Here is a 144179-nt window from a genome sequence, read left to right on the forward strand (position 1 = left end):
GCAGTGGAGGAAGCATCATGTTGAGCTGCTGCCCTCTGCTGCTGTGCAGCCCTGACAGAGGCAGATCCTTGGGATGTTCATCCATTCCCAGCAAAACGTCTCCTCTGCGGAGCAGAAGCTGCCGGAGTCTGCCATCCTGCCTCGCCTAAGGACTGGGAAGCTTCTCCCACGTTTTTATTCAGGATCAAAGTAAACAGATTTGTTCAGCTTGTCCTGAGCGCTCATTGTCAGTGTAGGTAGCCTACAAGGAAGCAACTGAGATAAAAGGTTGCAATTTAATCACTAATTATCTCTTACCCTGCTTTGCTGGCCTAACATGAGCCAAAGTGCGTGCAGTACTGCCAGCAGGCACAGAGCTGGTGCCCGGGGAAAGGAATTCTGTGGGCTCCTCTGCAGAGTGTGGGCAGATGGGGTCTGGGGTTCAGTGTCCTCTGAGCCTTGTCATACACCTGGAACCCCTTGCACACTACACAGCATAATCATCAAGCTTATATTAATATAACACTACTTTTTAAATAGCTCTTTGATCTATTCTGCTATATTGATCAGTGTCTAAATGCTCCTTAAAAGGCAGGAGCAGGGAGGGGTAATAGCACAAGGAATGAACTGCTTGATGGACACCCAAAACAGGCACATGAGGTCCTGCTGGGGTCCCTTCAGGCTAACCTGTGCACAAATGCATAGGGACAGATGACATAGGAAAGCCATTTCAGAGAGGTCTGTAGGCAGTTAATGACAGCAGGGTCTAGACAGCAGTATTAAACATGAAAGTGTGGGAGGCACCTGCAGCACAACTTGGCTCCTAATTTTGTCCCCTGTGATAGCAGGAAGGAGCATTTGCTGGATCTAGATGCGGGCTATATCCACTTCCAGCTGGGCTGGTTGGCACACAGAACAACGTCATGAAGTAGGTGGCAATTACATGTCACTTCCCTGCTGCCACCATTTGTCCTGCCGCTGCCCATACCAAGAGCTGTGATGACACTTTATACCCCTTCCTGCCTGTGTGAGTAAACACAGGCCACGAGATGAGCTCAAGAAAATCAAGTTAATGCAATCTCTTACATTTGCCAATGGTCTCTTCTCTGCCCTGGTCTAAATCCCACATCCCCCCCAATAGACAAAAAGTTTTTCAATATACTTTAGAGTAATCTATAACCCTAGGTTCACTTTTTCTTCTCTCTCTTTGAAGAAATACTTAGGAATTTTAAAAGCCATCTGGAAAAAATGTGCCATCTTCTGAGAACAACCTATTGAATTAGTAAATTGTTTTTGTAGAAAAGAATAGCTCCGTTGAAAGGGACCTATAACAACCATCTAGTCCAACTGCCTGTTAGATAGATAAGCAAGTGTTTTTACAGTGTTGTGTAAAAATTAGATAGAATTCTGTAAAATGGGATGATTCTTTAGTAATACTGGGTGAAATGTCTGTCACTTCATCTTGAGCAGAGTGTACAGTTACGATCTGCACTCAAAACAAAGACCACAGACTACACCCCTGATGCTGCTGTTCTTTTCACTCTGAAACATTATGTCCTAGATATACCATAATATTTCTTCAGCAAATTAGCAAAGAAAGTCTGTTTTAGTTAGCATATGAAATGCATTCTGTGCACTGCTACTGTCAAAATTGTAACTGACTGCATAATGAAATATAATTTGGGATGTAAAATGGCATTTTAGTGTGCTCTGCTCAGGGAGCAGAATTTGATATGTCATGCTGGCTTACTGGTAATATACATTTCCCATTGGGCAAGCTAAGAGATATGTAGTCTTGCTATCCAGAAAGGTGTCAAGTCATACTCAGTCAAGAATAAGCTTTTCCAGGCCAGAAAAATGTTGAGTTTTGCAATACACGTCTTAATTTAGAGAAGATAACTGGAGTCACATGCTTCAGACCAAAATTACAGTTGTCAGGTGATTGCTAGAAGAGGTAACCACAGTCACCCCAGACTGGCAACATGCAGAAATGATCTGACATTGCACAGCCTAAATCTTACTCTGCTCTGCTGCTTAGGGTGATACAATTCGGGGGGGTTATGCTTGGCCCAGGTCTGATGTTCGAGTTGGGTTGCCCAACAGGAGTTGGCCAAAGTGCAAAGTGTTTGGACCTGCTGTTCCAGCCTTCTCTTTTGGTTAAAAGATGGGGAAATGGTTTCTCAGATGTGTGACTTAAACCCAGAACTTCCATTGACCATCACACCTGCCAGTTACACCTCAGAGTAGCTGCCAGACAAGAGCAAGAGAGATGAGCTTGTAACTAAACATTTATTTCCATTCAAAATAAGAAAGTTTCTGAACTGGGACCTTACTGCTTTAGAAAAGAGAGATGCTGTGCATGCGGTGGACATGCAGAGGAGTCTGCAGACCTTGCCACTGCTGTTACCATTTACAACGAGGATGCAGGGAAGTTTTGTCCTTGCGTGACAGGAATCTCCAAAGCCGGGACTGTTCTGCACCCAAAGATGCCCCTTCACCTCCTGCAGCAGCCACAAGCCTGGCAGCCTGCCTAAACCTTCCTCAGCCATTTATCAAACACCCGGGAAGGTCGAGGGGCGAGTGAGGACTCGTCTGCCTCAACAGCAGCTGCCACAAACCCTGCACCCTGGATGCGGGTAGATGCCCCCTAACAGCAGTGTCAGCCACCTTCATTGATGACATTTCCAATGCCAAAATCTGCTGTAGTGCTTCATCCCAACTGCTCTTAACCAATTAGCGAGCTTCCTAACAGGATGTCATGTCATGTTATCTTTATTTACACAGTGCTTCAAATGTCAGAGAGCTGGCTGGGCGGCCAGGCAAAACTGGACACTGATTTAAAGGGACATTTGCCAATTTATCATCTGCTCCCTTAATTTCTGACCGCTTCATGAGGAATCCTCTGACCTCTCTCCTCAGACTCAGAGCCTGGACTGGTGAACAACCCCTCCATGACTCCATTTTTTTGTCTTGCCTTATTTCTGATCTATTTTTGGTGGATTGGAAAAGAAATACCTGGTCCTTCCTACAGCTCTAACTGTGTCAAGCCATGATCATCCTGAAGGTCCAAGCAGAGGTGCTTTCCAGACTCTGGGACCCACCCTTCTGGGACCCACCCTTCTTCCACAGTGGTGGAGGAAACTTCTGCCAAGGAAAAGGAGCTTTCAAATCCCACCAGAACATCTTGCCTGGGAAAATGGAGTCTCTGAGTCACCACAGCCCCTGCTTCCCCTTTCCACAATATCCCACCAAAAATGTTGGTTCTATGTGCTTGCGCCAGGTGAGGTCGGAACGGGGAATTGTGAAGGCCGTGCCTTATGAGGAACGGCTGAGAGAGCTGGGGTTGTTTAGCCTGGAGAAGAGGAGGCTGAAGGGAGACCTCATTGCTCTCTACAACTACCTGAAAGGAGGTTGTGGAGAGGAGGGACCTGGCCTCTTCTCCCAAGTGACAGGGGACAGGATGAGAGGGAATGCCCTCAAGCTCTGCCAGGGGAGGTTTAGGCTGGACATTAGGAAAAAAATTTTCACGGAAAAGGTCATTGGGCACTGGAACAGGCTGCCCAGGGAGGTGGCTGAGTCACCTTCCCTGGAGGTGTTTAAAAGATGGGTGGATGAGGTGCTGAGGGGCACGGTTTAGTGTTTGATAGGAATGGTTGGACTCAATGATCCAGTGGGTCTCTTCCAACCTGGTGATTCTGTGATTCTATGATTCTATGAAGGCATGGGAGACACAAGTATGCAGTGATGAGGTTCCACCAGTATGAAGCTCCCATCTGGCAAGTAGGACCTCTCCATGAACTACTCATAGAGCCCAGTGGCAGGTGCTGTACATCCGCTTGGTTTTGAGTGGACCAGGACACGTATTCCTGCATGAGCCCACCTTGCCTTCGGCTTACCCTGGCCACAGATGGACACTTCCAATAACTTATGAAATAGTATACAACCTGCCTTTCAGAAACCACATGTTAACAATCAGCTGCTTATTATCCTGATTGATCTAGCATTGCGTTTTGGCTGATGCACAAAAGCCTTACAGTCACACAAAGGAGCCAATGTCACACTAGCTGCAGCTGAGCAGTAATATTACATAAGGCTAATGAAGGTAGAAGAAAGCATGGATCCCCACAAAGGCCAGGACTGTCATGCAAGGCAGTCTGTTAATGCCGCAACTTTTCTTTAGTATCATGAAGAATCTAGGATCACTTTTTTGGCCCCAAAGCCTCCTCAAACTAGAGTGTCTTCTGCAGGATGGTCCGCGTGACTGACAGGGGGTGACAAGTACAAGGAAATGGCACACACCAGATCTGTAATGAAATGTGTGTGCATGTTCACGTGAGCAAATGATTGAACATGCAGAAATGGAGGTTACACTTGGAAGTGAGAGCAAAATAGAGGAGAGACCGGTGGGACTGGTGACCCTTGGACAGTTATTTCTGCACTGCAGTATCGTAGGAATACTGAAACAGCCACCACCAGCTCCATCAGCATCTGAATCGCCTAGAATTCCCTGATGTACCGTCTGCACTAAAGCCTTCCTTCTCTTTCCAGTTCCCAGTGGCTGTACCTCTTCAAGTCTAATTTAACTGAGCATTTGTTTAATTTCATCTTCTCCAAGGGGATCAGAAACATTGTGTTTAGGTGCAGCAAAATAGAGAAGCAGTTCATATTAAGATCACTTTTTTCTTTAACTCTGTTGGCGAAAGGGACTCATCTGGTGATTACTTGGAGCAAAACCATGCAGATGAGGCTCCCTAAGGTTTCCTCAAGGAGTGTAATTTCAGAGAAACTAAGCTTGGCCTTTAGCTGGTGTCCAGAGGTGGGAAAAGCAGAGAAGCAGCTTGTGCTCCTCTTCCAGGTTCTCCACAGAGTACGAGACTCATGGATTTTGGGCAGTTTTCCTGGAGATTAGATTTGAGCCAATGCATCAGTGCTCAGTAGAAGGAATTCTTCACAAGTGTGTGGTTTTGCATACATTGTAGTTCCTGGGACCTGGCAGCAAATTATGAAACGACTGCATATAAAACATTTCACCTCTGGGAAGAGGAGGGAAGGAAATTAATTGTCACAAAAAGAAATGTGAGGAAAGGTAGTCATTGTTCTTAGAAAATGGGGTATGTTGTCCCTCCGCAAGCCTAAATATGTATTTTCCAGTTAAGGCACTTTAATAACAGTGGGGAATTGTCGTGTCCCATCTGCAGAGCAGCACCTTTGGATTTCTCCTTTGTTAATGGAGCTGAGATTTCCCCATCCCCCAGGGATGACTGGAGTAGGTGGCCTGAGGAAAAATTCTTTATTCATGTGAAGACAACCCATCAGGTTCATTAAACTGCAGATTGCATAGGCTGATGACAAAAATAAATTAAATAAGGCTTTGTCTCATTACTTCCTTATTTTTAATTGAATAATAGACAATTAATATGGTTGAAGCTAGTCATGTTAAACACTTTCCTAGGATATCATATTAAGAAATATCTCACCTTGCAGGTTGCCCTGTGACTTTGTGACTTGATTATTTCTTCAGCAGTGATTTTATAGCATGGATTTTTGAGATGCCCACTGAGATATTGCTCATAGATTGCTAAGCCTTTTCTTTTTTTGGAGGTGATGGTAGAAGGTAGGGTTATTATCATTATTCCATATTTAAACCAGAGCCAGAGGCAGTGGAAAAGAAAGCAGTATACTATGAAAGTGGGACAACTCCAGTGAGAACTAGGAGGGAAGAGGACACAAGACCCAGGCTGATGAAAAGGAGAAGGTCCAGGCTGGGCATCGGCTAGACAGAGGTCCCTCTCCTGTTTCTTGTGCTCATACCCATGTCAACATTAGTGCAGCCAGTAGGAAGTTTGCCTGGACATGTGAAAGGCTGCTTGAAGGTAAACAGTCTGAGTGCTTCCCAGACGACATCTGCAAAGCCCACAGGGGTAGGCAGATCCTCAAGGAAGGCTGCCCAATGAGTTCTGGATGAGCAAACCACCTCTTCACCTCAGTGTGTCTGCCAGCACCTGTGCCATTGCCCAGGCTGATCGAATCTGGTGTGGAAATAAAGCACGAGCTCAGTGGAGAAGGAGCATGGTGAGGTAGCTGCCCTGCCACGAGGCTGGCTCCCTTCCTGCCACAGAGTGTGCAGTACTGTTTTGCTCCAAGCATGCATAGTTTGTGTGGGTGTAGATTTACATTTTGTTAAGGAAAATGAAATAAAGGGGCTGGTTTCAACTAGCCTGCAGTTTTATTATTTGCAAGAGCCCTTGCCTTCATGTGATGCTTTACGTAACAGCCTTACACATCTGCAAACTATGTAAAGCATTTCCACTGTTGGGAAAAAGAAAAATGGGGAGGAGTTTTCTGAAAGGTACTGTATCTCCTAGGAGGACTTGACGAGGAGTTTTTAGCTCCCACCAGACAAGAAAACAGCAAAGATCTTGGGGCTGCTCTCTAGCTCCAGCTTTCCCTAAGTTTTTGGGATAGTAGACCACATCTTCAGGGATGACCACAAAGCATGCTTGAGAATATACTGATAACAACTCTAGTTCAGCAATAAAATGCTAAAATGAGACGTGCTGAGTGGGAATAAAAGTAGCAGGAAACTGTGACATGCATCCTGATCTCACGAAGGAACAATGGTTCCAGGAAGAACACAAAATTAAGAAGTGGACAGAGCTCAGAAAGCAGGAGAGATGCTGCCGTGTGCAGTTTCTGAGTGGCTGCAGGGTTGATCTGTGGGGTACATTTCTGTCTTAAATCACCTATAAGATGTTAACAAGCACAATCCTTCTTTGATGCTTGCTTCTACTCTATACCTGTAGTGCAGTGTATGTACATGTAAAGCTCGGGGAAAAAAACATAGAAAAAATGTTATGAATGCCTCCAAGGGGGATTGGAATGAATGGAAAATATCTGAAGCTGTTCATGTGTAAAGTCTAGGGAATCAGCCCATCCACTTTTCTTTGGCTTCTGAGTTTGGGTGGACCAAAACCACAGAGAACAGAGGAAACAAAGGTGGAGTAGACATCGAGAAAGATCTTTCTGAAACTTGGCATTCCAATGTAAAAGCTCCCAATCACTGCTCAGCCCACGCAATGTGAAGCACTTGTAAGGAACTGGAAAATCACTGCACAGTGCCCTGAGATGCAAGGGGTGTTTTGTTTGTTTCCTTTCCTCAGGAGTTTCTTACGAGCTATATGACTTCTGAGGAATTGCCACCACATTCCTCTTCCACTGAGGTCTCCCTTAACACAACCTGAAAAAAAGAGGAAACGTGAATGTTCAGTTTTATTCAGTAGTTCTGCTTCTACTTTGCACTCAGTTGTCCTCATTTGGAAGTATGTCACCGTATCTAGCAGTCTTTCCCCTTTTTGTAGTCAGGAATAAGTCTCAGATGGTGAGCCCCCTTCAAAACAGAAACTTGTAAGCTTGATACTACAGTTACTAACTGACAATCTTTTGGATGTAATCCCACAGGTCCTTCCTAATAATAAGCATGATTTACTCCAGATAGCAAGTCCCCAGTCCAAAGCACTGTGGAATCAGTCTTGGTTCATCAGATCTCAGGAGCATAAGACTATCCACTCCTTTCTGCTAGTTCTTACTCTAAAATGCTATAAACCCCCAGTATTTTTTATGCCATGCATCACCTGCACCCACAGTCCCACATGGAGCTCAGCCTACCAAAGTAAGGTGGATGAATATGATGTTTTAGAGTATCTTAGACATATTCATGCCTTCAAATAAGAGCTGCATCCAGTATTGTTCTAGGCGCATTCCCAAATCAGCAGAAAGGCAAGAAAAAATTGGTGCACTATTTCATGGGGTCACCTTGCTGTGGCTCTGCTCCTGTCCCACAAGTCCGTTGTGCACAACTCAGCAGAGGCACAAAGGAATCCTACTCCAGGGAACAGAGGACAGTCACCAGCCTCTGGAATCCCTAATGGGGTGACCATAAACCTCTTCAGACAGAACAGCTAATTCCCCTGCTCCCTGCCAGAGCTGAGGAGGACAGACGTTGCATTTTCCAGCAAATTAAGAGGGTGATACTCCTTCTGTGGATTTCTTTGGATCCCAAATGCACCTTGAAATACCTTGCACTGCTGCCTCCATGGCTGCACATCACTCTCCCCCTTTCTCTGCCTAAACATTTCCTCGGCTCGGAGACATTTACCAGGAGTCTTTCCTTCTCAAGCTGCATGCTCTATTTGTAATTCTGTTTTATCCTCTCCTCTTTCTGAAGCTTTTACTACTCGGTAGAGACATTCGTATTACTAATCTATCTCAGGTCTTTTTACTGCTGCCCATCTCCACAGCATCTGATCCTCTTCCTTATTGCTTTTCTTTTCATTACTTATTCATGTATTTATATAACACAAGGACTCGGAGATCACTACCAGAATCATGTCTTGATTGTGCTCTGCCCACAAAGAGAAACAGCCCATCATCTGAGGACTTTACAATTGAAATGGGAGAGACAGATGGACACCTGGGGTACAGAGCGACTGACCACCCTGCTTGCACCCCACATCTAGACCATGCAAGTGTCATTCTTGCTCCTGACTGTGGTTTCCCCTGACTGCCACATTCTAGTGGAGTGTGATATGAACAGCATCTCTTGCTTCACAAGAAAGCACCAAGAAGCTGGAGGAGTCCTCTCCCTTCCCTGACCTACCCTTCAGTTCTGCCCTCCTCACCTGGAGCTAGGTCAGGGCCTTCTCTGTGGGAGCTCCATCCCAGCATGAGCATGGTGCAACTCATTCAGCTTTCAAAAATGATTTGCAGGGTACAGTTTTTACTGTTTGACCTGAGTGGCAGCATTTCCCTGTTGTGCATACATGCTATTCTTTTGCCGAGCAAATGATAATTTTTCTTCACTGAAGGGATAAAGATAAAAAATTTTCTCCCAGGGAGAAAAGGGAAATTTTCTTGTCCTTTTTGCCCCTTTTTGGGTTGCTGGCACCAAGCCAACTCACTGTGTTTTACTTTCTTTCCTCTGTATGTGTGATTTTTTTTATTATTTTTGCCCAGCTCCAGAGGAAAAGGATTTCTCAGGCCTAACATCCTGTTCACTTCTGCATACTTTTTAAATGCTTATTACTAAAAGCTAGCTATTTATGCAGAGGAACAAAGTACATTCCACTAACCCCTTGTGGCATAGCTCTGCATGCTGACTGCTAAGCTCTAGAAAGGTGAATCGAATGTATGACAGAGAGCTTTGTATAGGGATTGAATACCCACTGTACATCAACACAGTAATACCCTTTTAAAATTCTCTTTGCTATCATGTCTTTGGAAATAAGAAAGGAAAACCTTTCAACAGCTTCATTCCCTCTGACTCTAATCTCGATTGTGTTGAGAGGGATAGGTGCCAGATAACTGTATCGGTAGAAACAAAGATAAGGCCACTGTGCATACCATAAACAGTTGTATTGCTTGAATTATGTTCAGATGGACAGATGAAGTGACAATAACAGGGCCGCATTAATAGGGTGAGTGGTTAATTAACCTGCCTGGTATCTTTCAAAGAGATCAAGTTGCATATCATTACTGGAAAATTCCTAAGGACCTAAAATGAACCAAGAACAAGTCCATTTATCTCAAAATCACCCATCTGACAATACAACACAGTGGGTATCTCACAAGGAAACGTTAATTTAAGTGATGCCTTTGTGTAGCTTACAAAAGGGACTGGGGCTGAAATCAAGATGTCAAAGTGATACCTCGGCTGAAGAACAGAAGGATCCTTCAGAGAGTATTTGGATGTTTTGGGTCTATCTAGTCTTGGAATGCGTTTAAGACAAAAGTTTGGTGCCCAAGGTGCAATTCAACATTTTTGCTTTGATTTTCACCTTTTTTATATTCCCATCAAAGGATACATGATGTCCCCTCTAGTTCACAGATGGTATGTTGGTTTCAAACCCCACTGAATCAACGCTTTTAATCTTGATGGAAGTTTCTTCCACCTGTCTGCCCAAAAAGTGCTTTACTGTATGCACAGCTGTGACTGCAGTTCCACCTGGTGTTCACCCACCTAAGTATTTGCTCTGGGGCTTCAGAAAAAAAAAATCTTCCTACCCCTGCTTTGAATCACAACAGTGTCTCCACAGAACACCGTGCCCAAGGTCTCAGGATAGGATTCTGCTGAGACTATGTCATGACTTCCCTTGGTATAGCATGGGAACAGAGCAGATATAGCACTTCGTTCAAAGTCCCAGCCTCTCAAGAGGACAGAAACTGTAATGACATCCAATTTCATTTGCAGAAGATTTGAGATCGTAGGTCCTCATTCTTATACTGTGCTGGTATAAACTGTTTCAGAAAACCTTGGCAAAAGAGAGCAGAAAAAGTAGCCCTTCTTAACCCAGTTTACTTGACAGTTTCCATAACAACTTGATGCAGCTATTTATATAGCAGGAGAATATCATTTGTGTTTCATCATTTTTAGAACCTTTGTTGCCATATCAACCTCAGTGCCATGTTACAGAGCATAGCCCCATTCAGTTCGCTCTTTTTTGCTCAGAAAGAAACTTCGCTCACAATGAACTGAAATTCAGGTGGTCTCAGAAGAACCCTTGACAGGCCTACTTGTCGAAGTATCATTTGATCCCTAATTTAAATGGGCTTGTGCCTGTGTGATCTGTCTTCACCAGACAAGAGGGATCACCTGCAGTGGGAAGAAAAGATAAGGACAGGGTGGAGAAAGAGACCAGCAGTGCCAGCAGGTTGCTTATCTTTCTTGGGAAGCAAATAATCAGAGGCATATGGCAACTACTGACTTTCTCTGATGGATTTGGAAAGAAAAGCTAATTTTAAAATGTCAAGAGTTTCAAAGGCTTGGTGCTAGCACTCCCGAGTCAGCATTTTTCGGAGGAGATTGGGTAGCAAGGAGTTCCAAGAAAGAGCAAGGTTAGGATGCAGTGAAAGTCAAGATGGGTAGAAAAGTGGTAGAAGACAGTGGCCAGGAGAGGTACCACGTTCCATGAGGAGTGGAGGAACCTTCCTGTTGTGGGCTCAGGTGCTGCTCAGTCCTGGATTCATTGCTCACAATGCCAAGCATCAATAGGTAACCCAGGAGACAGATGTGCCCAGTGCACAACTCAGGTGGGGATTCGGTGTCTCCCAACACCTCTCTTTGGAGGAAGTGGTATTGTTTAGGCACTTCAGTTCTTACAGTTGAAATGAATCTGGACTTCAGGTTGTCACTGAGGCCCTTTTTTTTTTTCCTGCTGGCTGGTCCAGCAAGTGCTTATCATTCACTTATCTACAGTCTGTCTGGGGAACCTCAGCCTTGCAGTCCATGGTACCAAACCTTCCCTTCCAAGTCAGAATACATTAATTTTAAAATACTCATACAATGTGCAGTCACAAGTATCTGTAATCCACCTGACACCTTCAGCCGACAAACAGCCTGCAAATAATCCTTTGGCTGCACTGTCTTTTGTCAATCACACTTCCTCCTGCTGTTGGGAGTTGGCAGGTCTGTTGTCAATGCCCTGACACTCCACTGTCTCAACCCACTGTGGCAGCTACTTTCCCAAGACACTCCTGTTTAACATAGGTGTCCCCATCTCCACTCTTCTAGAGATCTGAAGAAATCTACTTATTCCCTGGAGCAGGCATCCACTTGGCATCGCAAACCATACAAACAGGGCAACCAGTTGAGACAGTGCCAGTGATTTAACCAACAGAAATGCACACAACAGCAGTTCTAAGAAGCAGTGTCAGTTCCTGGTTTTCATTATTTGTATTGTTCTGTCTTGTCCTAATCATCTCAGTATTTCTACAGGGCCCCTTGTGAGACTGAGAAGCATGTTACCAGCTCCAGCATGGCTGGGTTTAGCTGTCTGTGTCAGTAGATGAGAACTTCACGGATGTGTTTTGTCATGCAGCAGCGCTGAATACAGGCACCGCTGGCTTTATTAATAGCAGCCCTATTATTTTAACATGATGTTCCACCAACCCCTTGGAGTGGGGACAATAGGAAACAGCACTTACATGTTTAAGTCTGTGGCACACTGAACTGTTTGGATCTGTATGATTCATTGTCAGCCAGAACGATGTCAGACACTGCAGGCAAAATAAAATAGACTGCATAAGCATGATCTATATGCATTCTACACGTAAGCTGTACGATATGCATCCTGCCCAACTTCTGCTTCCAGAAGCCATAAATGAATTCTATGTATTCTTTAAAGCATTCTCAGTAGGATCATGGTAGGATCTTGGGAACTGCCGACCTGGTGCTTTTAACCGTAATCCCAGATGGTGCTAGGAGCTCTCTCTTGTCTTGTCTGCAGGCATGTGGATGATGTCTGCCCAGCTACTGGAAGGAAATAGCTTTAGCTGTGTCCTGGAAGAGATCATTTGATTGCCAGACCTGGCAGCTCCCATCCACACTGCATCAAAAAAACCAGAAAGTTTTGGAGTTTTACGGTGGGTTTTTTTGTATTGACGAGTATTAGTTTATCCCTGAGAATCTGAGAATCTCTGAAATTTTTAAACTCAGACTACTCACATTCTGCTGGCGCCTGCCTTTGGTATTCCCAGATTTTGTTTCTCTCCCCTGTCTCCTAAACATTGCTTGATTTTAAGCATAATTGATGCTACTTAAAGTCACTGAATTTAAGGGAAAGTATCATATTTTTAAAATTCTATCCTTAAAGCATTAGTCTTTGCACCAAAATATTAATTCTGAAAGCTACAGCATCCTACCCTGAAAGCTTGTGTCACACTGTACAAATAGAGAAATATAAGACTTTTCTAGAATAATTTGCTTTATTCATACTGCATCTCCAGTCCTTGAACAGAAAGGATCCTAAGCAACATGTATGTGATTCTTCCTTTACAATCCTCAGCCCAAACATTAATGCCACTTTTCTCCTAGGAAGAGACTGAGGCAAACCATGTTGTTGCTAACAACCCTTCGGAAGACTGAAATCCTCATACCCAGATTAGGATTTCTTCAAAAACTGAACAATGCCTGCGAACTATACAAAAAGAGACCTGATAAAATCCTTTCAGAGTGTTCCCTGTTAATTCCCAGCCTAGCAAAATGCTCCATCTCTATTGTTGTTAAGATAGTGTCTTGTTCTCTGCTAGTTGCTTTCAGTATGAAGTTAGACCTTACACACAGTACCCCTTTTTGTACTTGTCTGCAGAAAATATTTCTCAGTTTGCATTCATAGAATCATAGAATCATAGAATAACCAAGTTGGAAGAGAATCACCGAATCATTGAGTCCAACCATTCCTATCAAACACTAAACCATGCCCCTCAGCACCTCATCTACCCATGCCTTAAACACCTCCAGGGAAGGTGAATCAACCACCTCCCTGGGCAGCCTGTTCCAGGGCCCAATGACCCCCTCTGTGAAAAATTTTTTCCTAATGTCCAGCCTAAATCTCCCCTGGCGGAGCTTGAGGCCATTCCCTCTTGTCCTGTCCCCTGTCACTTGGGAGAAGAGGCCAGCACCCTCCTCTCCACAAGCTCCTTTCAGGTGGTTATAGAGAGCAATGAGGTCTCCCCTCAGCCTCCTGTTCTCCAAGCTAAACAACCCCAGCTCTCTCAGCCGTTCCTCATAAGGCCTGTTCTCCGGCCCCTTCACCAGCTTTGTTGCTCTTCTCTGGACTCGCTCCAGAGCCTCAACATCCTTCTTGTGGTGAGGCGACAGTGACAGTCACCATTTTAAAGGTAAGTCCATTCGTCTGAAAGCTGGACATCTCCATCCATTTCCTTCATCCCTCAGAGACAGACAGGTTTCTGCTCTGAGCATCTCATGTTGTCATCATTTAATACAGCCCTTCTTCCATCCCTGTTCCTGAAATCGTATCCAACCTGGCCTGCTAGGAACTAAAAGCCATCTGAGGGAGGCTTTTCTTTGGAAAGCAGCAGGGAAATCTAGCAGGGCTGTAGCCCCCATAGCACCACAGATATACACAACAAGTTGTGTGCCTTCCTTGCTGTGATGGGCCACCATGTTGGTCCTTCCAGAGACATCAAGCCCTCTACCTATTGCTGATTAAAAATCTTGGGCACATTCCTCCCAGGTCTTGGGACGACTAAGACAGTTTCCTCACTGTCCTCACTGTCCCTCTGGTGTCTGCCCTTCCACTGCACATCACCTCCAGCCTGACAATGATTTCAGCAATGAGCAGGGATCTGCGGGCATCATCTCATCCACCAAAAGCACACACTACACTTGGCCCTTTGTATGTCAGGTGGATTCTGTATCTTTCTCTTATTTTTCCACCTAAAACAAAGAAAGGAAAAAAATAATCCCATGCTTTAAATGCTAAGCCAGAGTCTGGTACACTACAAAGTGATCCATCCCATTTATTTTATAGCACTTTAGTGCCTCTCTCAGTTGTCTCACTACCCAGACTTCAGGCAGAGTGGAGCCACGTTACTTAGCAACTCACAGTACGCATGACAAAATTAACCCAAACAATATTGTTTATTAACTCTTAATAAGGAGCAAGCAAAACAGCAACCTGAGAGTTTCACAACAAGAATTTTTTCCATTTTGTGTGCACTACTAATATTATGGACCACAATGTTATCTTGGGTGTTCGGTGGGAATTTTTTTTAGCCCTTTTGTGAAGACCTATTTGAAGCACAAAAGTCTTCCCCACCCCACCCTCCCCAGCGCCTGATGCTTCTATAATGGAAAAAGTATATGTAATAATAGAAAACTGAAAGACTACTGGAGCTGATGAGCTCTAGTGGATGCCTGCTCAGCCCTGTGAAGTCCACGTTTGGAGGATGGGGACGTAAGTGTTACTCGCAGACGCTCTCCCATTTTGGACACATTGCAAGGGTAGGGGTTTCAAACTGCTGCGATTTATCCCAGGCTCTTCAGAAAACGTGACTGTTGGTTACCCTGTCCCTGTACCTCAGCCCCTGAAATATCATCCTGCTTCATGGAGATTTTATGAGGACACATGTAAGGCAGCAGAGGCTTGGTTTGAAAAGCTGTTTAAGTAGCTAACCAAATCACACTGACTTCAGCAGCAAATAGGCATCTAAAGATTCTGTCTTCAGGTGCTCTGGAGATGTGAGTCAGACCAATCCCTATAAAAAATATCCAGGACGCCACTTATGAATATGATGCTTTACATCTATCTTATGATCATATTCACAAGTGGCATCCTGGATATCTTTTTATCCTGGATAAAAAGAGAGTGGATGTATTACTTTTATGGTTCCTGCCATAAAAGTTTAAAAAAAATAATTGCTTTTCAGAAATATGTAAAACTTGCCAGGCTTTACCAAAGTCCTTTGCCTTGCTGTCTCAGGGGTTTTGGATGAAAGGCTCCTGCCAAGAATTTCAGCCCTAGGAGAGACTTCTGCAAGATTATTTCCAGATATGAAAACCTTTTCCTGCCATGCTACTGAGCCCTCCCTGTCCAACCCTTCATGGCGAGTGCTGATAATGAAAGCGCAGAGGCCTCCCTCCCAAGCAGTAACTACAACAGCTGATCCAGGCAGTCTTTTCCGGCTTTTATGGAGAAGAATGAGTGACTTGTGCGTTCTTGTGAGAAACTACTTAGACACCAGATACAGCATATATAGGTTTTTATGGAAGCAGAATGCAGATTCTTATCAGCCTCCATTTATTTAGCAAGTAATGACAAATGAATTCCTCAGAAACTTATTCTCGGTAATCCTGGAGCACCAAGTGCTCGGCATTGAAACAGCTTGCAGGCAGGGTGGTCAGAGGCACGTACTCCAAGGACTATGTTCTGCCTGTTGCCAGCTGATGGAAGGGGTGGCAGGGAGGTGAGAGAAGGAGAGGGAGTGGAAGGGGAGCGGGAGGTGAGGGAGAAGGTCCACTTGCCCTCTCAGCTCTGCAGCTGGTCTCAGTCTCTTTCATAGATTTCTGTCCAGATGTGAGCAGGTACAGGCTGGAATGATGCCAGCACATCGGGGAATCGGGGACAGGAGGGTAGGGAAGAGTATAGGGACGCTGCCCAGTTGTGTAGGGATGGGGTCAGGAAGTCCAAGATGCAGCTGGAGCTGAATTTGGAAAGGGATGCAAAGACTTAAAAGAAGGGCTTCTATAGGTATGTCAGCCAGAAAAGGAAGGTCAAAGAAAGCATAATCCCCCTGATTACCCAGACTGGCAAACTGATAAAAACAGACGAGAAGGCTGCTGTCATGGCAGTCAGAGGGTCCAGAGGAGAACCACAAAAATTATCAGAAGGCTGGAACAACTCTCATGAAGAAAGGCTGAAAGAGTTGGAGTTGTTCAGCCTGGAAAAGAGAAGGCTCCAGGGAGACCTTGTTGCAGTCTTTCATTATTTAAAGGGGGCATACAAGAAAGGTGGGGAAAAACTTGTTAGCAGGACTTGTTCCAATGGGACAAGGGGTGATGGTTTTAAACTAAAAGAGGATAGATTTAGACTAGATATGAGGAAGACATTTTTTACAATGCAGGTGATGAAACACTGGCACGAGTTGCCCAGAGAGGTGGTGGAAGCCCTGTCCCTGGAAACATTCAAGGCCAGGTTGGGCAGGGCTCTGAGCCTGATTCAAATATATAGGGGATTCCTGCTAAAACTAGTCTGCAGCCTTGCTCACCTTCCCATCCAAAATTTTGGCTAACATCTCCCACATCTCCTTGAGAAGAGAACATTTCCCCTTTCATAAGTGCTCAGTGCAGAGGGCAAATGGTCTGGGAAGGCAGTAAGTCATCCTTTTCATGCATAGCTAGTGTAAGGCAGGTTCCCCTCCCACAGTGCTCACTCAGGTTCATTTGCTACACAGCTCATGAGCTCTTCACACTCTACCCTAGCCTGCTCTATGCACTTATTATTAGTAGCTGTGAGATCCCAGAGCACATGAGGAAAAGTCATTACATTCTACTATGTGGAGTAGGCAAGGAACTCCATGCTTCCTCCACAGTTTGCCATCTCTATATCACTATGGCCTCAGCACAGTCTTGTGCTGTGTTTTTTCCTTCATGAAAAGCCAGGCCAGCTTTGTTCCTACCTCTCAGGTAAGAATTCAATCCTCCTTCTCCATTGCCCTCTACTATCTAAGGCCCACAGCCTTCTATTAACTGGTAGCTACATGGTGTTGAGTGTTGATGCTGTATAACACAGCAGGAGGATGAAATCCTACACCACATAGACCAAACATGGGACTGATTTTCAACCTTTCCTGACCTCTATGACATGTAAATGAGACCAGCTGAGCTATCCAATCACCAGTGACTAACATCTAACATGTGCCACCTTCTCAGTATTCAGACGCTCATAGGGTACTCTCAGAACTGATAGTTTTGCTTAAATGAAGAGTTTGGTCTCCACTTTGACTTGCAACAGGAGAGTTTTCTTCAGCAGAAGATTTAGAAGTGACCAATTCCTTTTGAGATATACGCAGAAACAAACATGCAGAGAAACCATGCTTTCAGCTCTTAAAAGTTTTTGCACTTTTCCTGCAATTTGAAAGATACTTTTGCTTTTCAAACCCTTCACAAAGTCTGGTTTTCAGAAAAGGATGCTGAAGCATATACATACACATACATGTGTGTTTCACACTTGTTTCACAAACAAAAAGGAATTGGAGAAGAAAAAATAAAATATGAGAGGCAAGCTGGTACCAGGAAGCTTATAATGCTGTAATCTGAAGATGAAAATACGACCATGCAGTTTACTTTGATTGTTGTTCTGGTACTACCCTAAACTTTATGTCAGATGTCTTTTTCTCCACTCTGGAATTAAAATCTGTTAAGCAAAGCTAAGTTCCTCACTTCAACATTTAGAAGAGAGGAGAGGATGGGAGGAAATGGCCTCAGGCTCCGCCAGGGGAGGTTTAGGCTGGACATTAGGAAAAAAATTTTCACAGAGGGGGTCATTGGGCACTGGCAGAGGCTGCCCAGGGAGGTGGTTGAGTCACCTTCCCTGGAAGTGTTTAAGGCATGGGTGGACGAGGTACTAAGGGGCATGGTTTAGTGTTTGATAGGAATGGTTGGACTCGATCATCCGGTGATTCTCTTCCAACCTGGTTATTCTATGATTCTATGATTCTATGATCTGCTGTTAAGTGGGTCTCTGAGAACAATGAAGGGGTAGACATGTGGCTCAAGACCTCAGCTCTGAGATCTGCTTCTGCTGGTTCGAGTGTGGACCAGATCCAAGAAGACAGACCCAAGCAGATAATTCCTATCTGCTCCTCCTTAAGATACCCAGTCTCCTTTCTTGATCAGCTCCGTCAGCAACCCTATCAGAGAGGAGGAGGAGCAAAATATCCAGCCACTGTTCTGCCCCCAAATCTGCATCTGAGAAAAGGAGAGGTGAGCATTACCTAAAATGTTGCTGAAGTAAAGGAGAGGATATCATGGGGAAAGGAGCGAGTTTTTCCCAGGGTCCAAAATGCTTTGCCCCAAATACTCATCAAGGTTTCTTGTCCTTGTATGTTTATTTTTTCTACCTTTCTCTGTGCTCTTTTTCCAAGATGAAATTCCAAATATAATATTGTCTCAAAACCCCATTTTAAGCCTTTCCCATTCCCCATTTCTACTTTTTTTTTTATACTCAGGTCCCTCAGCCACATCCATCTAACTCTGTGCATTGCAGCAAGAAGACTTGGATATACCTGAAGGAAGAGTTGAACTATTGACTTTGATAGGTACAAGGTCTGCTTGTGCAAACTAGGCTTAATACAAAGTTTCTGCCATCCAGGTCTCTCCTGGCTACAGATGACAGCACCTAAAGATAATGTCTCAGTGCATCTCATAGGGATATTTGAAAGTTCTGTTCATATTCTCGTGTCAAACCTGTCTTGTAGAGTTTGGTGAGAGCTCGGATGTTCAAGCTACCCTGGGCCTCTTTAAACTCTGTTCATCACAAGAACTGTTCAGGTGAAAATGCCCTAGACCAGTGGAAAATGTTCCCCAGGAGACTGGGTAGATCATTATCCTCCACCCCTTTCTCGTCTTTTCCTTTCTTTGTCTCAGGGCAGTGGTCAGCCCCGAGCTCACCACCCTCAGACACGTGTACGCACAGCCGGGCCAAGAGAGGAAATGAATCATTTACAGTGGGAGATCACAATTGCCATAATTGCAGGATTCTTATCTTGAAAATGAACGTGCACATCTTCAGGAGGCTGGCAGGGCAGAAACAGTCTTGGCCAACTCACGGGCTTGGAAACAAGATTTCCTGGGGGTCAGGAACAAGTCTAGTTTCTTATTCATCATGATCTTCTTCACTTAAAAAAAAACCAACCCAAACAACCTATATACTGACCTTATTGACATCAAAATATGCACAGGGGGAATAGGGAGGTAGGAAAATACCTAGAAGATCAGTAACTCTAGGCAGGATATCCTCTCTGTTATATGCTTCAGGGGTCTTTCGGATTCCTGAAAGCTGGCTGGCTGCAGCCATTGTATCAAATTGGATTACATGGGTAAGAATTTCTGATCTGAATGTCATTTGGCTGTGGCTGCTGTGTACAAGCTAACGCTATGTAGACAATGCTCTGAAAATCCAACAGGTCCTCTGAGAACTTAGAGTTACTCAAGGCAAAATTAATTAAGAAGTAATGAACTGAGCTTTTGATACCATAGTTGAAGTGTTGCTTCAGGCGCAAACACTAAGAGAAGGGTTCTTTTCACTGATTTTTAATTAGAACTTAATAGCGCCCTGAAGTTACATCTCTTATATAAAAAAAAAAAAAAAAAACCCAAAAAACCCCAGCTACTTACTTCTATGTGATGAACAACTCAAATTATATTTTAACATATGCAAATAACTGGCCTAAAAGATCTGCATGGGAGTAATAGAGATAGGACAGTTTAAATCGTTGACCATTTACAGTTGATTTTTATTTAACTGATCCATCAGTTAGTTTGTTTGCAATTAAATATTAGAAAAAATAGAGTTTAAAGGAAGAACTCAAAAGCCATGTGAAATGCAGACACTGAGGGCTTCAGCTGAGATAAATTAGCACAGCCCATTGATTTTAACCACATTGAATGCATTAATGATCTCACTGGAGTTTACAGATCTTAACTGCTTCCAAGTCACAGCCAGTCCCAAGTCCCTACGTGCACTGAATAGCCTCTTACTACCCAAGATGTCCCATTAGGTAAATACTGCTCAGCATGTATAAGCCTGAGGAAATCTGCCTGTAAAGTCATCCGGATTGCTCAAAAAGCCCTAGCTGGAAAGCAGCGTGTGGTAGGGTAACACCAAGGGCTCCTGAGGCGGCTTAGTCAAGGAGGTTTGGATCTCTAAGACCTTTGCAGGTATGTTGCCACTGCTGATAGCATCAAGAAACCCTGCTGAGCAAAAGCCCACAGGGTCTGGCCCAGGATGTGTTGCCATGACAGGAGGCCAGCAAAATGCTTTAGCTCATCCTGAGCAAACAGCTCCTTTTGCTACACTGCATGGGATAGCATATTTATGTCATCTGAATAGAACTGACCCTCTCTGCGTGGCCTGCTACAATTTTGCTGCACTTCTCTCAATAAATCACCAACAACATCAATAGTAAAATTAAATAATGAATGTGATTCCCCTCAAACAATACTACCTAGGAGAGATTACCACTTAGCTGCTTTTCAAATGCAGCTCAAACCCATTTCATTCAGAGGCATGATACAACTGCTTAGTTGTCTAAAATTGAAGACAAAACTCCATTCACATCTTACAACATCTAGTGGTGAGGGAGCTTTTCACACAACTAAGCAGAAGGGAGAGGAGCTGACAAGACACACAAAATCACAAACCTTATAGAGACAAAGGGCATTTAGGTACCAAATGTGAGTGCCACAGTTGTTTTTCTCCACTCACTGTACCAAAGCCTTGCAGTCCTGGATAATAAGTGACCTGAATCACTTACAGATCTCTTGCAGTCATGTGCTATAGCAGTTGGCTGTGCTGGGCTAGCAGCAGACTGAACACAGCAATTAAGTTCTGATATTGTGGTTTGGGTTTATTTTTCCTTGCTTCTTTTTAATTAAACAAGTATTTAAAGGCAATGTAGAAAGGCCATGCCAAGAAACTATCTTTCCTCAACAGTTCCGTTTTAGTTAAGCAGTGGTTGTACAAATACTGAAAAGCAAGTTTGCGCTTTCTCTTAGACAGGACTGTCACCAGCTGGGAATGTTTCTGTTTACATGCAGGAGGAAATATCCTATTAGCATCCATCCTGTCTATGGGACTCAACATGGGGCAGTTGTTCATGCACCTTGCAATGTCTAGGCCATAGTAAGCTTTTCATGTGACCTACGGCAGGTTGCATTCCCAAAGACAGAGGCTATTGAAGGGTGAGAGAATAGGCAGGAAGAAAGTTTCAGACCATGAGCAGGTAATCCATGCAGCACTGGACAAGGGGTTGAAGGTTCACCACGTCTGATGGGATGCTCTGCATTTGGGTTGTTTCTGAAGCAGTGTGGTGGTGCAGGATCATACTTCATCTGGCCACTCGACATATGGAGCCTTTCCCCACTTTGAATGTTTGTATCAATCACCATCTGATATCTTCTACAAAATGATACCAGTGTGAGGCAGGTCCCTTACAAGGATGTGCTGTGGAACTAAGTACAGACAAAAAGACCAAGGGGACAGTGTAAATCTGCAAAAGCCTCTGGTGAAATCTGAGCTTTGCTCAGTACATAGAAGGGTTTTCCCATTCACTTTTTTTCAAGAGCCAGGTTGTTTCTTGTTTATACTAGACATACCTTCACCTTTCCCTGTAACTCTCTACAAATGCATTTGTAGAGATACATTTTGCTCTGGCAGCCATGGGACTTTGCCAGTCTGCATTCAGATTTGATGCCAAAATAGAGGCACTGACTTTCCTTCAGATCAAATCTGTCATGTCAGTGTTTAAATCGACTCGTCTCAGCACCAGATTTTGCTTGTTTGGCTTTTTATTTTAATCTTCAAATTCCCAGATCACCCCTCTGACACTACTCTTAGCAGTCCTTGACTGTTCTGCTCCTTAATCATGCTGGGCCTCACAAACCCTTCTATTTACCAAGGAAATACGGGGCATCCCAGCAAGCAGTATTAAGAGCAACAGCGTCTAAATGCCCAGAGTACCTGAACCACGATGTTTGGCTCAATAGTGAGCCCTTTGGCTATGCAGAAGGACACAGATAAAAATTTGGGCTTGGGATGCTTTTTTGTGGCAAGAACAGCTGGGAAAGCTTATGGGTAAATAATTCTCCTTTGGTGTTTACTGGGACCTCTCATCACCGGTTCGTACTTTCTCCTTAGGTCAGACTGTGTGGAGGCTTGACAGATAGATAATGATCACATCTCCCTGTCCCCCAGCATGAAATGTTTAGAGAGTATCTGAAGTGGGTGTTGTTTCAAAGGGACAAAGCAGCTCCTCAAGCAGTTTTATGGCTTTGTAATTTATTTACTAAGGCAATCTCAGGTCAGTCACACTATCTATTTCTTTTTTAATGAGGTGCTGTTTATTTTTCACTCTCACGTTCTGGATGGATTGAGACACAAGGAGGTCAAAAGATTTCTCCCTGAAGTCTTCAGGGCGTCAAAAATTGTCATTCTACTTTTTAATGTATTAAGAATGGAGCCTGACTTGAAGTCAAAGGAACTGCAAACATGTTTAAAGGCGTTTAAAAACCTTCCTAATGAGGCACCTACAGGAGAGCCTGGATCTTCTCTGTACTACTAAGTTTTAACACCTCTGCAACTCCACTCACTTCAGTCTCACTACCAGCTGAGGTGATCTAAGGTTACCCTTTGGAGGAATATTTTTCGTTAGCTCAACTACTGATCTGGACAAACTCAGAAGCTTCCACTTTTTTCAGGTTTGAAATAGAAACTCCTTAACTTAGCTTGGAGTTTTCTGTTTCAGACCAGTCAGTGCTAGCTGGACACCGGCCTTTTTGTCCAAATACACCAGAGAGACTTATAAAAGATACTGACTCTCTTTCCACACCCTGTATCCACTTTAAAATTTGTGCAACAGGCCAGGGAATTAAGAGATCCTTTTACAGTGCATGGAAATTGACTATTAAATATTGAGAGCTTTTCTAAAAAGAAATGCTTTTTCTTTTACCCTTTCCTTTTGCAAAATAAGCAAACCCAATCTGAGACTAAAAAATTCATCCCACGTGCTCTGGCACAACTAGGTCATTAAAGAAAATCATCAGGTCAAAAACAATAGAGACTGGTATCACTTACAGAGGTGAAACACAGAACCAGCACTCGGGTCTGTGTTATGGTTGTGCCTGTGGGCTTCAAACATTCACAGTGCTCAGTGCTGCACAGAAGTAAACCTGCAGACATGACCATGCTCAACTCCAAAGCCACACAGCCACCCCAGGGCTGAGATTTTGGTGTCCAGCCCTTTGCCACAGAGTGTAAGAAAAATGAGTGGCCATAAGGGCATAAGAAATAAGTGGGTAAGGCACAAGAATTACCCAGAAGGAACCCAGGAGAGGTGACAAAGTGTTTATATCCACTTGGGAAAGTCAGCACTGATAGTGGCCCAGTGTTGGTCCTTGGCAGGTATCAAAGATTTACCCTGTGGTTCTGCTCTTTCACCAGCATGTGCCTTCAGCCAAGGCTGGAGACAGGCATGGAGCCAGCTGGACCCTTCTGACCCAGCCCATGTTTCAGCTTTTATGTGAGGTAGTTGGGGTTCTTCTCACAGAGGCATTTCAGCTCTTACATCAGCAGTTAAGATGCTTGCAGATTTTGCAGGTGGTCCTTGATGTTCTTTCTCCTCTGCTTTGGGAAAATATCCAAACAAGGAGGCCATGGATGGTCTTGAGAACAGAGGTCTCAGCCTCTCCTGTTGGAGCTGGTCCCGTTTGTGCTGCTAGTTAGCTGTTCACTGGAGCAGGAACCTATAACCTCACTTTCCCACATCACATATATGACTGTCCTGACTCTGGGGCTGCATAGTCCATCTTCCACTTCTTCTCTCTGGTCCAGCAAATGTTTAATTATTTATGCAAAAGGAAACAACTCCAGCAAGAGACTTTGAGCCCAGACCCTAGAAGATCTATCAGTTGAATGCTCACAGCACTTTTTCAGGATGTGGGAGGCTCTGCATAAACCACAGGAGATAGAGGTTCAGTCTAGGTTTCCAACACCCCAGGAGAGGGCTTAAAACAGCAGCGTCTGTTTTCAGTGCAGATTACTGATGCACTGAGAAAGCTTATGGGATATAGCCATTTATAGACCTTCTTGTGCCCTGTAAACTTAGAGGACGAAATCTCTGTCAAATTGGGAGAGAGGACAGACTTCCTATTTGTTTCGATGAGCTGGGAGGTCATCACACAGGATTTAGGTGTGATCATTTCAGCCGAGCCAGGATTTAGGCAGGTTTGCATAAATCAGCATGTCAGAAATATAAACGCTACAGCTCAGTGCGGCAGATGCTCCTGTGTTAGAGTCAGACTTAAAGTGGCAATTAGATACCCACCTACCTTTGTGGAGTCAATCTGCAATAACTCCACATTAAAAGCTGAGGAAATGCTATGAAAGCGATCAGGAAAATATAGCTAAAACAAAGAGGGGAGAAATATGTAAAGGCGTGCAGCCTTCCTCCAGCATAGCCTTTGCTTAGGTTGTCTATCACAAGGAGAGATTTTATTAGAGCTCATTAAATTTTAAAGCCTTAATGGCACCCTCTGTACCGCATGATTGGTACAAAAAGGAGAGCTTGACAAAGCATTACTGCAGCACGATGAAAGGCATCCTCCTCTGCAGTGTTTGTGGCTGAGAGATGAAGTGGTGGCTGCAGAGCATCTGCGGGAGTAGCGTGACATCATCTGGTGAAAGCTGGTACAAGTCCTTCAGCTCCAGGCTGGAGCATCCTTGGGTTGGCAGAAGAGATTTGCGAGGTGAATGAACTGGTCCTGATGCCTTTCAGGAGAGCGTGGAAGTGCAGCAGTCAGGAGCACAGGCAGGACTGCAGCAAATAAAGCAGCCGAATACAGCCAACTTGGTGTGACAAAATTGTAAGCAATTTTGAAGTCCAAGTTCTTATTTTGTATGACTTGTTTCTGCCGTGGCTAAACCCACCCACTGCATTTACTGACATGGTTTTTCTTTCCTTTCCTTCATTTTCCCCACTCTCGGCTTTGTTTTTTATACTTTAGTGACTAGTTAACACATTTGCTGTTTCCACTCAGCCACCTCGTGCCACACTTTGCAGACCAGGTGAAACATGCAGTCATGGGACGGTGCTGCTGGAGTGGTCAGCAGCAAAAGGGGTGAGTCCCAGCAGAGCAACAGTTACTCTCAGGTGGTTGGTCCATGCACGACTTGAACCTTCACATTTAGAAACCAAGAATCCATCTGTAAGATTGATATATTATAGGGGCACCAGGGCTCAAATCTAACCGTAAGTGTGTTGCACATCTGAAACTCAGTCTCCTTGGATGTCGAAGGGTCTCTCTCTGGTCTGGTCTCTCTCTTGGGGTCTCTCTCTGTGATGTACACCCACAGTGGTAATCTGAAACAGCACATGCTTGTATCCAGGTCAGGGAGATGGCACAAGAGATCATTTGCCTTATTCACCAACTTCCTTGCCAAATGAGCATGAAATTTTCATGACACTGCAAAATAGCTGCTCCACAGCCTCCTAATGTCACTGCTCCAGAGATTTTATACCCAGGAAATGTCTTGCATAATTTATTTGCTTTGGGATGTAGGAATCTTTATTTTTTAATTTGGTTCATTTTGGTGGTATTTGTGGTGGTGGTGGTAGTTTTGAAAAACAGTCTCTGTAAAATCTTAGGTGGGACGAGAGCGCCTACCAGCTCTGTACAGAAAATCCTAAGACAAACCATGGGAAGATGATGCACGGCTGTGATTTTAAGTTTGTCCAGTTTTGGAAATGGAGTCCCCACCAGTCCATGTATTTAATATGACCAATGTCAATCACACAGATAAAGATACTGTTCTTCATGGATATTGAACATCTGTCCGAAGCCTTTTAATGATAACTGGAAGTGGCCTCCTAGAATCATTCACAGCATTGTGGGCTTTTTTGTGTCAACTCTGTTTTGGTATTCTCCAAAACACTAATGAAAAAAGTCAGTGGTCCAAGCAGCAAATCCATGTGTTACCCATAATTTTCAAAGCACCTGGGGAGAAAAATAAATGGCCTCAAAGTCTAAACACTGGCAGGGCTCGTCCCAACATTTTTCTCATCATTGGCTCAAGTGGCAGACCAGAATGTGAAAACTTTCTCTGTGTCCCATTTTTGTGAACTACTGCTCACAAGGCTTTGCCCATTGTACCAACAGTGTCTCAGATAATTTCCCTGCCAAGTCTGAGCAGTTTCCAAGACCAGGTCATCCAGCCAGTTGTAGTCAAGAAGAGCTGTAGGGGAGTGGATCAGGGGGACAGACTGACACTTCAGTAAGAACAGATTCATGCCCTACACCCGGATTATGACATCCTTTCTGCAGGACCAGTATTTGTAGAGTCAACCTGGGACATTCCTGAATTCCCCTGATTTGAGAGGTTCAGACAAAATCATGTATCAGTTGAGGTACGAGAGGCTTCAAAGCCACATGTTACAAGTTGAGTCTTGCTTTTAACACTGCATGAGGCCCAAACTGAGTTGCTTTATTATTCAAACACACTACATCTTAGTCATGTGGGTTTTTTTTTTCAATGTGGAAACAGCTACATTCCTTCTACAACCAAAGAGGTTGGATGTGCAGCCTGAGCAGCTGAGGCACGTCTGAATTTGCCTCTCTTAAACTCTTTCAAAATTTTCTCTACCCTGGAGTAACTCAGATAGTTTTACAATGAGTGACCCAGGGAAAAAAAAAATATATCCCTGACCTCCTCAGTTTTGAAACCTTTCCTTCAGATCACTAAATTGTGACAGCTTTTCCGTGCCACCTTTGAGTTCCCTGCACAAAAGTGGGCAAGTTCCCATCAGTTATGCAAGAACAAGATCTCTGCACAGGCAGCAAGTGTTTGAGGATATTTATCGAGGCAGCCAGCCTAACACAACACAGGCAAAATGCAAATGAGGGCATCTAAGTGCTCACACACCAAGAATGTGCATGGGCTCCTCAACACTGCTGCAAGGTCTCTTCAATAAATAGCCAAGTAGGAAACTAAAGGCAACTTGGTATCAGCAGCAGGTAGCTCTGTTGAGCTGCTCCTGACCCATTGTGAGACTTCTTCCCAGGTGTCTTCCCAGGCGTCTTCCCAGGCAGATTCGTGATCCCCTGTCTGTGGGAGTGCAGGCTCTGTCCTTCAGACACGTAGAACCAGATATGTGTCCACAAGTAAAGAAGGCACCAAAGTCTGAGAGAGGGGCTGCAGCGCTTATCCACAAGGAGTAAAGAAGTAAAGTAGCAGAGCAGCAAACAAGAAAAGTTGGGATTTTTTTTTCTTTTAAGAAGTAAAAATGATCTTTCCTGTCAAAAGCAGGGCTGCATTCAGACCATCTCTCCTGTCATCTTTTGGACTTGGAGTTGTGACCCTGGTGAGGTGACCAGGTGGTGACATCCCTGGCCATAGCAGTTACGATTCTGCACCTCTAGCCGGCTGTCCAACCAGACAGGAGTTCCTGCCTGGGGACAGACAGACAGGCAACCCGTTCCCCTCTGACACATGCTTTCCTAGTGACTTACTCTATTTCCCAGTCAGAGAGAAGGTAAAAAGCTTCATTTGCATTCCTTCCCCCAAAAGAAAACCAGAAATGAAAACAGTTTTGGTGCCTGCAGGGAGAAGGCTTTCAGCACAGGCTGAGGAAATTTTTTGAGTCAGTGGGAAGGCACCGTGGTGCCACAAACCCGAAGGACAGAGGGAAAACCCCGCAATGCTCCCGGCCATCACTAGATGCCCTCCTCCCTCACTCCTGGGAGGAGAGATCCTGGGTTCTCCTTAAATCCCTAGAGTAGCTCTCCAGTCGCTTATCCCATTTGGGGCAGTTGCTCTCTAAAAGCCAGCTGTCATTTCAGAAAACTCTCGACTTCATGCTTCACCTCAGAACAACTGTATTGGCTGCTCATCTGCCCACTCTCTACTCCTGAGCTTCTCCTTACTGCTTTCATCTCCAACAAGAAGCTAACAAGCCTGGTAGCGAGCACAGCTGCCTCCATCCGAATCCTCTGTGGTGAACCTTCAGCCCTTTAGGGAGGAGGTTTTAGGAGCCAGGCTTTAGTTACTTGATGCTTGTCCCACAAGTCATCTCTGGAGGTCTTGCCAGTGAAAGCATAATCACTATTTGCCAGTTCCTTCCCTAGCAAATTTGTCCATGTTCCCTATCACAGCAACCATTCTTCTGAGAGGGATATTTTCATCTGTATTGTTAGTCTGACCTCCCTGTAAAAACTTGTATGTCCCACCATCAGCTCAGAGACTGTTCTTCCGACAACAAACCTTTCTTTTAGACCAATCCTCATTCTTGCTAACTCCCTCCTCCACCTCCATGCCAAATTCTCTCTCCTTTTCCTTTCCCGTTTTCTTAGTCTCTCCCTGCAGTTGGATTTGATCATTTCTGCCTTTGCTTACAGCATCACCAAACTCTGGGGCTTTTCTCACCTTGCTCACAGTAAAATCTCCTGCCCACATCTTCTTCACCATCCCCCGCCCTTCAGTAGTACAAATTACTCTCCTCTGACTTCCCATCCAAAATTCCACCACTATAGAAAACCCCTTGTCCTTCCTGCACCAGCCTGTTCTTCCTTCTTGTGTGTGTGTGTGTCTATTCTGACTGTAATACCTTCAAAGACTTGTCCTGACTTTCTAAATTTGACACAACAATGACTCTTCTCCACCCTGATGTTCTTTACTGCTCTCAGGAGGCTCCATCCAACCTTCTTCACACTACCTGATGCAGCGTCCACCCTGTGGGTTGGGGATCGTAGCAGCTATTTGCCTCAGTAGCCCTCTGCCTTTACACAGAAGATGGATTCCTTTGGCTCAGGATTTCCATTATGCTCTTCCAGCCCATTCTAGGCTCTGCAGCCAGCGGCCAGGCCATACCACCTGGGCAAGTCCTGGATGGACTTGGCCACCCGGCTATGGAGCAGTAGCTGGGAGCCAGGAGCTGGGACTGTGCTGCTGTGCGCTGTACTGTCCTGTTGCATACCACATTCTTCCCAAGTTGGAGGCTGTCTGGCTCATGATATTTCTCAGTTTCTCAAATACACACTCACTTGCGGTTACTGTCTCGCACTCTCTTCCCTTCCTCCTTCTTGAAAGATACTCCCACCACAACAGCTTGTCTCACAAGCACCTTCCCTTGAACCAGACGTCGTAGACGATGTTTTATTTTTTACTACTGTAACTGTGGTTTAGACTAAGTCTTGCTTGTCAGTGTTCCTGTGAATATCAACAGAACAGAAAAAAAATTATCTTGAAACCTCCAAAAAATAACGACTTTCATTATGGGCATCCAGGTCTTTCTCATTTTCATCCAGCTATAGCTGATATGAAATAATAGCCTGAACAGAAAACAGGAGAGTTTTATATGTCTGACATTCTGACAAATTAAAGCAAACCAGAACAACTTATGGGTGTGAGACAACTAGGTTTGCTGTTTGTTTTCTCCTGTTGTTGAGGAAAAAGGGCAACAGCAGGAATGGGGGGAAAATGACCATCATGTATAAGTTCCATATATTTTTACAGAGGGGCATATGTGGCTGGTTAGACCAGCAACACTAAAGACAACACTGGAAAGTGCGTGTTGCACAACTCTGCATACAGACAACAACTCAGCAAGACTGAATGAGAAAAAAAATAAGAACTTGCAGTCATTTATACTGGTGCTAGAAAGATCACTAACAAACAAGAGGAACAGGAAGTTATGTTATTTGTGAAGGCGTTTGACGTAACTTATGCCACGGAAGCCTGGTGAGATGGTTTTCCTGATTACTGTAATAAACCTTTGATCAGGAAGGGCAAACTGGGGGTGATTGTCTATACCATCTTTATCAGCTTGTCAGTTGCTAAGTCAGATTTAGAAGATGCTGAACAGAAGAGGAAGAATATCTGTAGCATGATTTGCTACAGACCATCAAAGTCAGAAAGTCAAAAAAAAGATGAGTCATTTCTTAAGCCCATTATTTATTAAACCCTCAGCCCATTTGTGGAAAGGAAAGTTCTAAATGCATGGAGGTCTTCAGAGTGGGAGGCATACGCTAGAGATGTATGCAGTCACAAGAAACCCAGCGTGTAGGTGATACAGGTGAATTTTCTAACCCAGTAGATTCTGCATCCAAGGTGAAATCCTTCATTACACCACACAATGGTGAACTAATTGCTGGCCAGAAAGTCTGTTGCTCTCTGAAGACCAACCACCATGACTGTGACCTGATTATTTGTAGCATTGACTGCCCTAAACACTCTGCATTAAAAAGGTAAGTTCTCTAACTTAAGGAAAGTTATTATCCAGATTAATTGGTAGAAAAAGTGGAGAGAAAAATCTAAATGAAAATTGAGTCCTTTGATGAAGCATTCATCAGATGGTCAAAAAGTCAAGATTTCCAAGTCAAGAGTGCAAACAGAGTGAAAGAATCAATGTGAGATAGAAAATCAATCTCACAAATGGGAAAGGGGGAAACAGCTGCCAATTAATATAAAAAAAGAAGTAACTAAATGTGAGAAATGAGTAAGTGAAATAAGAACTAACTGGAAACACCTCAGAACAGAGCAAAGAAAGTATTTTAGCATCTACTAAGAACAGAAGTAGCTTAATAATAGTGCAGTTATGTCACTAGAGAGATATAGTAAAATTAATAATAATTTTTGAAAAGGAGAGTGCTTAATAAATCTTCGTCTGTATTCAGAAAGAAATCAGATAGTACACATGTATAATGTGGGGCTGCTGATGGACTGTTTTGCTCAGTAATACCAAGAGGATGATAAACAAGTTCTACTAGGGAAAAATATTTAAAATGAGCGCTCTGGCTAATTAGCATTCCTGAAAGAGATTATATGATCTCTCTCCTGCTTCCATTTAGAGTAGTGCTCATAGTGTATCAATAATCCAAAAGGGTAAAGAGGATTAAGTGGGTAAGTCAAATAGAAGTCACAGAAGCAAACTACTGTGAGCTAAGGGTGAGAATGTTGAAAATGCTAATAAGCATCTTTTAAAGAACAACAAGATATATTTGACAAACTAAGTTGCAGCTTTTATGAATCTGATCTAGACCTAATGGATTCAGAGTTTTCCATGGCACTGGATGTTGCGCCAGAAAACAAGCACATGTTCTGTAAAACACTAAAAGTTATCCCATAACTGATGTGAGAGCTGGAGAAGTGAGATTTCAAATGCAAATAAAAGACCACAGCATAGGCTCCAGGTACAGCGCTATAACATAAGGAAATAAAGCAATTGTGAGTGTGTATATGGTGTTGCATGTAGGCAGAGATGTAGGGAAATTATTTCATCTCTGCATGTTTGTGCATAGCAATAGAAATAACAGTGCTGAAATAATCCCTGATATGCAGACTTATGGTGTCAAGGAGAGGTTGTGGGGAGAGTATACTACATGCTGTCTCTGTTACACTGCTTTTCCCCCAAGCACTGCTTTTAACCACCACTGCAAACTGGATCTTGAGCTAGACAGACCTTTGGTCCTCCAGTAAAGCTACCCTTATTGTCTTATGTTGTCCTCACACTTCCCATTTTGCATTCTTCAAAGCAATATGAAAAAAAGGAAACCATGTAGTACCCGCAACAGCTCAAGGCATAGAACAAACAGCCTCCTGTGTGAGGTTCAGGGCTTGCTCTGCTCTTCAGTCTTTTATTTGCTTTAGTCCTTATTCATCATGTTAAATCACTGCTTAGTCTCCTGTGACCATGTGCAGGCTAATTGCACAAACATTTGCACAAATAAAGACTCGTTTCTTGAGTTCCTATCTGTCACCACAGTCTTTTAGCCTTGCAAATCCAGGTCTGGTCTTGAGCACAACCTTTGGCAGAGTGCATGGGCAGCAGTTGTGTTTCAGGCCCAGCTGTCAGGACTGTTTCTCCATTTGATCCACTACAGCTGTCTGTTAAAAGACAAAAATAGCCTTGGCATCAGGGACTGGGACTTCCTTCTGAGAGCCAAGTTCCCCCGTCGCTAGGCCAGTTGCCCAACAGCTTTCCTTCATAAACATAAATGTATATTCCATATACTTGTCCTGCTTTCAGTGGGAGGGGTACAGACCTCACCCTCTTCCACCTCTCCTCTCTTCATCACATCTTTTCTCCAGAGCAACAAAGATCCTCATAGGAACCAACAGACACAGACTCGTACCCACCCCCAGCTGGGATGTCAGGGACTACAGATGCTGGATTGCTGTGTACAGAAGAAAAAGATACCAGCAGAATTTTAAAAGCAAATGCTGGGTGCAGCAGCATTTTTGGGAAGGAACTGTTGTGAGGTGGTTGTTCCCAGTGCAGATTTGCTGTACTGAGACTGCTGGGGAGAGGACCCATGATTTCAGCATGTTTTTGAATTCACACCAGGATTAGGTGCTCTGCTGCTCAGCACTGGACACATGGGAAGACTCATCTGCAGGCAGCCAGGGACCACAGATGATAAAAAGTATGATTTCTAAAGAGAGGAAGTAGGTGTGGGCTAAACAGAAAGGGGGGTTCAAGTGAAGCGTCTGTTACTCTACTAAGAATGGTTTCCAGGAGTCATGCTCTTTTGGTACCTTTAATTTACATGGCAAAAAGTATCAGGAACTAAAGACTACTTTACTTTAGGGGAGAAGGTTGAAACAGCTGCGTTCCTTAAGTATTAAACAGGTTTATTCCTTGTATATAAATGACATGCTATCTTCTGCTGAGTCCAGACACACTGAGCCTGGAAGAAAGAAGATTGCTTTCAGTAGTGGTCTTTGATAACTGGGACAAAATACCATGAAAAGTGACCAAATACAATGGGGGAGAGGTGGGATCTCTATTCTTTGTATCTCCAGAGCAAGGCTGTGCATCTCCACAGGAGATGCTTTAACCCAGCACAACCTATTCGGACTCAATACAGAGCAATACAGTGAAACAGGGGTGAGACTCGGAGCCAGACTCAGCAACCACCAATGCTGGCAGAAACCTCCCTGGCCACAGACCTGCCCCAGTTTTACACTTACTGGAAATCTAGAGGAGGTTTGGGGAAAAGGGGATTGTATGAGCTGCTTTTTGTTTTGAGCCATATAAGAAAACTACTTGTGTCTTGTTGCACATGCTCTTTAAAGAGCTGGGATTTCCCTCTTCTGATAGAATTTACATAGCAGTCACACTTCCTTTAATCTCCATCAAACTATTATTTCAACACACCACCTACACAGCCAGATGAAAAATCACCAGTAGAAGGGAAAAAAAAAGCTTAGAAGAAAATCTCAGAGTCCGGCTTTGTATGTATGAACTCCTCCTTTCCATCTGGAAATTCCCCTTAGTGATACCATAAACAAACTCCCCTGAAATAAGCTAAAGTAAAGTGAACTGAAATTCAGTATGGAACATGGAAGTAGGGACTATTTGTAATCTGATGATTACCAAACAAAAGATGGAGAGCAGATACAATCTGATTTTTTTAATTTTAGCCCATTATGAGTTTCTTATTCACTAAAGTAATGTCACCTTATAAAGTACGTTGCATTTGAATACAGCTTTTCATTTGATTTTGTGATTGAGCGCAATAAGGTTTTTGGTTACAAGAGATTGTTTCTCTTCATTCCCAAATAAGGGATTAGACTTTAAAAAGTAAATATCACCATGCTAGCATTTTTCAAAAGGATTTTGGCATCATAACATAATTATCTACTGTTTTGTTGTCCTACTACTAATGCCTCTTGTAAGACTCCCCCTCTGACACAGAGATAAGAGATAGTAGCCTAACAGAAAACATTGTGGCTAGGAATAGGTGCACAAATTTTAGATCAGCAGGACATATTCATGATTTGCTATAACAAACTGCTGTCTGGGAACCACAGAACAATCACAGAGAACAACTAGTAGATGTGCTTTCTACAAATAACATGCCAGCCTTTATTCTCTCCTCTTGTTTTTATGCCTTTGGATTACTAAGAAGCTTTCTAGGGAAATAGGCCTGGTAGCCACTGTGTGCATTTCATTAAATTTTTTATTTTAATTAATTTTAATTTTAATTCATTAGCATTTTTATTAGATTATTTTAATTTTTAGTTTTTAAAAACAACAAAACTAGATGAAACATCCCTGGCAGTCATTCCACCAGCCAGCAGGCAGAAGCAAAGCATTTTTAATATTGTGCTGCCACGTGCTGACAGGAACAGCCAGTGGGAGCCTGATACTGCTCTAGCAGAGATCCACTTAGTAAAGCAGCACCAATCTAGCCCCATAGCTCAGGTTTAGTAACAAGACCTCAATTCATGAAGCATTTTAAGCACATACTTCAGACTGATACAAGCTGCAGTTCTGCAGGCAGCTGAGCCAGCCACAATTTGCTGCCAACCGCCTTTGTACCACCCCTGGCATTTGTCAGAGCCTTGGTTGGGCCAATTCTTCTCACTAAAATAGCAAACAGCTATCCTATTGTTTGTTTTTCAAAGAGAGCTAGACTTTCCCCTTTGCGTAGAGGTGGACTGTGATGCTGGCTTACCTTGCCTACTGAATCCTTGCCCTCAACCAGTTATTTAGATACTGCATTAAACTGCAGCTTATGGCATTCTGATTTCCCTTAATGCTGATTTTGCACAGTGCCTAGAAGAAAGGGGGTCTAGTCCATATAGCAAGGTGTCATCTGCAACAGTACAAATAAAAAATACTGCAAGATGGACTCAGTAGGAACCGCAGGCATGAGCAAAGACACTGCATCCTTTCTGGACCATCTTCTTTCTTCTTTTGTCATCACAGAACTTTGTTTTTACTCCCAGAAGTGCCTGGATAACACCTGAGGTGATGAGACAAAAAAGGGCCATTGTAGTAGAATAAAAATCAGACTTTATGGGTTTACTTCTGTTAGTGTTTTCTTGGGTATCTGGCACTTGGGAGCCTAACAAGACGTGCTTTATTTTGACCCATAGATACACTTCAGGTATTCCATAAGCTGCAGTTCCAGGGTGCACCTGGACTGCAACCTGCCTTTCTCAAGCTAAACTGGGTTCTATTTGCTTGGAATCTGAGTGGTGGTGTTGGCACAGCACTTCAACACTTTCACCCCGTCAGGTCAGCAGGTGTTTTGGCACTTAGTTCTGTAGATTCTGTGAATTTCATGAGTCTTCATTACATGTAGATATCTGTATATTTTTTTTTAAATTGCAATAATATCTGCGTCTCTTACAGTATCTTTTTGCCACTTCATCTCAAAATATCTTCAAAGGAAGTAGACATCACAGGTGTCTTTTTAAGTAAAGGAGAAAAAGACTCAGATAAATACAAGATTAATGAAGAGCCCACAAGATCAGCCCAGAACTTAGCTGCATCTGTTTCCTTCCCATTATTTGGCCACATACTCTACCAAAGCTGGTGGAGAATTATCAGATATTTGCATTTCTTAGAACGTTGAAGCCTGCAGGTGCGCCTGCACTGAATTTTCATGCAAAAACACCCCAGATATGAGGAACCTGGAGAACACAGAGCTTTGTGGTGTCAAGGTCCATCTGTTTCCACTCCACAAACTCACTCTGAATAGCTAACTTGTGTATCACTCTCATATACCACAGACTGCAGGGCATACAGCTTTCCTGTCTCCAGTCTCACATGTTAAAGTATGTTTGCACCACATCAGCACCAGGTGAAGCTACATCATTTATCTTTCCACAGGTAACTCTAGTTACAAAATGACCCAAGCTGGTATAGTGTCAGGAGAAAAGATGATGGCAGGGATGTCTTTTAATGTCAAATTATCTATCCAATGAATATGGTTGCTTCACAATTACATCTTCAAAAATTACACTCCCAGCACAAAGAAGGGCATGGAAGTATTGTTTGGAAAATGAGGCTGTAAATTAACTGTTTACGTGCATGGATGCTGCTGAACACAAGCTGAAATCCATGGAGTCTGTAGGAAGGCAAATTATAGGAATATCTATTTATACTGAGAAAATTGTGCCAGAGCTCAAAAGTCAGCATTTTCAAGGGTGATTTCCAGTAGAATTTTCTGCTTTCTGTTCCATCTTTGTAATGGAGTAAGAGGATCTGAAAAACTGGTGGGAAAGGAGGGGGGAAAGCTTGGATGTTTTCCCCTTGGTGTGTATACATATATAGAAATCTCAAGGAAGACGATACATGTTTTCTTTTCAGACTCTATCTGAGAATTCAGTTGAGAAAAAGTGAAGCAAATATCTCAAGATATGTGTCCCACTAAACCTCTCACTTCAACTGAAGTCTCAATGCCATATATTCATCAGGCACTTCCCTTTCTCAGAAACCTTAAGTTGCTCGTGACAATACAGCAGTAGAGACTGGAAGGGCCTTTCACATATAGCAGCATCCCTCAAGACTCAAAGAAGATGCCTCAAGAGAGGCATCAGAGGTAACCATCTAACTTTACAGGAGGTGGTTTCCTGGCCTGGCCACTGCAGACTGGTGTTATCATTCAAATCACGATCCATGCATGAGCCCGTTTCCCCACTGGAAGTCAGTGACACAGAGAAAATGGAGCAAAATGAAGAAAAAAGCAACTGTAAAGTAGAACCTGTGCAACTCCATGAGCTCCCTCCCATATTGAGGTGCAGTCAGGTAGATCACAAAATATCTGGCAAAGGCTCAAAATATCAGTTGTGCAGAGAAGTTGTCCCTGATTTTCTTAATGGAGATACACACTCCTGGCAGGTGTCTCCCACAGCTTACTAAGGCTCACATCACGTGGAGGGGTGACCTCACAGGGAAGTCAGGAAGACCTCTGAGGTCTTTTAGCAAAAGGGTCTTGTGAGAAAGTCTGAGTAACGGAACGTGGAGAGGACAACTCTACCTTCACACACCTGCTCCGCAACTACTTCTCCATCACAAAGAGGTGTTGAAGTTCAGATCAGTGGGTCAGTGACTGGTTTGCTCTAGATAAGGATGCCTTATCTAGAGGCATAGATAAGGGTTATTATAGATAATATATCTATATTATAGATATTATAATATATATAGATATTATAATATATATAGATAATATGCCTAGAGTTATTCCCGCTGTGTTCAGGAGGGGACGCCCACTGCAGGAGAATCCCAAGATGCTGCAAGTTGCCCATCTTGTTAAATAAATGTAGACATTTCCCTTTGAGTCAAAGTACTCGTATCCTTAGCACATCATGCTCAGGAGAAGACCCAGGACATTAAGTTCTGTCCCCAGGGAAATTTGTTAACGTATTTTGTTGTCCTACTGGCTTTTTTCCTCCCACTCCTCCTCCATCCCATTTCCCTTTCCTGTGATGTTTACATGGCAGCTCTTGTACATGCAAATCAGTAAATCAAACCATTTACAGACTATTATTTTCAATGCTATCTCTGCTCTGCAAAGTGTTTCCTGCTTTCCGGTGTGCGGCATTTCTCTAAGGTGCCCTTCAGCAATGAAGTCCCAGTGCAGACATGGGAACTCCCCTTCAGAGGCAGTTTCCCATAGCAGAGTAAAAGCTTCCTAAAGTCACCCACCCTCCAAGGGCTTGGTGCAGCTCTCCAAGGCAGAATGCTGCAGACTTTGCTGTGGAGAGCTGGCAGCGAGGTTCCCCAACAATACTAGGAGGAGTTGATGTATATGCAAATTCTCTGCTTGGTCAAGCCTAGCTGCAAAGCAGATCATCGGAGGCTAACGGGAAATAAAGAGAATCATAGAATCGTAGAATAACCAGGTTGGAAGAGACCCACCGGATCATCAAGTCCAACCATTCCTATCAAACACTAAACCATGCCCCTCAGCACCTCGTCCACCTGTCCCCTAAACACCTCCAGGGAAGGTGAATCAACCACCTCCCTGGGCAGCCTGTTCCAGTGCCCAATGACCCTTTCCATTAAATATTTTTTTCCTGATGTCAAGCCTGAACCCCCCCGGTGGAGCTTGAGGCCATTCCCTCTCGTCCTGTCCCCTGTCACTTGGGAGAAGAGGCCAGGTCCCTCCTCTCTACAACCTCCTTTCAGGTAGTTGTAGAGAGCAATGAGGTCTCCCCTCAGCCTCCTCTTCTCCAGGCTAAACAACTCCAGTTCTCTCAGCTGCTCCTTGGAAGACTTGTTCTCCGGGCCCAGGAGCGAAACAAAGAAGCTATATAGTAGAGATGTTTGAGTGGGATTTGGTTGATCTGAAATCTGGGTTTGTCCAAGGAACTTACTCTGTATATGACAATTCTCAGCCCTTCAGCCTTCCACCTCACTGGGGATTTCAATCAGAGGACAAATTTTACAACTATGTTTCTGTGGTTGACACAATTTAACCTGAGATATAATAACCAAAAGAACTATGCAGTAGCATGGGGCCCTGGGTAACCACATTAAAAAGTCGTATCTCTTCAGAAAATCATCCCCTTCGTGCATACTGAAACACTGCAATTTCGTCAGCATTTGGCTCTTTCACAGAAGCCTTTCAAGTCAGAAACAAAGTAAGGCTTGAAATTGCAGAGCTGCACCAGAAGGTGCAAAACCAGCTTGAATTTCTGTGTATTTGCACGACAGGATAATTGTGGTTGCTCAGGAGCGTAGACCGTGCTATAGACGCACAATTGGTTCTTCCCTAGGAATTTGCTAAGGTTTAACTGCCTTCAGGTGTTGGCCCACCCCTGCTGCCATTTCAGCACCCTAAAATACTGAGAAAAGTGTGTTCTTTGAACCACACCCTTTTCCTCCCCATCCACTAACAGCCGTAACCTTTTAAACCCTGCGGGTATTGCAGTTTCCTAGTAGAAGTAGCGAGGTTTATTTTTTTTTAAAAAAAAAGAAACAAAAACCTAGACATATCCATCAAAAATCTGCAATCTGGGCAGCAATTGTTGTACAAGAGGCAGAGCTAGTGGTGTAGCACAGCAGCGGGGGCTGCCTAGCAGGCATCAGCCTCTGCTATCCAATTCAGTTTGTAGGTTTTGGTTGCCTCTTATTCCAGCAGCTCAAGTTGAATGAAAGAACAATGTGGATGGGCTGGGATGTTTGGAGGCATGTATGTTGAGAGATGGAGTTTGAAGCATGGAACTGTATCTGTGGTTGCTGTAGCGCACTCGTCTCAGCTTTGGCTGCGGGTGCGTGGCTGGCAGCAGGATCTCCCAAAGAGATATATACGCAGCTTTGCATATATATTTGTTAGATATAACAAAGCTGTGTAACCGCCCTCATTCCAAAGACCCCAAGGTACAGACTGGCACCTTTTTACTCTTATCATACAGCAGACAAATCTGTCATTGCTCCAGAGAAGTCAGTAGAGTCTGGGATCTCTAACACACACAGTGTGACAACCAGCTGTGCTGAACTCTCAAGTACATATTAATTCCAGTGTGTGGAAGAGTAGGGCTGTCAAACACAATAGGGCTTTTCTTTTTTGGGGCAAGAGACTTTGGCTTGATGAAGGTATGATCAATCACATAGTTGACTTACAGATTTCCACCCCTGAGGCACACAGCGCATCACTGCACCAGTGAAAACCAGGGACATCCAAATTCCTACACACCAAGCACAAAAACAGGCAAATCAAAAGTCCAGGTGTGGGATGCAGACATTTATGCAGCCTGACAAAACAAAAGGAATCTGACTACGTCGTCCTCCCTATGATAGCACAGCACGTGTCACATGTAGAAAATCCAGTGCATTGAAAGTCTCAGCAGCTGACACTCCTGCTTTATATTTCCAGCAGCAGAACAAGAAGGTTTTTGCATTCCTGGCAGATGGAGTGCTACGAACCGAACATGCATGGGAAGCCAGAAAGCCGTGTGAGCTCTGTGATGCACTAAGTTCAATGATTCTGCCACTCAGCTGGCCTGATTGCCAGCATGGAGCAGAGATACACTGCATGTGCAAGGGGAAGATTCTGCAGGCAGGCAGGTTCTGGGAGGAAGCTGAGTTTTAGTTCTAGCACGGAGTTCGTCCCCCACTATCTAGCATGAGGAATCCAATCTATAGTCGGTACTGATATCAACTGCAAAAAACACCACAGCTGGTTTTTGTCCCTGTCCCAGGTCAACAGTATCACAGCCACCGATAAACCAGGTTTGAACTATAAGCTGCAGAGACTCTTTGATGAGTACAGTCATATGTCATTCCAGTGCAGGGCAATTTGTACAGTGCCTGGTCAGAGGGGCACAGAGCTGAGCAGACTTCTGTCTTAGATGTTTCTTTGCCCCATTCTGGCCATTGCTGTCCTGGAGAGACTCTTGAGAAATTTTCTGCCTTACTTTTATCATTAAGAAATCCTTCTTGCCACTCTGTACATGCTGCATTCCCCAGACAGGCGGGCAGCTCAGTCCCCTTTCAATGTGTGATCTGGTAACAAAAGAAGCCAGGCATTTGGCTTTTTCCTACCAAGACCCATACTGCAAGGAGCTGTTCTGATTTCCTTGTTTTACATACTGCAAAATTTAAAGCCATGTTCCATCATTTTCCAAGAAAAAAAGAGCCTCAGTTTCTTACAAAAAAAAAAAAAGAGATGTGCAACTGTACAAAACTTGTCTTCTAGGATAATCTTTTGCAGGTCTGCTCTGTATCACTGTGTTAGTTCATTTGTATGTGGAGATAGGAGAGGCAGATAATGTGAGGTTTCCTTCATTCAGAGACTTGTTTATCATGATCAGGCGAAGACAGTGCTAACACAGCATTTTCATGTGTGCTGGAAAAGAGAAATGCCATATATCCTACCAGCTATTGTCTTGATAGTTTCTAAGTGAAAAAGGGGCATGAAAAACTCAATTTGAAAGTCTTTCAAAGACATTGGACCCCATCAGTCTTGCACAGTTATTTCTGTTCACTGGTCAATGGTGCACAAGCATTTTCCCTATAACAGTGCTGTGAAAATCCCCCCAAAGGGTCTGTGTTACGCAGCAGAAAGCTGAAACAAAGCTGGGCTCTTTTCTCCCTTATTCTTTGGACAGTCACTGTACCTCAGTGGGAAAATGATGTAGAATACAGAGAAGGCATCTCACATGTTATCCATGCAGAGGGTGACATTGATGAAATCATGTTTTGGAGCAGTGCACAGACTGGGTCAAGCTCTATTTCCAGCTAAGCTGAGCTGGTTCAGGCAGAAATTTCATCTATTCTCCTTTGCAGATGGAGGCTACCAAGCTGGCTTCTGCCTTGCTTTCCCCAGTTCCTTTTGGACCCTGAGAATGAATTGCTCTTCACAGAAAGACACTTCCCCAGAAACTGTTTCCAGCTGAACTGAAGTAAATATTTCACCCTAGAATGAAATTGCATGCCAAGCATTTCTTTAATTTTAATCCTTTTAAATTCCTAGCCATTTCATATATATTCAAGTCAATATATGTGTAGCATCCAGAGTGGGTATTACTTCCACTGCACAAATAAGGAATAAGCACCTACCGAAGGCATCCTGTTCCTGACAGGATCTGGCAGCCCAAGTCAGGAGGTTTAAGGCAGTTCATTTGTCTCTTGTCCCTCCAGGCCATGTTAGCACAATGATTAAGGTGAACATCCATAACAGGAGTCCAAGAGATGAAATGTCTGGTCGCAAGTTAAGTCTGGCAGTTAAAAGAGTTGAACTACCCTGTCTCACCCCTGTACAAATGACGGAATTTGAAAGCAATTACTTTCCTTTGTCTTAGATGCTTTTCTGACAGCACTGGTCAGCCTCTGCTTCCTCCATCAGCCAGTTGCACCAGCTCATTGTGCCACAGCTACACATGTCCAGCAAAGAGCCCCCGTATACCTACACAAGTACCCAAGCATTCCCGCAGCCCTGCTGGAATAGCAAGAAAAATAAATTAAAAGGAGGCTAGAGTAAGAGCTCAAACTCCCACAAATCATGCTCTGCTGTCTGGTTTGAGAAGCAAACCCTTTCTCACATGCCTCCTCCTAAAACACAACCATATTTGCTGAGCCACTGACTTGTGAAAGGCAGCACCCGTGCATGGTTTATCTCAAGATCACTATGCAAGACTGTGGGCGCTATTTGCTAACTGAAAGTAGCACAGGGGACAGCGATGAGAACAGGCTATTCCAAAATACTTTTTGAAACCTTTGACTTTGCATCAGTGTTTGCACAAGCGCCGATATCCTGCACGTTCTGCTTGGTAGGAGCATGACAGCCCTCAAGTCCCTGGGCTGCACTTACACACAGACCCACCAGCATTCCTTCTGTCTTCCTCCTAATTCCACATTTTCCTATCCTGACCATTTGTCTTTTCCCCTTCCTGATTATCCTCTCCTTATAGTAATTATTAAATTGTTTTTTCTGTCTCTTCTCAATCTGTCAGTATACTTTGAGGAGTGGATCTTCTTACAGATATTCCTTGACATAGATGTCTTTTTACTATGACTTTCTCAAGTGATGACAGGACTAAGATTTTCAAGGGTGGGGTATTCAGTTATCCTCCTTTACATAAGCGTGCACCCAACTACAAGTGACACCCATCAGGAGCCTGATGCAGTCATGAGCAATCTACTTTCTTTTAGCTCACACCACTTACGACTGTGCGCGGTATCATTAGCAACTTCCTGGACTTTTTGCAGAACAGCCTGAGAGTACAGCACGAGTTGAAGCACTTCGTCGTCTCCTTTGCAAAAGCCAGAAAGAAAAGAAGTAAGTTATTTCTGCCCCTTAGGCAAGGCATTATTTCTCCTTAGCAATATTTTGCTTTGTTCTGCTTTGATTACTGCTTCTCCGTGCTGTGCATTTCTGCTTCTGTGAATGTTTCACCGTAGTCTAAATCTCCATGTGACTGATAAGAGACATAAAATGTTGGGTCTGTAGTAACTGGAGTTCATTGGAGCTGATGGAGACTCTGCAACCTATCTTCCTTACGCATTCCCTTTCCTGTAAAAAATATATTTCTCTCTTACAAAACAATTTTTGTTCCAGTCAGGGATAGATGCTAATTAGGATTGAAGGATTTTGGCAGGATGCAGGTTGTTATGAGGTTAGATTTAACTATAACCTGCAGAGCATGAGGCATGAATGCAGAATTGCTTTGGCAGACCATAAGGAGAATTCGCATCCAGCCTTTCCTCTCATCCTTACTCTACTGGAAAAGCAAGATACCCACTTTTTTGTGGTGTTTACCTGCTGGTCTACAGTAATCAGATACGCTACATATCTTCTTTTTCTCCACCTTCTATTCACAGAGTACTGCTGATCTCTGGCACACAGAATTGTGGAGACTGAGCTGAGATTATTTTTTTCCTGAATATTTTGGGAGTTGACTTCTTTCTCTGAGACTTCAAAAATACTGGGACCATGCATAATACTCTCCTCAGCAAACCAAACACCTTGTTTTTAAATGGAAGCTGATGCTCCTTTGCATTTAGCATAGCCATTATCTTGAGTAGTAGCTGCAGCTTTAGGGAGACCACAAGTCTTGTGATAAAGTCACAGGCTGGTACTAGCAATCGCACAACACTGGTAGATGGGCAGAATGAATCAGTTTGGGTTCCTTACTTTGAGACTTTGCTTTGAGAGTTTCTGAGATTGGATAGGACCTTTCTTGCACTAAATAAAGTACAGCAAAGGGTAAACATCCTACCAGAGCTGAGCTGACCTATTGACTCAATAAAACTCAATTCTTTTTCCCGAACTTAGTTTCTCATATGGTCTTCTTGGTTCTTTTTCTTCTCCTTGTTATCTCCCTTGTTTGTTTCTTGTTTATGTTGCAATAGAAAGCACTACAGTTCATAGCTCCTGGATTCTCTTGAAATTTTAACATAAAGTCTGCTTCTCTGCCAAAGCCCAAGAAGTATCTAGGCTTAGTTTTAACCTGCTCTTCCCATAATCCCATTTAGCTGCTGCCTTCAAACCAACCAGTGGCTCCTTAGCTTGCTGTACCTGGGAGAATGGACAAAGAGGATTCACTTAATTTGCTCTTTAGCACTCAATGGGCAAGACTGATTTTCTTCCAAGGACTTTTCCATAGGTGGCAGGAATGTGGCTGGAGTGGCAGCTCCAGTAACTGCTGCACCAGGGTTTCTGTGGACAGGTTTCTATGGCTGCTCTCCATATCTTAGTGCCTTAGTACATCAGTCTTGAACCCAGCACAAGCTCAGGTTTTCCTTGCTGTTTCTTGATACTCGGTGCAAACCTATTGTGTTTTCAGTGTGCTATGGATGTAACTAGCAATGGGTGATTCAATGCAGTTCCATCTGAGGTTGATTTTATCTCCTTTGACCCCTCTTCCCAGATTCAGCTGCCTGCCCAAAAGCATCTGTAGATCTCCCCTCCTCTCCTGGCTCTAGGGCTGCTGTGCACGTCTCATGCATGAGGCCAGGACAGGCCTGGTAGAATCTGCTAGATAGGACACTTTCTCATATCCCTCTGCCACATGTTATCACCCCCTGAGTGAAGTGTGCCTCACTATGTGAAAATAACTGCTTTAAATTGAACCCTTTGGGGGACAGTGTACATTGGGGAACGCTGTTTTCAATTAGTCCTGGATCCTCTGCTGGAGCTATGATGGAGCAGTGGAGGAGGAGGGAGTCAAGGATCCCACCATACTGCCAGAAATCTTATCATCTTCACAGCAGCTTTCTGTAATGACATCAGACTTGACAAAATCTGTCTCTTAGACGGATGCACTTTGATCTTATCTACCTTCATGAATCAAGGCTATTTTTAAAGCAGAGTGTGTAGTGCAGGCAGATACTACCAAACACATCTAAGGTTCAGACCTGGCTGTTGCTGGTGGGGGAGCAAAGCATCTGACAAATACATTCCTCAAGAATCAAATATCACGCAGTGGTCCTGACGTCCGTAAACACCAAATGTTCGGTATTGAAATTCAAGTGGAAAGTGAAGTGGGTTGTATCGCTGCACAGATGAGCAGGGCCTGAGAGAAGTGGGTAATTCAGAAGAGTCTATCAGAAACAATGTATGATTTTGATATTGCTAAAGAAGGATATCTCAGGGAATATTTGGTAGTTGGGATTTTTACATTAATATCCCACAGGGGAGACTCTAAGAGTACCAGTGAAGAATGAGATGCTTATTGCAGTAGATGTACAAAAGCCAGAAGAGATTGCAGCTGAGGATTTGGACAAGACACTACAGGAGATTTAGCAGATGTGAGTGGATTTACAGAGATGTCAGAGATGTGTAGGTGCCAAGAGGAATCTTTGAACATCACGGTTTTGCTGGTATAACTGAGATTTTAAGGGGAAAACCCTGCTGCTGGTATGTGACCTAGCTAGCTAGAGGAGGTGACCTAGCTAGCTAGAGGAGGTGACCTAGATGGCAAAAAAGGAAAACAGTAGTTCTCCAATTAGTTGAAAGTAAATCATAAGACAAGAAGGAACAAAGAAGTTGAGTTTCACGGTAAATGGAAAAGGAGGAAATATTGGTGTCTGAGTTCAGACCACTAGTGAACACCGTCTTTAATTGCTCCATAAAAAGTAGAATTGTTTCAGATATAGAAGGCGCTGTGGTTTTCACAAGGCTTTGCAAATCCCACCTGCTTAGAAACATTTGCTTTAGACAAAAGTAAAACAATTTTGAGGGGAAACTAGCTAGACTTCTCAGTGACATCTTTTTGCCCCACTTTTTGCCCAGCAACCTCGTTAGCACTGACAATACTGCCAGCAGCAGTACAGCTCCCACCTTGCAGCAGCTCCTGCGCAGACCCACACAGGCAGTGCCAAGACAGTAAGTCTCCCATAGGAGAGAGCTGATCCACTGTCACAAGATCAAAGCTCAACACCATCTCTGCATTTTTCTGCTACTGGCAGAAAGCAGCCATCCTGTCTACACTCACACTTTTCAGTACAGTCAAGCCATACTGGGGGATTTCAGAGGGGTGAAAGGGACAATCATAGAATCATAGAATCATAGAATAACCAGGTTGGAAGAGACCCACCGGACCATCAAGTCCAACCATTCCTATCAAACACAAAACCATGCCCCTTAGCACCTCGTCCACCCGTGCCTTAAACACCTCCAGGGATGGTGAATCAACCACCTCCCTGGGCAGCCTGTTCCAGTGCCCAATGACCCTTTCCCTGAAAAATTTTTTCCTAATGTTCAGCCTAAACCTCCCCTGGCGGAGCTTGAGGCCATTCCCTCTTGTCCTGTCCCCTGTCACTTGTGAGAAGAGGCCAGCACCCTCCTCTCTACAACCTCCTTTCAGGTAGTTATAGAGGTAGTTATGGAATGCATATTTTGGGGATGTAGAAAAAGCCTGCGATCCCTGTGACTGTCGCTATTGCAATGGAGGTGTCAGTGCAGGAAGGGGACAAGTTTGTGAATTTGGGAGTTTGGTCAGAAGATGTGTTTGGTTATGAATAAATACACCCTGTAAGTGCCTGGTGGTGGTCCTGCCTGGAGATTTGTTCCCTGAACCAGCATCCTCTGCCTTCCGGGGAAACATCAGTGACAAAAGAGGTGTGCATAACCATTTGTGGAATTCCTGGGACAGAAGTAGTTTGAAAACCACTGACTGACTTGGGACAGAGGCAGGGAAAGTAGCAGCAGGATAGTGAAAGCCAGGAATGAACCATGGCAATGCAGACACCACATAAAGGGAAAGACAGACCCAGGCAACAACAGGTCGACAGGATGCAACCAGGCCAATAATGGAAGACAGAGCTTGGGAAGGGCTGTCAACACTTGGGACCAAGCTGTGGTCAGACATGACTCTTGGCCATTAATAAAAACAAACCAATACAGGGAAACAAACAGAGCCGTTGGCCAGCCACTGTCCACAGCCAGCTTACAAAGCAAAGAAGCTTACCACAAGATAGGAGAACTGAATGGTCACTATAACGAATACCCCATAACCAACTCTGCTACAGCAACATTGCTCTGTTTGCGTGTGGCAGCAACACAGCCTTGAGGTCCCCATAGATTCTGTGAGTCCAGAAGAACGGAGACGCTGGCTGCCATTCCCACACTGATCACCTTGTCTGCTTGCGAGTGAAAGCTCACATCTCTGGAAATGATGCTCCTCCTAGCAGAATAACTTTCTGACTTGTCTACAGTGAGGCTGTGATTGTCTTTTGCCTGTCCATGTACAAACTTAAAGGTCCTTACTTTGGCCTTGCCTTGGTCCAGGTGTCACATGTGGCCACCTGCCAGCATTCACTGAAAGGCGAGATGCGTGGCCTCAGTTCAGAAATATCCAGCAATTCCAGGTGAACAGTTGCTGCCCCAGAGACGATTTTGAGTCACATAGTTGAACGTCACATGAAGAACGGCTGAGAGAGCTGGGGTTGTTTAACCTGGAGAAGAGGAGGCTGAGGGGAGACCTCATTGCTCCCTACAACTACCTGAAAGGAGGTTGTGGAGAGGAGGGTGCTGGCCTCTTCTCCCAAGTGACGGGGGACAGGACAAGAGGGAATGGCCTCAAGCTCCACCAGGGGAGGTTTAGGCTGAACATTAGGAAAAAATTTTTCAGGGAAAGGGTCATTGGGCACTGGAACAGGCTGCCCAGGGAGGTGGTTGAGTCACCTTCCTTGGAGGTGTTTAAAAAATGGGTGGATGAGGCGCTGAGGGGCACGGTTTAGTGATTGATAAGAATGGTTGGACTCGATGATCTGATGGGTGTTTTCCAACCTAGTGATTCTATGATTCTATGATAGATTGGGATGAGAACAGCTCTCGTACATGCCTTTCTATGGTTCCTAGTGTGTTTCAAACTGCAGGTGTCACACGCTTGACAAGAGTCTCCTGTTTGAAGGCCTGGGTGACAAAGTAGCTGCTGGGGTGATGCTGAGGGTGATAAAGCATCTCTTTGTTAGGGGCACATCTTGGGATTTGAACATAGGTCTTGGTGCTTCTTTGTTCAGCCACCTAAGGCTGGGTTTTACTCAAACCTGTCAATTAGACACACTCAGCTGTAGCACCCTAGCTGGCTGGGGTGCCAGCATGGCCATATCTCCTTGCCTTGTTAAAATAGCTGTTTTCTCATAACCCAGACTGCTCTTCCAAGAGACGACAGCAATATTTATCCACATATAAGCCCTCAGTGTCAAATCTGCTGGCGCTGAGCTGTGCTTTGACACCCCTCAGTGGGTCAGAGAAGCTGTGCATGGGAACCCCCATCTCATCTCCTTCTTCCAAGTCTTCATAGTTCAACATGAGTCAGTGAGAAAGTGTGGCCAGTTAGGTTTCCAAATGAGTCACTGGCATAACAGAAGCCTTATTAAAAATATCCCCCATTGTCAAGGCTGTCAGTCTAGCTCTGATAGCTTTAGGGAGGCATCAAGCATGAGTGCCTCCTCATTTCATATGTGAAGAAGGTGTGTGAACAAGAAGGTGTGAATCAGCAGCACAAAACTTGTCAGTCTTGGGGCTGTTCTCAGCTGTTCACTTTCACTGCCACTACTCCAAAATCTATGCTTTCCTGAGCCCTGTGACTTCATGGGCTTTATAGTTTAGCCTCAAATTTATGATGGCATGTCTGAGGTTCCTGATGGCTCTCCTGGCCATGAAGCCATTCTTCTACCTGCAGGACCTTTCCTAGACAAGCTGCTAGGCACCAGGGAGTAAGCCTGACCTGCAACAGCCACTCTCTGATGCTCTGAGGGTGGACTGAGAAATTTTTCGAGGTGCAAAAGTCCCAAAATCATGAGTCACGGCCTCCAAATAATGAGACTGAGAAAGAAGGCCACTGGTACAGGGGGATTTTTAGGGTCTGTTTCTCACCTGTGAACTTCCCCTATCTACCCCACATGACATGTACATAGTCTTACCTTGGTTTAGATGTGCTAAATAAGATGGCTTTAAATCCTGTAGCAGGACATTGCCTTTATACATTTCTCTTACCTGCCTAGCATTCTACTCTCCTCTACAGTTCCTCAACAGAAAAGACAATAAGGCACACATCTCTTGGAGAGATCAAGATTTTACACCAGGTCCTTTTACAACCCTGAATTCTGTGATAGTTCGCTCACAGCTGCCTATTTTAGCAGAATAGTGTCTTTAGTTGTAGTTTGTGGGAAGTGGATACGTGGATCTATGTAAATGCCCACACACAGGTATTTAAAATCTCTAGTTGCTGAAAGTTCACATATATGAACAGTGCATCACTACTTAAATCAAACACCTTTTTCTCATCAAAAATGACTGCTGAGTTCCCGTCCTGAACAGCAGATGATGAATACTTTCTCTCTGACAAGAATCTTCTTTTTTTAATAAATCTGCAGTATAGAGTTAAATATTAAGACTGTATAACTAATCCCAAGGCCCTGCTGCTTCCTTGCAGCACCTATTTTCACCCTACCAATGCTCTCTGTCACTTGTTTTAAGCAGCACTAGTCATCAGAGGGGTTATCTGCTTTCACCACAATGGTCTCTGCCTGATGTCTTACGGTGGAGATGAATGTAATCACTGTTGCAGAAGTGGTTGTTTCTAATAAAAGTCCTACCTGAACTTGGTGACCAAAACAAAGCCTATGCCATACCTCGCTTCAGCAGAAGGTTGCTTGTTTCTTGAGAGTCTTCTCCATGGCTGCAGCCCCCAGGGAGTGTTCAAAAGAGGATAAAACACAAACAGAAATCCAGCAAATACAAGAAACTTGCCACTTTCATCTTTCAGTAATCATGTGGAATTTTTTTGCCTGGCTAGGCAATAAAGCTGCTTTGTATGGTGTTCATTTGCCTCTGCATTCAAATCCCATCTTTCTGATCAAGCTAGGATGGAGACTGATATTTTAAGATGGAATTGTGCTCGGGCTGGATTCCCACTATAGTCCCGTAGCTTTAAAACACTTTTTCTCTAGAGAGCTTTGAAACTATATAGTTTAAAAATTATGTTATGTTATGTTACATTCACATTTGAAACTATATAGCTTCAAGTCCCATTACTTTGAGTGTGCAGGAAAAAATGATCAGTCTGCTGGGTAACCAAGTGGAGGCATTGCTGTTTTTCCTTAATATGCTGAGACTTGCTTATAGGAGTAACTTTGTTTACCACTAATGGAAAAAAAAACGCATAAAAAATAAACCAGTTCACTGACTTTCTAGGCTAATGGGTCTTAATCTATTTTTACCCACAGTTTTTCTCCTTTCAAGCACAGTAGAGCAAATAATTCGTGGCAATTCTGTCAACTTTCTGTCAAAGTTAACAGACCCAAAAGCTAATGTCTGGAAAGTTCAATAGTTCATAAAGTTTAGAAGCAGGTAATGTAGGTTCTGCATGAGAAAGAGAAGCCCAGGTTCACAAGAAGAGTGATATTGCTGGTGATGAGCACTGTAGGTGGCATGTCTGTCATATCTGGGAATTGATGTTATATGACACTAGATTTGAATGGTCAGGCTGACATCATGTTAGTAATGTGTCACGGTTACAGTAGCACATGCTGCTAAGGAAAGCAAACAAAACCCCTTAGGAGAAGCTCAGGTCCTGTTTTACTGAAGGTCGATTTATGCTTTAAAATATGCAGGTTGCTATCCTTTCCAAATACTGGGGCCAGGAAGGAAGGTGTGAAGGGATGGGTTGTTTTCATCTTAACTGTTGCAAGCATGTATTTTAAAAAAATTATTCTTAGTATCCACATAAACCCCTCAATATTCTCAGCTGTAACAACAATCTTTGGCATAGAAAGACAATTGGAAAATTATTAGAAAACAAAAAATATATAAATAATCTTTTCTGCTGAAGTAATTGTACTTGTTATGGATGTCACTGCATCTTTCTTCTCTTCTGTCCCTCTGTAACCCCAGTGAACTAATCCAAAGACTTTCAATAAGTTTGTTGGTCAACTGTTGTACCAACTTTTTCCTCTCCTCCCTGTAACTGTATCTACAATTTTATTTTTTACCTTTTCTAATACGGATTATTTTTATCATTCCAACTTCTCTGTTGGAAAATGAAACAGTTCTACATGAGTAGGTCATAGACAAATAAAGCAAAAAAAAAAAGGCAAAATGAAGCCCTTTGCTTTCCCCTTTGTTTTCACTTCCCTCTTCACAGCTCAGTGCTAGCAAAAACACTTCAGTCTTTTTAGGGAAGACCAAATATTAACGTAACTGGCCCAAATGACCAGCACGAGCCCCTAGTCAAGTCTCTACATCTTCTAGGACCCTTTTCTGCTTCATTTAGAACCAGAAACCAGTGAAGATCTTAACATTCACTCTGAAGTGATAAGCTCTAAGCCAACAGGCACACAAAAGTCCACACTCTTTTCAGGGTTTAGCAGTGGCGTTTTCAAGGCAAAAGAACTGAAAACAGAGATGTGGTTAGGGCTGCTGTCCACCTCCGCTGACTCAAATGGCCAGATGCACTACTTACTTACCCAAAGAGCTCTGCTTGGCACTTGCACTGCACACAGAGAAAGTGCCCAGTTGGGTAACTTGGTTGCAAAGACCCCTGAATAGCCAGCAGAGATCAGCAGTGCCTCTGGAGACTGGTGGAGGGTGCACCTTATACTACAGCCGAGCTGGTCTCATTACAGCCCCCACCTCTGCCTGCCTCTGGCTCACTTCACTCCTGGCTTTGTGCTACTTACCAGTAATTCCATTGTGCCAGCCTGGTGCTGCTTCGACCCTGGTCGGTCATTTCAGAAAGGTCAAATGATGGACAAGTGACCCAGACAGAAAAAAAGGGACAAATTTTCTACTAAGCTACCACTCTGTGCACGTTCACTGCAGGGTCAGTGAACTCCTGCTCCGGGACAACGCAGAGAGAAAAAAAGATGATAGCCAGGCTGCTGTGCAAGTATGGCTGTGATGTGAGAACACATCCTCACAGCACCCCAGGGTCGTGATTTCATCTTCCACAAGCTGTGTAGGACACCTATGTAGGATAGTTCAATGTTCCCCAATGCTGCCTAGTAGAGAGGACAGATGACCATAGCACAGGTTCTCTAGCCCAATAAACCAGTGCTTTTAGACCCTGTCCACAAGATGGAAGATCTGCTTTCTACACCAGACAAGGTTCGGTATTTCAAATCTTCCACTAGGAAAGCCTGAGCAAAAGTATCTTTCCGTTCCTCCTGGTAAATCCAGGCTACATGCAACAAGGAATGCAAGGTGCACTGGATCAAGAAAAGGTGAGGAAAGGGCAGTCAATCTTGATCTGGTTTCACAGCCATGCTTGGTGGATTTGCAGTATGACACTTCTGCTGCTTTCTCACCACACTCTCAAGAAAGTGAGATTTCACCTCTGTCATTCGTCTTCCATCCACAACCCTTTTTACTTGGGCATCTCCAGGTGCCCTGCCCTTTCCCAGGGTTTTCTCTCCAGAAGGTCTCAATACATTAGAGCACGTAGGCACTACATTTTAGGAGCAAAAAATGTCATTATCTATCCCTCCGACAATGTGAAAATAACACAACAACATTAGAAATCCTAGGCCTCCAAGAGCAGATGTCCGGGGAGAGTGTAAACACAGAGCAGGTACACAGCAAATCTCCTTCACAGATCTCGCCAGTGATTCATGCTCAGGCACTTCCTGAGCCATAGGTGATGTCTCTATCCTGGAAGATGAGATGTTTTGCACGTCTTGAAGGAGAGAAACATGCACGTGCTGACTGCGGTTTGTCACGTGCAGTGAGCCTCACGGAGCAAGGAGCCTCAGAGAGCTGCTAAATATTCATTGAACTGTTGAGGCAAAACACAGCCAGGACCCAAGACCACAGTAGCAGAACATGCTTCTCCTGGCAGTATGTTTCCTTAAGTGCTTAAGTACCATTTCTTTAACCTAAATTTCTTAATTCTTCTCTTTGGTCTCAGTTACTTCCTCTAACTGCCCTTATTTCCCGTTGTTTCCTGGAGGCATCAGAGTGGCAGGCAGTTTCACTGGCTTACTGTGGCAGGTATTATATAGCACTGTAAGTTTATGTTCTTCAGCTGCAGTTATTCATAGAGAAGAGGGAGAAGAATGAATTAGCTAGACCTGAGCCACCACGCTGCAATGCAGCATGGAGGTGCACACCAGTGGCCAGATTCTGATTTCTGTATGTTGGCTAGTGTCTGACAAAGCAACTACCACCACCCACTTCAGAGAGTTCCCCCATCAGAGCAACCATAAACGATACCTTCTGCTGGAAGTCTGCCTCTGAAATCTGTATGGTTTCAGTTTGAAGAAAAAATTAAGACTAATGCCCTCAGTATCCTCTGGGAAGTGACTTTAGTAATTGATCGGCAGCTTTGTCTTATTTATGAGGCAGTCTGGTTTAGGGACAGTCCCCACTGTTGTCATGCCTCACTTAATGCCAGTATATGGTTCTGACCAGAGCATCGTTATTCGATTTCATCGTTAAGCGAGTTGATGTATATACCTGACCTGACGCAACCTACCCTAAGCTAACCTACATAACCTAACATTAGCATAATGCATATATGATATAAATGATAATAATTGTTGAAATACAGTAATAATATATATTAATAAAAATATTAATATGGTTATATTGTTGTTGTTGTTGTTATAATAATAATAGTAGTAATAATAATAATAATAGTAGTAATAATAATAATAATGTAGTGTATTGTACTTCACAACTGCATCACGGAACTGAAGTTTTCCGTCTCATCTCTTGTGAAGTGAGGCAAAAGGGTTAAGGCAACTCAATGCCATCACAATAGATTGCCTTCAAAATCATTTCTATAAATGTAATACAATACTGTACTGCACAATTTCTTTTCTCGCCAAATGCATCGAACCTAGGTTACAGCCGATTTTAATAACAATTTTTTCTTCCTTATGTTGCTGACTTTTACCTTGGTTTCCAGTTCTATCACCTAGCCCTGCGTCTTAGGAGCACTCATAGAAGCCATTACTGTTGTTTGGGGCAATACTGAATGAAAATAGGGCATATATAAGAGCACTGTCAAGAGGAAGTTATCACAACTGTGTTTGTTTACATATTCTGTGTTGTTTAAATCTCTACAGAAGCTCCATCATTAAAGTGCATCCCTGTTAGTTGGGAGGTCATTAAGCGAGGCACACAATACCCTGTTTTAGTGAACAGGCATGCTGTAGCGAAGGTGTTCCTTGTGAAGAAAGGCACTTTCTCCTGGAAGTAAATCAGACTTGACTCCCAGGAGAAAGTACAAGCAATCAGCATGTCTTGGAAAACTTGCCTGTGTCCCAAAGACAAGCACCCCACTGTCTCCTCTGACGAGGAAACTGTTCTGTTGACAACTATGAGACCAAAACCTTCACTGACACATTTATAAGTGATGCAAATGCTAACTTTCCAACTTATCTTCTGATTCTCAGGAAAAATCTACTGGAAAAAGAAAAATGGAAAATTGTACAAACACAAATAATAGCTCCCCTTGCACAGGAATTCCCTACAAAGACAGCAAGATGCTTCTGGTTGCTGTTTACAGCATTGTTTTTGCCATAGGTCTTCCAGCAAATTGCTTAACCTCCCTGCTTACATTCATACAAATCCAAAGGAATAAAGTAATTGCCATCTACATTTTCAGTTTATCATTGTGTGAGCTGATGTATTTAAGTACCTTGCCTCTCTGGATTATCTACGTGCAAGATGAACACCAGTGGAAAATGGGTATAATGACCTGCCAAATAACAGGATTCATCTTTTTCTGCAACATATACATCAGCATTCTGCTTTTGTGCTGCATTTCTGTGGATCGTTATGTGGCAGTGGTGTATGCTCTGGAATCAAGGGGGAAAAGAGGACAGAAAAAGGCAATCATAATAGTGTGTTTTCTCTTTGCTGTGGTTGCAATAATCCACACTCCGGTATTTTACATGGAAGATCATCCAGCTCATATGAATAAGACGACGTGCTTTGAGACTTTGCCCCTTGATATAAAATTGGCTGCTTTTGGCATTGCCAGATTCCTATTTGGATTTGCGATACCTTTCACAATCCTTATTTTCACAAACTACAAAATTTTCCAAAGTACAAAAACAAGCAGCAGCCTGACTTGTCGTCAAAAAGCCAAAGTGAAGTATTTGGCTGTCACCATTATTGTTATTTTCCTGATCTGCTTTGCTCCCTACCATGTGGTACTCATAATAAGATCCATATACTTTCTGTTCCATCAGAATTGCTCATGTCCATTTGAAAAAGAAATATACTCAATTTTTACAGTCTTTCTGTGTTTAGCCACCGCAAATAGCATTGCCGATCCAATCATCTACGTGCTGGTTAGTGAAAATGTCAGAAAAGATTTTTGTAGGAGTCTGAGAAGATGGAGACTGAACTCACTCAGGCTGAATTCATCCACTAATTATAAGAGTGACAGCGTAAAATTGAAAATGTCAAAGGAATCACAGGAAGGAGGGCTAAGAGAAGAAAACAAAGAAATACCAGATTCATCTGACAGTCAAAAGACCTGTAATAGCGGCAAAGACCAAGAGGGTGGCAGCTAGCAGTTAGCTGCTGACACAAATAAGAAGTTCCTAATGCCAGCTGCAGGCTGCAGACTGCAGCACACAAGTATTTATATGCTGACGTCCATAGGAAGTTTGGGCATAGCAAATGGGATGCAACTCCTTGAGGATGCTACAGGAGCAATAATTCTCATTTCTGTTTGTCTCCTGCAATAAAGTCTGCCCATCAGTATCATTGGTGAAAATATTGCTTTGCTAAGGACATGTAGAATAAACTAAGTAACTTAGTTTGAGTCAAATTGAAAACTTAGAAGCTTAATTTTTGGACTCTTTTTCTCATATGGATTTAGAACCAGTTTTATCTTCTGAGCTGGATAAAAAAGAAGTCCCTGCTGAGAAGAACAACATAAGGCCCACTCTTAACAGTTGACATTTCTAGCTCTTAAGGAGGTACATGTTCATGTTCTCATGCACGTTCTCTGTTGTTAACATTTGTGGTTAACCAGTGGAAAATATTAAAAATAAGGAAGCCTTTCAACAAGAGCCATGAAAATGTTCCTAATACTTCAGTGTGCAGCTTTATCTATCTTGCACATTCTGAGGAGAATTAGAAGGCAAAACAGTGGCCTGACAACACAGACCAACAGTATTTCTACTGCATAGGTCAAGATCCTCCACTGTCCTGAAATTCTTAAAATGTACAATTCTAATGCTTGACATGTTACAATCAGTAGATTTTACTTGGTTTTGCAGTTAAATCTGGAATGCACTGAAATATATAGAAAATGTATACATTTCCAAGTTGCATCAGGGGCTGCTGTTACGCTGTCTCTGAATGTTTGTTGAATTTGTGCTTCATTTCTGAATTAGCTGATGCTTCCCTTTTGATATTGATCCACCTTTTACTGTGCAGGAGTCTGTAAAAGAGTTAGGTTCCTTACTGGCAAGGAAGGGCTGGCAGCCTAGAGAACACTGTCCCTACTCCCCATGGATGGGAACTACCTCGGGCACGCTGGTGGTGCACACTGAGAGTATGCTGGGGCAGATTCTGTTGGTGGTGCTGCCGCTTTCGCTATGAATAAATTATTGATGGTCGTTCCCTGTGTCTTCAAACTAGAAATTAGAAAATAAGAATGATACAAATATGGCAAGATTAACCCAAACAGCTTCTTGCTATTTTTACGTGATCAAAGTAAAACAGACAAAGATCATGAATCATTTGGGTGTTTATTTGAGTGTGAATTTGTGAAGGGTTCACACTGTCGTTCTGCTTCATTTATACTGTTGTATTTCTGTAATATTTTTAAATTGTCATTAATGTTGATATTTCTGAATTGAACTATCATTAGCCAATGTTAATGTATATACAATACTTGTTAATGTTTTAAAAATGTCTGTATATTATGCTTTATTCTTACACAGTTTTGTAAACAAGCATTGTGTCAAAATGGCATTTCCCCAAGTCATTGTATTTATGACGTATTTATTTTTTCTACTATTTAATGACTCCTCTGGCATCCTTCTGTGAAGTGTTTGTGTTCTCAAAAGTAGTTCACATAATGCTGAATTGAATAGGAGATTGTTTCTTGGCAAAATGTGAAATTCTGTTATGATGCTACTAAACAAATTTGTATTTTACTAAACAAAGTTTGTATTTTCACACTCATCCCAGAGATCAAACAAGGTATCAAGGAGAGATCTGCAAAGTGCTGATCATCTGTAACTCTGCTGAGAGTCTAACTTTCCATTACTAAAAAAGTCAGCAGCAGGCTGCTCGTAACAGCCCCATCACCCTGGGCATTGGTGGCTAATCTCTGAAGACACATACGCAAACTGCCCCAGCCCCAAGATTTTCATAGTCTACATGTAAAACTCTGGTGAATAACAGCAGAGAATTTAGAAAAAAACAAAGATACAGGCTTCTGAACTGACTGAAATGGATGCAAATTAAATGTGCATCTTGATGAATTTTGAAATCTCTGTGATGTTTTTCCTCTGATAAAACATGAATGTCTTCACAGCAACCAATACAGGAGCCCACTGCTGTAGGTGCAGGCAACAGTGATTAGCAGGATCTGATGCAACTTTTGCAATTCTTTTGCCTTGCCTAAATTACACGCTGTTCTAAATTACTGCATCATTATGCATCTTTTTTTAATTAAAACCCTTGGAGCTTCTTTGTTCAGGTGCATCCTGGAGTAAAAGCCTTGGGGGTGCCAAAGCCCTGTACATCCTTATCCAACATTGAAGATGACCTAGACTATCTCCAGAGGTGATTTCTAAACTAAAATATTCCCCTGGAGACTAGGGGCTTGGTATCAAGCCACATATCAACATTGGAAAACTGCAAATCCTGACTCCTTTGGATAAATGGAAAAGCAGATTTACATATGAGTGAGGACATCAAGAAATGCTATTTCCACATTGTTACTATCCTATCACATAAGCTGACTATTTCTTATGTGATAAATTGAAGCATGCCATCTGTTTTGGCACACAGTATCCAACTGTGCCATACAGCAAAGAAAGACTCAACATTGGGAGACTTGCTAGAGACACAGCAAAGGACACTACTCAGGTCAGAGCACATCTGAAGGGTAAATTAATTGTGTGGATCCTCCATCCTTTCCTCCTGCAGGGACAGTACCAGTAAGTCTGCAGGGACTGCTTCATGGCCTGAAGAAAGGTTCACTTACTACATCAAATCCTCAGTTCTCAGCCCATATATTTGGAACTGCCCTCCAACATTCTCAACTGAGCTTAAGCTATTCAATGACTTGGAGAGAGTACAGAACCAGACCCAGGCCGTGCTTCCCAATCTGATCTTTAGATGGCCAGGTCTGCACACATATGGCTCACAGCAGATAAGTCACTCACCAGTGTCACAGGGGCAAGATTCGAAAATGTCACTCTCTTTTGTATTCAACATTTACTCAGGTATACCTCCGTAATTTGATTTAAGGAAGAGTGGGATAGTTAGTAAATAAAACATGATTTTTATTTTTACATGTGTCTCAGACATTCATAATGTACCTCGGAGATAAACATATTGCTGGTTATTTCAAGTGTGACTGTGAAGTATGAAGCAAATAATTTCTGGCTATAAACTAGAGCTGGCCAAACTAGTTTTTTGCAGGCTATATATATGATCTGTTTGTTTATTCATCAATTCTAAGTTATTTCTAAAGACGGCTTTTTTACTTATATTTCACTTATAAAACTCTATTCCCGCCTAAGAAGTGCTTTCATGTTCAGTATTAGAGTTAGTTATACAGAACAGACAAAACCAGATACAAATTAACTCAGATACTATATACGTGACAACGTTTCATCTGCAGATGGTGACCTGGTAGCTGGTCTGATTTAGTCTCTGCTTGTGTGCAACCCAATGTTGCATTTCCGCTGGGGAGCGAGTGATGAAACCAAACTCAGAACCAGGCTCTCAAAAACATCCACAATCTAACAGCTTTTCTTCATGAGCACATTGCCATCCTACAGGTCACACTTTTAGGAAACATCTTCTATATAAGTGAAATAATGCCAAAGCTGCCTCATAGTTTGGAATAACTGTCTTATTTTCAAACCAGCACAAATTAAAGTTAGCAAATTGTCCTGATTCAGCTAGAACAGTGTCAATTTTCTTCCCAACAGTTGCTGGGTTTTTGTATTTAGTATGAGAATAGTGTCAGTAATACACTGATGCTTCCAGTTGTTGCTAAGAAATGGAGGACTTTTCATTTTTCTATGTTTTCATAGTGTACAGGTGCAGAGCAGGACAGCTAACCCAACCTGGCCAGCAGATATTCCACACCATAACATCATAACTCAGTGGGAATTTGGCCAGGGAGCAGGCAGATGATTCAGATTCTTCATTCGGTGTTCTGCTCACTTCTATTGCTGTGCTTACTGTGAACTCCGTGCTGAAATACAACACAAATAATGGCAGAAGGGATGCAGCAGACAGACGCAATTTTTTACCTCTTTGGTGCACAGGGAAGCATGCAGGCGGCAGCATCCCCAAAGCTATGTATCCCAACATGTCTTCTGCTACTAGTGTCTAGAGATGAGGACACTTACCAGTCCTCTCCATCTCTTCTAGTACCTCCTGGGGTGGTTTCCATCCTGGTGCACTTCCTTTCTCCTGCACAATTAACCTTTGCACAGGAGACAGTGCTTCTCATACTCTGCACCCGGGATGCAGCAGAGCCTCACAATGTTATTTTCAAGTGAAAGCAATGTGAACCATAAAAAGAGAAATCTGTTATCCCACATTAGACTATTATTAATATCCTCGTAATAGATGTTAGTTAAAGCTACCATGAACAATAGGTAAGAAAGAGAATGACTGCAAACTCATTATGTCTCATCACTGTAATTCAGATTGCTGACAAATTCTACGGTTTTCCTCTCTTACGCTGTCTTGTAAGAAACTCTTAGAGACAACGAAGCAAAAACCAGCCTTGCAGACAGACAGAAAGTCTGCCGAACAGAGCTGATGTGCTGTGTGATAAGAATTTCACAAAACATCACATGAATATCACCTACAGCAGCGACCTCAAAATAAACCTTCTTGGTACACCATGAAATGATCCATCCTGTTTGGCAGCCTCGGTCTGTAACAAAGTCCACACATTTCAGCCCATGATGACAGGGCATCCCCTGTATGTTCAAAGATCTGTCATGAAATATTTTCTTGAGGGAGGTGAAGAATCAAAGAGAAGATAGATACCGTGGGAAAAGGATGTTGTACAAAGTCCTGAAAAGCCTTGTAAACTTAAAGTCACACATGGTCTGAACAAGTATGCAAATAACTGTCTGTTCAGAAAGCTACTTAGAAATGCACCAGTCTGTATCACAGTTCCCCATCTGTAAATGGGACACTTCTTCCCTTGAGCGCTGTCTGTCTTCTCAGTTTAAAACACAAGCCCTTGCAGGAGATACTAGAAAGAGTGAGCAGGTGCATCATATACATATTCAGAGCTTACTGCAACAGGGCAATGAACTGCATGGAGACAAATATAAGGTACTAAAGCACAAATTCTAATGAGTGAGCACTTTCAGGGTTCAAAGCACTGCATTTGCTTCGTATTCTGGGGGATCAGAACAAAAAAATATGCTGTCATTCATTTTAACTTTGGGTCTCCTTCTGGTACCATGCGCATTAGACCCTTGGGAACGTCACTGGGATTTTTCTTCACTGGGCTATCTCGGTGTATGGAGGCCTTTTGTTGTTTCTAAAAGGTAAAAGCAATACACATCCACAGAGTTGACTTTCAGATTGGAAACACTCAGGGCTAAGGGCTCACAAGGCTCATGGTACCTCTCTGGTATAAGACTGAATTGGTAACGCTAACAGAATTTGCTGTTGCAACTCCTGTACACAGTAAGCTAGCAATAATCTCGAAAACATGTTGTACCTTGAGATCTACTCATGTGGACACTGCCTCTCAAGCTCTTTCCTTCCTGGCACAGTTTTTATGGGGTGGGAAGCGCTTTCTTGGCACCAGACTTCTGGAATGTGTCTCTGACACTACAAGCCTGATATACTTGAAACAACATTATTACTTACCTACTTGATTAATTTAGGGTTGTTTATTGCTGTTCTTAAATATAGGTAAGCAGACTGGGTTTATACTATCCACCACAGGTAGTTTTTATTACTGTATATTTGAATTATATAGGTGACTTGACAATATGGTGGATAAAGCACATCTGATAAGGCATTAAAAAAAATCCTGTCAGCTTCCATTTAGCCACATGTATGGCTCCTATCTACCTCTAACTCTTTTGTTCAAATCTTTCCAAGACAAAATAAGGCTTATGAAAATGGACAGTCCATAGCTCTCAGGGGAATGGTGCACGTTACTGTATCATTTGCAATAATAGCTATATCCCAAAGATAACAAATGCGCAAGTCTCAAACTAAACAAAGGACTGAATGCAGCAATGTGAAAAAGGAAAGAAAAATGTACATTAAATAACAAGGGAACTCAGGAACATGACTGACTTCTTGCTTTCTTGACTGTAACTGTGGGAAGAGCCTGTCAGCAAAAGGCAGGACATTCTAGCCAGGCCAAGTACAAATCTGAAGTTCCTGTCAGGAATAAGAAAAACGGGGTGGACAGGGAACTTCCTTTGTACACAGGGGTGTGAAGGAGACGCAGACTGTAATGTAGTAACAGAAAAGATTTGACTGGAAATGAAAGGCCAAAAGGTAACATCAGTACTCCACAAAAGCAGAATTCAAAGGTGTGTGTAATTTTATAACTCAGTAAGGGGCTTTCCCTAATAAGAGGCTGAATGGACCCTGCTTACTTTATTCAAAGACTAGTCACTTCCTCTTCTGACCAGAAATGTTCTCCTCTAGTGAGAGGGAAGAAGCTGGGAATTATATTAAATATTTGTCTTTTTGTTTTCTTATCATTCAGTTTCAGATATTAGAACCATTTCTGAGTGAAATTCCGAATGTGAAGTAAAACTGTACATGGAAAATTCCCATAAAATATTTTTTTTTCCTCTGGAGATACTGAAAAACATTACAAATGCATCAATGTGATGCTAAACCTCAGCTGTAAAGCTAACCTTTCTCCCCTTAACGCTGTGGAAAATTAAATGTGAGTCTGAACTTTTTTTGCTGACCTGCAGTTTCAGATCATAGTGAATTCAAACACCTTCAGAATTTGGAGAAAAGCTTTTTTTTTCTTTTTTTTTTTGATAAAGAAAAGTAGTTTGGTCATTTCTTTCCACAATGCAGTACAGAATTAATTTATAATCCCGACTCGTCAGTGCTTCAGCATCCTATGTCTAATCGACTATCAAGTTTTTATGAAACCAGCACATTATTCAAAGGTTCAGCACACCAGTCAACTGCAGATCCTGTGTCTACTGCCTCTGATCTCAACCACGCAGCAGAAGTTTCATTTCAGAAATTACTTTGAGTGGTTAATTCCCCTTTTCGATGCTTCCAGCTTTTGTTTAGGATAAATTTCTTCACGTTTTTCCACCGCAATTCAAACTCTGATCCCTTTGAAGACACGGGATGACCTTTTTCCAGGAGTTTAATGTAGTCACAAGAGGGCACCAGACTCTAGCCTATTTCTCCTGCCGGCCATGGTGGACTTAACAGTGGGAAAAAATAAAGATTTGTAGCTTTTGCATTTCTTAAGTTCACAGCCTGTAATCATAAATTTGTAAGACTTCGTGCTGCTAGATAAAACACTATGTACAGATCAGCATGCCTGTACGTGTGGCTCATGCTTACCGTGCAAATAGCTGCTGTGGCAGGCACAAGATTGGGTTCTAATATTTATCCAGCCATGGCAGAAATACAGAACCTTTTTCAAATGGTGGCTAAAAACAGGCAGAAAAACAAGAAAGGCAAAAAAAAAAACCAAAAAAAACCAGAACTGAAAACAAGCAAGAAAAATCATGGGGAGAATAAGAGAGAGTCAGTTCCCTCACATTACACAACAAAAAAAATAGAGAATGATGGAACTTGCTAGGATCTGTCCAGGATTCCCTGGAGAGGCTGTAAGTGGCAGGAGGCAAACATACCATCTAAGGCGTTCAGCTGAGCCAGTCCCTGTGGTATATAAACACCCAGTAAATTCTAAACAACTCTTTCAGGAGTCCCACTTTGCCTCCCTGCCTTGGCAAACAACTCTCCACATTGTCCTGCACCACTGCTCACTGCAGCTCCAGTGACTTTATCCCAAGCCTATTGGCATTTGGTGCTATCGGTTAGTCAGACTCAGTAAGGCAAATAAAATATTTATTATTTCATTAACATTGGACATGTTAAAATGTTTGCTGGGAAGCCACTGGCTACTGAGAGTGCACTAGGAGTGAACACTCCTTTATTGCTACAAAAGTCAAAGCTGTCGTTCCCACCAAGGCACAGAACCAGTGCAGAGTACAAGACTAGCTCACAGCCTGTTATCTGTGTTCATACTCATGCTTCTAACTGGTTAGCCCTTTAGCCAGATAAGACAGACAGGCACAAGCAATCATTCTCTTAGGAAAAAAGATGGTAAAAAACCCCACATTTTTTTACATGCCTTTTCACAGCTTAGTTTACCTGCTTCTGATGCTTATTTTTGGATATTCTCATTAAACTATAATTTCCGTGTTCCTACTATAATTTATGATACATTTTTTCTTATGGCTGTGTAATTCATATAAGTCACCATCGAATCAGCAATCATACATGGATAAAGTATGTTTTCCAGTTTAATCCATCAGTTCATCAGACCTTAAAACAAAATTTGCCAACAATCCAAACACTCCAACAAGCCATCACAGCCTTTGTTTACTCTTTCAATGAGCACAAAGGGTCAATTTAACTTGCAGATACAGCATTAACTACTATACCAGCATGTTTCTCTTACCAATGCTTAATTTTATTCTCCTTGTTATTAATTTTGGGTCTAAGGAAAATCCCTTTTTTGTATTGGAAAATGTGTAATAACTAATGCTGTCAATAGCTTGTTACTAAACCCTCAAACACTGGAATTAAGTTACGGTGTAAGAAAATCACTGTTGCTATTTTTCTACCTTTTCCCCTAGTTTTCATGGCCCAAATGCTTATCAACTTTGAGACAAACTTAAAAATAAGCAACTGTTCTAAATATTCTGAAGAGTTTTGTTAGCTTTAACTGTGCTTTTGAATTTTAACTCTCCAGTTTGCCACTGCTGCGGAAATTAGTGCCCTATCGGTATTGTAACTTTCAGGGGCAGGATTTCCAGAAGTGGCACAGTGCCTTCCAAAAGGCTTGTTTCAACAGCAATACTCTGTAATATCTAAAGATGCAGAACAGCAAAGGTGTAAGCTTCAAATCTGGCCTAAAATACCTGAAAGCCATACTCTAATGTATATTCAAGGATATATGAAAAAAAGAATTATTCATTAACTTCTTCAGCTTGCAACTGCTTCAGGCTATTTTGTTCTTACAGTATCTGTAGTTTTCAAAGGAAGATACAGCTGGTGGGGGAAAAGGATCTTCATATGCACAACACAAAGACATTCATCAGAAACAGACTAACTCCAGAAATGAAAACATGGTACTTAGCTTGCTTGCAAAGAAAGGAATACGTTGTGTAGTGACAATCCACACATGTTTTTTGAGCTTGTGGGTGCTATTTAATAGTAGATGCTTAGTTGCTATAGCAACTGTCATACCCTGTGGTATTTATGCTTCGATATGGAACACATATTTTAAGCAGCACCAGAGAACATGGCAATCAAGTGTCCAAAATGTGTGTTTAAAAGAAAATCTCTGCTATGAAGCAAGTAGGTCTGTTCCTCTAGTTATCAGAAAACCTGTATAACCCACTACACTTTTGAAACAACAAAACAATCTTGTCCCTCACAAACATAAAAGAGGACTAGCATGATGATCCAGAAGAGAGCTTAGAAGTCTTAAAATAAAACACCAATCAACACTCAGCACTTAAAAAATCCATCTTTGCTGACTGCTGCTGCATAATCTGGAGACTTCAGCTCTCTGATACAGGCCACAGTGCTTTGTCACTAGAGGTTTCTGTTCCAGTTTTTTGTATCTAGCTAGGTATCACTTTGAAAGCCTTAACCTCGTATCAACTGGGCTTTGTTCCTACCACAGATGTCCACTACCAACACAAAGCCACACACCGGCTATTGGCCCCTGCCTTCCAGTGACCATACGCATTATTTCTGGCTTCATAGCTGGAATTTCTCAAGCACAGTTTGTAGCCCCTTGGGCTTCTGCACTTTTGCATAACTGTAAATCTTGCCCAAACCACTTCTTTCATTTTTCTTTTGTCACATCCTGATGGCAGTGAAGCATAAATAAAAATTGTAATGTGAAAGCAGTCTCTTTCAGGTCCTTTCCACTATAAGAAAAAAACGATTTCCACCATAAGAGGAAAGCTTCTACAACAATTGGTAAAGGGTCCTTAAATACAACATCACCACTTTAGCCAGGAAGGCTAAAAGAGTTTGCAGACTAGTATATGCCTAACAGCTGTCCTCTGTCCTGTTTCCATTGTATTTCCTACAGTCAGAACATATTAATACTTCTTCTTACCAATTTATTATTGGTTCCATAAAGTTACTAGCTGATCGGGATAAACACAGTGATGCTGGTTTTAGCACATTGAGTTTCTTAGCCTGAACAAGTTCTTCTTAGCTTATTCTTTGCTTGTTTCTTGGCTCCCTGTAGATAGATCAGATACCCACAGCCATAAAACCGAAGGCCTGAGGCTGGTGGCCCGAAGCAAAGAGATTTCTGCCAAGGAACAGATTTGCTTTGCCACTGTTGTACTGACAGCCACATTCCCTCCCATCACCTGTCTACTACTGCTCTTCAGTTTTTCACCAGCACAAACACCCAGCTGAACCAATACAGCCAGCCAACTGCTGCCATATTCAGACATGTATTAGCTGGTGCCTGGATTAGTTGGTGTGATGAGCACTCTGACTATGCTAGTCTCGTTTTGTAAGCCACTAATATTTGATGCCAGCATCATTATTATCCAACATCAAGCTACAGTTAGCCCACAGATGCTCCCTCACTCGCTGTTAATGCTTCGGCTTGTTTTACAGGCACTAGGTGCCCACTGTTATTTGTCCCACCCCCTCCTACAGGTAGAGCAAACAGCTTTTCCAGGCTCAGAGCAGTGAAGGAGAAGCTCACTCTGAGCAGGATTTTCATCCCTCTTTGGTGGTCTACACATTAACACACCGTAATTGTGTGAAAACATGTTCTTTTAAATTCAGTGTGCTGTGACTGCAGAATGCATGCAATGAAGTTGTACCCTGTACCTGGCTTACAGGGCCCAGTGGCGCTGCTACAACAGGCCACATTTAATTACACTCCTTAGCCTTTCTTTCATCTGCTCCTGGATTTTTTAGGCTAGCTCTGCTGCAGGGATGTGCCCATCTGCAGAAGCACTCAGGACTGTTTCATAATGCTGCCTATCTCAGAGGTAATCAGAATTTGCCAGGCTGGGCTTAAAGGAAGCAGAACATTATGAGGGGGAACTCCTGCCCTACTCTACAGCCAAATTAAAAACACAAATATATCTTAAATGCTTTAATCACACAGTAATTATGAAAGAAACAATACAGACTCAGAGCAAGTCCACATTGTCTTTAGCAGGCAGAGGCAAGCAAGCTCTGTCCCCGTTCTGAACCAGCAGGACCACAGCCAAAACTCTTCCAAGCATCAGGCAGTTGTGCCAGTAAAGCAGAGAGCCTGAGCCAACACACCTTGTCTCTCAACAAGACTCACTAGCCTGAACACAGCACTGCACTGACGACAGCTACAGGGCTCCCAGTTCAGGGCTGAGTCACGTCTGTTGGCTCCAAGCACCAGCCATGCAAGCACACGTTTTCCAGCCTCAGACTGCACAGCCGTGCACTCAACTATTTGCCGAGCTACATAAACCCCAGGGCCCTCGGACCAGAGACAGAAAGCACTGCAGACACAGAGGAGTACAGAGTGGAAAATGCTTCATGGTCAGCTTGGTATTGGTATTGAGACAGGACTCCGTCCTATCTCACTGAAACTATTTGTTTCAGAGCTTAAGCAACCTCCTGACTCATTTTCCTAACCTTTTTATCTGAGGGCTTGCAAACCACAGGTTGTGAAACACTGTGCTAAGCTTCATACAAACATCAAGTAACAGTGCCTGACAGAGCCCAAGAAACACTCCTTCTGAGAGACCTTTCCACTGGCTAGAAATAATACCAGTGCAGGGATCCAGTGGAAAGTGAGGGACTTCACTCTGTATGTATTTCTGTTTCTTATTCACCTACGTAAAGATTGTGCGTATCAGCCATTTAAAACTATTAAACCCCACCATTATTATAATCATTTGTAATGTGGAAATGTCATGAGATCCTTTGTGCAGATTGAAATTGCACAAATAAACTGGAAATTCCATCTTTTTTTGTTTGGTTGGTTTGGGTTTTTTTGTTTTTCAAAAGCGCAGTTTCAGTCCTGCTCCCAGCCATTGAGTTCCTGTTAATTTCTGTGGTTTTACAAACACTGTCCAACTCCAAACCAGCTTTCCCGTCACTGCTGATGTGCAGAAGTCTGGCCAGCTCAGCAGGGGCTGAGCAGCTCTGAGAAAGGAACAGCAAAGCTCCCCAGGCATCATGCACAGCCCAGCACAGGCTCGCTCCAGAAGGAAGGGGGTTGGGAGGGAAGGAGCAGTGGCTGATTTCCAACAAGCATGGCACGCAGGTCACACCACCCAGTACCAGCCACTGCTGGAGGAAGAGGCAAGCCAGGGCTCCTGGGAGAGCAGGCTCTCTGCTGGAGCAAGCAAGCTGTGAGATGGGGAAGAGCCAGAGCTGGCTGCCAGCACGGCTCCCGCAGCCACTGCTGAACTTAAAGGTCTTTCCCAGCCTAAACAATTCCATGATTCTGTGCTCAGCCGCAGCCGGGGCAGCAGGGCTGGAGTCCACGTCCACACGCAGCTCTCACAGACTGAAGCTGAGCCTATTTTTGACCCAGGCTGAGCACAAGGCAAGGGAAGGGGCTCAGGGCAGCAGCTCCACTTGACTCAGACTTGCTGCTCTGGGACAGGGGCTTCAGCTCAAATAAGCCCAAACATGTGCCAAGAATGGATCCACGCTGTTGATCCACTCGGAGAAGTTGAGGTGATGCCTGCATGTTAAACCAGCCCTGTACCTCCTGAGTTCAGAGAAAAAGGGCATCCCATTCACCCCTCTTTAGCAATCATGCTTTTATAAAGGCTGCCAGTGCTTTTACATCTCAGGACTGCCACTCACTATGAAGATTTTGCTGCGTGTCAGTGATGACCCATCTTCCTAGGAGAGATCTGCTGAGCTGGTTTACATCATTTTCTTTTTTCAGCCGTGTAAGTCATTTCATCAGCAAGCAGGTTGCTCTGCAGTGTCTCATCAGGTGCAATGTCTCTCAGTTGCCTAGAAGCTTTGAGTAAACATTCTCAATCACCTTTCAATTTAAGTCTTCTGCCATTTCATATCTGTAATTCCTCCTGCCTCACTTTCTTTATTTTTGTTTATATGCAGTCGTTATCTTCCTTTCCCTGTCAGGTTGCTTTGCAGATGTTTCCAGTTTTGCTCCATGCTTGGTCTCTAGATCTTCTTTAACTTAGGCATCAGTTCTGGTTTTGCCTGCAGATTATCTTAACTGCGAAAGTTTCAAAGGCTGAGAAAGCTCTCTCAATATATAAATATCTGTTTGGGAAATCACCAGTTTTTCACCTGTTCTTTTTAACTCTGCTGTTAAAATTTCATTTACTGAAACCAGTAGGAGGGTGAAAAACTCTAGCACATAGCTAAAATTTGATCATTTCTTTATCACATTGTGGTTACAATTCTATTAAATTCTTTATAATGCTATTTTAGTTCTATCAGAGATTTTTGCTTTCAAGTAAATTCTTTGGGCTGTATTGTTTCGCATGGGTCTGTCCAGATTTTTCCATTTTGAGTTTTCAAGTTTTGTTTCTCACATATGTGAGATCTGAGAGTTGTTTTCTCCTGTGAGTAACTAAATCTTGTCATACCTCAATGAGACACAGATAGCTTCTCAGCTTTCCAAAGAAGATGGAGTTCTGAGAACTTTTCACTAGCCTTTCAGTGGCTTAATCGGAAACATAAATGATGTAGTTTTTAAACCATCAGACACTAATTGGGAAAAAGAAACCCATTAACAAAAATGTCAAGAACTTCAACCTGATCTGGTGGATGGTGTCCCTGCCCATGCCAGGAGTCCCTTCCAACCCAAACCATTTTATGATTCAATGACTTACATAGCTTTCTATACAGATGATGCTGTCACTAGAAAGCGCAATACCAAGGAACTTTTCAAGCAGTGATCCCCCAGGGAACAGCATACACACTACCCTGAAAGCAAAGTCCAGAAATGCTCAAAGGTTCTCGCAGGATTTACTGCGGGATTACCTATTTGAATTCATAGAATCATTGAATCATAGAATCACCAGGTTGGAAGAGACCCACCGGGTCATCGGGTCCAACCATTCCTATCAAACACTGACCCATGCCCCTCAGCACCTTGTCCACCCGTCCCTTAAACCCCTCCAGGGAAGGGGACTCAACCACCTCCCTGGGTAGCCTGTTCCAGTGCCCAGTGACTCTTTCTGTGAAGAATTTTTTCCTAATGTCCAGCCTAAACCTCCCCTGGCGGAGCTTGAGGCCATTCCCTCTTGTCCTGTCCCCTGTCACTTGGGAGAAGAGGCCAGCACCCTCCTCTCCACAACCTCCTTTCAGGTAGTCGTAGAGAGCAATGAGGTCTCCCCTCAGCCTCCTCTTCTCCAGGCTAAACAACCCCAGCTCTCTCAGCCGTTCCTCATAAGGCCTGTTCTCCAGCCCCCTCACCAGCTTTGTTGCTCTTCTCTGGACTCGCTCCAGAGCTTCAACATCCTTCTTGTGGTGAGGGGCCCAGAACTGAACACAGGATTCGAGGAGCGGTCTCACCAGTGCCGAGTACAGAGGGAGAATAACCTCCCTGGACCTGCTGGTCACTCCGTTTCTGATACAAGCCAAGATGCCATTGGCAATTCTTTGCAGCAAAACCAGGAGCCAACGTCAAGCTGAACAGAGCATGAGCACATCTCTCTTTGTGATATTGCTCTTTCAAAGCTTAGACTCCTATTTTCGTACCACGATGCTGTAAACACAGTGCAAGAAACTAAAAATTCAAAGGGAAATACTGCATTTTGTAACCAGTCGTGTCCCAAAAGCATATCTTGCTTTGCTATGGAAATGTTATTTCCTCCTGCTTTCTTCTACCCGGCTGCAGCTCTCTGTCATTTCTCAGCCTTTCCAACAGAATCTCGGCCCTAGCTGATGTGTTCCCCTCTCCCGCTGCCTAGCCCACCCTCTCTCCACTTTCCTTCTGTCCCTGCCGGAGCCGCAGGCTGGAGGCAGCTGCTGCAGCCCGGGCAAACCCAGCTCCTCCTGCTCTCCCGACTGCTCCGGGGACAGCCGGCACGTAGCTGCAGGAGCAGGAAAGCGACCGAGCAGCACTCTGCCTGCCGAAGGACTCGCAGATCACAGAATGACCCGAACTGGAAGGGACCCACAAGGATCATTGAGTCCAACTCCTATCCCTGCATAGGACAACCCCAAAATTGACACCATGTGCGTGAATCACAGAATCCCTAAGTTGGAAAAGGTTTTGGGGACCCGAGGGGTGCGAGGCTCCCCAGGGCAGCGCCTTCCCCGGCCGCCGCCACCTGGCGCACACAGGAAATGCCGCAGGCTTTGGTAATGGAGCCACGACGCCCGCCATCCCCCGCCCCCTCCGCCTCCGCCGGCGAGGGGAAGGGGCGGGCGGCCATGGCAACCGCGCGGCCTCCCGTGGGCGGTGCCTGGGGCGGGAGGGCCGGTCGCCGTGACAACGCTGAGCGGCGCCCGAGCTCTTGGGCGGCGGCCAATGGCGGCCGCCGGTCCCTCGGGGGGCGGGAGGACCGGGCGCCACGGCAACGGCGCCGCCAATCAGGACGCCGAGCGACGCCGGAGTGATTGGGCGGCAGCCAATCGGAGCGCTGAGCGGCTCCCGAGTGCCCGGGCGGCAGCCAATAGCGGCCGCCGCTTCCCTGGGGGGCGTGGCCCGGCGGCGCGAAGGGGAGGGAGGGAGGGCGCGCGCTCCTTTGTGGGCCCTGACAATAAGATGGCGGGCGGGGGAGGCGGGGCCGGGCCCTGCGGTTAACCCCGCCCCTGCCTCCAGCGCGGAGCGGGCGGTGAGGCGGGAGCGGCGGCTGCTACGCTGGCAGGAGGAGGAGGAGGCGGCGGCGGTGAAAGCATCGAGGCGGTAAGTAGCGCGGGCTGGGCCGGGCCGAGTGTGAAGCGGGGCACGGGGGAGCCGATCCAAAATGGCGGCGAGGGCAGCGGCCGCCCGCGGCCCTGAGGGGAGAGGGCAGGGTCCGCCGCCCCCCCCCACCCCACCGCCGGTCCCTTCCCTTCGCCCCGCGCCTCCGCCCCCCGGGCCCCCTCCGGTGCCGCCGCCGCCGCCGCCCTCCGCCGGCTCAGCCCCGCCTCGGCCGCGCCCGCCGGTCACGCCTCCCCCCGGCGCTCTGCTCCGCGCACCGGCGGGCGCCGGGCTCGCTCTGCTTCCCAGCCGCCCTTCCTCGGGCTGCAGCCCTTTCCCGCAGCGCTCATGCCCCCGATAGGCGCCTGCCAGCCCCAAACCTCAGTGCTGCACGGGTGCCTTTGTCCCGGCCTGAGCACGGGGGTTTCTGGCCCTAGCCTCCCACCTTGGCCGTGCCCGCAGCCCCTCACCCCTCCCCACCCCCCTTAGCCGTGCCTGTAGCCCACCTTATAGCTCACCACCACCATACACACGTCCTAAAAGAAAGAACCTGGCTTTCCATCTCTCTTCCTCGTAAGCTGGTGTCCTTTCCCGCAGCCCTCGTATCCTGGAGAGGCGCCTGCCAGCCCCAAACCCCGGTGCTATACACGTGCCTTTGTGCTGGCCCAAAGAGGGGTGAGTTTGGCCCTAGCAGCCCCTCTGCTGTGTCTGCAGCCCACCTTATAACTCAGCACCACCATGCAGGGATCCTAAAGAGGGAACCTGGCTTCGCATCTTTTCCTCACCATTACATGTTATGGACAAGAGAGAATGGCCTGAAGTTGTACCAGGGGACGTTCAGATTAGACATTAGGAAAAATTTCTTCACTAAAAGGGTTTTTAAGCATTGGAACAGGGTGCCCCGGGAGGTGATTGAGTCCCCATACCAGGAGTTGTTTAAAAGACAACTTACGGATATGGTTTAGTAGTGGACAGGTACGGTTGGACTTGATAATCTCAAAGGTCTTGTCCAACCTAGCAATTCTATGATTTCTTCCTGCAGTTGTTACAAAGGAGGAGCTTTTTTTTCGGGGGGGGGGGGGGAGGGTGGGGGTGGATTGCAGTGGTAGTGGACAGGTACCGTCTCACTATCCTGTGCTAACCATCATCACCTGCTTTCACTTCTGGAGTCCTCAGCACAAGAAGGACATGGATATGTTGGAGCGAGTCCACAGGAGGCCACAAATATGATCAGAGGGCTGGAGCATGAGAACGGGCTGAGAGACTTTAGGCTGTTCTGCCTAGAGAAGAGAGGGCTCTGGGGAGACCCTAGAACAGCTTCCAGTACTTCAGGGGGCTACAGGGAAGCTGGGGAGGGGCTCTTTACCAGGGAGTGCAGGGATAGGATGAGGGGGAACGGTTTTAAGATCAAAGAAGGGAGATTTAGATCAGATATTAGGATGAAATTTTCTACTATAAGAGTGATGGGACACTGGAACAGGTTGCCCAGAGAAGTCCTGGATGTGTTCAGGTCCAGGCTGGATGAGGCTTTGAGCAACCTGGTCCAGTGGAAGGTGTCCTCTGCCCATGGCAGAGTGTTGGAGCTGGATGATCTGTAAGGTCCCTTCCAACCCAAACCGTATGACTATACTTAATGGCTTTACAAAAAGAAAAGGCACCCTGCTGAAGCAAACCTCCAGCCCTAAGGAGTTTTGTCTGCTTTCTCATAAAGATTAACAGTGCTAAAAATTTCCTGTGTTCTGTTACCCTAACTCCCAGGGAGCAACTTCTCTCCCTTAAGTATATCTTTGGCAGCATATTACTGCATGAATGTGAATTGAGTGTGAATCTGGAATGTGTAAGTTGATGCTTCAGTTAAGGAATGGATCAAATTTCAAGCACCTTATTTGTGAAGCAGACTGGGACTTTGTCGATCCCAAAAGCAAAATTTTTAATGAATTGCATAATACTGTGCTAGTATCTATATAAAAAAAACAAACTAACCACAAAAAGCCCCACTCAAAACACTAAAACCCACAAAAATTCCTTTTTTCATACTATATTATGCTACAGATAGCTGTTGTCTCCTTGACACTTTTTTTTGTACAGCTATTTCAAACAGTGGTTACATTTAAGACACTAAGCTTGAGCTATTAATATAAGGATAGCATTGGAGGAAGAGAGGCGATACACCTAGTCTGGATAATAATGCCTTTTGGACAGAGACAGATGCTGCTTTACATTATAAAGGAATTTTTGAACACCTTGCTTCTAAAGCAGTAGCACCCTTGCTGTCATGTACCAAAAGGTTCTACAGAATGGCTAAAACCTTTTTGAGTATGTTGCTATGTAAATCAATACAGAAACATCTTTTATTTTAATTTATTAGGTTTTAAATTTAGTATTCTCTTGAAATGAATCCTTGTTGGAGATAGTGCAGGGAAGTCTGGGGCAGGTTGTTTATTTCAAGGATTTAATTTCATCTGATAATGGCTATGAAGTTAATGGTTTGGGGGCTTTTGGGTTGTTTTTTTTTTACTGAGAACTTGGATTTTGAGGCACGTTTTTCTGACAGTTAACAGAATCTGAGGAAATAATTGCTCTGATGGGTATATTCTTTAAATTTATGTTAACAGAGGTCCACATAGCTTGTTTATTGCTCTAGGGAAGAACCTGGAATCACACGTAGCAGGTCTTACATGTTATTATATTGCATGGGAAAACTGTTTCCTCCTTTAGTATGTTAATGGATTACAGGCTGGACTGGTCTGCCAGCATCCCTTATGTCTTTTAGTTTGTGGATGTGATAGTGGCTCTTATACCAAGAACATAACAGTCTCCTTCTGTATTGGTCTGCTATTTTGGGAGGCAAACGGCCAAAGCCTCTTCCTCTAATATTGTCAGATATCCAAAATAGCACCAGAAAATACTTTAATACATGTACTGTTCTCATTACTGCAACATCTTTATCTGTAGTAGTTGTGGAGGATTTTGTGGGGTTTTATTTGCTTTGTTTTAAAAAAAGTTTATGCCCTTGTCACATACCCTAAACTAAAAATGTATCCATTAGGAATTTGAGGATTCAAATAGTTACTGTATACAGTTTCTCAAAAGAGATTATGCTTCATTTATGAAGTGTTTTAAAAGTGTAGTTGGGGAGCTAAAACTTATAAACTTCTATAGCATCATAAGGTGTTTGACAGAAATAAGAAATAATATTATTTTATTGACTTGATATTATGATGTCTCACTGGAGCTGTAGTTCATGTGCTGCATGACCCTGTCTTGAATGTTACTGTGAGCTCGGTTTGTAAAAGAGAATGAAACTAGGAGTTGGTTGAAATACAGTTTCTGTGATATAACAGCATTTTAGTCTGTATATATTTTGGGACTGAGTCAAAATATTTTGGCTTGGGAGTGTTTCAGCTGGGCTTTCTGCTGTTGTTTTTTAACAAGTATGCAGCCTCTTGAGAAAAAAATTTTCTACCCCTTCCACCCCAGCAAAGTCCTATGCCACCATCTCCTTCCACCCCATTTTGAGAGCAAGGTCTCTTCAACAATTTTTTATTACCAGGAAGCAAAAATAAATGTCCCTGTGCATCCTCTTTACTTGTTTCTTTTCTGGATATGTCCCTTAGTTGCAGACACTGAGCTGTCTGGAACTGTACAGACATGTCTGGAAAAGTATCTAAATTATTTTCATGTTTTATCATAACAGAGGTTTTTTTGTAGCCTGTTGAATTCTTTTAAGTTTTGGTAATTAAAAGAATTGTTGAATGTGTTTGGTAGTTGTATTTGGTATATTGAATCTTATTTCCCATATATATGTTTTAAAATCACAGCCTTAATAGTAAAAACAATTTAATTACTGTCATCGCTTTCATTATTGTCATCTTGCACGGTAAATCTTAGTAATAAAGTTCCTGTGTTGTTAAAGGAACATTCTCCCTGTGTTTCAGTTTCATATTTGTGTGTGCTTCGTCTTTTTCTCAAGATGCTACATAGATACACAGTTTTGTAAAACAAAGGTGAAAACTGTGTAGTTTTGTGATAGAAATAATGAAGACTTGCTTTCAGTATGCTTTTGTGTGCACTTAGATTTTTCAGAGGAGCACTAAAGATTTTATTTGTTCTTTTAATGACAAAGACATAGGGATAAGGGAGAGGCTGGTCCAAAGGTCAGAGTAACAGCCAAGGACTTGGGCTTAAACTGGCATTTCCTTTTCCTGCCACATGCTTTGTGTGTGTTGTTAGGCACATCACCTTTGTGCTTTAGCTGTAAATTTGGCTTAACAGTACTATTCAAGATTGTAGGAGTGATGTGAGCATGGAGATACTGAAACAATTGAGAAAATAGAGATGTATAAGTTTCTGAAATGGGAAACTATTGTATTGTGCATCTCCTGTGCTTAGCTGACACCTTGCTTCCCGGTACTTGGTAGGTGGTGCTCTGACTTTTACTGTATGGACTCTTGCTCAATAGTATGGGAGAAGAGGAAGGACTACATCAAACACAATTATTGGTATGTACTTTTTTGATTCTTAAATGAAACTGTAATCTAGTATTTTGTGTAGTCTTAGAATGGGGTGATAACTGGTTTTATGATATAACATACTAATTTGAAGTGTTATAGAAAAAAATGCAGAGAATGCTGTGGAAGGTTTGCCTTTAAGAATCCATAAACATTTTTTCCTCTGCTCCTGCGCACCAAACTGTGCAATGTATTCAGATTTTCAAGTGTGCTGCTGCATTCTGTTCTGCTGTTGGTGTGCCTTAAAAGGCATTTAATAAATGTCAAACAGTAGATGTATGACAATCAGGTTAGCATTCAGTTGAAGTTTTAATTATTCTTCACAAGAATATAAGTTGAAAAAAAGAAGCTTCAAATTCTGTACAAAGTGTTTAATGTTTGATGACATAATCACACATGGTTGATTAGTGGTCCCAAAGGTCTCTATAGGTCAGGTTTCACAGGGGATGTGTGTGATTAGAAATTACTGTACATATAACTATAGGACAAATTAATTAAGATATCATTCAGCTGGAATATCTAAATATATTCTGCAGGAATATCTAAAACTCTGGCAGAGGGACTATCAAGAAAAAGCTTGGGTTGCATTTAGTGGGAATAATGCAAATATGTGGGGGTACAGGAGAAATTTTTAAAACAAACTTCCAAAGCATTTAGTATGTTGGGGTAATCCTTTTAAGGGGTCTATGAGAAACAACCATAAAACCAAGTTCATGTATTCTTTACTGTAGTCTCTGCATGTTAGGACTTCTAAAGAGTTTTGTAGCCTCAGTGGAAAGAAATCTCTAAGGGTTCGGAAATAAAAATGAAAAGGGTGATTCATGTATATATACAGCAAGGTAAGAAGGGTTACACTGAGTCAGACCAAATGTTTATCCAGCTACTGTGCTGTCCCCAGGTTTTCAGAGTAGATAGGTATGTAATATGTTTTGAAAGGAATGATGTTGTTGCACTTCAGATTTTTAGTGACTCTGAGAAAGCTGGAAGAGAATGCTCTGAAAATATGTGGAACGTGCCGTAGCAACCAGAAAAGCAAGGCAGAGGTTAGAACTTACCAAGGGAAATGGAAAATTATATAGGGGGACACTGCAGTAATATTTTGGGTTTATGAACTTCTAGCTAAAAAAACTTTATTTTCTTTGGGTTACTACATTAAGAAAAAATCCCCAGTTATTAGGCAAACAAGAATTCTTAGGACAGAAGACTTAGAAAGGACATAACAAAGGTGCATAAATGTAGAGATCAAATACTAGATTTCATTTGCAGCCTAATTTTTAAGACTATAAGAGGTGACATCTACTGCATTTATAAAAAAAGTTACTAAGTGTTTCCAAGAGATGACTGCTGTCAAAATTAGTTCAATTCGGAAAGAAATTGGGAGGCTAGTGCTTGAAAGACATACCTTGGAAAATTCAGCAGGTGATTTTTAGATGTGAATGAGAAGCCTGGGTGCACCCAACTTATTTTTAGCTGGTGATTCAAAACTTGAAATATGAGAGTTTTGCTTTCTTACATTCCGCTGGGAAAGAAATACAGAAGCCCATACAGAGGATGACTGTGCCCGTCTTTACTGGACTTGCCCGGTTCGTACTGGAATTACACAATGCAGTCACTCACCTGTGTGAGGGAACCAGAAGGATGGCGTTAGGCACATCAGTTTAACGTCTCAGGCTCTATAGAACAAATCGAGATCTTACTCTCCCTGTAGCCAAAATAATCTAACCTTTTCAAGTATGCTGCATATGGTTGGGGGTTTTTTTCATTTTAGTCTGTTAGGCTTGTTGATGTTCTGGAGGGGCCAAATCTTATAAAGATGGTGTCAGGTTGTATTTTTATTTCCAAAATTAGAGGTTAAGCATGCCAGTAGAAACTCTGGAGGAGCGAGGAGAAACTGCCTCTCCAATAGGTGAAATACAGCCGTTGAGATGTTTGCTTCTGTGTGAAGCAGCAGCTTCTGACTTCCATCAAGTGTGGAGCTTAGTGGGAGACAGGAGCTGGAAGCCCCTGCCTCTCTCCGATGCCATGACTTGTGGACCTGCTCACTCCTGGTTCCCGAGTGCCGTCTTTGGGATAAAGCCCTTATGTTCCTGATCCCTGTTGTACCACACTGGCCATTCTATAACCTGGTATGACAATTCTGATGTTCCTATCTTAAAATAATTTGATGTTTACATTTAAGCTTGAAGTTTTCTGGTTTGTTTTTTAGTCTTTCTCACTTCCCTCTAGAGCTGTTTATGTTGTACAAGAATTTTTTTTATTTTAACAGGACACAATGTTTGTGCGAGGATTAAAGAGAAAATGTTTTGATGGCGAAGAAGATATTGAAGGAACTCTGACTGGTATTAAGGCTATTCCTTCATATAATCTTCAGCGACAGTCACTTTTAGATATGTCTTTGGTTAAACTTCAGCTGTGTCACATGCTGGTTGAACCTAACCTTTGTCGTTCGGTACTTATAGCCAACACAGTACGTCAGATCCAAGAGGAAATGACTCAAGATGGAACTTGGCAGATGATAAATACACAGAGTACAGGGCAGGCATCCCTGGATCGTCTTGTCTCAACAGATATTCTCTGTCGTTCATCCAAGGAACAAGCTGAGGGAAAGCATGTTCCAGGCTATAGTGCTTTCAATAAAGACTTCGAGGGTGATCAAACACAGGATAGTTCAGAAACTATGTCAACAGCCTCTTCAGTGCAAGCTCCAAGAAATCTGCAAAGCAATGTGTGGGAAATGGAGAATTCACAAGAAAATAAAGGAAACTTTCAAAAATCATTAGATCAAATATTTGAGACACTGGAGAATAAAAGTCCTAATTCTGTTGAAGATCTGTTCTCAGAAGTTGACAATTCTTACTATGATCTTGATACTATGTTAACAGGCATGATGAGCAACACAAAAATGGGACACTGTGATGGGCTTGATACATTTGCCTCTCCAGCACCTACAACTTCTAACTCTAATTGTAAATCTGACCTTAATGAGCTTGATCATATTGTGGAAATCCTTGTTGAATCCTGAAATGCCTTGTGTAGGAGACAAAGATCTGTTAATGGGAAAAAGACTCAAGAAATCTATTTCCAATTCGTTCTATCAATTCTGCACGTGTGTTTTACAAATATCTATATATTATATAGATATGTATATTTAAAAAGCACTTCATATTGCAAAATGGTGTTAACTCTTCAAGTTAACCTGCAACTTGTAGTGTAATAATCCAGTTTATTGTCCATTGAACTGTAAGTACACATGGTAAATGTCTTCAAGTTTAGGGTCCAAGGCTCTTGGAACTGGGTTCCTTTTACCAATTTCATTTAGCCTTTGATGGAGGATATGTGCAGCGAGAGGGAGTTTCTCATCTTTTTCTTATACTTTTCCCAGTATAAATGGTAATAAACATAGAGAGAAGTTGGATGGTTTCCTATTTCACTCTGGTTTCTGCTTTATCACACCATGTAACTCCTACCATACCTGCTGCTTCTGTTCTAAGTCGCTATGTGGCTCTTAAAGAGCAGTATGCAATAGTTCCTGTTATCCTAGCTAGCTTATTCTGGGTTTTGCTACATTTTTTACTTCAAAAATAGTTTTAAAGTGTTTATTGGTGTTTAGATTTTTCCAGGTATTTTCCTAAAATATATTTTTACTACAGATGTTCTGTCAGCTGCTAACTTAGTAACTTTTGATCATATCTGCAGTTGATGTATTTTTTGAAAGTTTTTCAAAAAGGGATGTTTTTTTTACTGTGACCTACCCAATGTAGATCAGTAAAGTGTATGTAAATGTAAATATACAATTTTATACTTTACATTAAAATGTAAGAGCTGTTTTCATGATTCTGTTTTATAGAGTAGTACTTTACTAAATTGAGAATTGTACAGTTATGCTTTTCATGCTCCGTGTACTTGAGTATCATTAGAGGAAGAGCTTTGATCCAGCTAGATACAATTACATTTAATTCATTTCAGACCATATTTTTTGTTAACTGCAAACCTAAATTACGTAGGTTTTTATTTATGTGTATTTATATGTAAATGTCATCAAGTGAATTGTTCATCACAGAAGTCTACCATCAAATATTTGTTTATATGGGATAACTATCTTGCACTAATTACTACAAAAAGTGTTATTAGCAGCCTTTAAGTCTCAACTGGTATGTCACGATGTCTTGTCATAATTAATATGCTCCACTCTTCCCAAGGGTTTCCTCTTGGCTTTTTTTAATAACAACCGATAATGCAACACAGGATGGTGTTCTTTTCTTCAAGTACTCACGTTTGTTAGACTGTATATAATTAAGCTTATTCCTGTGAGTCTTTTTCAGGGGAAAGGGATAGATCAAGTGCAGTGTATGGCTCTGTTTACCTTCACAAGCTGGTACTGGGGAAGAGCTTGGAACTAGCAGGAAAGTAGAAAAGGGGGAAAAGATTGATTGATTTCTGGAATGTGTTAGCATTGGTTTTGCTAGGGAAAGACATCCACCAGTAAGTCAGTTATTTTCTGTAGACTTGATCCTAGCGAGTTGCTGAATATGAAGACAGTACATTTCTGTGTCTGACACTGCCTTTCCACAAGGGACCTTACCTATGTCGTGCCGTAGTTCTCAAAATCTCTAAAAAGGGGAGGGTGGAGGCAGGCGGGTGTTAAGGACATTCTGGTGTCACCTCCATCAAAGGAGACTGCTAAGCTTATGATTTCGACATATGCCTTAGAAGCGTCTGATTTGGGGAGAAATGATACTGCTTTGCTAAATATTTCAAACTCAGTAGTTGAATGCACATTAGCTCAATCTCATGAAACTGTGTAGTTGGTGTGAGTCTTTAGTGCATTTGAAAAATGGCATGACATAATCTGTAGATGCTGTAGTAAACATCTCTTCCTCAATTAAAGCTGTATTAATAACTTTATATAGGCCCTTGCAAGTTTAGTCCATATGATATAACTGGACTGAAGAAGCATGTCTCAGTAGAGATCTATCTTTTAACTGAAAGGTGTTGCAGTAGGACATCCTGCTTCAGGAGGATGCAAGTATTCATTTAAGCTGTCATATCTCACAGTGACATAAGTCTTTTATTTAGCAGTGTTTGTGGTAGTATCAGAGATTCTTTCAAAATTATAAATCCGCAGATAATTTTTCTTGATGCTTTTCTGTGTGTGAGTAGGTCCATTGAATCAGACAGGAGATACCTTAGAGCAAAGCACAAAGCCATGCAGTTTCAAAGTTTTATAGAAGGAACATTAGCATCAAGTTTAATAACTAATTGTCTTCAGTCTCTTTGGGGAAGTTCCCCAAAACTGCTCTGAACTGTGGTTGAAAACCCACAGGTTTGAACAACTGTGGGTGTTCCCCTCTGCTCCCCCATCCATTTTCATTAACTGAGCAATTGCATGTTAAGGTATTTATTGCTTTGGTCTTCCCCGCCTCCTCAGTGTGCATCAGTCTCCATGTTGTCGGTAGAGATTGGTGTAATTTGTTCATAACTCTTACACTATCTATGTCAAGTGCACGTGTGTGTACATGTATCTACATATTGCTGTATGGAGCATCCAGCTGGTGCAGTCGTTTACTGAGGAAGCTATGCCTACTTAAATCAATTTGTAGAGGCTACCTGGCTTAACAGAAAAGGTATTAAGTAAGTATGCATTTATTTAAACAGCAATTTATATTATGTTTTATGATGTTCTTAAAACTTAGGCCAAATCTTACGTGCTTTTACATGCCTGATATCTTGGCTCAGGTTTTCAGCAGGTATAAGAATTCGCGTTGCTGAAACTTGCACAGTCACTGTGCAGAACTGATGTATGCCTAGACCTGGTCTGAGTTTGCAAGAACCAGTCAGTGTAAAATCAGCTTGCCTCCCTGCTGCTCTGTTGGTGTGTCACCGTCTAATTCAGCTGGTCATTCTGGGTAGCTTTACTTCCCTTATTTTTTAAAAAAGGAGTTTTGTTTTCCTAACTGGCATTGTCATTTCTTTGCTAGTCCAAAGAGGTCTTACTTAAATATGCATCACTTAAAGGTTTCTATAATGTGCTTCCCCTTTGTGTATTCCTCTAAGATAGTGAGAGACATCAGAAAATGATAGGGTGCCTGTAAGACGGTGAATTTTAAAGACCTGATTTTGTGAACTGTCACTACAAATGGCAAGAGATTATTATTGCTGATGCAGATTTTCTTAATTCCTACATATAAATGGGAGATAATTTAACCTGTTAAATTAAGAAAGGCTTCTGTCAGGTTTTGCTACCACTTCTAGCAGCCTTTTTCCTTTTATGTGCTCCTAGGGAAAAGAGTCATGAAATTTGCACAGAAGTTAAAGCTGTGTCTGAAACAAGGCTGTTGCGTTGAATGACATAACTCAGTTTTAGACTCACACAAAAGAAAGTACTTTCAAGAAAATAGCTAACATCGAGTCTGCTTCCTTCTCAGGTAACCCTAAATATCTGCCCCCTTCTGCCTCTGTGCCTGTGGTTTTTTTTCTCCTCCCTTGTGAGAAAACCCAGAACACACAGAGTTTCTGGAGCTCAGGCAGTCAGCGAAAGACAGAAGTATGAGGGTCTGGGCTGAGTTCACAATGGCTTGTGCACATGAAAGCTTGACTTTATTGGTATCCTGGTTTAGGATTTATTGGGTGGTTTAATCCCCTTTCTCTTCCTCAGCTCTGTTAGTTTATCTAGCAAAAGGTGTCACCTGTCTCTATGAACATAGCTGTATTTGTCTAAAGGACAGACCTGGTAAGTGAAGAGAGAATCATTCCTTTGGATGAAAAGCACCTTTCCAGACTGCCTCAGATGCACAGCAGGGATGGGGGGGAGGGGGCATCCTCATCAGGTTAGGGCTTCACAGGTGAGTTCTCACACTCACCAGGATTACCTGTTTTCAATGCTGTCCTTCGACTGTTTTTGAAGTCCCAGGTATGTCTGGACTGCTTTAGTAAGTATTTTAGAAAGCATTATTGTAAATAAGTCAATAGGACAGTTTTATGTTGCAATTATTTGACCATTATGGATGTCTTGTGCCTCAGAACATTGACTTGAGTGCATGACTGCTTTACAGTTCTGCAACTTATCTCATATTCCCATATAACCAAACAGTCAAAAGCCAGAATGAAAAAGCCTCATCTGTTTGCTGACATCCAAGGTAAGGCAAATAAAAATGCTTTCAAAGGTGACTTCTGTTCAAAGTGAAAGCATGTTTATGACTCAGGCCTAGGATGTGCAGTCCCTTGTGCAAAAAAAACCTATGACTGATGAAAAATTTCAATTGCTCATCAGCTTTTAAATGAGTGTGATTTCACACTATGTGACCAATACTAAAAGTACAAAACCACCAGTTTCCAAAGAAATGAAGTACACATCGTAGAAAAGTATGTATCTTTGTCAGTTTGGCTTGTCCAGCTGTAAGGTTTGACAGGATTGTCTAGGCTCCTTTTGGTGTCTCTTGCAAAGTAGATAGTTAAGACAAACTTTCCTGTTATTCCAAAGAAGTTCCACAAAGATTAAATCCCACTGAATAATTCAAGTTGTCGGAAAAGGTATTTACTTCAGATGTCTAGTGACTTGGCTTTCTTTTTAAAGCCAAAGAAAAATACTAAAAACCCCCGAAACAATTACTCCTGCTTAGCCAAGGTTCCCCCAAAATGTGTGTTTTATGACCTGAAGAATTGTTGTGGGCAACATTGAGGCACGACCACCATGTCAACAGAAAAGTGAAAAGGTAGAGGCAACTTTCCACTTCAGGAAAACATTCAGTAATTTCAGCTGTCATCTTTTTAGGGAAGGATTGAAGATACAGGTGATTACATGACTTCTTGCAAAAGAAACTGTATCCATATGGCTTCTATACTTGGAAGTCCGCTCAGAGCTGGAATGTGGCAAGTAAGTACTTCAATAGTAAAATGTTAACACAAAGAAACAGCATATCACCCTTTTTTTGTGCCAAATGCAGACAAATTTTGGATACTAATAAAATGTAATGTAACTTCAGCGTCTGGTGGTTGTGCAAGCTTCCAAAACAACACTTCTTAAGAGTGGATTATGTTGCTAAAAAAAAGAAAAAAAAACTCCATCACTGAAAGTTTAATACTCGGAGTAAACAGTACTTATAATAAATTCACTTTTCTGTGAGATCATTACTGAGAGAAATGTCAGGTATGGAAAGTACTACGTGTTGGGGTATTTTTTGTTGGGTGAGCTGACTGAAGTTTAAACTGAAATCGAATGGTTATTTGTTTTGATTGAAGTTCAGTAACATGATTTGCTTTTTTGTCTCTGATTTGTTTGAAAAGTATGGGGGGAAAGGACTTTTTCTTCTAAATTGTGATTCTTTAGACAAAATAGAATAGTGGCTTATTTAGTCCTCTGCCAAATATTCTATAATGTGGGTGTTTTTTTAAAAAAAAAAGAACTACTGTCTTGAGTCATGGCTTTTTTTAAAAAAACTTGAGTTCAAGTGTAGGATTACTTACTAGTTCACAGGGGCTTTACCACCCAAAAAAAAGGTGGTAAAACTAACCAAGGCTTGATACAGTAGGCACTACCCTTTCTCTCTTTCTTATGGAAGTGTGGTGTACGTGATCACACTGTCATTCAGCTTCAGAATAGCTAATTAATTTCAACCAAATTTAGCAGATCTCAGTCATGACAGTTTTAGACTTTTGTGAAGTCTGCAGGTACAAGAGAAGAACACAGAAGAAACCTGTGTTCTGTGCTAGTATCCGGTCATCCATATATGGGAGAGAGACATCTATGAGTTTCTAGGCATGAGACTAACTTCAGTTAGAGCTTGTACCTTAGACACAAAGGCAATTAATCATAGGCATAAATCCATAGGAAAGCCATCTTCATTAGTTCCTGTGTTCCTGGAACTGTGTTTCTTGAACTGTAGATTCCTAGTACAAGGGTAAGTAGCACACCTCCAGTAATCCTTTCAGATGAATTATATAGAGACCCTGCTTGGTTTGAGGGTTGTTTTTTTTCTGGTTCATGTGAAATTTGCTGCAAAAGCAAAATGCTGCTCGTGTGAATAGTATCCTGACCTGCTGCGGTGAGTATAGTCATACTGAAAGACACATTTAAATCATAAAAACAATCATATTGTTAAGTCCCCTGTTTGCCTTGAGGTTTGTTAGGGCAAAATGGGAGAGCATTTAAGACGCCTACAACACGACTACACTTGAGAAGGTAAGGGCCTTTTACAGAAAAATTTTTTTTCAACAAAGACCTCAAATGTGAGCTCAGACCTCTGAATTCTTAAGCCTGTGAAACAAGCACAGGCCCTCTAGATTAAGATAGAAGTGTGGGACATCAACACCACTAAGCGGAACTGGGTTCTAGTTCTCTTACATTAACACCACTGCTGACACTTGACATAAGCAAAAAAGTGATCAAATCTTTTCAAATAATTGGTGCACTTCTGGAACTTTGTATTAATGTCTACAAATGGTAGGTCATGAAAATCCTAAGCTCTGATGCGTGTATTTTAGCAACGCCCTGTTAATTTTTTTCATAGATCTTGTCAGAGCGTGTATGAAACAGAAACAACTTTTCATTCTAAAAACTGCTGTATGAGGCATGTACACCCTTTTCTGTTAAACAGAAATTGGTTACAAAATCACAGAATCATATAATAGTTTGAGTTGGAAGGCACCATAAATATCATCTAGTTCCAACACCACTGCCAGCGGCAGGGACACATCCAACCTGACCTTGAACACCTCCAGGGATGGGGCAGCCACAGCTTCCCTGGGCAACCTGTGCCAGTGCCTCACCTCTCTCATCATGAAGAAATTCCTCCTTATGTCTACTCTAAATCTGCCCTTCTCCAGTTTATACCCATTGCCCCTCATCCTATCACTACAAGCCTTTGTAAACAGTCCCTCCCCAGCTTTCTTGTAGCCCCCCCTTTAGTTACTGGAAGGTTGCTGTAAGGTCTCCTCGGAGCCTTCTCTTCTCCAGGCTCAACAACCCCTACTCTCTCAGCCCGTCCTCGTATGGAAGGTGCTCCAGCTCTTGCATCATCTTTGTAGCCTTCCTCTGGACCTGTTCCAACAGCTCCATATCCTTCTTATGTTGAAGATTCCAGAAGTGGTCACAATAGTCCAGATGAGGTCTGACAAAGGAGGAATAGAGGGGCAGAATCACCTTGACCTACTGGCCATGCTTCTTTTGATGAAGCCCAGGACACAGTTGGCCTTCTGGGCTGTGAGCACACATTGCCAGCTCATGTCAAGCTTCTCATCCACCAGTACACCCACATCCTTCTCTGCAGGGCTGCTCTCAATTCACATCATCCCCCATCCTGTATTGAAATTGGGGATTGCCCCAACCTAGGCGTAGAACTTTGCACTTGGCCCTGTTGAACCTCATGAGGTTCTCACAGGCCCACTTCTCCAGCCTGTCCAGGTCCTTCTGGATGATGTCTTTCCAGTGTGGCAGCTGCACTACTCAGCTTGGTGTCATCTGAAAACTTGCTGAGGGTGCACTTAATCTTGCTGTTTATGTCATTGATGAAAATATTAAACAGCACTAGTCCCAGCACAGACCCCGGAGGGACACCACTTGTCACGGATCTGGACTTTAAGCCATTGACCACTATTCTCTGAATACAGCCATCTAACCCATTTCTTATCCACTGAACGGTCCACCCATCAAATCCGTATTTCTCCAATTTAGAGAAAAGGATGTTGTAGGGTACTGTGTCAAAAGCTTTACAGAACTTTAGATAGATCATAACCGTTGGTTTTCCTGTGTCCACTGCAGTGGTTAACCCCTCATAGAAAGCCACTAGGTTGGTCATACAGGACTTGGCCCTGGTGAAATCATGCTGTCTACCATTAATCACCTTTGCATCCTCCATATGCTTTAGCATGTCTTCTAGGAGGATCTGTTCCATGATCTTCCCAGGCACAGAGGTGAGGCTCACAGGTCGGTAGTTCTCAGGGTCATCTTTTCTACCCTTTTGGACAACAGAGGTCACGTCTATAAAACTTAATTCTTGCTCGAGTTATTAAAACTTTTTTCTGGTGCTGCTGGTTAAATTATATGCTTTATATGCTGCATTAGACATAATCCTTCAGGTATGTCCCTTCGGCACCAGCTACCTTCATACATGTATCCTGTCCCTGTTACTTGGAGGGAATCCCTACCATATGGCAGGGGTCAGTCTTGCTGCAATACTCATCGAGCAGTCAGAAGACCTTTGAGTTACTCTTCCAGTGCATGGTGGGAAGGGAAGGTATACAGGGGGTGATTTTTGGTCCACTCCTCCCCCTCAGTGCTGCCATTGGTCCCCTGCTTATAGGCGGTACAGCAGATGGACCGTGGGGGTAGGGGTGTCACCCCTCTGCCATTTGGGGAGGCATCCTCCTCCAACACAGCCTGGGCAGCATGTCAAAAAGAATTCATTAGTGCTTCTTGAGGCAGCGCTCGCTCTCCTGTGCTGCATGACCCCTAGCAGTGAGGTCGGAGCACAGCTGTGGCCCAGCAATAGGTGCCAGCAAACTGGAAAAAGAGAAGTGGCCAGGAGAGACGATCCCCTCACCACCAGTGATGGAACCTCCTGGGTTCAGCAGTGGCTTTCTGTGCCTCAGTCCTTTGCCCCTTCCTTCAAGTCAGGGGCCCTGCACTTTCCTACTCCATCACGGGTACGCATCAGAAGACACAGGGGTTAAAAGTTATTGGGCTGAAGGGGTTTCATAAAACCATCAGTTTTCTTAAGCTGAATAATCGAAAAAAACTCATGTTTCACTGAAGCTGTAGTTTATCTCCACCAGACAATTGCAAGTGTTTCTGTAGCATTTGTTAGATCAATGTGTGTGGATTTGGTTTGCACTTGCATTCAGTGTAGGAAAAACCCTGCCTGTATGGAGGTGCTTGACTTTTGTTCACTTTTACAGACCTAGGGATTAATCTAAAATCATCTCTGAGAGAGCAGAGGAGCTTTTTGGGGAGAACTTGTCAGGTAAGTGATGGCAGTGTTCAGCAAAGGCTCCAGATCGATCTTCACAAATACTTGGACATAAGATTTTGAAATCTGGTTTGCACAAACACTCATGCCAGCAGAACTTGATTACGCAAACACCCATGGAAAGCAAATACGAGAGGTTTGAGTCTGACCAAAACCACCTCATCTTTAAAGAAAGGAAAAAAAAAAAAAAAGAAGAGTGAATTGGAGAATTGTGCAATATTTGGTGAAGCTTTATCACTGGTTGACAGATGTGTGTGCCACGTTTCCCAACTGCCCTGGGAACGGGAGTTGTAGGAATGCAGATGTATGGAGGTGTGTCCTATACTTGAAATCATAGAATCATAGGATAGTTTGGGTTGGAAGGGACCATAAATATCATCTAGTTCCAACCCCACTGCCATGGGCACAGACACCTCCCACTAGATCAGGCTGCCCAAGGCACCATCCAACCTGGCCTTGGACACCTCCAGGGATGGGGCAGCCACAGCTTCCCTGGGCAACCTGTGCCAGTGCCTCACCTCTCTCATCATGAAGAAATTCCTCCTTATGTCTACTCTAAATCTGCCCTTCTCCAGTTTATACCCATTTCCCCTCATCCTATCACTACAAGCCTTTGTAAACAGTCCCTCCCCAGCTTTCTTGTAGCCCCCCCTTTAGTTACTGGAAGGTTGCTGTAAGGTCTCCTCGGGGCCTTCTCTTATCCAGGCTCAACAAACCCAACTCTCTCAGCCTGTCCTCATATGGGAGGTGCACCAGCTCTTGCATCATCTTTGTAGCCTCCTCTGGACCCGTTCCAACAGCTCCATATCCTTCTTATGTTGAAGATTCCAGAACTGGTCACAATATTCCACATGAGGTCTCACAGGAGAGGAATAGAGGGGCAGAATCAGCTCCCTTGACCTGCTGGCCGCGCTCCTTCTCATGCAGCCCAGGACACGATTGGCCTTCTGGGCTGTGTGCACGTTGCCGGCTCCTGTCCAGGACATCCACCAGGACCCCAAGTCCTTCTCTGCCGGGCAGCTCTCAATCACATCATCCCCCATCGTGTACTGAAATCGGGGATTGCCCCGAACCAGGTGTGGGCCCTTGCACTTGGCTCTGTTGAACCTCACGAGGTTCTCACAGGCCCCCTTCTCCAGCCTGTCCAGGTCCCTCGGGATGACACCCCGCTCTTCCGGGACCGATTTCAGTCTGAAATTCATTGAAACCAAAGGGAAAAGCGGGGGGGGGGGGCACCTCGGGAGCGGGTCAGCGGGGGCTCTCAAGCCCCACCGTGCGGCGGCAGCTCCCGCTCGGCGGGGGGAGCGGGGAGGGAGGCTCGGGGGCTCCCGCCTTCCGATTGGTGGAGGCGGTGCGTGGCCCCGCCCACCTCAGCTCGCCCGGCTTCCCCATTGGTCCAGTCGGCGCCCACCCGCCCCCTCTCCGCGGGCCTCGGACCAATTAGAAAATGGTTGCTGGGCAGGTTGAAATGGCGCGCGGCCAATGGGAGGGCAGGTAGGCGCGGCGCGCAGCCCCTCCCGCGGCCTCCCCCCCCCATTTCGCGGGCGGAGGGAAGGGCGGAGCGGAGGCTGTCGGGGCCCGGCGGGGGTGGCGCTCGCCTCCGCCTCCTCCCGGTCGGAGTCCCAGCCCCGCCGAAGGGAGCCCGGCCGGCTGCGGCGAGCGGGGCGGCCTGTCCGCGCGCAGGTGAGGCACCGGGCGGCGGCTCCGGGGGCAGGGCGGGCCCCGAGGGGGCGCGGGGCCGGGAGAACCGGAGGTGGGGGCGGCGGGGGGGGGGAAGCAAGTGACCAGCGAAGGGGACAGCGGGGCTGGGGGGGCAGGGGAGCTGGAGGTTGGGGGGGGTGCGGTGAGGCTGAGGGGCCAAAGGAGCCGCGGGAGGGGGTTAGGGAGAAGGGAGGAGAGCGGGACTGGGGTTGGGGGAGCAACGGGACTGGGAGGCCGGGGTGGGGGTGGGGGGTGTCAGCGCGGCGGAGCTGGGGGAAACGAGAGGGCAGCTGCGGGGAGTGGGGGGGGGCTGGTGGGGCAAGGGAGCCGGGGGAGGGGGGCAGCGGGACCAGTAAAGGGGGCAGCGTGGCCGAGAGAGGAAGCGAAGGGGACTGGGGGGGGCAGCAGAGTCGGGGGGGGGGGGGGGGCAGGGGTGTTGGGGGGGGCAGCAGGACTGGGAGGGGGAGCGAAGGGGACTGGGAGGGGGCAGTGGGACCGGGAGGGGAAGCGAAGGGGGCTGGGGGGGCAGCAGGGTCGGGGGGAGTGGGAGCGAAGGGAGCTGGGCGGGGGAGTGGGACCGGGAGGGGGGCAGCGGGGCTGAAGGTCCAAAGGAGCCGGAGAGGACAGCACAGGAGCTTGGGGGGGGGGGGGGGGGGGGGCAACAGGGCTGGAGGGGCCAAGGGAGTCGGAGAGGGAGCAACGAGGCTTGGGTGGGGTGGGGATTGGGGATGGTTCCCCACCCGCCGGTGCGTCCTGCAGCGGGGCGGGCGGTGGAAGTTGTTAGCGTGGTTATAATTATCCCGGTCGGGGTCTCTGTCGAGCGGAGGAGGAGGAGAGGGGAGGAGTGTAACTTTTCGCAGCTCGGGAAGCCCGGGGTTGTCTCCGGTTACCGCTGCCGGGGTGGGGGGGCGGCTGCAGGAAGCAGCGTCTCCTTCCACAAAGGCCAAATGGTGGCAGGCGCTGCCCCAGCGCCGCTGCCCTTTCGGCTTTAATAACGGGGTTTGTTCGCCTCGACCAACGTGTGAGCTGCTGGGATTGGGGGGGGACGAGCCCGGTCCCCTCGATGTGAATCCCAAATCTATCTCGCGGTTAGCAATTCCTGCCCTAGATAGGCCTGGAATTGTTCAAACTGTGTTGGAACAGCTCTTTTCCAGAAACGCAGGTAGGAGCCCTGTGCACTAGTGGTGTACTTTGCTCTCGATTTAGCTGAGATTCTTTACTTCAGGCAATTAACTGCAATATGGGAAACACCGTGTGCACTGGCGTGAGCGTTATAATCTTGCATTTCTAAAGTGACCTGCAAACAGGTACTGGGAAACCGCGAGGGAGGGCAGTGAGAGAAAACAGGAGAAAAAACAATGAGCTACACGCATGGTTAATAGTGATTTACAGCTATACTGTGTCTTCTGTACTTTTTAACTCATTGTGAAAAATAAACGTTGTAACCTTACCTCACTTCTGTACTTCTGCCTCACTCTTGTCCCAGTGTGAAGTCACATAGGGGAAAAACCATAGTCTCGACAGTTAATTTTGCAGGAATCCTTTAGAGTATATAATAAAGGGGGTAAATTTGATAATTTCTTGAACTTTGCTTCGTTCTAGCAAAAGATGGACCTCTAAAATACAGTTAATAGTCATCGAATGCTTTTAGCTCTTTTTTAAACTAAGGTCCTGAAGTCAAACTTTGCAGTATTTTAGCATGCTTGTTAGCTTTTTATTTTTTAGGATTCTTTAACACTAAAAAGACTTCACACTCTAAAACATTTTTTTCTTCTATATTCATTGTATAGAAAATGCCGTGAATTTACATCTCTCCCTGTGATCTAACAACTACACTTTAATAAGCCTCAGAAGTGACCTTTGGAAGTCCTACTATTTCAGAGCAAATAGGTTGCAATTTTTCATTTGTCTATTTGGTGGGGATTTTAATTATTGTTTACAAATAGCATGGATGTCATTGTTATAGGAAAGAAGTCACCTTCTAGAAGGAGGACTGAGGTATTAATGTCTTTATTGCTGTGGGTTAGATTTGGTGTTCTTAGGTCACGGGCATTTCACTGCTGTTTTACTGCATCTTTACAGTTCCAGGATTCTGTAAGCGGAGGAGCCCTTTGCTAACATCAGGCTATGAGTTGCTATGTGAGATGAACTGTATTCGTTTACTTGCCCTTCTGTCTAAATGTAAGACTGCCTTTCACTATATAATATTTTAAGATTTGTAAAATAACATGTGAACTCTTGGTCCTTGATTCTGAAGGGCTGTATTTATCTGGATAAGTACTGATCCTGGGTTTTGTGAATATCTGAATTGTTTTGCGCTAGTTGGAGGTGGGTACCTGTGTGTGCATGTCTGTAAATTGTACACAAGCAAACATGTGACATACAATCCAGAGGGTAGGCTTTTAACCCATGTTAGGTTTTTAATTGTTGGAATTAAAAAAACTTTGAATCTTCAGGTGGAGTTGAGACCTCAAAGAGCATGGATCATGCAGTTCCCTCCACATCTCCTAGCCTAGTTCATTGTTTACTGTCACTTCACCCTTTTCATATTTCCCAGAGTTTCTATTGCCTTGATCTAATCTATGTTTTAATCCATGTAGTTTCTAGCCAAACTGCAGATGTCAACAGGGTTTTGTTGAAAATGGTGCCACGCTGAATATTATATGCACTCATAGGACATCCTGCCATCTGTCTTCTCACACTGGTTTTGTTGTGTGTTGAAAATGAAGGAGGTTAGGGAATTTAATAAAAATCTGACTCCTTTTGCAAGGGATAATTATGAAAGGTACTCCTTTACAGTTCATGGTATCACATCTCTTGATATGTGATTTCTGAGATTATTACAGTTGTAAATCAGTATTAGTAACCCGAAGGAGTATCAATACAAGTTCTTATTGTAAAGCCTGGCGCTTAGAGGATCAGTGTTCTGTGCTGTAGTATTCGTTTATGAAAGGTAATTTAAACATTTTATGTATTCATAGGTGAAACTATTAGGTCCTCTTATTTCAATATATTAATTAAAGGTTTTCTTATTCAGTTTAACTGTTTTAATAGACTTCAACTTGTTAAATTATTTTTGCCAAACTGTGTGCTTAATACTTCAGGTTTAAAAAAAGCCTTGTAGTAATTACTCTTGTTTTATTTTTTCCCGTAAGTCACATCATCCTACCTCGGTGGATGGCTTGGCCTCTTGAATAGTTCAAGACTATTGGATGAACACACTTTATGCAAAATCTGGAATCTTCCTGCCTGGACGCCTTTCTGGATTCTAAGGGTAACTACTTGTATGTTTTTATGAAATCATATGTTACATGCATAGCGCATGTTCTGATAATCAATTGTAGGTGTTATTTTTATGGGCTAGAATGGTAAACTGAAAAATATTTTATCTACCCCATTCTAAAAAAATTAAAGTGAAATGCTTTAGGCTTGCTGGATAGTATATGCTCTTCAGTTTGAATATTCTGAATTTGCATTACTTCTTTTTTTCCCCCTTTACCATGAGGAAGTGCTATAATGTAACAAAGAATTTAATAATTGCCATAAGATTGCATTTCTTGGAAATTTGTTAACTGAGGCCCCAAGCTTATAGTGAGATCCACTCTTCAGCTGCTGAAATTGAGTGTTACAGTCTTGTCTTGTGAGGAGAATGTGCTTTGGATATTGAAGAAAAGTTGTTGTGTGCTACTCTGTTAGAGAAGACTTAAAGAGATTCCTTATTTGGTTACTGAAAATCACCTACCTGAATATCCCATGCAGAGAGCTAGAGTAAATGCATGGTCCTCTATCAGGAAAAGACAGCATTTGGGTCTGTTTTTTGGAGGCTGGGTTATTTTTTCAGTTGCTTTTATTGTTAATGGTCCGTGTTTTCTGTTAAAACATTGACATACTGATATGATATAGTTATAATTAATTAACTTTTGTTATTAGTGGATCTTTACTTAGATCATTGCAACCCTAAAGTACACACCAGTGTTATGTAGGTGAATGCATCCAGTGTCTGTGTTTGAAGTAAATAGATATCTTTAAGAAAACTGATTGAGAACGGTTCAGTTGATTAGAACAAACTCTGGACATATGCAGTTCTAATGATCATTTGTCTCTCCAGTGAGATACTCTAATGGGACCCTGGTAGTTTGGGGGTTCTTGTTTAAATTCCTTTATGTTCTAGTTACAGTTGAGTTTTACTATGGAAGTTACTAAATCTAGAAACTTTTATTCATGTTTTATCTTTAGCTAACTATTATTGACCCTTAGTTTAAATTGTTCCAGGCCCTCCTTCTGCTAAAAAAAAAAAAAAAAAATCCACCCAAAATTCTTGAAAAAAAAAAAAATCTACTGAACACATTCTCACTACTAATATATACCCGTGAGCTTTATTGGTAAATGTGGAACTAAATACACAAGTGTAGAGGGGGAGAGGAAGGAGAAGAGTGGCAGTGGTTTAGTTTGTTTTCTTTTAAGGGTGGAAGTTTTTCTCAACCTAACACTGTGCCCAGATGTACGCATCCTAACAGAAGAGTATGCATTTTAGCTTGTACACATCCTAACAGAGGAGTTTCTTCTTCAGAGTGAAGTTGTGTGCTCTGAAACTTAGCTGTGAGAGTTTGTAAAGCAAAGCTCTTACGAGTGCTTTGTGAAATAGAATGGGAGTAAGGAACTTGGGAAGATGTCCTTTAAGTGCAGGAATTTTCCAGATCCCATTAGACATAACATAAACAGGTTGTGTGTGGGCAGTTCAAACTAACTTTTAAATCAAGGTAAAACACTCCCAAGTGCTTTGTAAACATCATTTCAGCTCCTAAAATACTAGTGTATAATACGTATTTATTCTCTACTTCCACAAATAGTGAAGTGACAGTGGGAAGGTTATGACTGCCAGACTAATTCTGTGCCAGACACAGCCTTCTTCTCATTCCTTTCCTCTGCATTATGAATACTATTCAGCCTACTCTTATTTTCAAAATGTGGGAAAGGATATTAGGTTCATCCATAGGTGTGGGGTGTGGGTTTTTTTCTGTGTGGTTTGGGGATTTGGTGTTTGGGGCGGGTACTTGCTGGCTTTTTTTTTTTTTTTTAAGTCTGAACAGTAGTGTGCTTTGGTTCTGTGTTCCAGTTGCTTTAGCAGTAACAGACTTGTATGATCAGGATTTGGTGACCAAAATTCTCCCTTCTTCAAGCTGCTATTTTCTGATAATTTCCAACTCCTGTGAAGAAGTTGTTACATAGGAGTTAGGTATGGGAGTAAGCTGGCAGGACTGCACTCCTCCCTGTATACACACTTTGAGCTGCTTGTGCCTTCTCCAGCAGTTACTCATGTTGGTTAAACTGGGGTGCAGGTCTGGGTAGGGGAAGCAATGGTCTTAAATACATTTTTGTATATTTTAAAGTGTCTTCAGGTCTGGATTACTTTTTACTTTGGTGTTTTCTAAGGCATTTAATCCTCCTTTCCTCACTTCCTCTTAATTTTTGCCAAGAGCCAAGATGTGATGTTGCGGGGATCTCCCACACTTGCTGAGGACACCAGACCACATACAGTGTTCTGTGTAGTCTGGCAGCTTACTGTGTTACGTAAGTCATGTTTAAGTGATCTGTGTTAAGTCCAGATGGGAGGAAAGGATTTATACTATGTCTGTTAACTGCACCTTCAGCCTTACCTTTTTCTTGTGCAGCTGCTTACACATGGAATACTAGTCAAGAGCCAGTCCACCACCTAATTAAAACTACTAATGAAGTTGCGCTACCAATGTTAAAGTGTTTGTTGGGAAGAGGAAGGATTATGATTAAAAACAGCATGCAGCATACATCAAATAATTCTGGGAAGTAACCAAAACTGTAGGGATGTTTGTCTTCCCTTTGCACTTCCTGCAGATAGATGTGTGCCCGTGAAACCTGTGTCTATGGAAGAGGGGGGAGAGCAGAAAATCAGGTTATCAATCAGCCTTGGTCAGTCACTAACACGGGTTTACAATCCAAAGGTATTTCAGTTTGTTTTTACTGTACATGCTTTCTATAGTTACGAGCCAAAGGCGACTTTGAAAGGGAATTATCCAAATTACAATAGCAAAGAGTCTCTCATTTGGGTTTTAATACATGAGTTGCGTTAATGAAAACTAGACAGGCTGCTTTCACTTATCAGGTGCTTACACGTATTCAAATCTTGTATTTCTGTCGTATGAGAAAAAGTAATTTATCACTCAGAGAAAGTCTCAAGCTGAAAAATGCAACACTGTGTCTGTATGGAAAGGATCAAGTAAGACTGGATTTAATAATACCCTAAAAAGAAAAGCCAGAAGAGACCACTACCAATGAAGTTATTTTGACCCGCATAGTGCACACCAAGTACTTTATTGATGATCTTGCTATTTGAGCATATTCTTTAATAGTACATAACCCTTGTGTAGTTGACTATCATGCTTGTTTTGTGCCTGAAAAAGTCATGTTCAGGTAATACTAACTGTGGCAGTTGTGTTTTATATACTACTGATTTTTGAAGCTTTACTGAAAATCAAAGCTCTGTGCAGTTTTGAGTTCTAACAGTATTTAACCCACTCTTAAAACCTCTTTAGGAAGGTGAGGAAAGGGAAATTAAGAAATAGTTTGTCCAGATAGAAGTAATTGAGGGTTTTCACATGCTGCATTCTTTGTGACTGTTTCCAGCTGTATTTCTTGGCCATGTGTCCATGGCAGCTGCACTGCACTATCGGACCCTGTGACAGATGGAACTGTGCTTTGACTCTGAAATGGTGGCTAGTCCTGTATTGTCCACAGCACATCGCAATGTGAAATCTTCTTGGTAGCCTGGAATGTTTCCTCTGAGGAGCTGCACGCTCTGACCAGGCCTGTTTGTTTGGTGTTCTGTGTGGATTTGCCAGCCAGGGATTTGCCTCCTCTCTCCAAGTGTTTTTCAAACTCTGGTGTAGCGTAGGATTACAGTGCATGGATGCTGCTTCTTCCCATCTTAGCAGAGAGAAGTCTCTATTTGGTGTTCTCTGTGGAACTGAGGAACATGCTGTTGGGGAGAATTTCTACATACAGATTCCTTTGTAATTCAGTGATGTGGATGGAGAGTTTGGCACCGAGTTCACTTTTCATCATTTTCTCTACATCTGCAAAATAATTTTAATTTTGAAAAGCCTTCTGCCATAAACGGCCTGTGGCTCACTTCACATTACTGTAATGAAAGGAGGTGAGAAAATGCCAGAAAAAAATGATTGAGATATGGTGTTCTCATTGTTCGTGGGGTGTTTTTCATGACAGAAGATTCTAAAATAGAGCATCTGAAGTCAGAGAAAATCAACTAAACTTAAAGTTCAAGAGAAGGGTGACTTACTGCTCGCCTCTTTTATGCCAGTTTCAAATGCGAGCTGTTCAATAATAAACTTCTAAATTCTTGTTCAGTTACTACAGACTTGTCAGACAGGCACGTTACAAAATCCAATTTTCTGAGATCTGAGTAGGTTTCTAGAACTTGGGTGGAATAAGGAGAGTGCAATTCCTAGACACTCGTGTTTTAGTATGCCCAGCTTTTGCTGCTTTGAACTGGCTGCAGAGTTCTCTCGTTGACTGAAAGGACTGAAAACTGTGCAGCAGTTGCTCAGTAACACAGGAGGTCTGGGCATGGGAGTGTGGACTTCTGTTTGTTTTCCTTAGTACCAAAAATTGAAATGGGGGAGTACTGCATGGTTAAATAACGTGAGCGACATCTTGTATTGCAAAATAGTGTTGTCAAAGGAGAGCATTTGACAGGTTTGTGAATTTGGGGTTTGGGATGTGTGTGTTAATACAGTACTGCAGAAGGATGAGTTCTTTAGAAATGTGGAGCACTTTGTTAAGGATATGACCCTGTCAGGAATTCTTACACTATAAAGTAAAGCAAAGGGCCTGATAAAGTGTAGATTAGCTGGTAACAAAGGGGCTTTGTATCTTTTGTAGGTCAGCAACCAGTGTTTGACAAGAACTGAAATTTAATGTCTCCTGTAGCAACTGTGACACTAGCCATTCTTAAGCCCACTGTACCAGTGGTACGCTGGTTTTCATTAGCCGTTTCCAAATTTTTTTGTAACCTCTGAAGTTGTCTAGCTTCCGGAGGGAAACTTGCAGTTAGGCAAAAATTATTGTAAACAGGCAGAATTTCTGAAACCTAGGATAAGAGGATGTTTGTGTATTTTTATATAAGATGTTGTCTCATCTAGAGAGTGGGGAGTCTGTTAAGTAGAAACATTTGAAGTTGGAGCAAGCAATGTTTCTTGCACTTAATTTTTGTAGTTCAGAGTGCTGTTGTGCTTGGGCTTTTTTATGTATTTCTGGAATGCTCTGGGACAAATCTTATGAGGGAAGTTTGCAGAATTAAAAGGAAGGTGTATGTATATAAACATGAAATTTTTAGTCTAATTAGGCTACGCTATGAACTTAAAAGTTAAACATTTAATTTTAAGTAGCTTTTGTGAGATTATGTAACCTTACATATGATAGTTTGCTTTTTAAGTTTGCTTATAGAATTTAAATACTAGCCCAATTTTTTATAAATTAGGAATTAACATTGTTTATGTAATTCAAATAGAGAAGTCTAATATTTGCTGTGTGTCTAACAAAGTGTAAATATATTTTAAAAAATACAGACATAGCAGTAAATTGTCAAACCCAAGCATTCTGAATGTATTAAGTGTCAGAATTACTGTTCCTATATGGTCTTACTTTCGTTCCCTTGTGAGTGAGAGTGTTTGTCTGCTTTAATCAGTTAGTGGAGAGAAAAAAAGCCCTGCTTGTGTGCATTGTATGGGGAGGATGTTGGTTAGTGAACAAATAGCCATTTTGATGTGTATTTTCTTCCTTTTAGTAATGGTATGGGATAATGTCTTACAACATTTAAATGCCACTTAAAATGGAAAGTTAATAATTTTATTGCAAGTTTTCTGTCATTTGCAGATGCTATTTGTCTTCATGATATATTATAGCAAAAACGTTACAGTAAAGGCTTGCATAATCATGATTTTTCCATAGGTTGTGTCTAAAAGTACTGGTTGTTGGCAGTGTTGCTGATAGTTTGTCTGAGGATGCCTCAAACACACACACTAGTGTCCCCCCTAAATACTTCTTATTATTGTATTTGGTGCCTGAACTTTGTATCCAGATTTCTGCTGATTTTGTTTGTAATTGATTGCTTGGAACTGTCTGGTTCTGTTTGCCCTAAATGGGATGCTGAGGTTGGAGAATGATGCATGGTAAATGTGGGAGGGTCACCTGAGTGTACATTGAACATGCTTTGAGCTAAAGCAGACTCCTAAAATGTAAAAAATCACAGCACTTGTAAAATTACCAGTAATTAAAGTTTTTTGTTAGTCTTTTAAATAGTGAATGTGTTAGTAAACTGAACTTTAGGCCAAACAACTACCTGTTAGCTAAAAAAGGTCATCTTCTGACAAATTTTATTCCATCCAGGTATGTTTGTAAAAGAGGGTACGATTGAGAAGTCTTAAAACTCCTTTACCCGCTGTCTCTGTTTTCCTGTGTCTCTTACTGGGAAATACTCACTGCTTGTTTACTTTGTGTTCCTCCAGAGGATCTGGGCTCTCCAACAGTCTTGTCTAGGCAAATGGATGTAGCCATGGAGCCCTGCAGTGCTTCCTGCAAATCTGGAGAAATCCCAAAAGTAAAAGAAGCTTTATCCTGCTGCCATCTCCTTGTCCCCAAAAGTCTAGCGACAGGCTAGCAGCTGGCAGCTGCAGCCATCAGCTGAGCTGTTGCTGGCAGTATCCAGTGCTCTCATGAAAAGGAAGTTGGGAGGCCCTCTGCAGCATGCAGGGTCTGGGTCATTGTGCACGAAGAATCTGCCACTGGGTGTCTAATTTATGATTGCTTAATTTTTTTAATTGTTTGAGAGGGGTGTGTATATTCCATGAACACAAAGATGTGTATAATTAAGATTTTACCAGTGTTTCCTGTGCACAGTGTATTCCTTTTCTGTGCTTATACAAGAGAATTGCGTAGTGCTTGTCCCTAAAACACTATATTTTGAATGGTAATTGCAAAGTATCCACACATGTATTTGTCTGGATCACGTGTATTTTAGGTGTACGTGCATACAGGTTTTTGTACCACAGTGTTCTAGACCTACCATATTTCAATGCAAAAGCACACAAAGCAGACTGGAAGCAACTTTCTTTTCTTTTAGCTATTTACCAAAATTGGTCACTTTTAAAACGCCATTTGACAGCTTCCTGCTGGGTGTCCTTAGTATTAAGTCAGTAGCAGATTGTGAACCAGCAGCTGTGAGCACCAGCCCTTATTCTCTCAGCTCTGCGGCTTTTCAGTATTTAAAGGGGGCTTATAAGAAAGATGGGGGGAAACTTTCTAGCAGGGCCTGCAGCAACAGGACAAGGGGTAATGGCTTTAAATGAAAAGAGAATTTAAACTACGTATTAGCAAGACGTGAATTTTTGCTGAGGGTGGTGAAACACTGGCACAGGTTTCCCAGAAAGGTGGTAGATGCCCTATCCCTGGAAATAGTCAAGGTCAGGTTAGATGGGGCTCTGAGCAACCTGATTGAGTTGAAGATGTCCCTGCTGCTCCCTGCAAGGGGGTTGGGCTAGATGACGTCCATGGTCCGTTCCAATCCAAACCCTTCTATGATTCTGTGATTTTATGATTTTTCATTAATGAATTTTTGTATGCCATATAATGTAAATAAGTAAACATCTAAAAATCTAACCTATCAAAGTTTTTAAACATTAAGTTTGTATTATCATAGTAGAGTTAAAAGTAAACCATAAATCCAAAACTTAGATGTATATAGCCTTTTTAAAGAACAGTTACTTTATTTCTTCCACCTTTTCTGTTTAGAAAAAGCTAAAATGCTGTGAAGCAATATAGCTGGAAAATGCATCTTCTAAGTTGGAAATAGTATCTTGTGTAGGATTTTATTGTCTGTTGCACTCTGTGTCATTAGAGTCTTAAATTAACCACTACATCGTATTCTACAAACTTTCCAAAAGTGTCTGTTGCGATCTTGCAGAAGTAGTAATAGTCTTGACCGAGGTTAATTTCATAATTTCTCTCTTTCAGGTTCATGTTGGGGAGAGGTCTAAAACGCAAGCTGAGTGACTATGAGGAGAACATGGCTGGTCTCTCGAGTGCCTTTGATTCCAGTCGAAATCTGTCATATCCACTTAAGAGGCAGTTGGTGCTTAATATGTGCCTCACCAAGTTACAGACGTACAAAATGCTGGTGGAACCAAACTTGCACCGCTCTGTCCTCATAGCCAACACAGTACGGCAAATTCAAGAGGAAATGAGACAAGAGAGTAATCAGCAGCCAATTAATGTCTGCCCTGGCATTACTCCTAGTTCTCACAGCTACACAGGGATGGAGACATCTGGGGTTTCTCTTCAGTTGCCGTCAGGTATTAGTCAGCAAGAGCCTAACTGCTGCGATTTGCGGTCTGTAGAAGACCCGATTGAAAATAGCCTGCTGATAGTGTCAGATGATGATATGTCATCTGCTATTTCATCTATTCTGAAGGACTTAGACTTTGTAGAAGACATAAGCCCGCCTACTTGTCTGGTTCCTACTGGAGATGACCAGCCAAAGTTTGCAGAAAATACTGGTCTAAAGCTAGAAGATGATAGACAGGATTTGAAGGGAGCTGAATGCGTGTTTGGTTCCTTTGAAATTTCAAATTCAACTAGTTACTTGAAGGATTTGGCAATAGATGACATTTTTGAAGATATTGACACTTCAATGTACGACTCAGACTTCTGTTGCCCTCCACTAATGCCGCCCAGATCGCCATCTCTTGCTACAGAAGAACCATTGAAAACCTTTCCATCGTGTAATTCTTCTTCAGCAAACAACATTCAGATATGTAGAACAGATCTGAGCGAGCTGGACCACATCATGGAAATTCTGGTTGGATCCTGATACTTGTTTTACCCAAAGATACTTTTTAACTGCCACTCTCCTTTGGTTTCAGGATGAAAGCCACTGGAAAAGTTGTAAAGAATTCTTTAAAACACAAACTAAAAATAATTTGTCTGTAGTGGGTTTTTCAAAGTAATTCCAAAACGTATAAACCAAAAAGGTGGCAGTTTTTTTTTTTAAAAAGAAATATTTATTTATCAGAACTGTGCAATCATCTTCTTCCTTCCAGGGAGTATGTGGAACAATGGGCACATACCCTTATCACCCCTCATGCCTCTTTCAATAAACTTTTTTATGTGCAATTTTTAATTTGTCAGAAGAATTTACATGCAAAACAAATTTCATATGAGATGATCTTTTACAAAGCCTCCACTTTATTTTTAATATCAGAGTCTGTGCCAGGCTGATATACGTCAAGTTGCATAGCTGGATCGCATGGATTGCAGACACATTACTAGAGATGGGTATATTTTAAAAATGAGACGCGCTTTCTTTTGATCAGAAAAGCAGATCAAGACACTTGTCAACAATGTCTCTTGCATTTTCTAAAGCATTCAGAACTATTTATTTTTGTAAATTTTATAGTCTTTCTACATTTTACTATGTTATTTCGTCATAGTTCAAATATAATGAACTTCTAGTTGGATGTGTTTAGCACTACCTCTGAGCTGAAATGCTTTAACTCTTTCCAGTGCTTCGTCTAAGACTGCAGATCTTTTTGTTTCTGGTTTTTGTTTTCTTTTTTTTCTGGGGGAAAGTACTTCTAACTCATTGAGCTGATCCTTTGACAGTGACCTAGATGATTTGTGAAATCAAGGGTATTCAATGTTTAAAAACTTTTAAGTATTTACAAATGTAATTTATATGTAGATTGTGCAATTTAACATTTTTCTGTCAGTATTATGTGCTTAGATTTTGAATAATCTTGGCGTTCTTTAAATTAAAACTTACTATGTACAGGTAGCTTTTTAATCTGTTTTGAAAAACACTGTCCTTCAACCCTGCTTTCAATACAAAGTTTAAGATGATTTTTATGTGCAATATTATTTAAAGAGATACACATTTGTATACCTGGCATTGTAGAAAGAAACGCTTCAAACTCAGAACTTCTAGCACCTTGGGAGGAGGATACTTGAGTCAACGTTTCTGTATCCTTTAAGAAACGAAGTTGAGAACACTTCTCATGACACCAGTGCTTACTGCTTTGAATGCTCCTGAAATACTCATTGATTTGTGGTGAGTCAGTGCTGATGACTAAACCATCCTGCAGCTGTGGCCGGGAGAGCTCTGGGGTCGGACGGCTGGGACGCAGCGCCAGGGCTGGGGCCTGCGTGTGCTTTGGAAGCATCGAGGGTGTTGCTGCAGCTGCTGCTGCAGGTTGCACTGCAGGAGGAGGTGTGTACATGTATGGCAGGTGCCTATGTAAGTGTATATGAGCGCACTTGTAAACTGAAGATGAGATTTGCAGTGAGAACAATTTTTCCATAAACCAATTTGGATACTGTGTTTCAGATTGAACTGAAGTCTGTATCGATCCTTGCTGTCGTCTTCTGAACTACAGACTTGCACATTAGGTTTTGGGTTTGGTTGTTTTTTTTTTAATTATAAGAATTTTAATTTGTTCTTTAAAGCTGCAGCACCTGTCTTGTAAGAAAATTTGCAGTTGTAAAAGCTTTGCTTTGGTTTGTTGGTTTTTTTTGGTATTTTTGTTGTTCTGCTGAGACTTTTTCATGAATGGGGCATCGGCAGAGGAAAAAAAATGTTGCCTGTGTGTTGCATCTCACAGAAGCTGAGATCCTGGCCCTGTCGAAGGGGCTAGGGTGTCACCTATTTCTAGTCTTAACTGATGCCGTAGCACACCTACCTTGTTCAAAGGTCTCCATTTTGTACTGTGACTGTTTTGGTTAACAGTTAGCTGCCGATACAATTTGGTATCCCAAACCAATGGAGAACCAGTTCAGGTCACTTCCTCGCAGCCATCTGGGTTGTTTAGCAACCCGAAGGGTATAAATGTATTTATATGCATATAATGTATTGATTCTAATATAAAACTTCTGATCTAAAGTATTTTGAATTGCTGGATAAAGGGATTTGTTTGAAGAGTGTATAAATAGTTCTTGAAGAGATACAGCTTCAGAATGTACACAGATTGTGCATTGTGTATAGACTACTCTGGCTTTTCCTCAGCCTCTACTTTTGTATTAAAGATATGACTGAATAAATCCTTGAACTATTAAGGGCCTTCTGCACTGTGATGAAGCAGAGTTGTGGTTAAAAATGTCTTTAAATTCAGTGATAAGTAGTAAAATAAAAAGACTACATCTAATTTCTTTTTGCATTTGAAAATATGGAATGTTACTATGCAGTAAAGATATTTTGGTATGAAAATTGTATCATGTGGCAAATGGTGAACACTTAATAAATCCACTTACCTTGTAGCCAATATGGAAACATAAGAGAAGACAACTTGCTTTTCAGCATTTACGTGCTTAAGTTTTTTGTGTACTTCAGAAATGGATTCAGTTGTTGGCAGATGTTTTATCAACAGTTCAAAATGCAGTTTTTGTTCAAGTGCTTGCTACAAAGCTCTGCTTCGAATTGGTTGCTTGCATCACAGTGCCAAGACCGTGAGCTGGTATGTAATGCAGTTCAGTTATGTATGGAATTACGTGCAAAGGGAAGTTTGAATTTTAAATATGCACAAACTAATTTTAAAATCCTTCCATGTAAAATGAAGTTAGAGGCTAGTTGTGGTGGACCTATTTATTGTATGTTTGGAAATAAAAGCCACAGTTTTGCAGTTTAACCATTTGTATTTTGAAGCCTTCAGTATTTGTTTCAAAAACAAAACAAAATCACACGGTGCCTTGCCACCTTATAACATTTTCCATAGCTTTTGTTTTCTTTTTTTCCCTTCCTTTCTTCCCAGAAATACTGAATACCATGCACAACTTCACCCCCTTTTTGTGTGTCCTCTCGTCACAGAACAAGGGATGGCCCAGATACGGTGGGGTGGGGAGATTCCTGTAGTGAACAGGAATAAAATGTATGTTTGTTAGCACTGAGCTGTCCTCTGGTTTCTGTCTCACCTGCCCTGTGTGTTCCTCCTAGCCCATGCAGTTCTTGCTGTTGCTTCAGGGTTGCTGTGCTGGAATGCCAAGTGTCGAGATACACGGTTCCTGGATGGATGTGCTGTTGACACTTCAGACTGGCACACTTGTCACTCTGGGGCAACAATAATGCCACTCGCAGACACTTATTTGCCATTCTGTGCTCATACAAGTTACACCAGTGAGTTCAGGTGTAAAGGTTTCTATGCCTTTCCTGTCATGGACATCCAAAAGGAGATCCCTGACTCTTCCACAATGAACTTTATTGATAAGACTGCATTGGCTGCTACTTGCAGACCAGGAGTTATTGCTGGCGTTTGTGCTGGGGCCTGCTGACTGCAGCTGTAAAAGCATATGTCTATAAGTAACTTCTTCACAGAAATCTGGCTTTGGCAGTGAGGTGGCCACCGTCATGTCATGAGCCCTGTGACTGTATTATTGAGCAGGACGAACCGATGCTGGCAGGAGAGACCTGCACTTGTCCTGATGCATCTTGACATTTGGCAACAGAAAATGCTGCCTTGTAAAGGTAAACTGTAGTTTAGTCTTTTAAGAAGGTATTTTTTAAGTATTACTTTCAGGTCATATTGAGACTCTAACTTAAAGGTGAGGTAGGGGTTCATATACCTTCATCAGTTGTAGCCACACTGAAAAATCTGAACTGAAACGTACTGAGCTCTGTGCAGTGCAGTGCTGGTTCAAAGCAGGGTGACTGAGGAGGTGCAGGTACTACCTGGAGTGCTCTCTCTCTCACTATTCTGTATACTGGAAGTGAGGCTTAAAACAACTAACTATCCAGCTCAAACAAGCGTAAAATACACAAAAGAAAATAACCTATCCAATAGTTGTGTGAGGAAGGTGAGTTATGACCAGTTGCAAACCTAAATTTGAGCTATAAAATGCCAATATTAGAAGTGAAAAGTCAAGCTATTAATATGCCAAAGTGTGTCTATATAAATGTGTATTTTTAAAGCATGTGTTCAAGGGAGCTGGAGGATTTTTGGCACGGAGGTATCTGCCAGGCATTCACAGGCATCGTGCCTTGATTGAAAAATGAAAACAAAAAACCAAATTAAAAATGTTGCAACTTCATTCCATACATTTTTTCCCCTCATTGGGTCCTGTTTCTCCCAGCAGAGTGCTAAACTGGACTTTGACATCAAGCCTGCGCTGTGGGATAATGTTTTCTGAGGTTCTCAACCAGATTTCAGCAGAAGGTAGAACTTCTGTTAGATATGACTGAAGCAGGCCTGTCGTAGCTGCCAGCTGGGTTGTTTGGTTTTGTTTTCTTTGAATCCTCCTCCAGAATGGATCTGTCAGGTTAAACCCAGATCCACCATGAAGTTTAGAGGTTTAAGAGTTAATTTGAATGCAGCTCATTTTCAGCCAAATTCACTCTGCCATCTGACCTGATACTCCATTTTTTAATGGAAGGACTATTAAAACTCATCATCACTATTAAAAAGATGACAGTGCTTTTAAATTCTGTGATGGCCCTGCAACTTGAAAAGAACTTTCAAGCTTTCACAAGATTTTTTGTTTGCTTTTTACTCCAAGTTTTCTGCTTATGTCCAACCAATGGTGGATTTTAGTGTCCATGGAAATCAGCCTACGGTCTGGAATGCCTCTTTTGCTCTTGTTTTTAACCAAATACTACATATTATAAAAATGAGTCCACAAATACTAGGAATTTGCTGCTTCTAAAACAAAATTTTGCCTTCCTACTCTGTTCAACTTTAATGATTGTTGAAATCGATTGCCTAAAATTTTACTCACAGCTTCGAACAGAATGTACACTGAAATGTTTCCAGCCTTCCACAATGCAGTTGTTCTTTCCCTGCAAAACTATTTATGGTGTTCCCTCTACAAAGAGAACATTTCAGTAATTACATTCCTATTGTGAATTCTTAAAAACTTTGTCTATGGGTATGTTTTCCCACTGATCTCGGTGGAAGAAGGTATTTCTGTCTAGCTCTGCACTTGTCTTGCTTTAGTTTTCACCTTTTCCAAATCCTAAGCAAATGTCAAAACTCTGTGGTATTTGCTTTCTGCAAACACAGGGTACAGTAACACGTTTAGCTCATCAAAACTCAGTATTTTACATCTGAGAGCTCACAACTCTGATTAAAAACTATGAAATCCATAGCTTAAAGAAGACACAACGTTTTATTTCCTTGGCGTGCTGTTTTCACAGTGCAACCACCTGCTCCTCCTCGGCACAGCCACGCACTCGGAGCACTCGGAGCGTGGGTGCGCTTGGCCGGGTGCCGGGGAAGGCAGGAACAAGGAAATGAGTAAAGGAAATGAATAGCCAGTATTTGTGTAAAACACATCAGAGGGGTTTCCGGCACCCCTCGTTTCTCAGGATCACCACAAAAGGCAAGGCTACTTTCTACTATGCACTACGCCTGAATAATAGTCTGCTAAAACTTGGTTTGTCTCCCCGAGCATGCTCTCTTGTTAGTTCAGAGAAAAGAGAACCATTTTCTCTTTGCAAATACCTCCCAAAGGCGCACGTTGTGTCCAAATTCTGATGAGTGCTGGAGGGCTGCCAGGACTCCACAACTTTGAAGCTGAATTGAATTACTTTGTAGTTTCAGATCTGCTACTTTTTTTTTTTTTTACTACTTTCTTTTTCTTTATTTTTTTTTTTTTCCCAAAGGGAGGAACTTGTTGGCAGGAACCAGAGGTCTCGCTGCTGTCTTGCACAGCCCATGTCTACAGGCACTAAGGGCTCAGGTGGCTCTTATCGTCTGTCCAAAAAGCAGAGTTCTAAAATGAAATGCACCCCAGCAGTTTTTCTTCCTGCTGAATCATAAAGGGCTAGTGAAGGGGCTGGAGAACAAATCTTACAAGGAGCGGGGCTGGGGGAACTGGGGTTGTTTAGCCTGGAGAAGAGGAGGCTGAGGGGAGACCTCATTGCGCTCTATAACTACCTGAAAGGAGGTTGTAGTGAGGTGGGTGTTGGTCTCTTCTCCCGAGTAACAAGTGATAGGACAAGAGGAAATGGCCTTAAACTGTGTCAAGGGAGGTTTGGATTGGAGATTAGGAAGGATTTCGTCAAAGAAAGGGTCATCAGGCCCTGGAACGGGCTGGTCAGAGAGGCAGTTGAGTCACCACCCCTGCAGGTGTTTAAAAGGTGGGTGGGTGAGGAGCTTGGGAATATGATTTGGTAGTGAACAGGTACAGTTGGACTCAATGATCTCAAAGGTCTTTTCCAACCTAATGATTCTACAAAATTCCACCCCCTCCCCCAGTCTGTACTTGGACAGGGCTGAAAAAGCTGCTAGTGTGAGGGAAATATGTATTCACCCTTCCCCTGGGGTAACTGCAAATCATTCTTTGATACGTTGAGCTGATGTCAGTGAAAGCAAAGGCTCACTGGCTAGCCCAGGAGAAAAGAGGGCCTCTGGGATCTGGTGCATCAGCCGGTGCTGTACACGCTACAGCTTGTTCTCCCAAGGCCCTCTGCAGAGCTCTGCTTGTCTGAAAGCACAAATAAGGGATTTTACTGTCATAATTGACTTCAACCTCAACTATCCATCATTTATTGGCAATTTGCTATTTTATGAGTTTATGACTACAACTCATTTAATACATCTTTACGTACTCTAAAAGACCTACAAGGGAAATTGAAAATTAATCCAAATCCAGTGAAATCCAGAGAAGACTCGGGGAGACCTTACAGAGACCTCCCAGTACCTAAAGGGGAGCTACAGGGAAGCTGAGGAGGGGCTCTTTACCAGGGAGAGCAGGGTTTGGATGAGGGGGAACGGTTTTAAGCTGAAAGAGAGGAGATTTAGATTAGATATTAGGAAGGAATTTTTTACTGTGAAGGCAGTGAGGCATTGGCGCAGGTTGCCCAGAGAAGTCTTGGATGCCCCGTCCCTGGATGTATTCAAGTCCAGGCTGGATGAGGCTTTGAGCAACTTGATCCAGGTGTCCCTGCCCTTGGTAGAGGGGTTGGAACTGTATGGGCTCTAAGGTCCCTTCCAACCCAAACTGTTCCATGATTCTAAGGGCTGGAATCCACCAGTGCTTTATAATATACTTAATACTAAGAACAGAATAGGCATGTAAAATAAATTGACTTAGTTTGCGAATATCCAAGTTTGTTCCCTGCTTTTAACACATAAAATGTCAGTTGCAGTGCTTAGCAACTCTTTAAAATAAAAAGCCATATAAAATTCTTGTATTCAGAATGGCCGACACAGTAAATAGATTAGTACTAATCTTAAAAGTTATTACCTATGAATAAATAAAGTTGCTGCAGCTGGCAAGGAAGCACCATGGCTTATATGGATGATTGCATCCTTTCTGGCACTCAAACATGCAGGAAGATGGGCAATATAGTTGATAGTTACTATAAAATTTTAAAAGAGCAGCAATTTACAGCTCTGTGCAGTGCAAGTCCTGAGCTACATTGCTGTTAAGTTTTAACAGGCATGGTTATGGGTGGAATGCTTGGTGGCTGAATGAATCCACGAAGTTCTACAACAATCAGCTCCAAGAAGGTGATTTATTTCAGTGAGAAACCAACACTAGAACAAAATGTTTCACTGACCCTCTCCATATTACCACAGCAACTTTATCAGTTGGGAGCTCAACCACTTTTATTTTTCTAAACCCCAGCGAAAGCCACCAGAGATAAAAGGCTGTGCTCATGATGTTCAGCAGTGTCCAAGTAACAGATCTCAGCTGTTCCAAACTGGATCAAACATGAGGGGAGATGGTGACAAGGCACACTTCACAGATTTTGGCAGGGAAACAAGGTTTTTTATTGAAGAGGCATTAGGGCCTGAAAGGTCAGTAGTTCAGGAGAGCGGTTGGTCCACCAGAGTGTGTCACGTGTGGCTGCAGCTGGATTCACTGCAAGAGATGTGACTGCAGCAGAACTTAGCAGGATGAAATTACCCCTTTGACTTCACAACTAAACAGGATAAATACCTTCTAGTAATGTGGCTTTAGGTACTTCATATGTAGTAATATGTGACTTTCCTAAAGAATGTATATAGTCTATAGTACCAAGCCAGTAACAAAATGAAGGTAAACTGCATTCGGCTCAAAAAGAAAAAAAAAGATTAAAAAGTGCATTTGGTTCAACAAACATCACTACTGAAAAACTTCAGTTTTAGATTGTGTTTAGCAAAAATGTGCTTCTTCTTTGGCGCTGTTATATATTGCATGTTTCCATCTGAAGATGTGGTTTTTAAAAAGAGGTTATGGGTGAAAAGATGACCGTGTCTAGAATCCGATGACACAGAGAGCTGAGTGAAAAAGAAAAACTAAGTTAGTTTTTTTACAGTAGGTTAGTTACATGGCATATATCAATCTAATTTTTACACAGAGTTCATAAAAATAAAACTAGCATAAGAAAAAAATGACGTAACTAGGAAGATAAACAGAGAACATCCCACTATATGAGATATAAACTTCCTTAGAAGTTAGAAATGGCAAACATACATTTCCTAATGAGCTCTACTTTGAGACACCAAGCTGCAGGGGTTGTTCTTTCACTTCAGAGGCTACTCCAGAAAAATATTTCCCATTTACTTTAATTTTGTATCATTATTCTTTTTAATTTTATTCCTTCTTCATCCATCTTGAACCACTTCTTCTTTGCCTACACCCTGCCTCTGTATTTTACACATTTCCAGGTGTCAGCTACCGTGGCCCCACCCTCATGTACTCATCGAAGAATGCAGAACTGAATTATAAAGGAATAAGCTGGACAGTCTCTTTCAGTTTCCTTTCTGAATTCTCCAGCCTAACATCTCTTATGCACAAGGTTCCCAGAACAGCACACGACTTCACTGTCCAATGCAAGTAAACAGAATAAAACATAGCAAGGAAAGCATGTGTCAAACAATGCATCTCCACAGCAACAACAGCTACTCAAGTTTATTCTCCACTAGGAAAGGACCTTGTGTTAAGAATATTCACCCAAAATACTTCGTTAAAAACAGAATGTGACCGATTGTTTATTTTTTTTAAAGCAATGGGGAATGACAACATTTTCCTTCCAACTTGCATTACATTAGCAAGAAAACAACGGAGCTCATTAAGGAATATTTGACTAAAGACATAAATGCACCACCAACAAAGTATTTCAATTTAATTTCTCTATTGTAACACAGCTTAAAAATAGTAATATTCTCAAATCCTTGTAATTATAATATCAGTTCTGCCTTCCTCCTTAAGTAGCTCCTGTTTTTTTCTCAAGGGAACAAACCAAATCTGAGTCATTCTGAATATCTGAAATACAAGTTTGAATACCATTTTTTCTCTACCAGCCTCGCTTCTAATGTCTCCCTTACCATAAAATTTAAGAATGAGTATTCTCAGTGATCGGCATGTTCATCCTTCTACAGACACGCTTATTTTCCTTTGTCATCAGAGTATCCAGACTAGGTTTTAATATATTACTGCTGTCTCTCAGCCAATAAGTAATTTGGTCTAAAATCCAGCTTATGCAATGAATAACCTTATATTTCGGTATCCCCTAAATTATATTGCTTTATGTTTGGTCTGTTATATTGTTTCTTTTATAAAACTGTCAGATAGGCTTCAAAGAGGAAAAATCAACTCCACATCCAAATAATTATATTGGGACCAGACAATTACATTAGGATATATGCTAGAAGGAATACGATAAATGGCAACATTAGGACATACGGCTACAGGACAGAGGAACATGTAAAATACACTCTATTTTCTCTGCAGAACTTACTTTCAGAGCAATTCCTACCTTGGTCTGGATCAGTGCTTTGCAATCATTAGCACCAAATCCATCAAATCTGAAGTCTTCATTAACTTCAACATTTGATTCCTCAAAAATGTCATCCTGGCTCCCTGAAAAGTTCTAATACAACATAATTTACATTTTCTTTACAAATTTCTATCTGATCTCAAAGCATATAATGTAAAGAGAGAAGTTTCTTTCAGCTAACAATAACAATTAAACTTTACTTTCTGAAGCTGTATGTGCCCCTCTTGTGTTAAAACAATTTTATGCCAAAATAAGTTGTACACACATGAATCTAATTGTGACTTAAAATAAATTAATTAAATAGCCATTTCCAATGAAAATGAGCCTTAACCTACACAGAAAATAGCCGAGAAATACACCTTCATCAATACAGTCAAAAGCCATACAATTTTCCAGTAAAAAAGAAGAAGCAATTACCTAAGTTTACGTTGCCAGGCATTGATTTAATGCAACTGTATCTATGGGCAAAAAAGGAAGAGAAGGGGAGCTTAACTATGCTGGAGAATTTTCTCCCATTCTCTCCTGGTAACTAACACTTACAAAAGTGTCTTTCAAGTGCAGAATAAGTCCTATACCTTCAGCACTATTCTTCAGTTTATATATAACTTGCATGAAAGGCCAAACATCAATAAAATCAAAACTGAACACAGTACCCTCCAAGCTTCAGCAATCAAATTCTCAGCTGAAACAGTTACTTCTGAAAACCACATGTGACTAATTTGTCCCAATTGAATAACCAGGTTGAATACTAAGTTATCCCTGATACCTTTATCTTCTCAAAACAAGAGTTTAGACAGAGACATTTCTTCTTGAGATCTTTCAGTACTGTTGGTTTGGGCCTAATTCAATTTAAAACATATTCCTCTCCCTCAAGCCTTGCATAGACAGATAGAATAGCTTTAGGAAAAGGGAGATGGAACACACTTGCAGTTCATATACAGTAAAAACATCCAGTAATTACTTCCAACAGCTTCTCTGATTCGAATCTGATTTTCACTTAATGGAAAGGTATTAGAGGCTAACAATTTTCTAAGACTCTGAGTAAGAAAGAAAACGATCTTACTGCACACACATCTGAAAGCTAATTCTAAATTGACACCAAAGCTGAACGTACCACCTAATGCAACAGGGCATTACATAGTGCAGACATCGACGTAGCAACGATCAAAATGTGATTCCGCACAATTTCACAGTTACTTACACATAATGATGAGAAAACACTAGACTACCATTTTAAAAGGCTCTCTGTAAAAAAGAACTTATGACTCTCACAGATCTAGTTCCTCATGCATCTGCATGTAGAGCTTAACAAAAATCAGATTAATAACCAAGCATTTACGCTGGCATACTAGCAAACTGTTGTCCAATTACCTTTTGATTTGCATCTACTCCAAGAACACTCAAGAGGTTTTCTTGGCAATGAGATTTACTCCAGGGATGTCTTAAGCTGGGGGTATTATCAGTGTCTCTAAGCATTCTCCATATGTTTCCAGAATCAACACTAGGAAAGAAAAGACAATTTAAGGTTAAGAGATGTGCAAATTTTCCAGTGAATACCTTAGCATCTTTTACCACATATGGTCATGTACCACCTTGATCTAAAAAGCAACTTATCTTAAAAGTATTTCTCCATTCATTCAAATTTTCAACCCAACGTCCCAAAAAGCAAGCCTGACAATTAATGGAAACAGCTCAATTGCTTCTGTGAAATGTGGGGAGAGCTCAGCCCTATTAATTCTGTGCTTTGCATTTTGTGTCTCTCAAACCTTTCTCCTTCCTATCAGCCACGCTCCTCTGCTGCCACTCAGGTGGATAACCTGCATCTGCTCCACATGCTGCAAAACAAGCCAAAGGCACACACTGCTGAAACAGTGAGAATTAGAGCTCCCTCTACACAGTACTTTAGATCCTTATATTGCATTCATCCTAAATAAATCCAGTTACTTTTTCTGCTAGTACAGGCTGCAGTTATCATTGATCTTAGTTATTCACCACAGTATATCAGGGCTCTTTGTCTGTAGCTGGTACTCTGCTATAATATTGCAGATTTTTTACATTCATACCATATTTCTCCATGAGTTTGAGGCTTATTGAAATATAACGCATATGCAAGGAACTTGTTGAAAGGATGCCCACACTAAATATTCAATTAACTTTCTGTGATTCTTACAACATTTACAAAGTGTGGTCTGACCCAGGTTTCTAGGTACAAAGCCTATGCAAAAATAACTACAATAATGTTCAATGACTACAATAGTGCTTAAAAGCTGCTGCTCCTTCAAAAGCTGCACGTAATAAATCTAAAAATGTTCTGATTGTCTTAAGAGAGAGATTAGTTAATGATACAAATTTTTATTAACATAAGCCCAGGAAAGATGCCAGATGCACCATAAATTCTGAAGCACATCTGGTTAAACATGAGGTTTCCACCTGGGAAAGCTGGGGAGGAGGGAAAAAAAGTGAGTGGGTTGGCAGTAGTAGCAGCAGCAATGCTCCTGCCTCAGATGACGAAGAAATAAGTCAGATGTGTTGTAAAGAAAGGAGAGCGAACAGGAAGAACAGGCTGCCTGTTGGGTGTTCTGGCATTCCAGAGGCTTAGTCATAAGGAGGCACACCAATGGCAGGAAAAAACCCAGGCAGGAATTTGTGATTTTTATATCTTCCCTTCCTTGTTTTCCAATATTAAAACAAAATCCATTTCCTTTAACAATATAAAATTGCTTGGATCTATATGCTGAAAGAGCATAGTGATTTAAAGGACTTTTAAGTTCACCTGCAAGTGCCATTGATTTTTAACTTACGAAATAAACAGTGTAATTCCTGAGGAACTTTTTTTTTTTTTTAACTGTTGATCTGAACTCATTACCAAATTTGATTCTTCATAAGTTCAGGAATCCCAGCGTCTTCATTATTTGTATTAAGCACTTGATCTAAGCTTCTTATGCTCTCTTTGGACTGTGATACAAAGATTTCTGGAAAGCCCAACTTGAAAATATCCTCATAGCTGTTGTTTACCTAGAAAAAACAGAGTTTTGTTACATATGTTATACAGCTCAATCCAAGGTTCACGAAGGAAATCCAAAGACTACGATGTTTCCAGAGCCTGTATTATTGAGGGGTTTAAAATTTTGTATTAATGATAATGACACAGAGGGACTGATACTGTGGTTCAGCGTTTTGCAAAAGTCTTAGAGTTTCTGACATGCATTAGTCTCTAGCTTCCCAGCTACATTATAGACCAGTTTGTTGTCAAGGCTTCTTCCTCTGCTCAACTAATTCAGCTTAGGTCAAAACAGATGTAAACATCAATTGAAAAGCTTCTTTTGCTAACTTAGTATTCAAACACACATAATTCAGCCAAATCATAGAATGGTTCGAGTCAGAAAGAACATTAAAGATCATCCAGTTCCACCCCCCTGCCATGGGCAGGGGCACCTTCCACTGGATCAAGTTGCTCAAAGCCTCATCCAACCTGGCCTTGAACACCTCCAGGGATGGGGCAGCCACCACTTCTCTGGGCAACCTGTTCCAGTGCCTCACCACCCTCACAGTAAAACCATTCTTCCTAATTTCTAATCTAAATCAACCCTCTTTCAGCTTAAATGTAACATCATTACTAAATGCCATAGTTACCAATAAGAGAATGGCCTCAAGCTCCACTGGGGGAGGTTTAGGCTGAACATTAGGAAAATTTTTTTCACGGAAAGGGTCATTGGGCACTGGCAGAGGCTGCCCAGGGAGGTGGTTGAGTACCCTTCCCTGGAGGTGCTTAAGGGATGGGTGGACGAGGTGCTAAGGGGCATGGTTTAGTGTTTGATAGGAATGGTTGGACTCGATGATCCGGTGGGTCTCTTCCAACCTGGTTATTCTATGATTCTATGATTCTAAGTGCTTGCACTCTGTAAAGATGCATAAAAGCTGGGGTCAGTATGTCTCTCTGTCCTTGTATTTGCACCAAACTTTTTCCAGCCTATGTTAATAATCAGAGCCAGAACTACATATTGTTTCTCCTCTAGCAGTGATGAGGAATGAACACAGTGACAGGAAAGATCCAAACTGGCCTCCTGGAAATAACATGGTTATCTGAAGACTAAAAAATACATATACAAGAGAAAATGTACACAATTTACATCCTATCCTAAAGGGACGCTACCATGCCATCTGGTCCAGAAACTTTGTCTTTATATTCCTGCAAAGAAGGAATTGCTGCTATTTTCTAAATGAAAGCAAATAATTGACTTCAACACCCTGCAGAGGGTCTGCAATCCAAGAGCAGCAACCCTGTGTGAAAACTAGAGAGTTTGTTTTCTTTGCCTAACAATCAACAATTTAATCTGAAAAATATAAGTTTGGATACTTCATATTTTTACAGGTTCATTTAATAGCAACTCAAACAGCTGGAATAAATTGAGATATTTCTAGTTTCATTATACTGAACTCAGACAAATGTAATGAATATTGAGAGATTTAATCTAATGGATGAGTGGGCAAAATTGACAGAGCTGGTAGAAGGTATTTCTGAGTATCCTTAAAGAAAAAGAATTTCTTTAATTTCCCTTGGCCAGGGAAGCTGTGGCTGCCCAATCCCTGGAGGTGTTCAAGGCCAGGTTGGATGGGGCCTTGGGCAGCCTGACCTGGTGGGAGGTGTCCCTGCCCATTGCAGGGGGTTGGAAGTGGATGGGCTTTAAGGTCCCTTCCAACCCAAAGTATTCTATGATTCTATCCTATGATTCTATGAATCTGCGTCTCACGCTGCTCCTTCCTGAAGTCAAGCCTTGCTAAATTGCCTGTTCTGAAGGGGAACTGCTGAGGCTCCTAGAAAGTTCTTTGAATATTGACCAAAGTGCCCTAATACTTTAAATTGATTTGTAAATTATTTCAGTAGACTGAACTTACAACAGGGATACTATATGGAGAAGGACTTTTGAGAAGTGGAATTCTATGCAAGCACATGTGCTAAAGCATTAATGGACAGTCATGGTCAAGGAAAAAGCCCTCTAAGAAGATTCCAAGCCTTAAAAGGGGTGGTAGCTAAGGAAAAGTCAGGCAGCTGCCCTTGGCTTTGGGGTGGGGTGGAAATGACAGCCAGAGAAGCGTGACTCGAGGGAGGCACAGGCCTGCCTTCTTTGTAACACCTTCTTAGAGCCTGTTGTGTTGCTCCAACATGCGTAGAAGTCACTGGCTTACAGTTTACCCAAGCCAGACGAAACAGCCAGCATACAGGAAAAGTGCAAGGGTTTTTTTGGTATTATATTTGTTATTATCTACTTCAGCAGGTGTTTCTAATACAAAATTTCAGCGTATTTTCATTTACGCAGTAGCTTTATAGTGATTGTAAAAATCAGAAGGCACAAATTTCACATCCATGCTTTTGGAACAAATCCTCTATATCTTATTATATCAAAATGCTCCGGCGCTTAAGTGAGAACACCAGTCCCTCTCACAATGGTCACTATTTAAGGAGCACATGAAAAATCCTTAAAGTTATTCAATCCTGTAGGCAAAGTATCCAGCTACTGCAAGGAAATTAGTGATTGTTTAAATCTTAAAATACATGATTCTTCCCTGGACTGACATTGTTTAATTAACTGAAGTGTTTGATACTGATGGTCAGACCTCTGATGTCAGACAATCTCCAGAGACCCCTTCCAAGTTGCCCAGACTTTTTTTCGTTGAAAGAGGTTACGATCCCAAACAAACAATACAAAATGCCCAGCGATGAAGGATGTGCTACCAGAATATTCTACACCCAAAGAAATCTCTAGCAGCTCTGCAGCTGTTTCTCTACCCTGAGACAAGAAAAGACAACTTGTAAGTCCAGGCACAGTTAAAATACAGCTCACACTGGACATGTCCTTTTGCCTGTAATAAACACAAAAAATAAAGCGAAGGCTTCAGTAAGATTAAGATCTACTGCTTTTGGAAAGAAATCAAACAATGTGCTATATTCTATTTCAGCTCCAGTCATTACATACTCCTTTTCTTCAATATAAGGCTTCTAGTCCCGAGTTACCAGTATTACGAACAATGTAAATTTATGCGTACTGTTAACCAGTTGTCCTGTGATCTCCACTCCATCAGTGCTGGAGAGCCTACCCCCACGCACCTTTGTGCTTTCCCTAGTCTCACCTCAGCGACAGGTGAAGTTCCCATGCAAGGGCAAGAAATCCTGTCTCCCAAAACCCTTCAGTTTGCTTTGCATACCAAAAACCTCTCTGGCAGACTACTAGCAGTAAGCTATTAGTGCTACCGATTAACTCTGAGGAATTCAATTGCTCTCTTTTTCAATGTTTTAACATAGGATAAAAGTAGCAAGAATGAGGGTGGTTTGTTTCTTATTTGTACATTCTTATTTTTCTTCTGTTGCTTTGCTCACTTTGGTGATGCATGTTTGGTAAACATGGAAACACTAAGTACAGCAAGGTATAATCCTTACCCTGAACCTTTTTTGTTCTGGTAAGGATACACTATATTATTTATTCAGATTATTACTTCTAACATTGTGTTAGAGAACGTAACATCCTAAGCTAGAAAGTGAATGATATTAAATTATTTCTATTAAATTTCTTTCGCCATTAACTTCCACCCAAAATCAGCCTAAAATAATAGAATCGTAGAATAGTTTGGGTTGGAAGGGACCTTAAAGGTCATCAGGTTCCAAACCCCCGGCAGCGGGCAAAAAGGCTGCTGGATTATTTAGGCAATATCTCAAATATTGGTTTATTCAATAAGGTTGCAGGTAGCTCATAGAACTTTTGTCGGTCCCGGTTTTGTTACCCACCTTCCTGATTTTTTGTTTCCTTTACTCATTCCTGCCTGTCTTTGAAATCGTGCACACTTCAGGGCAAGGTTCTCCATTGCTACGGGCTTACTTACTCCTAGTGCCTAGAAGCAAAGTAGCACGTTACATTCTTTAAAGCTCTCCAGGAGGGTAACTTAAGTGTTTGTCAAACACTGTAAAGAAGTTGCTTTTGTTCCACTTGAGTTAGCTGTGCAGTAGGTTGACAGTGTCTCTCCCTGTACAGCGTTATCCTCTATAGAGAAGGCACTCAGAAACAAATCTTCAGATGCAGGAAGCAGTAACACAAACATTTATGGTCTTTGGTTTACTATCAACACATACCTCACTTAGAGAGCTTGAAGGCTCCTGTATCCCACTCTGTAGGGGTGGCTCAGAGCAAAAGCGACCAGCAGAGGCTCTGCAGTATCCTCTGCTCAAGTCCGTATCAGCTCCAGAAGTTTTTATTGAATTCGGCAAAACGTCAGGATTATGACTGAATCTCTCTGATTCGTCTAAGGGCTCCTTGAAGCCTTCAAAATCACCCCAGGAACCGCTGGGTTCCGAGGTACTGTAACTGCTCTCAGCAAACCCTTCACAACTTCTCCCTTTGCTGCTCGCAGGGAGGCTTTGCTGCGTTACTTCGAGACTAATAATTTTTTCATTAATTGTCCTTTCATTCAAGTTACAGTCACTTTCGTCGAGAGATGTAGCACCTACTGCAGCTGCTGGGTCTTTTAGAGACATCAGGCGAGATGTGTCTGGATTAGCAAGACTTTCTACCCGTGACAGGCTCTGCATCTCAGTTTACAGAAAGTTCATTTGTTGAAATCTGTACTGCAAAAAAAGGCGACTGAAGTTCAGTTGCATTAGAAAACTGAGTATTTCCTAAACAGAAGCAAATTCTTCATCTCACCCGAAGAATTATAACACTGATAAATCAGAACAGGGCGTCCTTCAGCCTCCCCTCCAGCAATCCGCATGTGTGTGTTAATCAGTCTCGTTTCTGTGCAGGACACCAGCCTGCAAAGAAAGAATTATAAATAAATACGTCTGTGATAAGGGCTGTGTAGGAATAAAGAGTGATAGCTGATAAGGCAGGGGAAAGAATGCTCAGGGTAGAAAAAACACATTCCAGTACTGTACAATTTAAAATTGCCATGGGCAAAAATGTTTAAAACTTACACTTAACTATTTGCCCACACCACAGGAAAGCCATGAAACCAGTGAACAGGGCAGCCTGATCCAGTAGGATGTGTCCCTGACCATGGCAGAGGGCTTGGAAATAGATAATCTTTAAGGTGACTTCGAACCCAAACTATTTTACGATTCTGTGATTCTATGAATATTCAGAAAACACTGAACAGAAGTTGTTGGATTGTCACTGATTGAACAAACAGGAGAGAAACTGAAATAACGACAGATAATATCCAATGCCTACTAAATATTTCCTGTAATTGTTGATTTAATCCACCTCGTGTGCTCGCACACAGAGCTCTTTTTGTCTGCATGGGCTTTCTCTGCCCAAAAGCTCATTGAAAGGGTGAGTGTGACTCGCAGCTACACGGGGCCCGGCTGCTCAATCCTGTGAGAAACACAACGCTCCCAGCTGTTTGTGCAATTGAGAGAGACCGAATCACGGAATCATAGAATCATAGAATAGTTTGGGTTGGGATGGACCTTAAAGATCATCTAGTTCCATGCCCCCTGCCATGGGCAGGGACACCTCCTACATAGAATCATAGAATAGTTTGGACTGGAAGGGACTTTAAAGAAAGAATAAGTTCGTTTTCCCATCTGTGAACGATGCAGGTGATGCTGCCTTTATCCTTTTTCACCAATCGCATCTCCTCCAGCGCTTTCCCGCCCGACAAGCCGGTTCGGGGGCTCCACCGAAACCATTTCAGACACCACCAGGCATTTTGTGCTCGACAGACGGAACACACCACGGGGTTTTTCCGCCCAGGTTCACCCCGCAGGTGTTACAGGACCGGCCCGGGGGACACGCGGGGCGCCCCCAAGCCCGGTGGGGACCTCGCCCCGCAACCGAGGAGGGGGACAGGCGGGTGCGGGTCCTTAGGGCCGCTCGGGGCGGCGCCGCCCGCGGGGAAACAGCCTTACCGCCCGTCCGGGACCCGGAGCAGCCGCCGCGGAGGGTCGCAGCGCTGCGGCCAAGGTGTGCGCCCGGGGGCGGGGACAAGGTACGGGGGCGGGGACAAGGTATGTGAGGAGGCCGGGAGAGGGGGCGTGGTCAATGTGTTGGGGGCGTGGCCAATGTGTGTAGTCTGGAAGAGGGGGCGTGGCCAATGTGTTTGGGGGCGTGGCCAATGTGTGTGGGCCGGAAGAGGGGGCGTGGCCAATGCCTTTCGGGGCGTGGTCAAGGTGTGTGTAGCCCGGAAGAGGGGGCGTGGTCAATGTGTTTGGGGGCGTGGCCAATGTGTGTGGTCTGGAAGAGAGGGCGTGGCCAATGTGTATGGGCGCGTGGCCAAGGTGTGTGTGCAGCCCGGAATAGGGGACGAGGCCAATGCGTGTGGAGGCGTGGTCAAGGCGCATGGCCGTGGCTAAGGTATATAGGGGCGTGGCCAAGGCACGCAGGCAGCCTGGAATTGGGGGCGTGGCCAAGGACTGCAGGGTGGATTGGGAGATGGGGCGTGACCATGGCATATGGTGGCGTGAGGAAGCTTTTATGGGGGCGTGGTCAATGTGTAAGGGGCGGGGTTTGTGGGGGGCGTGGCCAAGGTGTGTGGCAGTGCCGCCCAGTGGAGGGCGTTGAAGAAGTGGGCGTGACCGATGCGTGTGGGGCGGGGCTTGGGCAGGAGGGGGCGGGACCAAGGTGTTTGGAGCATATTGGGAGATGAGGGGGCGTGGCCACAGAGTACGGGGCGCGGCCAATAGGTAAGGGAGCGTTTGGCTTGGAAGGGGTGTGGCCAAGGTGTCTGGGGCGGGGTTTGCACGGAAGCAGGCGTGGCCAGGGAGTGCAGGGCGGGGCTTGGGCAGGAGGGGGCGGGACCAAGTTATATAGAGGCGTGGCCAAGGTGATGGGATGGGACAGGAGGGGGCGTGACCAAGGCTTATAGGGCGGGGCTTGGACTGAAGGGGGCGTGACCAGCAGGGAGGAGATGCCAAAGTGGGCGGGGTCAAGGTGTGTGGGGCGTGGCCAAGGCCTGCGGACGCGGGGCTGAGGCCGAGGGGGCGCGGCCAATGAACGGGGCCGTGGTTAATGCGTGGGGGGGGGCTGAGGCGTGAGGCCTGGGGTCACAGACGGGAGCCCACTGTGCAGGATGGAGGGTGCAGTGGAGCCCCCTGACCCTCTCAGCTTGGGGGCTGCTTACCAGGACTGGCAAGAGAGTGCCCGGCCTGTGACCCCCTCAAACAGTCCTGTCCAGCGATCCCCTTCAGTGAATCGGTCCAGCAATCCCATCCAGTGGTTCCACCCAGCAATTCCCTCCAGCAACCTCCTCCTGAGATCTCTTCCAGTGATGGCCTCCAGGGATACCTTCCTGCATTGCCCTCCAGCAGCCCCTTCCTGCAGTCCTCTCCAGTGATCATAGAATCACAGAATCGTAAAATAGTTTGGGTTGGAAGGGACCTTAAAGGTTATCTAGTTCCAAGTCCCCTGCCCTGGGCAGGGACACCTCCCACTGGATCAGGCTGCTCAAAGCCCCATCCAGCCTGGCCTTGAACACCTCCAGGGATGGGGCAGCCACAGCTTCCATGGGCAACCTGTGCCAGTGCCTCACCACTCTCATGGTGAACAAATCCTTCCTTATGTCTAGGATCCCATGCAGTAATCCCCTCAAACAGTCCCTTCTAGTGATTCACTCCAGTGATCCCCTCCAGCAGTCCCCCCCAGTGGTCTCCTCCTGCAATCCCCTCTAACAGTCCCCTCCAGTGATCTTGTCCATTGATCCCATCCACCAATTCTCTCCACTGGTTCCCTTCAGTAATCCTCTCCAGCAATCCCCTCCAGTGGTCCAGGGCAGCCAGGGAACCTCAGCCACCTCACAGCCAAGTCTGGTGAAGTCTCCGGTCTCTCCACTTCCCCAGTTTCCTGGCCTTGGGTCACTGCAATTTTCTTCACCTGCACCTCCTTTGGGTTAAACCCACCCTGCGGTCTTCCAGCTAGGAGTCGTCCCCCACCTGCTAGGAAGGGATTTCTTTTAAAAGACAGGATGTGAAAAAGAAGTGCATTCACATTTTTGCAGCTGCTTTCTGCAGTCTGCTAGGCTAAGGGCATATGGGTTGATGGTGGCAGTGGTTTATGTTTGGTTTTAATTCAAGAAAAGCTAAAATCCTCTCATAATTGCACAATTCCAGGCTACTGACTTAATGAAAGTAGCAAACAACCCACCCAGGAATATAATTTCATGATAAAATGGTAGGAATTGGCCATGACAGTCTCTCAGGATCTCCTCTTCCTCGCTCCCTCTGTCTGCCCCTCAAGGTGACTGGTTGTTCCCCCTCTCTGCTGAGGCTGGGACGTGATCTCCTTGTTGGATCAGACAAAGAGAGAAGACGTGTGGACCCGTTGCCTTGTGGCTGGGGGTGGCCACTTCTTCTCACCCACGTCCTAAGGAGCAGAGGTGTGGGCTGGGGGCAGCATGCCCAAGGCTAGCTGGGGGGCAGAAGGAAGTGCAGCCACCCTGTCCTTGAGGCTGGGTTTAACATCTGGGCAGTCCCAAGCAACAGTGGACAGTTGTAAAAGCAAGAAAATAGGTTTTCTGGAGCAAAGCCCAAAGTAAAAAGCATTTTCTAGGCATTACAGTACAGGCACAGAGACGTGCAATCCCCTCCCACGCATCTGACTCCCATTCCAGGCTGTAATGCTTTATGTAAGGGTGAGAGGCTGAATTTGGGAGCAATGCCCAGACACAGAGCCAAAGAAACTTCATTGGTGAATCTCTGAAAGGCTTTGTAATTTGTTTTCTTCCTGCTTTGGAGCAGTTTCTTGCCCTCCGTGGCCATCCTGTGGCAACCTGCAGCTCTGAGGATACCTGACCAGCTCAGCGAGACCATGATTCAGCCCAAAGTGCCTGACGCTTGTTGGGATATCATCATCATCCTACACTACAGTCAGTTTGTGCTGCAGGGACCTCTCGGGTTCCGTCTCTCTTTTCAGTTTTGAAGGAAGCTCAGAATTTTTTCAGCTCCTGTGATTGTTTTGGTTAGCTGTGTTTTCGCTTTTGTCTTCTAAAGGGAAAAGGCTATAAATAGCTGTGCAGAGGCTAAAATGCTCCTCTCTGTACCATGCTTTGCATCTGGAAGGGAAGGGGCACATGAGTTTTCCAAACCTGCCTCTACCCTGCCAAGTTCAAGCTGTCTTTACAGTTCAACTGGGAGAGCTGGTGAGCATCCATAGCTGCTGCAGATCTTAGAAACCTCAGTGTAGGAAGAGAAAAAAACATATGGTGCCTTCTTCCCTGAATAACATCAGTAACTTTAGTAAGGACTTGCCATGTAACGGTGTTGTTTGTTTCTCTATTCAGCACATCTTCTAAGCCACCTCAGGAAAACCAGTTGCTAACCCCAAGTCCCTGCAGAGGAAGTGATTGGCTGCACCATCTGCTGGATGTACCTCCTGCTGCCTCCTCTCTTCGGCAAACACAGCTGCAAACTCACAGGATCACTCCAAGAAAAATCTGCTTTGGGCAGGTTTTCAAATCAGAAGGAGTCAGCGTGGGCTGCCCTGCAAAGTGCACTTCACCTGCCCTGCTCTGAATTCACTCTTGACTCAGACCAGCTGAGTGTGAGTGTGACAGCTGCTGCTGAGATATCTAACTTGTGTTTTAGATGACATCCTCTCATAGACTGACTAGTTTAAGTTAAAAGCAATATCATGGTGGATTAAGAGTTTTCCCCCCTGGAGTGCATTGGAGTCAGAATTCATGTTTGGGGGACATGTCCTATGATTTTGTCTGACATATACCAGGCCCTGGGATTTGTCCCGTAACTACAACGTTAAATCAATAGTTTCTTTTTGAACAATCACTTTTTTTTTTTTAACAATAACACAGTCTTTATTTAAAAGGTAAATATGCCAAAAGGTTCAAATATGTGCTGTAAGCTTACATTTAGACACATACATCCATTTAGTAGAGCAGAACCTCACTACTCAAAATTCACCAGCTCAAATGATTTGATTGGGCACTCATCTGCAGATGCTCTTAGAGTTCCTGCCACCATTTCTACTGGAAAATTATTTCAGTTTAGTACACATACTCTAGAATTAGTCATCTTTTCATTTTGTCCTTTGGAATAATACCAGTTGCAATGAACAAATCTCAACATAATAACAGGAAAGTATTTACTTTCTGAGCAAATCAGGACCACACCTCTATAATATGAGTACACCGCTCTACTTGTACTGAATTATTGAGTTGTGTGGCTCCCCTGTAAATGCCTAGAGTGACATGGATTGTGTTTTTCTTCATTCATTTTCTCTCTTTGAAAAAATCTAAAAAAGCAGTACGTTTGCATGCAGAATTTTCAGTATTTTTTTAATTGAAGCATGACAAAAGATTTACTTGCTTTTTAAATGACTGAACTATTTTCTTTAATTCTTATTAACTATTTGGATGCCTTTTAAGAAAGGTCAAGTTACACTTAGCTAAACTGGCTTTAAATGACATTTAGAAAGAGTAAACACGTTTTCAGAGGTTGATAAATAATTTGGATTACTGAAAGCAACTTTTCATTAAATGAGCTGCCTTTTCAGTAGATGAATAAAATTTTTTTTGCACCCTAAGTATCCAGACTTTATAAGTGTAGGACATAAGCAGTTCTTTCCTTTCAACAGTAACAGGGAGTGCTCAGATTTTGAAAACCATTGCAGATGTTGGGTCTAAACACCAATTTAACTGAATAGCTATGGCTTAAATTTGAAAGTGTCATTGATTATTCCATTAAACTCCCTTCTGGAAGCACAGCGGGTTTAGCAATATTTCCCAGCTTTTCCTTGCTGTTGGAATGAGTGTTTCAAAATGTAAAATCCTGCGGTTTTTTCTCCGAGTTAGAAATGAGGACGGAAGCCCTTCGGGTCGAATTTTACTTCTTCGCAGCACACAATGGGTGTGGATTTCCTGGATCCCCGGAGAAATATTGCTCTGTGTGCTGGAAGAGTGTGATGGGAGTCATTGGCACTCATGGGTCACCTGAAGCAGTGAGCAGTGCCTGGGCTAAAAGATGAGCCAGAATCTTTCCAACAGCAGATGGCAGCTCTCCCTTACACGCAATGCTGTTTGTCCTCGAGCAGGGGAAGGAACTCATCCCCTCTACACACTACACTGAAAAGGTATTAGACAGCCTGCTCTGTATGCCGACCACAGAAAAGTAATATACCTGGACCCCTACACTGTTAGGCTGTTGGTGTAGAAAGAGCTACCTGTAGAAAAGACAACATATTTTGCCAGGAGACACAACATATATTTTGGGTCCCTCTTTTCTTCTCTCAGGTGTGGAAGATAAGGGAGGTGTAATTCAGCTCTTAAAAAAGCTTGATGTGCACAAAATGTATGTGCCCTGGATTCAGTGGCTGTCTTTAGTGCTTTTGTCTGACCCAGCAGAGGGGTTTCAAAGCAAAGCTCACACTTGCTTCTGTGGCTGGTCTGATTCTCAGAGATTTTGAGGGGCACAACGTAGGTGTCTTCTGGGGAAGGGCAGTGAAATGCCATTCCACTCTGGCATTTCATTTCTGGAGCTTCATGGAAGCATCGTCTTCCAAATCTATATGTGGACTGCACAGCTTTAAGATTCCCCAGCATATTACGTAGCATATGCGCCAAAAGAAGACGCTCAAACCATTCAGAGCTCCCACAAGATCCTGAAGTGGGTCTTGTGCTGTATGTAAAGGGCCAAGTGCCATAGGCACCATCTTATTTGTGAGTATCTGACAGCCTTCAGCTCTTAGACACCACTCCATCATCCACTGGCACTTCTAGTTTGAAATCCTTTTCTGCCTCCAGATGTTTTCCCTTCTGTTGTCAATCAGGAGGCTGCTAAACTCATAACTTCTTGGTACGAGAACACTGGCAAGGAATAGTCCACAGACTTCAGGAGAATAGAGGTCATCCTCTTGAAGTCTCATGGCACTCCACTAAGAGCATGGCAGACATGAACCTACTATGCACGCACCACACGATAGCAGCTACTCAATTGGACGCTGTCATCATGATAGAGAACCTAGAGAAATGACAGTGCTTTGATATAGCTCCAGAGTTCCTATTCCTGAATCCCACAGAAGGTCTTTTTGAGGTCCCACTGTAAAACACCCTTTAACCTCCTCCTCCCCATAGCTGGTGTCAGCACCCTCAAGTATCTGTTTCCAACACAGTAAGTGTACTGCTACTCTACACGTGTTGCTTGGCAGGAGGCACAATGCTACTGATGGAATCACAGCTTTGGGCTTAGATCTGTAAGGAAGTGATAAATATCACCAGACTGCCTAGGAGATCTGGCACACCTCTAAAAGGAATTCCACAGGGGCTATGAACTGCAGGACAAATCATTCACACAGCACAGAATCACAGAATCATAGAATCACCAGGTTGGAAAAGACCCCTGAGATCACCGAGTCCGACCATACCCATCTGCCACTAAACCGTGTCCCTAACTACATCATCTAATGATTGGAAACTGCCTGTCGTCTCCTGACCCAGTCTTTGCCTCAAAGCCATGCAGCAAACATTGTCATGTATGTGTAAAACAAATGGTAGAAGGGCTCCTTCGTTCATTCAGCAGGGCTGACAGCTATTCCAGGTGCCAGACTGGCTACTTGGAATCAAAGGCTCTGGAGAGGTGACGTGGCCCTACTACAGTGTCTCCCCATGGAGCCAATAAGTTGATGCAGGCACATCATGCAGGATGGCCTGTTGCAGGAGCCAGAGGAGGGAGTTCAGCACCTTTCATAACTGATGTGTGAGACCAGTCCTCAGAGCGACAGTCTTATTCCACCAAATTATTTGCTACTGTAAGCATAGCCACTGGCCATCTAAAGGTCTCACTTCTCATAATTCGCCCAGTCAAGGAAAGGATCCTCAAGGCAGACAACTACACATGTTGAGCTCTGAAACCTCCAACTCCTCCTTCTATTACAGTTGGTTTTGCCTCCTACTTAAAACTCTTCTTGTTCTGAGTGTAATCAAAGCAGAAAAACTGTGAGCGTATCTTCTCCTTGCAGCACCTCTTCTGAATACAGTTGAAAGTGGGCCTGACACTGTCTAGATTTGCTAGAGCTCATAGAAAGATGCTACATATCCCACACCTTCAAAAAGATGCTTTAAATATATTACAGTAGTGTGTGGTACCATAGTTGAATTGTATTTGGTGCTCCTCATTCACCTACCTATACGTGCTCCTTGCTCTGTTATAATTTCCCATTAAGTTGCTGTTCTGTGTTGCTTTATTTGCTCATTGTTCAAAATCGTCATATACGTATATAAAGTTCAACAGTGCCTGTTGCCCATATGGGTTTTTCAGACATGTAGACATTAATTTACTTGTCATTTTTGCCAGTCCCCTGCACGCGCTGTAAACTGAGTCACGATCGCTGCAGTTTGTAGCTCACTAATCCTCTGTTTTAATGCCTGATTAGGTTCCAAATCCATTATTGTTAGTGAGATGTGGGTGCGGGGAGGGTAGGAGGATTTCATGCTCTCGGCTGAGAGTTAAGCTGCTTGAGGTACACTCGACTGTACCAGTGTATTAATTAGCCTGCCTGGAAATTTCATCGGTGCTGTTCAGTGAGGTTGTTGAAAGGTCAGACGCTCCATTAGAACAGTTGAGCTTCAATTCTAAGTCATAGCGCTTGACAGTTAACAAAGCTCTAGGAAAAAAGAATCAAATCAAACATTAGCACAAAAATATTTTTAAAAACTCATGCCCCACTTCAAGCAGCATTTGAAAGATTTTTAATAATTAGCATCTTTGTCATTCCTTAATTCAAAGACCTTGCTTCTTCATTCTCAAAGTGAGCTTCACAAAGGGCTCTAATGTAGCTGGAGTAGTTACTGCATTTTGTACAGGAGGAAACATCACCTCTCCACGTTGCATAGAGGGAAACAGAATTTAGGACAGTTTAAGTTATCTGCCCCCCAAATCATAGAATCATAGAATCATAGAGTCACCAGGTTGGAAAAGACCCACCGGATCATGAAGTCCAACCATTCCTATCAAACACTAAACCATGGCCCTTAGCACCTCGTCCACCCATCCCTTAAACACCTCCAGGGAAGGTGACTCAACCACCTCCCTGGGCAGCCTGTTCCAGTTCCCAATGACCCTTTCTGTGAAGAATTTTTTCCTAATGTCCAGCCTAAACCTCCCCTGGCGGAGCTTGAGGCCATTCCCTCTTGTCCTGTCCCCTGCCACTTGGGAGAAGAGGCCAGCACCCTCCTCTCTACAACCTCCTTTCAGGTAGTTGTAGAGAGCAATGAGGTCTCCCCTCAGCCTCCTCTTCTCCAGGCTAAGCCACCCCAAAGAAGACATTAAGTCTCAAGTGGGCACCTTCATGTCCCAAACTCTCTGAAATGCAATTAATCATCAGTCAATATGTCATTAATCATTAGTAAAGATGTTTTTTTGTTTCTTAAAGTGTAGCAGTGCAGTATGAGGAAAAAATATATGCCATCCTTGCAAGAAAATAAATACATGGAATAAAAAAGGCAGAATTTGTGTGAATCCTGCATATATTTTTAAACTGCATTATGCCATCATTCTACAAAGTTGTGCATCTGTGGCACAGACAATAGGCAAGGGCTTACCTATCAGATAAAAGTGGTGACAATTTCTGAAGCTGAAGTAAAATGCCATCTGAATTTTTAAACCCTTGCTGTGCCTGCTCTTACCCCCAGGAGGTGGGAATATGCTGTCTCACACCTCTCACTTAACTTTAAGGCAAGACATGTGTCTTACAGCTGGGTGAGGCGAGAATACGTGTCCAAAGCATTAGAGCAGCACAGGAACAGGCGGCTGCTGGTGAAGCCGCAGTGACTCGATGGCACTGGGCTACAGGAGAGGGTCTGTGGGAACAAGCCCTTCTTTCCCAACTTCACTGCGAACATCCTAGGTGTGCTCTCAGCTTGTCTCTGTCTTCCAATCGCAACTAAAAATACAGAGAGGACCACACTGTCTAAAGTTTCAGAAGTGCGCATATAGCATACAGACTGCATTGAAGCCTCATTCAACCATCTTCTCGCGCTGTATTTCTCTTTGCAGCATGCAGTTAGTAAGAAGGCAGGTTTTTAACCTCATTTTGTCTGTATTTATCATAGAATCATAGAATCACCAGGTTGGAAGAGACCCACCGGATCATCGAGTCCAACCATTCCTATCAAACACTAAACCATGCCCCTTAGCACCTCGTCCACCTGTGCCTTAAACACCTCCAGGGATGGCGACTCAACTACCTCCCTGGGCAGCCTGTTCCAGTGCCCAATAACCCTTTCCGTGAATTTTTTTTTCCTAATGTCCAGCCTAAGAGGTAAAGTAAGTATAGCTACATGGATGACGATGCAGCTGTTCTTGAAAAGAGAAAACAGTTTAAACCCACAAAGTTTGAGCTAACAGCCAGAACTGGGTGGGGAAAGGAGTTTGCTCTCCAGGTTTGGGCATGGAACACCACAAACATAAAGGCTGACTATTTACAGCAAAGATCAAAAGGGGGCAGGCAAGAGTATACAACCAATTCCTCCGTGCTAATGATGCTATCACAGCTAAAGCTGGGAGAGGGCAGCATGTGTTTTATTTAATGGTTTATAATGCTCCATGGCTCAGGTCACATCTCTGAAAGCAAATAAAATCAGCTGTGAAAGCAGGGAACCTCAGCTGTGACAGCTGGGTCTGGCCTGGAAATTCAGAGTTTGGATCTGGACTTAAACAGTTCCCAACTGCCTAAGGACTTGCATTTTAAGATTTAGATTGTATCAATTTCTATTTACGGTAAAAATACTCCAAACAAACAGAAAAGGCTTAGCACACATCTACTAGTGGCTGACGTAGACTTCTGCTATTGTAAATGAGGTTAGCAGAGCTCAGAAGAATATTACCATAAGGTTGCACGCTGCACGCATTTTACATTAAAGGAAATAGTTGCATAAATGGGTGTTCAATTCAGGCAACATCAAAGCACGCAGTTCATGTTTATTAACAACATGGCAACATATAAACTTTAGATAAAAAGACACACTAACAGTTAATTTTTTTTAAAGCTCTTGTTGAGAGGTTTTGTCACACTTTATATTAATTTTCCATTTTTTAAGGCTTTATAGAAGGGCACTAATTTGTTATTGGCTTGAATACAAACATGTTTTATATGAGTATATATGTCAGGGAAAATCATGAATTATATGGATGTGAACATGTCGAGGAAAGGTATTTTGTTAACCAAAACCCTCTTTAAAAGTAAATTTAATGACCTATTACATTTTATAAAATACTTAACCGTGTACCAGCCTGTCTGTGTATTCATCAGTTACTCTTTCTTATAAGCTATGGATGATTTATATGCTGTTTGTGAATAGAATCTTGCAGCATGGTAACTTGAAAAGTTCAGATTTTGTAGTTTATTGCTAAGACCTGGATATTATTCTCCCTGCAGTCAGTGAGACTGGCTTAGTAGCTATAATTGGAAAAAAAGATTGGGTCCTCTTTTTAAATAATGACACTGAGTTTTCTATATTTAAATCAATTTGTATGGAAAGGCTGGTTGGCAAAAATATTCTGAATATAGGGCTAGTATTTTGCATCTTTGCCTTGTTTAATTTTTAATATATTAATTTTACATTTCTATACAGCATCTTTCAAGACAGAAGTACTAGGCTAAATTTAGTTTCAGTTAATGCAAGCTCCACTAAGTAAGTAAGGGCCAGAAGTGCATTTGACAATATCTTCATGAAGTTCAGTACGAAGCACCTTCTTGCAGAGAATCCCAAATGGAGACTCAGAAGCCAATGACATCAAATGGCAAATGCCTGCAGTCAGTAGAACATCTGGATCAGCGTATCACAACAGCATTTACTCCAAGGGATCCTTCAGTCAGGTTGAAGCTGCTGTTTTCCAGGCAGAAGCCTTATGGAAGACAGTAATATCGTCTGCCTAGGCGCCCAGCTGAGGCTGCTGGTGTGGCAGGTTGAAAATGAGCCCCAGAGACAGTGCTGGCAAGGGAAATGCCAGCTTAGCCGGAGAACCACTGTAGTGGGAACTCTTTGATCGGCAGTGGCTGCAGCTGAGCCATTGCTATGCTCTGGCAGCTCTTGGGCTGCACTGCAGCTTTGCTCTGGACGCTCAGTCCCGTAGCCATGGGAGCAGGTGGTAAGGCTCATTCCTGTTCCTCACCACAAGAAGGATGTTGAGGCTCTGGAGCGAGTCCAGAGAAGAGCAACAAAGCTGGTGAAGGGGCTGGAGAACAGGCCTTATGAGGAGCAGCTGAGAGAGCTGGGGTTGTTTAGCCTGGAGAAGAGGAGGCTGACGGGAGACCTCATTGTTCTCTACAACTACCTGAAAGGAGGTTGTAGAGAGGAGGGTGCTGGCCTCTTCTCCCAAGTGACAGGGGACACGACAAGAGGGAATGGCCTCAAGCTCCGCCAGGGGAGGTTTAGGCTGGACATTAGGAAAAAATTTTTCACAGAAAGGGTCATTGGGCACTGGAACAGGCTGCCCAGGGAGGTGGTTGATTCACCTTCCCTGGAGGTGTTTAAGGGATGGGTGGACGAGGTGCTAAGGGGCACGGTTTAGTGTTTGATAGGAATGGTTGGACTCGATGATCCGGTGGGTCTTTTCCAACCTGGTGATTCTATGATTCTATGCTTCTTGCAGCAGGGATGAGGAACAGGCTTTCCTGACACCATGCTACACCCAAAGGGTTGGACAGGCTCCTACTGTCCACCCTGTAAGTCTCAGAAAGCTGATGAAGTTGGCATTCATGTCATCCGCTCTTGGTAGCAGTCAGGCATGGTGAGAAGTGCAGGTTCAGATCCGTGCTCAGCTCGCAGTGCATGTGAGAGATACTAACCCTCTTGTCCCATAAGACACATGCCAAAATTTGCCAGTCTTATATCACAGGCATCCAAAGAGCATGAGAAACTCTAGAAGCCATCCTGCCATCCTACTGATAAGCTGAACAGTTGGTACCGGGCAGCCTGGTTAGTACAATTTGAGCATGATTTGCCCCCAAGATGGGGATTTGGCTAACCCAGCAGAACATGAGCTGTAGGTCTGGAGAGGAGCTGTGCTCCATCTGCTTGGGAGCAGCATGTAGGTGCTTGTTGATCACCCCTTGTGCAGAGAGCTGCAGTCTGCTGCCCAGGTTTCACCTAACTCAGTGCAAGGACACCTGTGGATGGGCTGCTAAAGGCTCTTCCCTTTTTCACCCATGGGCTTGAGGATAAAAACATGATCAACCTGTCACTTGCTCGCCCACTCAGGCTTGACTATCCATGATACTGGTTCAGCCAGGGACTAAATGGATGATTTGCACCTCATTCCCCACACAGCCACACCAGCAGTCTGCAATTCAAAGCACTCTACCTTGTTTGTTCTATCATGCTTTTACTGTTATTTTTGCCCTTTTTTTTTGCTACATCTCAAAAAAATCTGCAAACTCTTAGTTAATTTGGCTTCATTTGCTGCAAGGATTTCAACATTCAGTGAACCAGATCAAATTATTAATTTCAAATGTCTGACTTGTAGCGTGGATGTAGTCTCAAATCCATTACAACTAGCGGAAATGACATGAGTGCAGAAGCGTAGACTGGTTCTAGCATAATAACCCTTTCTGTCTTTAAGCTTTTCCCATGGACTGAAGAGACTATTTCAACAAAATCTAGAGCCTGTGATTTTACAACGGTGCTTTCTGGAGATCAGTTTGCTGGCTATGCCCTGAAGTCCTTGACACACTAAGAAATACAGCTCAGCAAGAAAATTGAGAACAATGTGTCTGACTGGAGCATACACCTTGTACGAGGAGATACCCGGGGGTATGATTTTCCTAAATTTTCTAAGTGAACAGGCAATTACCTTCCCAGCTGTTGTATACTCTAGAACCGCTATGAATAAAAACCACACAAAGTCTAATTGGTCACTGCAATTGTAATTCAAAGCAGTTGCAGCCATCAATGGATTACACCGCAAAGCATCATTTTTCTTACAAATATTTCATGAGCAAGGGGATTGTCATTTCTGAAGGAGCTACCTCCCTTCAGCTGAGCCCTGAGAGCTGACCCCAAATGTAGCTCCTACTGAGTTAACAAGTGTATTTTATTCCTTGGGTGAAGCAGATGGGAAGCACACCAGAGGCTGTTACCAGAGTTGTGGCACCTCAATAGCTTTTAATGTTTGTCCTTTCCCATAACTGTGAATTACCAAGGCTGACATGCCCATCCCAGTCACAAGGGCTGTATTTATAACAAATATGCTTATGGTTGCATGTTTCAGTACCAGCTATTCCTTCATTTGCGCAGATTTTCTACTAATTTTATCACAGTTTTGCAGTAAATAAGCTCACGGAACAGATTTGCAAAGTTCATACTAAAAGATTCTTCACTCTTCTTAAATAGCAATTTACCCTTACATCATATATGAAATAATCGTTTGATATGATAAATTCAGACCAAGGTTTGGTTGTTCCAATTTCCTCACTTAATGACATCAGCTTTTCTGTAATATAAAAATGAATTAGGACATTTTATAGACTTGCAAGATGACATTTGAATTAATTAATCCAAAATTTTACATTTATGAGGTGGATTCATAGTGTTAAAAGAGTAGGTATATATGCAGCAGTTTAAATAATCAGACTAAATGATTCATGGTGTATATATAAAGTCATAAAACAGTCATCTTAGGGAAACCCCATGCTTGAAGAACACTTAATGTTTATTTTCCCATTATTTGAGTAATCTTGAAAGGCATTTTTCATGGATACAGTATTAAGTAAGAACTATGACAATATTTTGCCTTAAGGGGATCGTATTCTTATCTTCTGTGTTGTGAGAGGCATGGAGTGAAATGTCCAAGCTGTTCTAGCTGTCATAGCTACATAACACCACTTTGAAGTATGTTAATGTTCTTTCTGAGCTATTCTGCTGTTCTTCACTGAAACCCTCCCATTATAAGTTGTCTTCAAATAACAGAAACAGCTCAAAGGACTCTTAATCTTCGGGGTTGTGAGATGCTATTTTAGACATGTTTCAAAAGGGGACAAGAAAAGACAAGAAATTAATACTAACTGATGTAGTTAAACTGTGGAAATTCATGCCTCTTGAATTCCGTGGACTTACTTTAATCAGTTCTATGATCTGTTTAGTTAAGCTGTTGCAAATCCTCGTGTAAGCACTATGAGGGGTATTTAGTAAGGCTAGACAGGAAAGACTTGTTTCCCAAGGCTCTTTCCACAATCATGGGGGAGAGGAAAAAAGCTTTTCCAGGAGAACAGCTGGGCTGCAGATCCACTGAATTCATGAAAAGATGCTGGAAGAGCGATATCTCTTCTTCCATGCCATCTGTTCTCTGCAGGTAGCTCTTGTATACACTGGGCTTTCCCATCTCCAGATCAGCTTTCTAACACAGGAGGAAACAATGCCATATTTTTCCATTGGGTTAGTCTGCTGCTGGGCTGGTGGCTGAACTGGCACATGCGATGATCTGACCTTCTCTAGGTGGGGACTCCCCTCACAAGGCTGCGAGCAGTACGTTGACAAACTGAGCATCTTCACAGGACTCTGCCTTATGGGGCATCATCATTATTCTGTAGTAAGTATATGTACAAAAATATATACACACACATATACATATGCACACACATATTAAATGCCTATTTAAATAATAATTATAGAGACATATATACCACTACATTTGCATAAGAAGGGGTTACATAAATGTATAAAAACTATGTTGAAGAGCAGTTTGTTTAAAAAGTGTTGCTATGCCTGCAGGGGCATTTGTATATAGTTATTTAAAAGTAGGCTTATGCAGAACGAAGTGACAAACAGATGTGTATCTTTGTGCGGTAAAATTGCCACTGGTTGTTGGTTCAACTCTTCTTGCTAATTACAACAAAGGGCAGCATCTCTCTGGTGTTCTTGGTGAGCGAGCCTGGAGCTCACTACTCAGGCATCTTTGGGCGACTGTGACTCAACCAACCACTCTGAAATTGTTTTCTTGCTTCAGAAAGGAGGTAGCTGTGTGTCATTTGCTTGCATAGACACTTGAGGCATCATTTTCCTTTCTAGGTTTTTTTTCCTGTTTCGTCTGGGATGTTTTTATGAGATGGCAAATCACTTGGGACCTACAACACAGGGCAAACTGCATAGGAAGGCCAAGGCTTCTGAGCATGAAAAGATTAAAGGATCTGAATTTTTTAATGGGCCTTCACTTGGACTCCTTAAAAAATACCCAAGAGGCACCTAAAATGACAAGGCACTTACACGTGTTGCCCTGGGATCACACAGAGGAAAAGAAGTCAGTGAGCTTATCAAACAAGTCATGAAACTTGAGAGGCCTGGGAAGGAAAAGTGGCAGAGAATCTGGGGCTGGAAGGGGCCAAAGGAGAAGTGATTTTAAGGAAGAGCAAGTGAGTGCTTGGCAGCCACGAAAGGAATACTTGTTCATCTTTATGGAACAGCCCATCTTCCCAGAAATAAACATTTCAATGGCCTGATACTGGGGATTACTTTTCTCCTTGTTGTTTATTGTCTTCTGCAGAATTAAATCAGTTGGTGGCATGATCACAGATTTGAACATTTTGATCCATATCTGGTGGGCTGCAACAGAACTTTCAGTGCTTTGTTCATTAATCTATCTCTTTCCATTTTAATTTACTTTCTTACAAAAGTACATGCAAGAAAACAGCACAAGACTTTCAGATCTTGACACAATTTATAAAGCTCTGAGTGTAAAATCTGAAATGAATATCATTCCTTTCTTTATCCAGTGTTCAAAACATTAATGAAAAAGTATGTTGCTTTTCACTTGTTTGTAAAGTCCAAGTCCAAGAACAGTGCCATTAGTAAGGTGCAGATAGTGGAGATCCCTGTAGCACAATAGAAGTCTTCACACTTGCTCATTTGTAAGTCAGAGTCTGAGTTTTGCCGTGGAAAGGGTAGGTGAAGTTTTGAGACTCATGCTCTTCAAAGAATCTCAAAAAGTTTACTCTCTTTGGAGGAGGAAGACTAAATAACAGGTTGGTCTCAAGCCATCCTCTATCTTTATGGGTCCGTAGTGATCTGGTGCTCTGTACAAACCCTTGTCTTCTCCAGGAGCTGGTGGGCAAGTGTCATTTGCAGCAAACTGATCCAGATCCTGTGAGACCCTCTCTGCTATTTTGGATCAATTCTGCCAAAAACATCTGCCAAAAGTCAAGCTGTGATTGTTTCCAAAGCTGTGTCTTTGTGATGGAGTCATTAATTATCCTCCATGCTACTGCTGAAGCAATTTTAGTGATTTTTCAGGCTTGCTTATTCCCGGGTGACATTTGCTCTCCAGAGACATGTTGATCAAAGCCCTAATGCTCTGTCAGCTCCACATGGACTGACTCCTGCTCCAATGATCTTGTTGTAGAGTCAGACCTTCTACTGAGCAATCACAATGGATCAAGGTCTAGAGGTTTTGCCTCAGAACTTTCACAGATGAGATATGCTATAGTTGGACAAAGGGAAATGCCAGGAGAGTTGCTCTCTGCCTGCAGAATTAAGGGCAAATGAGTAGTCTTGGCTTTATGAATGAAATTCTTGGATATAACTTGCATGGTGCATCCCTAGTGCATACTATGTATATATATGTGCCACCATATGCATAGAATATATCATGCTATGATATGTTTAAGTGCTGACATGCACTAGCTGAAGGTGTTATAAATCCATTAGAATTGCTCATCTTTATTGTTACAATCAGTAGATGTACTTCTCATTTGAAAATTTGGAAGAATGTTGGTTCTTTTAATTTCCAGCTGTGACATTATCAGTTGGGCTTATCTGATTTTTCTTCTCTGAGATATATGTCAGCAGGATTTCGAGTAGCAAGGATCTGTTGAAACCACCCACTTTTTGGCAGTGGAGGTAGAAGAACAAGTATGAAGAAATTCCCTAGCAAGCCCTAATTTAAAAGGCAGGGACAGAATGATCAGAAAGATAGCACTTGGCTGCTGAGCGTTCAGACTGGTTTGGCTAGAGGGCACCTTTCTATCCACAAGAAAGATACTGTCTGTCATCAAAGACTTTATAGCCTGATATACTGATTACATTTGTGTGGGTGATAGTCTGTGCTCATAGCTAGGCCAGCATTGGTTATTACCTATTATTCACCATCAGGTGTAAATACTAAAAAGAAATTAAAAGAAATCTGTAACTCCTTGTCTGGGAGGAGGTGTAGCAGAAACAGAACATCTCCCAAAGGCTGCTGGTACACTATGAAATGAAACTAGCACTTTTGTAAGTAGAAGTCTAGTCTGAGCTAGAAGTTCATTCTCTGTGAGTAAAGAAGGCAAGACATGGGTCTGAGCACTGCACATCATCACCTGCATCACTAAGCTGCTGGTGAGCACCATGGCATGGTTTTCTCTCCATGTTTAGAGTTAGCAGGGTCAACACTGCTCCTGCAGGCCTCTTGGTCATAGCCACCATGTCCTGGGCCGTAAGAGAGGTGAGCTGTACTGACACAGTCTGTGTGTCATGGCACACCAGGACCAGGAAAAAACTTGTGCATCATTTTACCTTCTAGCTTGGATGCAGCCAAAAATCTAGTGCTTAAGCCGAACATTGTGGCCAGTCCTTGGCCTCTAGTGTATTGAGTACCACCTGGGAGATGGAGCAAATGCTGGTATCCATCACACACTCAACATATTGGGCCAAGTACATGAGTGAAACCATGGAGCCTACGTAAGGATGAGATACCTAAAATCCTCATTGGATGTGGGCCTTAGTTACCTGACAGGGTACTGATTAGGCATTTAAATGGGTAACTGTGACTCTGAAAATCCTCCCTCAGTAGACACCAAGGTCCAGAGTATCTAAAAGGTCCTTCATTTTCTGACATTGAAGCTTCTCTGACTTTTCACTCCAGGCCTGCACATCTACAGGCAAGGGACTTATTCATGTACATCTCGCGCTTGATACAGGAGGCTATCAGAGTACACTGAGGAGAACCCAGTAGACCCCACCAAGTTCAGACAGCTGTGGCTGCCCGAGAATAGCAGAGTCAGAGTTGTAGCTCTAGAAGGGAAGACCCCATCTGCAAAGCCTTCACTGAGATCATAGGAAAGTCAGGTTCATTGCTCACCTACACCTATAGCAAGGCACATTCCCATTTCCTAGGGACACCACTCTAACCACTGATCCTCAAAGAGAAGGTCTCCCAGTTTCCACTTGAAAGATATATTTTGTCAGAAAGAGAGTAAACACAAACATTAAGATTAAGGTAACTGCTTGAGGGTCAAGAATCCTGTAGTATAAACTTTCTTCCTGGACCTACTCATGCAGATGATTTTCACATATGGTGCACAGAGAGTTCCAGGAACAGAGTTTGAAAGTCAGGTTGAAACTCTGAGTGATTGTCCCATGTCTTAAATGCTCTGAACATTCCTCATGGAAGAGTGTGCGTAGAACACCTTCCTCAGTGTGATGCTATCATCTCCCACATTTTGAAAGAAAAGAGTGGATTTTATTTCTGTGTCCTTGTCTTAATGAGGTGCAGAATATGGATCCCAAGTGGATGGGGGCCCAGGCTAGCAGCTCTGGAAGAGCTGCACGTGTGTGAGGCTTGTACAACAATTCTTTCTGCTCTTTCCACAGCAACCTGGTGAACCTAGAGTAAACATTTGACCGCCTACTCCTTGCATAAGGAGCACTAGTACCCAGCACTGATGATGGATTTCTCTGTGAACAATGAGCACACGTTGCTGTGATAATGAGACACTTCTATCAACTCCTAAGCTTGTCGTGCTGCAGGAATGCTGAAATGTGTTAGCTGAATGCAGCCAACACAAAACACATCTCTACATGCTGAACCAAATTGTGTTGTGCAACCTTAACTGCACATTATATAATCTATTGAGTTTAGCACCCTATGAGCACTAAGAGGAGTTTTCAGTCATTGGATTAAACAAACACACTACTGTTGTCTTGTCTCCTTGGCCAATCAGGTCTTCTGTTGGTTATTGACATGTTAAAAGCCCAGGAAAACCAATTTAGGTTTCTGAATATTATCTTTATTCCCCCTGATGTCACAGAATGAAGGACAGATAGCTGGACCACTTGTTCAATATATGTTTGTTTCTGTGTGTGTGCATAAATGCCTGGACTGACAAATACAGACCATGTTCTGGTTTTTATTTCAAGTATATGTTGTAATGCTGTACCACTTAAAGTGACATTACAGTATTCCAAGTGGATAGTATTTTACAAGAATCAATAATCATGTTAATTAATAATGGGTAAAACCTCTACAAGCTTGTTTTCCAAGGATATCAACGTACTTGGCAAGCATGGGGCTAATTCATGCTCCTATACTGCCATATTGACTTTAATGGAAATGTTTATCTAGAAGAAGATATAGGAACACTTGCCTGTTACAGAAAAAGTGAGTGAATCTTGTGTGGTTTCTTTTCAGAAACTGCTTGACTAGATGAAATATAGGTGTTCCATTTTATTCTCTCTGCTCTACCTTCTGTGGTCCAAGACTCTTCCTCTGGCTTACCTTTCAGTGCTTTCGATATTCTGCTGGATTTGACTACTGCTTTTACTGAGTCAAGAGAGATGATTCAAGTTCCCTATCTTCACATTTGGCAGTGGGCTCGAATAATTGAGAGGTAATTTCTACTGCCCTAGAAAGATGTCCCTGTATGAAGGCAGAATTAATAAAACTGCTCCAGGCATCTTCTACTAGTGTGTGACACTGCCTCCATGTAACACCTTATCAAGCCATGTAACACCTATACTAAAGTTTTGTTTGGCTCCTGTGGTGTTAAAACAGAAGGTCCTAGAGACTGAATGGTAAATGAAACAAACAAGTCAGGATTTATAAGTGAGATATTTGTAGAGATGAAAGGATGACCACTTTTCCTGGATCGCAGAACGGTCATTCAGAAGATCCTCAAATCTAGGCCAGCCAGAACTGTTCCTCATGCAGGTTTCAGAGCAGATGACGAGGCAGAGCCACACAAAGCCACTAGCATGGAAGAAAGAACCAAGAGGAACAGCACATGAGAAATCACAGAAACACTGAAAAATTCAGTTTAAAAGTGACCTCTAGCTGTTACCTAAGACAGTTCTTCACTCAAAGTAGGGCCAACTACACGAGTTTCTCTGGGCCTCACTCAGGTTTTACTGTCTTCCAGGATGGAGATTTCCCATCCTTTGGGCAGCCTTCTTGCCCAGTGCTTGCCTGTCCTTATAGAGTAAAAAAATCCCACCATTCTGTGATTGGAGTCTCTCACTCTCCTACTTGTGTCTATTGCTTTTTGTCCCACTGCTGTGTACCTCCAAGAAGAGACAGACTGCATCTTCCTACATCCTCCTATATGGTAGTTCAAGACAGCAGTAAAATCCCCTTCAGCCTTCTCCTTTTAGAAGTGAACAATCCCAGTTCCCTCAGCCTCTCTCTATACATCACATGCTCCAGATCTCTACCTGCCCTTCTGCTAAATTCTCTCTCCTCTTACACCTTTTTGAATCAAGGGTAGATCAATGCAATTGAGAGGCACAGTGACCCACTATCCAAATTGTGCTCTACTAGAGTGAGTAGCAACTACACTGGGCTTACTGGGGCACTGACAGAGCTATCTGGGCTCCAAAATGGTCCGAAACCAGCAATTTTTAAAACACAACAGTCTCTGGATCAGAAGTGCTCATGAATGTTGCTGCCAAGGTGCTTCTAAATTTCTGCTCATTGCAGTTATTTCTATAGGAGCATTGCTGGCATAACATTTTTTCCTGGAGCCTTTCTAGAGCACCTGCTTCATTCATCATGTGTGCAGGCATAAGCCAGGACAGATGCTCAGGGTAAGAGCTGAAACCCCAAAGCACACAAGACTGACGCCCTTTATCAGAAAAGAGGCCACCCAAGTTCTTGATTTAAGGTGGCAGGAAAAGGTCTTTGGAGAAGCAGCAGCTTCCTCAGAGTGCTTAAGAAAACCCTTTCCAGAGACAATATTAGAGATGCATGGGTGGGGTGAGAAAGAAAGAATTCTTATTTATGTATAAAGTTACACATGGAGACAATGGCCAAAATCACTGAAAAAAAGAGTCTGTGTGTCTCTGTTTTCCCGAGTTATGATACCATGTGTTCAGTATTATGGCCAATCCCTTTTAGGAGCCAGAGTTAACATCTTCCAAAGCATAAGGAGTACTTTTTTTAAAGCACAGTTAAATTCTAGCATTTCAAAACCTACTTCCATATAGCAAAAAAGCCTCCAGAAACTCTGTATTTAGCTTTCTGTAGTTGAAACAATTATGTAATATGATAAGCAATCAGGCCAGTTCAAACTGGTGACATTTTGCATTACAGAGCAGAACAAATCATATTTGAAACGCAGTAAAATAGTAATATAAGAAATGCAGTGCTTTTTTCCATTAAGATAAGACAGCCACACAGATCTAGTCTAAAGGGGTCTTATTGTACCTTAATGAAAACAAACCTAACAACGTCATCAGATGACATACTGTGCACATCCCACAGCACAGAGCTGTCTCAGGATGGTTGGATGCAGTGAAAGGTGACTAGAGAAGGTATCTGTAGAGGCTTTGCATGGTTCTCACTTCCCAGCATATGACATTCCATTTGCTGAGATTGTTGTCTGTGGTTTTTATCTGCTCAGCATGTTGAAGTGAGCAGGCTCTGGCGTTAGCAAGTCGCAAGGGGGAGGTAGGAGCAGTTTTCAACTCCTCATCCTGTCTTTTAAAGCAGTGTGGCTGTCTGATCAACAAGATGGTAAAACACATGTGATTCCCAAACGGTTGAAGTCATTTGTTTTTAACTCAAATCTCTTTTTGGTTGTAGAATAAGGGATCTCACTTTTAACAATATCATCTCAAGAAACCCAAACCTGCTGGGAGCTGTGAGTGTCTATATTTTGTTACGGGCTTTCTGTGGAGTTGCTGGTAGGGACAGAAGAAAAAGGGAAGTTGTAGAACTGTGTATTAGGAGTATTTGTCCTGTAGGAGAGGGCATAAAGCTAAAAGTTACTATATGTTGCTTTCCCCAGAATCAGTACTCCCACATCTACTCCCTTTTTATGGCCTTTAACTCTGAGCTGGCAGATAGTGACTGTGTCATTGCTGTGGTGCCAAGCTGTCAAGAGCTGTATGTGAAGCACTATGGGAGTAGCAGCACGTGAGCAGGACAGAATCAGTCTCCCTTGTCAGTTGTACCAGGACCAGGTCTTCTGCCATAGTCTTCAGTCAGGGCTAAGAGAGAGAACGGTTCCTTTTTCCAACATGAATTGCCCAAGAAACTATAATACTTCTATTTATTGATGACACAGTGGTTTTCTTTAACGATTTTTCTTGTGTCAAGACTTAAAGACAAAGGTTAGGACTCAGAGAAGCTCTTCATAATATTGAAGAAGGGGACCACTGACAGCAAAAGCCATGATGCATACAAGAGTGGGCTCTTGCAATGAGGAAAGTACAAAGCTGGTGGAGTTTCTACACTTCATCCCTCCCTTGTCCAAGGACAGGTAATTCCGTATGGTTTAAAGCAGGGAAATTGAATGAGAAGCAAAAAGGCCTCTTAATTAAAACCTGAGGGATTCACTACAGAATCAATGCCACCCAGTGGCAATCAGAGTTCCCATCCATCCAAGCTCAATTTCCTGCAGTGTGTCTTACCAAAATACTGCTTAACAAATTACCTTTTCAGACAGCATGGGGAGATAAGCTGTAATTCCACAACACAGCAAACAAAACATTACCAAAATCTTCTCGGGCAAAGAGAAACCCAAGCAATGAGAAGATGTCTTCTGGTCACTTTCTTCAGGGGCAGAATAATTCTTTGGTTTTTTGTTAATCTAGCAGAATGAGCAGAACACCAAACTGTTAACTTGATTGATGATAGTAGCATCTAGGCTGACAAATATTTAGCATCTGATAGCGAATTTGTCCAACTGCTTTCACCTGACTTATCCAGCAGCTATTCCACACTTTTAGGAGGGAACATGACCAGATCCAATTTCTATAACTTTTTCAGAGAACTGACAGGAGAAACAAATCAGATCAAACATGGGCATATCCCTTTTCTACACACAAGGCCAGGAGGATGAACCACAGGAAAAATCTTGAACTTCCCATGTTTTTAGAACTGGATGGTTCAGCTAATCTCCATCCATTGAGCCAAGGCAAGGAGATAGAAGAAAATGTTGTATTACAGATCATCAATTCAATAACAAAGGCTTACTTCTGTGGGAGAAGAGCCACCATGCTTGGCTCTTAAGCGTGGCTCCTGGGTTTTACCTGTTTAACTTTCCTTGACATTCAGATCTTTCCACCTCACACTCTAACTGAAATTCAGAAAGAAAATACTTTCAACAGCTGAGGGCCACTCTGCTCTGCAGGGATGTTTATGTTTTGTATAATATTAAAAGCTTGCTCCCTTCAGTGGTTATAATATTATTTATCCTGCAGTTACCCAGCCATCATTCCCCAGTCTTATGTACTCACACTTTGCAGTGGGGACTTGGATACACTTAGCTGAAGTTGCTTTGGGAGAATAAAAGCAGCAGTTTTGTAATTCTCCCCATTTCTCAAGCCCAGTTCTGAATCTCTCCATTCCTCTCATGCAGGCAGAGCCATCTTCAGACATAAAAGCTTTACAGGAACTTATGGATTTGATTAGGTAAATTGAATAGACACAAAGATGAAATTTGCAGCCTTTCCTGAAAGGCTGAGCAGCGCTTGGGAACAAGATCCTTCTTACCAAATTGAGATCGGTTTGCTTTAACCCCTCTCTGCTTTAGAGGCCCAGACGGCCCAGTCTTTAGACTTTTCTGAGGTCAGTGGTGAGCCGTGGACTGGTAGGAGTCATAGCAAGGATTAGCCGTGGTGTGAGGGACTCACATGAGTTGCTACAAGCTGGAGAGCAGAAACTTTCAAGGTCACAACCAGGCTTCTTGCTGCTCTGTGAGGGACAGGTGCAGGTGTGGGAGCTATTCAAACCATCTACTGCTGGGACTGTCAGACCACGGCTTTCCAATGGTGAGATGTCAACCCTGTATATAGGCAGCCTTTTATAAGTGACTTTATTTAAATAACCATTTAAATTTTATTTCTTTCACTCATCTTTTAGAAGAACAGCAAGCAGGAAAATTGGCTGGATCCTTTTCCTTGGCTGAACGCTATGCCCTTCACTTTCACAGTAAAATGCCAACTATGTGACAAGAGCAGCGCTCCTGAGCTGTGATTTTTCTCACTACCACCTATC

The 144179-nt window shown here is 43.0% G+C and overlaps 4 protein-coding genes across 9 annotated transcripts; 3 read left to right on the forward strand and 1 right to left on the reverse strand.

Annotated features, from left to right (window-relative positions):
• Positions 1-12358: 12358 nt before the first annotated feature.
• Positions 12359-56606, forward strand: GPR132 (G protein-coupled receptor 132). Of its 2 annotated transcripts, none has more exons than XM_069858937.1 (2): positions 12359-12396; positions 54133-56606. In XM_069858937.1, exon 2 carries the CDS (start codon positions 54157-54159, stop codon positions 55258-55260), a length of 1104 nt encoding a protein of 367 aa, XP_069715038.1. In that variant the 5' UTR covers positions 12359-12396; positions 54133-54156; the 3' UTR covers positions 55261-56606. The 2 variants fall into 2 exon arrangements, with proteins under 2 accessions (XP_069715038.1, XP_069715037.1); XM_069858936.1 differs by lacking the exon at positions 12359-12396 and adding an exon at positions 42419-42565.
• Positions 56607-70876: 14270 nt separating this feature from the next.
• On the forward strand, positions 70877-79782 carry CDCA4 (cell division cycle associated 4). The gene is given in 5 exon segments (XM_069858929.1): positions 70877-71030; positions 75449-75529; positions 77387-77546; positions 77549-77664; positions 77805-79782. Coding segments are annotated over 4 exon segments (1071 nt in total). The 5' UTR covers positions 70877-71030; positions 75449-75490; the 3' UTR covers positions 78561-79782.
• A 10483-nt stretch (positions 79783-90265) lies between these two features.
• Positions 90266-103928, forward strand: LOC138721613 (SERTA domain-containing protein 2-like). Of its 3 annotated transcripts, XM_069858933.1 has the most exons (4): positions 90266-90509; positions 90993-91383; positions 92358-92486; positions 100267-103928. In XM_069858933.1, the coding sequence occupies exons 3-4, from the start codon at positions 92428-92430 to the stop codon at positions 101120-101122; spliced, it is 915 nt and encodes a 304-aa protein (XP_069715034.1). In that variant the 5' UTR covers positions 90266-90509; positions 90993-91383; positions 92358-92427; the 3' UTR covers positions 101123-103928. The 3 variants fall into 3 exon arrangements, with proteins under 3 accessions (XP_069715034.1, XP_069715031.1, XP_069715033.1); XM_069858930.1 differs by lacking the exon at positions 90266-90509 and having other exon boundaries at positions 90540-91092; positions 92358-92476; XM_069858932.1 differs by lacking the exons at positions 90266-90509; positions 90993-91383; positions 92358-92486 and adding an exon at positions 94639-94773.
• A 4816-nt stretch (positions 103929-108744) lies between these two features.
• CLBA1 (clathrin binding box of aftiphilin containing 1) lies at positions 108745-119960 on the reverse strand. Of its 3 annotated transcripts, none has more exons than XM_069858938.1 (7): positions 119901-119960; positions 118696-118802; positions 118125-118611; positions 113868-114016; positions 112373-112502; positions 110981-111094; positions 108745-109499 (listed from the first exon to the last, which is right to left on the reverse strand). In XM_069858938.1, exons 3-7 carry the CDS (start codon positions 118578-118580, stop codon positions 109332-109334), a joined length of 1017 nt encoding a protein of 338 aa, XP_069715039.1. In that variant the 5' UTR covers positions 118581-118611; positions 118696-118802; positions 119901-119960; the 3' UTR covers positions 108745-109331. The 3 variants fall into 3 exon arrangements, with proteins under 3 accessions (XP_069715039.1, XP_069715042.1, XP_069715040.1); XM_069858941.1 differs by having other exon boundaries at positions 118125-118616; XM_069858939.1 differs by lacking the exons at positions 118696-118802; positions 119901-119960 and having other exon boundaries at positions 118125-118683.
• Positions 119961-144179: the final 24219 nt, after the last annotated feature.

This window comes from Phaenicophaeus curvirostris, chromosome 5 (assembly GCF_032191515.1).
Source record: "Phaenicophaeus curvirostris isolate KB17595 chromosome 5, BPBGC_Pcur_1.0, whole genome shotgun sequence".
Taxonomy (NCBI): Eukaryota; Metazoa; Chordata; class Aves; order Cuculiformes; family Cuculidae; genus Phaenicophaeus; species Phaenicophaeus curvirostris.

What these genes read in the sequence shown, in the direction of transcription:
- LOC138721613 (XM_069858933.1), top strand. Translation starts at nt 92,428, where the DNA reads ATGCAAAATCTGGAATCTTCCTGCCTGGACGCCTTTCTGGATTCTAAG. An exon ending in GATTCTAAGGGTAACTACTT is followed by an intron (nt 92,487 to 100,266) that starts GTATGTTTTTAT and finishes TCTCTCTTTCAG; the next exon opens with GTTCATGTTGGGGAGAGGTC.
- CLBA1 (XM_069858938.1), bottom strand. Translation starts at nt 118,580, where the DNA reads ATGCAGAGCCTGTCACGGGTAGAAAGTCTTGCTAATCCAGACACATCT. An exon ending in CTTATGAAGAATCAAATTTG is followed by an intron (nt 112,503 to 113,867) that starts GTAATGAGTTCA and finishes TTTCTTTCCTAG; the next exon opens with TGTTGATTCTGGAAACATAT. An exon ending in GAGTAGATGCAAATCAAAAG is followed by an intron (nt 111,095 to 112,372) that starts GTAATTGGACAA and finishes ATGTTGTATTAG; the next exon opens with AACTTTTCAGGGAGCCAGGA.
- GPR132 (XM_069858937.1), top strand. Translation starts at nt 54,157, where the DNA reads ATGGAAAATTGTACAAACACAAATAATAGCTCCCCTTGCACAGGAATT.